The 144,179-nt window shown below is 44.4% G+C and overlaps 1 protein-coding gene and 1 non-coding gene across 3 annotated transcripts; one reads left to right on the top strand and one right to left on the bottom strand.

The window, feature by feature from the left end:
* Nucleotides 1–24,505: 24,505 nt before the first annotated feature.
* Nucleotides 24,506–121,070, top strand: pde3a (phosphodiesterase 3A, cGMP-inhibited). 2 transcript variants are annotated; one of them, XM_014153016.2, is made up of 16 exons: nt 24,506–26,078; nt 75,672–75,722; nt 91,834–92,091; nt 96,052–96,209; nt 97,843–97,970; nt 98,264–98,498; nt 105,731–105,804; nt 105,940–106,124; nt 106,324–106,464; nt 108,256–108,367; nt 108,672–108,779; nt 109,581–109,801; nt 110,051–110,254; nt 110,543–110,704; nt 117,018–117,285; nt 117,842–121,070. In XM_014153016.2, exons 1-16 carry the CDS (start codon nt 25,158–25,160, stop codon nt 118,159–118,161), a joined length of 3,546 nt encoding a protein of 1,181 aa, XP_014008491.1. In that variant the 5' UTR covers nt 24,506–25,157; the 3' UTR covers nt 118,162–121,070. The 2 variants fall into 2 exon arrangements, with proteins under 2 accessions (XP_014008491.1, XP_014008492.1); XM_014153017.2 differs by lacking the exon at nt 75,672–75,722 and having other exon boundaries at nt 24,507–26,078.
* Nucleotides 121,071–141,824: 20,754 nt separating this feature from the next.
* Nucleotides 141,825–141,897, bottom strand: trnaa-cgc (transfer RNA alanine (anticodon CGC)). The gene has a single exon. It is a non-coding gene; the product is annotated as a tRNA-Ala (tRNA).
* Between the last annotated feature and the right edge of the window lie 2,282 nt (nt 141,898–144,179).

Genomic DNA, 144,179 nt, shown 5'->3' with positions numbered 1-144,179 from the left:
CTCCCTCCACTGTCACTGTTTGGCCCAAAGCTTTCCGATTCTATTCTAGTGAAGCTGGGAGTACCGGTGCTGGATGCCTTTGTGTCGTTAGCAGCTTTGATTAGTGCCATGGTTCATTGGCCTGCAGTGTTTTATATGGTTCTCAGAGTGATCACTGTACACAGAGAGGTGATAGATGGCAGGTGCAGAGAGAGAGGTCCTCTGTGGGAACCAAATGAACACTGTTTTGAGAGCTTTATGACTGTGTTGCTGTATGACTGGCGGTGATGAGCTGGGTTTGAAGTTTATCAAGCCTGGCACAGTTCTATTGACTCGTTTGCTTTTTCTCACTCTCACTCTCTCACTCTCTCTCTTGCTCACTCTCTTCCTCACTCTCTCTTGTTGTCTCCCTCTTTCTCCCTCTCTCTCGCGCTCTCTTCCTCACGCTCGTGCTCGCTCTCGCGCATGCTCTCTCGCTTGCTCTCTCTCACTCTCTCTCTTGCTTTTTTTCTCTCTCTCTCACTTCCTCATTCTTTTGTTGTCTCCCTCTTTCTCTCCCTCTCTCTCTCTCCTTCTTGTCTCTCTCTCTCCTTCTCTTGTCTCTCTCTCTCTCTATAGTCTCTTATCTCTCTCCCTCTCTCTCTCTCACACTCTTCCTCACTCTTTCTTGTTGTCTCCCTCTTTCTTCCTCTCTCTACCTCTCTCTTTCTCCTTCTTTTGTCTCTATCTTTCTCTCTTTCTTGTCTCTCCCTCTCCCCCTCTCTCTCACTCTCTGCTCAGTAAAGGTGTTGTATAGGCCTCCAGGTACAGTCCCTTCCTGCAGGTAGAAACTCCTCTCTGAGCTGATTCATACAAGGACTCTGAGTTTTGCCAGTTCATTAACCTAATCAAACTCTTTGCCTCAGAGCCAATCCCAGCCCTGTAGAGTGTTGTGTATGTCTAGAGGTTAATGAGTACCCTGGGTGGACAGGCTGTCTGCTAGGTATGAAGTCTTTACGGCTTCATAAGAGCCTGTAAACGTCCTGGGGGCTGTTATAAACTTTATCAACTCATTACTACTGCTATCCAGGCCGTAGACTGGACTTTCTCACAGTGCTGGACTATACAGTGCATTACTTTTGGCCAGAGTAGGAGTATCAACCCTTACAAACTTGTACATTTAATTATAATTAATCATATCCAAATAATAATTCACATTTCCTGTTGCTGCAGGACTATTTTCCTGCTTTAGAAAAATATCTCAAATTAAGATCTTATAGGATGCCATTATAGGATGCCATTTCAAACACCCCATTTGAAGATTACTGAGGTAGTAAATGAGGCTATTGCTTTTGGGAAATGCAGGGAAAAAGGTGATTTAGAGTGTGTTGTATATGTGTCACCAAACAGCCTGGTTTCATATACTTGCCATAACATAGTAAACGTAAATCTGGGACACTAATGAATTTGATACATTATGTTTGGTAGGGTTGCATAAGGCAGATGGTTACTTAAAGCAAAAACAAAAGTGTGTAGTTGGTCAGGGTGGATGGGTGTGTGCATAATGTGAATGTCTAGCAACCCAAAGGTTGTGAGTTCTAATCTCATCATGGACAACTATAGCATTTTTGTTAATTAGCAACTTTTCAACTACTTACTACTTTTTATCTACTTTATAACTAGTTAGCATGTTAGCTAACCATTCCCATAACCCTAACATGAACCCTTTTAGTTAACCCTTCCCCGAATCTTAACCTTTTAACCTAACTACAAAATTTTACCTTAACCCCTAGCCTAGCTAACGTTAGCCAGTTAGCTAACGTTAGCCACCTAGCTAGAATTCTTAACATATCATACGTTTTGCAAATCGTGAAATAAACTACATTTAGCAAATTCGTAAAATATTGTCTGTTTTGCAAATTTGTAACATAATACGAATTGTAGTTCGTAACATATACGAAATGGGTCATGGACATCCACAAATTAATACATACCATAACATATCATACTAAGGGCATCTTGGATTTATGTACAGAATAATTTGAAATGCTGTGAGACCAGGTTGCACCAAAAAACAATTAGGTGCTAAGGGACACAATAGTTCAACAGTATTCAAAAAGCATCTCAAAGTAAGTTTGCTGATCTAGGATCAGATCACCCTGCTCAAAATCATCTTATTAATTACGATCTAAAATGAAAAAATGATCCTAGATCAGCACGCCCTGTTTCTGAGTAGTTTTCACTCTAGAGTCACATCGACATGAAATAGCTGTTTAAATTGGCCAGCTCTAGGGTCAACCAATCACAACTGTGATCACTTCTCATTAGCTCAAACATTGATTAATGAGGACATCACCTAATTAATCGGGGGTCTGCCAGCTCCATGGGAAACTGAATGTGCCTAAAATTGTGAAATATAGAATATGTCCACACCCCAGAAATGAAGCTGCCAATAAGTACTGCCAATTACAGTATGTGTGAGGTGTCCATTTTTGGTTATTGTCATGAGAAGCCATTGAGATGCTTGGTCAGAACATTGCATGACAAATGTCCCTCCAGACCCTTATGGCATGTGTCCACAAGTGGCACCTCAGCTGAGATGATATGGGATGTTTTTGACTTCATAGAATGTCTGTCTGTTTAGGCTCAGGGACATGTTGAAATTCCTATTCAATAAATGGAATTCAACACTAATTTCCTGAATTGACAATAGAACTCCACTTGAATGATTTTACATTTTAGTCATTTAGCAGACACTCTTATCCAGAGCAACTTACAGTAGTGAGTGCCTACATGTTCGTACTGATCCCCCATGGGAATCAAACCCACAATCCTGGCATTGCAAGCACCATACTCTACCAACTGAGCCATATTGTAAAGTGAGTATGTTTGTCTGATTGTGTCAGGCTCTTTAGCAGCCAGATCTGTGTCTGCAGCTGAAATCTCTGTCCCAGTCGTATTCCCAGATGTCTCCCTGTGGACTAGACCATTAACGTCCTGAGGGAATGTCTGTAGTGTTTCTATCTGTCCCAAACCGTCAATCTTCATGTCAACTGATAATGACATCACCAGAGCTAGACAACACTGACATTTCTGGACCTTCTCTTACTGATCCTGGCTGGGGCTGGGACTGACTGTGGAAAAAACACCCTGGTTGGCTGTTGATGGGAAAGGAAGGGAAACGTTGAACATGTCCTCTGTTCAGCAGAAATGGGACCAGATCAAAGCTTTTTTTCTTCCAAACTTTCTCAAGACACATTGAGACAATCGTGGACTGAAACGCCTTTATAACTACAATTTGCTACTTATTTTGACAACATACAGCACATCTATCTTGGCTGTTTGCTGGGATTCCCACACCAGGAAGTTATAATTGCTCAGGTACTCACTCTTATATTCACAAAGTAAAAAACAACACAAGTTTATACTTTCCAAATGGATGAAATTGTCACGCCAGCTCCCGCTCTTCCCCCCTGGCACTCGAGGGTGCCAGGCTCCCCAACATTACACACTCCTGCCATCATCATTACGCACACCTGCCTTCCCCCCGTCACATGCATCAGCGATTATTGGACTCACCTGGACTCGATCACCTCTGTCATTACCTCCCCTATATCTGTCTGTCCCCCGCTCTGTTCCCCGCATCAGCATTTATTGTTGTATGTCCTTGTATGCCCGTGTGCTGACGCTGTTCCTGTCCTATTTCATGTCTGTTCCTGATTAAATGTTTGACTCCCTGTACCTGCTTCTCTACTCCAGCGTCGGTCCTTACAGAAATGGCATACTGAGCATTGAAACGACAATCTCTTCTTCATTCAATCAAATATTGTTATTCCTTATCTTATTCTATTTGATATTGCATGGATGAAAGTCCCTGTCAATTGTCAGTGTGCCGCGGGTAGGACTGAGTCAGGCGCAGGACACAGAACTGAGTAAAAAAATGTACTTTACTCAAATAAACCACAAAATAATTCCACGCAGGGAAAATACTCCAACTCACAGAAATAGAGAACACTTAACAACGAACAAACACTCACAAACCATGTGGGAACCAGAGGGGTAAATAGGGAATAAATAATAATGTAATTGGAACTAGGTGTGTACAATCAAGACAAAACAAATGGACAATGAAACGTAGATCGGTGGCGACTAGAAAGCCGGTGACGTCGACCAACGAACGCCGCCCGAACAAAGAGAGAGGCACCAACTTTCCCATACATCTGATGTCGGGATATTTTGCTGTGTTGCCTTTTTGTCATGTGCTGTTTTGTTATGTAACTTGGACCTGAACTTGATGTAATCCCTCCACAGAAGTGCTAACTTTAAGAGTAATACAAATCTATCTAGTGCCCTCTGAACTCATGATGTTTATAGTCAACATGCAGTGGTTCCTAAACTGCCATTAGAGAGAGCGATAATCTTCATAAATCCTCTTAGCTAAAGATCAAGAACATAACAATAGATACATATCCTTACATGTCCTTTTGACCTCTGCTTTCTCTGTCCCAAAGTATTCTGGGATAAGTTTTTCAAATGCAACAAATCCAACAGCTGACATTCCATCTCATTCTGTGTCAGTAAGCTTAACATTTAGCCTTTTGGGCATAAAACAGATGTTTTATGGAACCCCTGACAAGAGTATGTTCCTGTGATTGCTACATCCTTTTCTATAATGTAAGTCTCTAGAATGCTTTTAGATAAGAACGTGGAAACAACGTTGATTAGATCAGTGCGTGCCCAGTGGGAAATGTCTAAGAAGAAGAAGAATATAGGTGAATACATTTAGTAAATCTATTGAATAAAAGTGCAGGCCACATCTTTTCTTTGTGGCAAGGTAAGAGGGTTAGCAAAACAATGGTTCTCCTGACTGTAGAGCATGTCATCTAGTCTTGCTGTTGTGAGATAAACAACAAATAATCCTGAATATCAATCAGGTATTTCAATTAGCATAATGTTCAAAGCAACCAGAGAGTTGAATGATGCTGCGGCTCAATGCCAGGATGACTATAAGGGCTCTTAGTCAAACACACAATGCTGATGAGTCTTGGTATCACCCTCCCCCTTCTCAAGTACAGTCTGGTTTAGTGTCTGTGTGCGCATAAGCATATACTGTATGTGTACATGCTGATCAGTCTTTAAACCGGGCTCTACCCTCATTTCCTACTACCTCCCCTATCTCCTAATCCAGAACACTAATGCTACCAGTTGGCCCCAATCTAACCATGTTCAAGGGTTTTTGTTTTGGCCAGTTATGCAAATGTGTTGATTTACATATTGACGAAAGGCATGGATGGATATTGAGGTTGTGTGTGTTTGTGCGTGTGCATGAGTGTGTTATGTATGTGCACGTATGTGTGTGTTTTATTCATCAGTCGGCATGCTTGCTGCATGGATGGCTACTGCCCTTATTAGGGACTTTATTTCATGGGTTGATGGGAAAACTGATTGGGTCGTCACTCCCTTGGCAATGGCCTCTGGCTGGAAACACAGAGTGATGAAAATCAGATCATTTGGGGTTATGAACACACACCGGCGATTTGAATAGACTGTTTTCTTGCTCAGGCTTCTCTAATGTTGAGCTTCAATAACAAGTTTGTTCTCTCCAGATCTGAAATGTTCCAGTTCATCATATGAAATAATTGAAAATATGCAGTTGACTCTCAGTTTCAGATTTACTCAGTGCAGACTCACTCACAGGTGTCCACCCTCCATCCCATGTGCAACTTCTGCCATTATTGTCCAATGTCCACCATAATAAAAATCAGACGTCTTGGCTTGTGCATAGTTATCTCTTCCACTGACAATATGTCTTGGGTCATGGCGCCGACAGAGATAGTCGCCTCGCTTCGCGTTCTTAGGAAACTATGCAGTATTTCGTTTTTTATGTATTATTTCTTACACTGTTACCCCAGGAAATGTTAAGTCTTATTACATACAGCCAGGAAGAACTATTGGATATAAGAGCAACGTCAACTTAACAACATTACGACCAGGAATATGACTTTCCCGAAGCGGATCCTCTGTTTGGACCACCACCCAGGACAATGGATCGGATCCCAGTAGGCGACCCAAAACAACGGCGCCGCAGAAGGGGCAGACAGAGCGGTCTTTTGGTCAGGCTCCGTAGACGGGCACATCGCTCACCGCTCCCGAGTATACTACTCGCCAATGTCCAGTCTGTTGACAACAAGGTAGACGAAATTCGAGCAAGGGTTGCCTTCCAGAGACATCAGAGATTGTAACATTCTCTGTTTCACGGAAACATGGCTACTTGGGATACGTTATCAGAGTCGGTATAGCCTACCGGTTTCTTCACGCATCGCGCCGACAGAAACAAACATCTCTCTGGAAAGAAGAAGGGCGGGGGTGTATGCCTTATGATTAACGAGTCGTGGTGTGATCATAACAACATACAGGAACTCAAGTCCTTTTGTTCACCTGACCTAGAATTCCTTACAATAAAATGCCGACCGCATTATCTACCAAGAGAATTCTCTTTGATTATAATCACAGCCGTGTATATCCCCCACATAGCAGACATCTCGACGGCCCTGAAAGAACTTCATTGGACTATATGTAAACTGGAAACCACACATCCTGAGGCTGAATTTATTGTAGCTGGGGATTTTAGTAAAGCTAATATGAAAACAAAGCTCCCTAAATTTTATCAGCATATAGAATGCGCGACCCGGGCTGGCAGCCTTCTGGATCATTGCTACTCTAACTTCCGTGACACATACAAAGCCCTCCCTCGCCCTCCTTTTGGGCAAATCTGACCACGACTCCATTTTGTTGCTCCCAGCCTATAGACAGAAACTTAAACAGGAAACGCCCGTGCTCAGGTCTGTTCAACGCTAGTCCGACCAATCTGATGACACGCTTCAAGATTGCTTTGATCACGTGGACTGGGATATGTTCCAAATAGCCTCAGACAACAACATTGATGTATATGCTGATTCGGTGAGTGAGTTTAATAGCAAGTGTATTGGTGATGTTGTACCCACGGTGACTATTAAAACCTTCCCCAACCAGAAACTATGGTTAATGGCAGCATTCGCACAAAACTGAAAGCGTAAACCACTGCTTTTAATTATGGCAAGGCGACCGGAAACATGACAGAATACAAACAGTGTAGCTATTCCCTCTGCAAGGCAATCAAACAAGCTTAGCATCAGTATAGAGACAAAGTAGAGTCGCAATTCAACGGCTCAGACACGAGAAGTATGTGGCAGGGTCTACAGTCAATCACGGATTACAAAAAGAAAACCAGCCCCGTCGTGGACACCGATATCTTGCTCCCAGACAAACTAAACAACTTCTTTGCTCGCATTGAGGACAATACAGTGCCACTGACACGGCCCGCTACCAAAACCTGCAGGCTCTCCTTCTCCGCAGCCAACGTGAGAAAAACATTTAAACGTGTTAACCCTCGCAAGGCTGCCGGCCCAGATGGCATCCCGAGCCGCGTCCTCAGAGCATGCGCAGACCAGCTGGCTGTTGTGCTTACGGACATATTCAATCAATCCTTATCCCAGTCTTCTGTTCCCACATGCTTCAAGAGGGCCACCATTGTTCCTGTTCCCAAGAAAGCTAAGGTAACTGAGCTAAATGACTATCACCCCGTAGAACTCACTTCCGTCATCATGAAGTGCTTTGAGAGACTAGTCAAAAATCATATCACCTCCACCCTACCTGACACCCTAGACCCACTCCAATTTGCTTACCGCCCCAATAGGTCCACAGATGACGCAATCGCAATCACACTGCACACTGCCCTAATCCATCTGGACAAGAGGAATACCTATGTAAGAATGCTGTTCATCGATTACAGCTCAGCATTTAACACCATAGTACCCTCCAAACTCGTCATTAAGCTCTCGACCCCACCCTGTGCAACTGGGTCCTGGACTGGACTGACGGGCCGCCCCCAAGTGGTGAGGGTAGGAATCAACATCAACAACAACAAGGGTGCGTTCTCAGCCCTCTCCTGTACTACCTGTTCACCCATGACTGCGTGGCCATGCACGCCTCCAACTCAATCATCAAGTTTGCAGACGACACTACAGGGGTAGGCTTGATAACCAACAATGACGAGATGGCCTACAAGGAGGAGGTGAGGGCCCTCAGAGTGTGGTGTCAGAAATATAACCTCACACTCAACATCAACAAAACAAAGGAGATGATCGTGGACTCAGGAAACAGCAGAGGGAGCACCCCCCTATCCACATCGACGGGACAGTAGTGGAGAAGGTGGAAAGTTTTAAATTCCTCAGCGTAGACATCACTGACAAACTGAAATGGTCCACCCTCACAGACAGCGTGGTGAAGAAGGCGCAACGGCGCCTCTTCAACCAGGAGGTTGAAGAAATTTGGCTTGTCACCGAAAACACTCACAAACTTTTACAGATGCACAATCGAGAGCATCCTGTCGGGCTGTATCACCGCCTGGTACGGCAACTGCTCCGCCCACAACCGTAAGCCTCTCCAGAGGGTAGTGAGGTCTGCACAACGCATCACTGGGGGCAAACTACCTGCCCTCCAGGACACCTACACCACCCGATGTCACAGGAAGGCCAAAAAGATCATCAAGGACAACAACCACCCGAGCCACTGCCTGTTCACCCCGCTATCATCCAGAAGGTGAGGTCAGTACAGGTGCATCAAAGCTGGGACCGAGAGACTGAAAAACAGCTTCTATCTCAAGGCCATCAGACTGTTAAACAGCCATCACAAACATTGAGTGGCTGCTGCCAACATACTGACTCAAATCTCTAGCCACTTTAATAATTAAAAATCGGATGTAATAAATGTATTACTAGTCACTTTATACAATGCCACTTTATATAATGTTTACATACCCTACATTACTCATGTCATATGTATATACTGTACTCTATACCATCTACTGCATCTTGCCTATGCCGCACAGCCATCACTCATCCATATTTTTATATGTACATATTCTTATTCATTCCTTTACACTTGTGTGTATAAGGTAGCGGTTGTGAAATTGTTAGATTACTTGTTAGATATTACTGCATGGTCAGATCTAGAAGCACAAGCATTTCACTACACTCGCATTAACATCTACTAACCATGTGTATGTGACCAATATAATTTGATTTGATTATGTCATATTAATTAATTGAGTCACAATTTCACTGGCATTTGGTAAAGGATACAAGAGCAGCTCAGGCCTGATTTTAAAATTCACAAAAATAAGAAACACAGCTATTCAATATTTATCCAGTTTAAATGGCAAACCTAAGTGACATATCAAATAAAAGTGTATTAATCACATGCTTCAAAAACAACAGGTGTGGACTAACAGTGAAAGGCTTACTTACAGACCCTTCCCAACAATGCAGAGCGAAAGAAAATAGAGAAATAATAGAAAAGTAAAACACGTAATAATAAATACACAATGAGTGACGATAACGTGGCTATATAATTACAAGGGGTACCAGTATCGAGTCAATGTGTAGGGGTACAAGGTAATTGAGGTAGATATGTACAGTACCAGTCAAAAGTTTGGACACACCTACTTATTCCAGAGTTTTCCTTTATTATCTACTATTTTCTACATTGTAGAATAATGGTGAAGACATCAAAACTATGAAATAACACATGGAATCACGTAGTAACTAAAAAAATGTTTTAATTAAAATGAACAGGTGTGCCTTGTTAAAAGTTCATTTGTGGAATTTCTTCATTCTTAATAAGTTTGAGCCAATCAGTTGTGTTGTGACAAGGTAGGGATGGTAAACAGAATATAGCCTTATTTGGTATAAGACCAAGTCCATATTATGGCAAGAACAGCTCAAATTAGCAAAGAGAAACGACAGTCCAGCATTACTTTAAGACATGCAGGTCAGTCAAGAACTTTGAAAGTTTCTTCAAGTGTAGTCGCAAAAACCATCAAGCGACATCATTAAACTGGATCTCATGAGGACAGGAATGGAAGACACAGAGTTACTTCTGCTGCAGAGGATAAGTTCATTAGACTTACAAGCCTCAGAAATTGCAGCCCAAATAAATGCTTCACAGAGTTCAAGTAGCAGACACATTTCAACATCAACTGTTCAGAGGAGGCTGCGTGAATCAGGCCTTCGTGGTCAAATTGCTGCAAAGAAACCACTACAAAAGGACACCAATAAGAAGAAGTGACTTGCTTGGGATAATAAACACGAGCAATGGACATTAGACCGGTGGAAATCTGTCTGTTGGTCTGATGAGTCCAAATTTTAGATTTTTGGTTCCAACCGCTGTGTCTTTGTGAGACATAGAGTAGGTGAACGGATGATATCCGTGTGTGTAGGTCCCACCGGGAAGCATGGAGGAGGAGGTGTGATGGTGTGGGGGTGTTTTGTTGGTGACACTGTCAGTGATTTATTGAAAAATCAAGGCACACTTAATCAGCATGACTACCACAGCATTCTTACATTACTCATCTCATATGTATATACTTTATTCTATACCATCTATTGCATCTTGCCTTTGCCTCTCGTTCATAGCTCATCCATATATTTATATGTACATATTCTTATTCCATCCCTTTACTTAGATCTGTGTGTATTAGGTAGTTGTTGTGGAATTGTTAGATTACTTGTTAGATGTTACTGCACTGTCGGAACTAGAAGCACAAGCATTTCACTACACTCGCATTAACATCCGCTAACCATGTGTATGTGACCCATAAAATTTGATTTGATTGTGCAGCGATACGCCATCCCATCTTGTTTGCGCTTAGTGGGACTATAATTTTGTTTTTCAACAGGGCAATGACCCAAAACACACCTCCAGGCTGTGTAAGGGCTATTTGACCAAGAAGGAGAGTGATGGAGTGCTGCATCAGATGACCTGGCCTCCACAATCACCCAACCTCAACCCAATTGAGATGGTTTGGGATGAGTTGGACCGCAGAGTAAAGGACAAGCAGCCAACAAGTGCTCAGCAGATGTGGTAACTCTTTCAAGACTGTTGGAAAAGCATTCCTCATGAAGCTGGTTGAGAGAATGCCAAGAGTGTGCAAAGCTGTCATCAAGGCAAAGGGTGGCTACTTTGAAGAATCTCAATTTAATTATATTTTGATTTGTTTAACACTTTTTTGGTTACTATGTGATTCCATGTGTTATTTCATAGTTTTGATATCTTCACTATTATTATACAATGAAGAAAATACTAAAAATAAAGAAAAACCCTGGAATGAGTAGGTGTGTTCAAACTTTTGACTGGTACTGTACATATAACTAGGAATAAAGTGACTGATAGTAAACAGTAGCAGCAGCGTATGTGTCAAAAAAGTTAGTGCAAAAAGGGTCAATGCAGGTAGTCCGGGTAGCCATTTGATTAGCTATTTAGCAGTCTTGTGGCTTGGGGTAGAAGCTGTTCCGGTTCCTGTTGGTTCCAGACTTGGTGCATTGGTACAGCTCGCTGTGCGGTAGCAGAGAGAACAGTCTATGACTTGGGTGGCTGGAGTCTTTGAACAATTTTAGGGTCTTATTCTGACACCGCCTGGTATAGAGATCCTGGATGACATTCTGCTTCTTTCCTCTGTGTGTTTGCAGGCGGTAGGAACCCCTCCCTGGCTATTTCAATGATCCCTATAGTCGTGATGAAGGTCAGGTGAAAATCTGCTCTGTAAAGAGAAAGAGTGACCAGCAGACTGATGTGGAGGAGATGGAAAATGAGTGATTGGATGGGGTCCACTAGGATCCAACTTGTTCTCACTCTCTCTCACCTCTCTGATGAGTTCATGTGTGTGTGTGTGTCACAAAGAAACATGGACAGGGACATTTGTATGTGTCTGCAAACATATAGACATACACACACACCGCCACGTTCCCAGACTCCAGACTCTCTCTCACCTGATCTGTACGTAGTGGTCTCTGAGCAGGGACACAGACAGGGAGGGAGGGTGGGGCGAGCAGCCCCAATCAGCTGCTGATAACCAGCCTTTTATCCCTGGATTCTTAAATGGTTAGCAGCCCTGGCTTATCTCCTGTTGACGCAAGAGAGGTCCGCACCGCAACGCTGCCTGGAGGAAAGGCTGTTTTTTCTATTTAGACCAGCTAGTGAGAATAATAGGTTTTCCTTGGATTCCCTGCAGCTGTGCAGATTAGATCACAGAGTGATTGAAACGTCTGGGCTGAGAGAGGAGATGGACGTCACTGACTGAGTGGGATGGAAGTCTCCTATCTCACTTTGGATAGTCGGGGTTGCTCATATATATACACAGATCTAGGATCAGATTGGCTTACCCAATAGGGGAGGGGCTACTAAACTGACCTAAGATCAGTGTCTAGGGACTAGGGAGTTTGGACAACTTAATCCATCTCACTAAGGAAAGGAGCAGAAGACTAGAATGCAACTAAGCCAGCACATAGAGGACGTGGGGCAGGAAATGACCTGTTACCAGCTGTAACACTTTAGAGGTCAGAGGTCAAAATCATTATGAGCGTGGGTAATGTCTCAATAATCTAAAGTAGTCTAAAATAACTCCATTCCCTTTCTAACAAGCCCCTAGTACGCACACAGAGATATACATCACGGATCAAGGGATACAGGTATTTCAGCAATCCGTGGAGGACAGTCTTGCACATTACAATGTTAACCATACTGTTGGTGTGAACAGGCCTGTCTGTGTAATTTACACTGCAGTACAGGAGAGAAAACAGGAAATGGAGAATTTTCTGCTCCACCAACGCATAAACAAGCCCTCTATCGTAAGGAAACAATTAGCAAAGGAGAAGAGCAGAGCAGAGCAGTAAGGAAGATAATAAAAGACAAATCCAGTTTGAATGTAAATCTCTACTCTCTCCTGGGGAAAAGAGCAGGATTTACTGGTGGTAATCTTTAGAGTGTATAGATTTAAAATCTATAGCAATGTTGAAACTGCTCTGTGCTAGGTTTACATCATTTTTAGTGACTACTTTGTCGTTCTTATTTTGGGGATTTGTTGGATTGAAGGACAAGACAAAGCTGTCCGGGGCATAACTATACTGAACAAAAAATAAAAACGCAACATGCAACAATTCCAATGATTTTACTGTGTTACAGTTCATAGAAGGAAATCAGTCAGTTGAAAACAATTAATTAGGCTCCAATCAATGGATTTCACATGACTGGTCAGGGGCGCAGCGATGGGTGAGCCTGGAGGGGCATAGGCCCACCCACTTGGGAGCCAGGCCCACCCACTGGGGAGCTGGCCCAGCCAATCAGAATTAACTTTCCCCGACAAAAGGGCTTTATTTATATATACTGCTCAAAAAAATTAAGGGAACACTGATCCAACTTTGATGTAATGTCCTTAAAACAAGTCAAAATGTGGCTCAGTAGTGTGTGTGGCCTCCATGTGCCTGTATGACCTCCCTACAGTGCCTGGGCATGCTCCTGAGGTGGCGGATGGTCTCCTGAGGGATCTCCTCCCAGACCTGGACTAAAGCATCCGCCAACTCCTGGACAGTCTGTGGTGCAACGTGGCGTTGGTGGATGGAGCGAGACATGATGTCCCAGATGTGCTCAATTGGATTCAGGTCTGGGGAACGGGCGGGCCAGTCCATAGCATCAATGCCTTCCTCTTGCAGGAACTGCTGACACACTCCAGCCACATGAGGTCTAGCATTGTCTTGCATTAGGAGGAACCCAGGGCCAACCGCACCAGCATATGGTCTCACAAGGGGTCTGAGGATCTCATCTCGGTACCTAATGGCAGTCAGGCTACCTCTGGCGAGCACATGGAGGGCTGTGCGGCCCCCCAAAGAAATGCCACCCCACACCATGACTGACCCACCGCCAAACCGGTCATGCTGGAGGATGTTGCAGGCAGCAGAACGTTCTCCACGGCATCTCCAGACTCTGTCACGTCTGTCACGTGCTCAGTGTGAACCTGCTTTCATCTGTGAAGAGCACAGGGCGCCAGTGGCGAATTTGCCAATCTTGGTGTTCTCTGGCAAATGCCAAACGTCCTGCACGTTGTTGGGCTGTAAGCACAACCCCCACCTGTGGACGTCGGGCCCTCATACCACCCTCATGGAGTCTGTTTCTGACCGTTTGAGCAGACACATGCACATTTGTGGCCTGCTGGAGGTCATTTTGCAGGGCTCTGGCAGTGCTTCTCCTGCTCCTCCTTGCACAAAGGCGGAGGTAGCGGTCCTGCTGCTGGGTTGTTGCCCTCCTATGGCCTCCTCCACGTCTCCTGATGTACTGGCCTGTCTCCTGGTAGCACCTCCATGCTCTGGACACTACGCTGACAGACACAGCAAACCTTCTTGCCACAGCTCGCATTGATGTGCCATCCTGGATGAGCTGCACTACCTGAGCCACTTGTGTGGGTTGTAGACTCCGTCTCATGCTACCACTAGAGTGAAAGCACCGCCAGCATTCAAAAGTGACCAAAACATCAGCCAGGAAGCATAGGAACTGAGAAGTGGTCTGTGGTCCCCACCTGCAGAACCACTCCTTTATTGGGGGTGTCTTGGTAATTGCCTATAATTTCCACCTGTTGTCTATTCCATTTGCACAACAGCATGTGAAATGTATTGTCAATCAGTGTTGCTTCCTAAGTGGACAGTTTGATTTCACAGAAGTGTGATTGACTTGGAGTTACATTGTGGTGTTTAAGTGTTCCCTTTATTTTTTTGAGTTGTGTATATACATACAGAAATACTCTTCAGTTTCATCAGCTGTCCGGGTGGCTGGTCTCAGACAATACCACAGGTGAAGCCAGATGTGGAGATCCTGGGCTGGCGTGCTTACACGTGGTCTGTGGTTGTGAGGCCAGTTGGACGCCCTGCCAATTTCTGCAAAACGATGTTGGATGCGGCTTATGGTAGAGAAATTAACATTCAATTATCTGGCAACAGCTCTGGTGGACAATCCTGCAGTCAGCATGCCAATCGCACGCTCCCTCAAGACTTGAGATATCTGTGGCATTGTGTTGTGTGACAAAACTGCACATTTTAAAGTGCCCTTTTATTGTCCCTGGCACAAGGTGCAGCTGTGTAATGATCATGCTGTTTAATCAGCTTCTTGATATGTCACACCTGTCAGGTGTATTGATTACCTTGGCAAAGGAAACATTTTCACTAACAGGGATGTAAACAAATACGTGCGCAACATTTGAGAGAAATACTCTTGTCGTGCGTGTGGAAGATGGGATCTTTTATTTCAGCTCATAAAACATGGGACCAAAACTTTACATGTTGTGTTTATATTTTTATTCGGTATAGATATGAGGACAATTTATTTGAATAAAACAAATACATTTAGAGAGAGATTTTTGGAACTCAGGGTCTCGACTTAATGTTGAGTTAGAATAGTAAAATACACAAGGTGCAGTTTCAAAACGTGGTTGTGCATCAGCAGTTTTTCTCTTGTTATACAGTGTGCCACTCATTGACAGTCACTAAATTAGCCCATGTCAGTTAAACATTTTTAGATTGGTAAATTAGTCTAGCTAGCTATCTAAACTTGTACTAATCACGGCCAAATTACCAACCGGGCACGCAGGGCATGTGCTGCCCTGACTTCCTGGGGGCCCTCATTGATTTTTGTCACTCTAACTCAGATATCATATTAACAAGGCATAAGACACAAGTCATTGTGAAATGTGTAGAAATACAGGAAATGAGCTGTAAAACTGCAACATCAAAAAAATTATGCAAAGCAAAGTTATTTGTTTAACTTTTGTTAACAAAATACTACTAACAGATCCCTTTGTACGTATTAAATTATTGTAACGTCTGTCTTTGGAAGAAGAGGACCAAGGCGCAGCGTGTTGAGTGCTCATCATTTAATATATATTCTGAGAACACAATATACAAAGAGAAAACGACAGCCAAACAGTTCTGTCATGTCTACAAAACACTAAACAGAAATTAACCACCCACAAAACCCAAAGGAAAACAGGCTACCTAAGTATGGCTCCCAATCAGCGACAACGATGTACAGCTGTCCCTAATTGAGAGCCATGCCAGGCCAAAACAAAGAAATACAAAAACATAGAAAAAAGGACATAGAATGCCCACCCTAGTCACACCCTGGCCTAACCAAAATAGAGAATAAAACCCTCTCTATGGCCATGGCGTGACAATTATAGTTTTTAATCCGGTTTTCCAGAAATCCTGGTTGGATTTAGGATTTTCTGCTTATTCCCTCCTGATTCTGTGAATCTTCAAGCAGAGTTTTCTTGAAAACCAGGGAATTCTGGGAAAGTTAACATATTTAGTAAACCCTAAACAGGAGTGTGAGAAGTTAATTGCAGAGGTTATTTTCTTGGAATGCAATTTCTAAACCGTTGTAAAAATATGCACCACAAATCATGTTACCAAAATTGTCTCTCTGAAAAAAAGTGAAAAAGCGTCTTAAACGCTTTGATATTAAAATCAGTACCCTCCATTCGTCTTCAGGCTAAGGAACCAAGGACTCTTAGTAGAGGTTTAATAATCTCTGCCTGTCAGCAAAGTCATGAAAAATACATAAGTATATAAAAAATACGAAATCATAATGTAGGGAAAGGCAGACATCCTAGATCTCTGGTAAGGAGCAACTTCCTCTAGCAGTAAAAACACTGAATTCTTAGCAACTCGAAAACAAACAGAGAGGGTCCACTTCCTCCAGAAGTTTGAGTGGCCTATATGCAAATGCACTGTCGTGTCATCTATCCACAGACCTCGGCTGGATAGACTGCCTTGTGACAGTTATAGTTTTCTAGGGATATGTTTGCATGTGTGATAAAACCACAAGCGGTCATGCGAAAGGTTGGTGGTATGTAAATGGTCAAGCGTTTGTTGAAGCCCTCTGTTACAGTATTGGTCAGCTAAAGATGTTGAGGCTATATACACACACACACACACACACACACACACACACACACACACACACACACACACACACACACACACACACACACACACACACACTTACCCTATGTTTGTGAATTAAAGCAGACGAGCCTCCAGCTGGTATGGCTGCCCTCTATAATTGCTGTGTCCATTAGTATGAGTCATTGATTACAGTAATATAATAACCATGCTGTAACCAAGCTGTTATTGAATCATGTTCTCCTCAACAGACTGCAGCATGTGAAACCCTCAGATGGAATCTGTTATCACCTGCTATAATCAGAGCACATTCACATTTATCTTCTCCATGTATAACAATACTTCAGGGATAATTGTAGGGATACTGTAGCATGAAGGTACAATTGAAGTCGGAAGTTTACATACACTTAGGTTGGAGTCATTAAAACTCGTTTTTCAACCACTCCACAAATTTCTTGTTAACAAACTATCGTTTTGGCAAGTCGTTTAGGACATTTACTTTGTGCATGACACAAGTAATTGTTCCAACAATTGTTTACAGACAGATTATTTCACTTATAATGGGGAAACAAATGGAAAAAAATATATACACACACATTTCCTAGACACGCAAAATGCTTATTTTTTAGTTGAGTCAGCGACATTTAAGATTTTACTGTGTAATTCACAACACATCGACTTAATTTTCTCCTCATATTGAAAAAAAATTGAGACTACCTTGTATCACAATTCCAGTGGGTCAGAAGTATACATATAGTAAGTTGACTGTGCCTTTAAACAGCTTGAAAAATTCCAGAAAATGATGTCATGGCTTTAGAAGCTTCTGATAGGCTAATTGACATCATTTGAGTCAATTAGAGGTGTACCTGTGAATGTATTTCAAGGCCTACCTTCAAACTCAGTGCCTCTTTGCTTGACATCATGGAAAAATCAAAAGAAATCAGCAAAGGCCTAAAAAAAACAATGGTAGACCACAAGTCTGGTTCATCCTTGGGAGCAATTTCCAAACGCCTGAAAGTACCACGTTCATCTGTACAAACAATAGTATGCAAGTATAAACACCATGGGACCATACAGCCGTCATACTGCTCAGGAAGGTTTCCTAGAGATGAACGTACTTTGGTGTGAAAAGTGCAAATCAATCCCAGAACAACAGCAAAGGACCTTGTGAAGATGCTGGAGGAAACAAAAGTATCTATATCCACAGTAAAACGAGTCCTATAGTCGACATAACCTGAAAGGCCGCTCAGCAAGGAAGAAGCCACTGCTCCAAAACTGACATAAAAAAGACAGACTACGGTTTGCAACTGCACATGGGGACAAAGATCGTACTTTTTGGAGAAATGTCCTCTAGTCTGATGAAACAAGAATAGAATTGTTTGGCCATAATGACCATCGTTATGTTTGGAGGAAAAAGGGGGAGGCTTGCAAGCCGAAGAACATCATCCCAACCATGAAGCACGGGGGTGGCAGCATCCTGTTGTGGGGGTGCTTTGCTGCAGGAGGGACTGGTGCACTTCACAAAATAGATGGCATCATGAGGATGGGAAATTATGTGGATATATTGAAGCAACAACTCAAGACATCAGTCAGGAAGTTAAAGCTTGGTCGCAAATGGGTCTTCCAAATGGACAATGGCCCCATGCATACTTCCAAAGTTGTGGCAAAATGGCTTCAGGACAACAAAGTCAAAGTACTGGAGTGGCCATCACAAAGCCCTGACCTCAATCCTATAGAATATTTGTGTGCAGAACTGAAAAAGTGTGTGCGAGCAAGGAGGCCTATAAACCTGACTCAGTTACTCCAGCTCTGTCAGGATGAATTGGCCAAAATTCACCCAACTTATTGTGGGAGGCTTGTGGAAGGCTACCCGAAACGTTTGACCCAAGTTAAACAATTTAAAGGCAATGCTACCAAATACTAATTAAGTGTATGTAAACTTCTGACCCACTGGGAATGTGATGAAAGACATAAAAGCAGAAATAAATCATTCTCTCTACTATTATTCTGACATTTCACATTCTTAAAATAAAGAGGTGATCCTAACTGACCTAAGACAGGGAATTTTTACTAGGATTAAATGTCAGGAATTGTGAAAAACTGAGTTTTGTATTTAGACAAATGTATTTGTCTAAAGTGTATGTAAACTTCCGACTTAAACTGTAGATCACGATAAAAGTACTCCATATATACTCATAATAATGAATGCTCAAGAACAATCTCCCTATCCACCTTAGTAATAGGAGTAACCCTACTGAAAATTTCACAAAATAAACATGTTCCATTTACCAGGCTAACGTTTAACACGACAAAATGCAGCAACATCGCTCAAAACTGCTGATTTGAGGAAATCAGTTTGGAACGTCTACATTACAGAACTGTACACAGAGGCTGTTTGTGGGTGACATGGCTCAGAGAGTAAAGCAGTGAAACAGGAGGTTTCCTAAAGGTGTTCTTGGAGGTTTCTTAAGCACCTTTAAGTGAGGCCCCCTGGACCACTGAGTGAGAGCATCAGAGCAGCACCTTCTAACGACATTCCTCAAGTTCAGGAAAACATCTAATCGCCCCGGCAGGAACAGAGCTGAGAGTGAAGTCATCTCTTTCTGGGCCACTGGAGGCCCCTCCTCACACAGAAACACACACACACACACACACACACACACACACACACACACACACACACACACACACACACACACACACACACACACACACAGAGACATGCAGACACACACAAACACACTAACCCAGTGTGGTGTGCCCTGTCTCCTACAGAGGAGGGGGATGCTGGCTGTTTTTCCTGGCAGCCATTGAACAAACACCCGTCCGATGACGTCGCACTGGCCAGAGAGTCAGAACATGACAAATAGGTTTATGTGGTATTATTATTCAAAACGTTATGGCAATAGCAGTGCATTCTGAATTGACCTGAGAAGCAGAAGTGTTCCATGTACATACAGTGAAAGTGTAAATCTTGTTATAGAATAAGTGACTTGTGACCGCTATGCAAACAGGCAGCACTCCACTACAGCTGCAGCAGGCTAGCTCCTCCCAGTCATTCTGGTGGGTTTAGCCTGAAACAAAAACAAATCTAAAAATGTATAGATCACTAGAAATATGTAACAGCATGTTAATACAATATTTTTGCTAGTGTAATTACAATGTTTCTACACAGGTATAAGTGGAATTCATTTTGAGTAAGTGTAACCAAAATATTATTGTTGATATTAAAAGCTTTTAATATTAATTACGACAGTTTCCTAGGAATTGTCACAGCTGTGTTGATTCATTGGGAGTATGGAGATTCAAAATGTCCTCTCCTTTCTTTGCGGTAGCAAGCTGAGGCACACAGGGGCTGCTGATGCTCATTCAGCAAGCTTACGACACAAGTAACTCTGGAGCAGGCTGTGTGTGTGTGTGTGTGTGTGTGTGTGTGTGTGTGTGTGTGTGTGTGTGTGTGTGTGTGTGTGTGTGTGTGTGTGTGTGTGTGTGTGTGTGTGTGTGTGTGTGTGTGTGTGTGTGTGTGAGAATGTGAGAATGTGTGAATGTGTATGTGTCAACTGTAATGAGGAGAGGAGGAGAGGAGACCCATGGACATCAAAGGGACCCTGGTCATGTATACCAGGGAATCATCCACCTGGATATCTTCCATCAACATAATGATCTGCCCATGGGGTTGATTGAGTGCTGAAGTCCATTGTGAAACATTAGTGCTTTCTAAAAGTGGATCTTTTGTCTGGTTGATGAGTCATCAGTCAGGCCTATTGATCGAGGGGAGCGTGCTCTGCCCTGTTATCCCGTTTAAAATGTTCACATTCATAGACTGTAGGCTACACAGAGCGAGGGTTAACTGGAGCCAGAGTAACCAGGCCTTCCTCGCCTCATAATGTGTTATATGACCCCGTGTGACCTTCAGTTCAACGAGCCAGTCTCTACACAACTAGCCTGGTTTCCTGAATGTTTCTGCTTAAACCAACAATGGCTAAAGCCAACGCATGGATAAAGAAGTGGCATCCAGGCTACTAACTACACAACATAGACCACACAGGAGATATAGGTACGTAGCCTCAGGTCTCTGCTCCCAGGGTCCAATTTGAATTTTTTATTTAACCTTTATTTAACTAAGCACGTCAGTTAAGAACAAATTCTTATTTACAAACACAGGTCAACCTCGTTATCAGGAACCATGGTTTAACTCAACCGTGATATGAACTCATTATTGACCCTTAGTTAAACCCTGTTATGGTTACAAATCGCTGTCGTTTGGGAAGGCTAAAAATTCACCAGCTATGTTTGGAAAAATATGGGATGTTTTTAGTAGCGTGGATGGAGGAATCTGTATCCCCTCCAAATGCTACATTGTTCCCAGAAATGGGATGTTTGATTTGTTGATCCAGTTGGGCTGGTCGGAGAGGAGTTTGAACTTTGAGCTCTGGCTGATTAGTAGGGGATAATTAGGTTCAAAAGTGGGCTACTATGTGCATCATAACACATGGCTCATACGGTTTATTAGTAGAGTTGTACAGTCCCTCCTCTCCTCTCTTGTCCTCTCCGCTCCTCTAATCTATCCTTCCCTGACTTTTCCTTTTCGTTGCTCTCCTCCACTCTCTTCTAATTTCTTCTTCTCTTCTCCTTTCTTTTCTCTTGTTCTCTCCCCCTCTGATCGTCTCATCTCTCCACTACCTTGTTTTCCTGACACAGCTCCATCAATGCCCCCTCCATCCTCCTCTCCTCTCCCAGTAGTCTTCAGGGTGAGCCAGCTCCTCAGATTCCTTGATTCCCATTTGACCACAGGAGTGTGTCTAGAGAGGACAACATGAAGGATCGGGACTAAAGGTTTAGGATTGTTATTATCCCAACCTGTCCCATGCCAAGACAGGATTCATGTCAGCACCACTGATGTACCAGCAGTCAGAATTTAACCCTGTACCAGGTTGGATTCTCCCTGTGCTCAGCCGCTGTATGTCCCACCTGTAATGGGTTTCAGAGTCACAGATTTGGCTCTGGGATATAGTCACAGAAAGGGCAGGATTATTTTTCAAAGCCCCGTGGATAGCAGGGCATTGGCGGGAGGATCTTGTCTGAATGTTAAACACTGTCGCTGTATCTAGGCTTCTTACAGAGCAGTAGCCACCCTTTGCCTTGATGACAGCTTTGCACACTCATGACAGTCTTGTCCCATCGCTGCAACTCCCGTACGGACTCGGGAGAGGCGAAGGTCGAGAGCCATGCGTCCTCCGAGACACGACCCCGCCAAGCCGCGATGCTTCTTGACACACTGCTCGCTTAACCCGTAAGCCAGCTGCAATAATGTGTTGGAGGAAACACCGTACAGCTGGCGACCAAGGTCAGCGTGCATGCTCTAGTGATTCCACAAGGAGTCACTAGAGTGCGATGGGACAAGGACATCCCAGCCGGCCAAACCTTCCCCTAACCCGGACGACACAGGACCAATTGTGTGCCGCCTCATGGGTCTTCCGGTTGCGGCTGGCTGCGATACAGCCCGGGATCGATCCCGGATCTGTAGTGGCGCCTCTAGCACTGTGATGCAGTTTCTTAGACTGCTGTGCCACTCGGGAGGTCCAGGAGAAAGGTTACATGGTCCAGCAGAGGCAGACAGGGCCGTCCTGCTAAGGTTACAGAGACTGGTCCTACTTTGCAATACATTGACCTTGTATAGTAATAACATTGTAATAATGTAACGCGGTGTTACCATCTAGGCAACTCTTTGGGTTGGTTTGAAATGGATTTGTCCTACTGTGAAATGGAATTGGTCCTAATTGTGTTGAATGCTAACTATTGTGTCTCATTAACAGGAATGCTGCACCCTTTAAAAAGGGCTCTGCCCTCAGCACCATTGAGCAAAGCATGGCTAGACAGAGAGGAGAGGTGCTGCACTCCAACCAGCCAGCTTTACAATAACATTGTAATACCTATGTACGGACAGTGTGTTTACAGTGTAGGTATGCATAACAAGACTGTCTATGAACCATAAACAGATGATTTCAGCCTTCGTGGTAGGGCTCCGGTGTAACACTCATAAAACTAGGCGACCAAAACACTCAGGGTAATCACAAAATGTACAGAGGTCTGTCTGTGTGTGCACACCTCCTTGTATGTTCTGATCTGGAGTCAGTCATGTGTTTATTTTAGCTTGGGTACATTAGCGGTGGTCTCTGTTTGACACATCACACTCTCTTCATCTTGGACTGCTCAGAGCTGTTTGCTTTGAGAAAGGGTCCTTGCCATGTGAGATCCATCAGCTTAGGCCTATTCCGTTCTTTTGTCCAATAAACATGTTAAGGTTAAGTTGGAGGGCAGGGCTTTGCCGTTAATTTTTAAACGGCTTTTAGTGTTTTTGTATAACACCTGAGTGCCAATGTACAATGTTGCCTTTAAAACTAAGCAGGTTTGGTCCTAGTCGGTCCCTGGATGAGAGACCAGATACTGCTGGAAGTGGTGTTGGAGGGCCAGTAGGAGGCACTCTTTCCTCTGGTCTAGAAAAATATCCCAATGCCCCAGGGCAGGGATTGGGGACATTGCCCTGTGTAGGGTGCCGTCTTTTGGATGGGACGTTAAACTGGTGACCTGACTCTCGGTGGTCACTAAAGATTCCATGGCACTTATGATTAGAGTAGGGGTGTTAACCCTGGTGCCCTGGTTAAATTCCCATTCTGGCCCTCATACTGTATCATCATAGCCACCTAATCATCCCCAGCTTCCAATTGGTTCATTCATCTCCCCTGTAACTATTCCCCAGGTTGTTGCTGTAAATGAGAATGTACTCTCAGTCAAATTACCTGTAAATAACAAGTGCATGTAAGGTCACGCATTAACAAGCTACAATGTGACATCACAGAGCTGGTAGGGAGGGAGGTCGGATGTGTGACCTCTACCTGTGGCATACTGCAAACACAATCTCAAACACCTTTCCTCTCTGAATAGACTGCTCCCAAAAGTTGTTCTATTCTACCAAAATATGTGATTAGTTTATATTCCAAATCTAACTTGGGTCCCAACTGGCACTCATTCCCTATATAAAGCACTCCTTTTTACTATATATGGAATAGGGTACCATTTATGCCACTTCACAAACCTCAGATCCAGTCTTACATCAAACACATTTATTTATATAGCCCTTTTTACATCAGCCGTTGTCACAAAGTGCTGTACAGAAACCCAGCCTAAAACCCCAAACAGCAAGCAATGCAGATGTAGAAGCATCACGTGAATTGCCCTTCAGTTGCACCTGCCTGGTCTCCTCTTTCATGGCAATCGATTTGGCTTACCGTAAAATAATTTGATAAGTTGATAAGAGTTGATAAGATCATAAAAAGTGAAAGATAGCCTAATGGTTACCCTTTGAAGTTCATTCCTTTCATGAAATACGCTATGAGAGAAGAGGTGTAAATTGAGCTCATCTTTTTAGGATATGGATTGGATGACGTAGCCCATGATGCAAGTGAGTTTAATATGCATTATTCAAGGTACACCTTCCATAGAAAAAACGTGGAATCTTCTGCCAGCGGTTTCCAACTGCACTGGGAATCTCACGAACCATTTTCTACTACCATGACATGGTATTTATTTTAAGCAGAGCCTACAGAAAATGTTATAATTGATGTTCGTGGAAATGGGCCTAATTATTGCAATCATTATCATAATTATAATCAATACCACCACGATCATTATTGCTTTGTTTTGTGACGCCTTTCGAGTCACCGGACCAAGCCGGGGCTCTATTTCATCTCCGTAAAAAAATAAAAATACGGCAGGAAATCTCTATGTAAACATGGTTTACGTCCGCGCAGCAGTATGCCGCGCTTCGGCAAACTCCGCTGCTGTTCCTTCAATAGGAGAATAGTAGCCTAACCTATGAAGAGCAGAAGAAACGTGAGGGAGAAATAACACCGAGAGAGAAACAGACGGAGCGGCACAAAGGAGAGAGGAGTGTTTGTGCGAGAGGGCGATATAGAGGGAGATGAGAGGAGATGCAGGCAGTGGCCTAGATGTGCGAATCGCCAAGAGTTGCTCTTTCTGGTTCACTGGATGGAGGCTGCTCCCGCGCAGGGAGGACTAGAGAAAATATGGGGATGTTTTACGCGGTTTGTTGAAGTCTTCACAGTGAACCGTTACTTTTTTCAGTACGTTTGTTCGTTCATTCGTGTTCTGTATTTTTATGTTGCCTACATTGTGTGTGTTTTGGGGAGAAATGGGTCAATAATTTGGAAGCGCCCATGCAGTAGCGCACAGTCCCACACACTGCCGCGCGTTATGGCTCTCTCTGTCAAACATGGTATGAAAATGCACTGAGCCTTTTACATTTACACACTGCAAATATATAGTTCACGCCGCTTTCTTCGCTCCTCCTATGTGATGGCGATGGAAGTGGAAGCTGACAGTGGCAGAGGTATATCAAGGAGCGCTCATGAGAAATGCCCGCGAGCGGTGGAGCGCAACGGCTATGTGAAAACATGTGTCACCCCTCTGTATCAGGACGCAGGCTGCCAGTCGTGGCTGAGACTCGCAGAAATATGGAGTTCCCGGAGATTGTCATCCGCAGTGTGTGTGGGCTCTGTATCGGTTATTCTCGCTTTGCTGGTCAGATTGGTTGACTGGGACGTGGAGCAGCAGAGTTGCGGCAGTAACGGCGAGAAGAACGGCGAGTCTGGATCTCTAATTCATTTCTTGGCGAGCTGTGTGGTGGAACTGTTGTTGAACGTATGGTACCTGGTGTCCCCTGTCTTCACTCTCGTATGTGCCTTCTTTTGGGTTGGCTTGTACCTGATCCGTTGCGGGGTGCTGATCCGGACCGCCGTGTTTCTGTTGGCAGTGTGTCACTTGGGCGAAGCCGCGGCGCAGTTTCTCTTGCACGGTGCGGAGGACCAGTTGCTGTCGTTTACCGCCACCTTGGTGGTTCTGTCCTGTCTAGCCGGCGGGGCGCTGATGGTGGTCAGGCTCGGACAGGGGGTTTCCGTCATCGTCTTCATCAGCATCATCAGGACTGTGTCTCTCATCTCCCTCAACAAGGTCCGGGCCAGCTGGAGACCCTACCTGGCGTACCTGGTAGGAGTGCTGGGGGTCCTGCTAGCGAGGTATGCTGACCGGCTCCTGACGGGCTCAGGGCCACTCGGGGCGGGTTGTAGCTACGTGACAGCGGGGAAGGAAGATAATATCATTCCCGTGTTTAAAAGGCGACGGCGGTCCAGTTCGGTGGTCTCCTCAGACATGGCGCACAGTCACAGCAACAGCAAGTCCCACCGAAGGACCTCGCTCCCATGCATTCCACGGGAACAGGTAAAAGCTTAGCTATAATTTGAATGATTGGCTTTTTTTTTAGGGCAAGGGAATGGCACAAAAATGTGCCCACAATTAACGCATTGTGCCCGAATGTATTATTATTATTATTATTATGATTGTGATTATTGTTATTATTATTATGCCTATTATTATTACATTAGACAGGTCCTTCGAATTACTTTGCTGGATGTCTCAAAGCTCAGCTTCTTCTCCAACGCATATCCCTATAGGCTACTATATAGAACACGTGTGTTAACTTGTGCTGATTCTATCATGAGCACTTTATCTACGCTATTAAAGGGAAATACTCTCTGCATGCACGTTCCAACCCCTTTTCCTTTTCCTTTTCCCGTTCTATTTTAAAGTAGGCCACTGTTCAAATGGCTAGTATGTGTTTGTGCTTTTGATAAACAACTGTATGCCACTGTCCAGTGGTCATTATGGTGTAGATACTGTGTGTCCAGTCCGTCCATCTAGCGAAGGATTGCTTTGCCCTTCGGGTAGTAAGTCATACCAGGGTGGGGCACCTGAGACAGAGTCAGGTCTGATAACCAGCCCTCAAACTCGGCCTTTTGTTTGATCTGGCTAGGTGGCTGTGGGTCGGAGGAAAGGCTTTCACGTCAGCTCACACCTATTTTAAAAGGTTATCAGTAGTTAGAGACTGATATCAAACACATTTCCGCATCGTTTACTGTAATTGATTTGTTTTTATACGGTAGTTACCGGGAATTGCGTTCTACAGACCGGCTTGAATGTGGCTTAAATGGATAAGAAATTAATCTTAAATGTGAAGGTACACATTCTAGAGTAGCTTTTTATTGTATTCAAGTGCATTTACTGACCTTGCCTATTATTTTATTCATCCTCTGCTTTGTTTATTTTATGTCTAAGGACACTGTGTATCCTGAGAAGGGTTTCCTGTCTTTAAGAACATATTTTATGCAATGTTGGACTTTTTTTTTTCTATCTCCTGATATGTTTTCTCATCTTTGAATTGCAATCCAAAGTTAGTACAGATGCTACATTTTAAATGCAGATGTACAGGTTTTGTGCATGGGGCTCCCCAAGTATACAGCCTTTATAAGCTTTACAACACAGAAGACAAGCTGTACTGCTGGCAAAGTTTTGTATCCTCCTCAGCATGTATGATGTGTATGAACACATCCATATGAAGCTGAGGTACTCTAGTATGTCAACCAGACCTGTGGGTAGTGTTCATAATGCATCATCTCAACCGTGATTTCTTCAACAAAGTGAACCAACAACGACTGATCTCTGTCATACGACACCCTTCACTCATAAATGTTAGATTTGTTGTCCCTGATCTTCAAGGGTGAACTTTCACAACAGCTCTACCTCCTCCATACCTTCTCAGCAGTTACTACTGTGTTGCCTCCCATGGAAGTTACGCCCTCTAGTGATAGATTAGAATAAAACAAAAATGAAAAGGTATCCAAGTTGAGATAATATCCAAGCAGATGTTTTTGTGTTGGCAGAAGGCATGTCACACTATTAAAGATGGGATACTGGACACTCCAAAAGGTTTCAACTTTATTTGTCCCTGAGGGCAATTGGTTTTGCAGCAAAGGAGCATAAAAAACAACATTGAACATATAAAATCCACATGGATAACCACAAGGATAGTGTACATTGTACTCTGGACTAGCACGCTGTCTAAAGTCTTAAATATAATGACTTATTTTTAAGTAAGAGGCCTAGCTGGCACATATCTTCTTACGGATGTTTATTGCAACGTGTTTAGGCCATGTGTTTTGGTGTTGACTGTTGAGTGACTTTGGGCACATCCCTTTTGAACTGTACATTGTGTTAGCGATGGGTCATCTGATCAAATCGTGTTCAATGATGCTGACCAACCTCACTAACAACACACAACGACACGAGGTCTGACAAATTGTCTCCCCTCTCTCAGAGTACTTGGTTACGGGAGCTTTGATACTCAAGAGGCCTTGCGATTGGTCAGGGTGAGTGCTGTGCGGAGCGGCAGGCCAGGCAGCATGTCCTGTCCTCCACAGGCGTTTCCTTGAAGTGAGTTGCGTAAGCCTCTTGAGAGAGAAGGCTAGTTACACCAGGAGAGGCTCGCTGGCTGGATCAAAACACGTCTGTCTGTAAAACAGGGCCTGATCGCCGGTCAGCAGAGTATGTCCTGTACAGTATGGGAAATTATCAAATGTCACCTATGATGGTAGGACATTATTCTGTATTCTCCATAGTGAATGGCTTTTTAGTGCAATACTAATGGAATAGGGTATAATTTTAGAAGCAGCCTTTTGTTTTTCCCAAGGATTTAAAAAAAACTCATCTCGTTTTGTGTGTGCGTGTGTGCTTGCGTGTATGTGTGTGCTTGCGTGTATGTGTGTGCTTGCGTGTATGTGTGTGTGTGTGTGTGTGTGTGTGTGTGTGTGTTTGTGTCTAGCTCTCCTCTGGGTGCAGTTCTCGCTCAACTCAGAGAAGCATAGATTTTCATAAACCTTCCCTCCTGCAGTATTTATGAGCCAGCCTCTGCTGACTGCCTGCCAGAATGTGCTCTTGCTTTACATTGCAGCATCCAACAGCCCCAAGAAGTCCTCCACTGCTACTTCGAACTTTCCTGTCGCCATTGTTTTGCTCTCTGTAGCCATAATTTCATGTTTACAATGTGTTTATAGATGTGTAAGGTAGGCTTTATGAACATTCAGTTCTTAGTAAATCATTACCATATGTATAATATAGCATGTATAGTTTGATGAAGACATTGTAATGTCAGATGAAACCGTTTCAGATAGATTACTGCTTCACAAATAGCTTTTTAATGAATTTCTGGGGGATTTCTCAGAACGTTAGAGCACTTCTAATGACATATCATGATATAAATCTCTTTTTAGACAGTGTGAGTAGCTCTGCGGTAGCGCTGCAGTGGACTAGCTAGCTGCAAAAATGGTTTGTATTTCAGCAGAGGCTTCTAGAGGGATATGATTCGAGGAAATAGCCTTTTGTAGTGAGTTTGGGGCTGATTCAATCCAAACTTTGGCTCAGTAATAGAGAAGTTGTAAATTGGACATTTAAAAAAGCCATTTTATATGAGATTAGTTTATGCCTTGGTTCTCCTTCTCATTTTCCCTATCCACACACACACACACACAGAAGAGGACTGTATATTCTACAATGCCATACATTATAACAATGCTTCTGCTAAAATAGTTGAATGCTTGAAAAAGAGTTGGGGAATGGGGCTCCAATAGTCCAAACAGTTCAGAATTTTGTTCAATTTTCAAACTGTATATTATCTAATTATCAAACGTCTTAATATTCTATGCCACAGCGAGAGAGAGAGTGAGAGAGGGAATGACAGAGAGAGAGAGAGAGAGAAAGAAAGAGAAGGAGGGTGTGATTCAGTTAAATTTGAAGGAGAAAAGGGTGCAGCAAGAATCTATTTGAGGGAAACCCTATTCTCTCAATGACGCACATTCATTCCCACAGAGACCCGCCACATTACGCTCTGTGCCATAGATTCCTGAATTTCTGTGCCACTGATACAAGGTTAGTAGGCTGGACTATTCTATCTGCCCTCATAGGTTTAGACTATAGTCCCCAAAAGGGCCTGGATCATGTACAGATGTAGGATCTTAATTTGATCTCCCTGTTGCAGGAGAACTGCAATGTAAAGCTTGTAGTGTGTTTGAGGTTTAAAAAGGCTTCTGAAGTTTGTAATTCCCACTTTGAAATTTCAGACTTGATTTTCCCTTAAGAAAAATGTATCAACCCCTACAAAAATGTAGATTAATTATAATCCACATAATAATTCACATTTCCTGTTGCTGCAGGATTGTTTTCATGCTGTAGCAAGCTGGCTCAAATTAAGATCCTACATCTGTACAAAAACAGATTAACTTGGAACCGGTTTGTACTTAACATAGTGGCTTGTTGTGTGTGTGTCGCAGCTAGGCCCCTCACTCACAAACAAAATGAGGTTGGCCGTGCCGAGCTTGTGTGTGTGCTTGTGTGTGTTTTGAGAATATTCCTCTACATGTGGTACATTCACCTGTTTTCATCTTGTCGGAAGCAGAGAGGGTGTCATTTCCACCTGACGACGAGACATGCTGAATGTTGACTTTATTAGTCTGCCTAGCCCTCTCTGTTTAATTGAGCTTGTCTGTGTGTGAATGGATAGAGGGATCTTTTACGCACACTCACTCACTCACCCACTCACACACACACGCACACACAAGTTCAGCACGGCCAACCTTATTTTGGTTGTGAGTAAGAGGGGCCTAGCTGAGACTGTGAGAGGGTGTCCGAGGAATGTGTAGCTTCAGCTGGATGATGGGGCCGCTGGCTGCCAAACCTCATTCATTTAAAAAACCCAGTGTTGCACAGCGACCCGAGTCTCAGAGAACAGTACCACCAGTACATGGTCCAGAAGAGGAAGAGAGACGGAGAGGCTGAGCTAGGGAGGTATAGAGAGATGCAGGGGAAGAAGGGAGTGGGAGGGAGAAGCAGAGAGAGAGAGAGAGAGGGGGAGATGCAGAGAGGGCGAAAAGAGAGGCAGGGGTAAAGGGTAGGAGAGGTAGAGAAAGAAAGACGGAGAGAAAGCGAAGAGAGCCGTGCCCTTATGTCACCAGGTGTGCAGCTGTAGCTGTTATGAAGAAGAAAAAAAATGAATGGACTGCCTCATTCAGGCCAGAGGTAGGTGGAGAAGGAGGGAGGGAGGAATGGAGGGCAGAGAGCAAGTGGGGAAGAGAAGGATGGGGATGGAGAGTGGTGAAAGACGTAAGAGAGATGGAGAGAAATGAAGGAGGGAGAACAGTTTCCTGCCAAGTCTACCAAATATGTCAGTCGTAACAGGACAACAGCCTAGCTGGCCTGTGAAACCTCACCACTGTTATTATAAACACACCACAGCACCGCTCTGCTCACTAAAACACTAACAGACACCACACTCAAATACTAACACACACTCACTCCAAACACTAAAACATTTCTACAGTTTCTGCCGTGCCTGCCAAGACAGTGTCTCCTATATAGACAATGGTTCTTTTCCATGTACTTGTTTTTTTCTATCCAGTACCTGAAGGTACATTAGGATTTGAGTTGTTTTCTCTTTCCATTCACTAGTGAAACATAGCAGATGCCTGTATAGTCTCACAGTAGCCTATGAAAAGCCAGTATTGTGTCGGGAGTTAGAGACCAGAGTAATCCCAAAGAGAAATTCTGCCTCCGGTTGTCACAGTCTGACTTATCCTCCTCATTAGGAGTTCATTATCAGACTCACGTCAACATCACTCACATGTGAAACAGGAGAGATGGGATGTGTCTGTATGCTTGCCTGGGCAGCCAAGCATATGCTCCATGTATGTATTCATGCATGATTGTGAAGGCATGAATACATAAGACTACATATGTGTGCGTCAGTACCATACTGGTTTGTCCACATACCGGTATGTGTGTGCCTATGCAAGGTGTGTGCACAGTGTGTACCCGCATGTGGATGTGTTTGTGTGTGTGTTTGTGCATCTGTGTGCGTTTCTGAGAATTTGTGTGTCAGTGTGTACCAGCGAGAGAGAGAGAAAGTTTGAGCCCCAACTCTAGCTGACTAGCTGTAGGGCTGCTAAGCCCACTGCTGAGAGGCAGCTTGTTATTTTAACCTGGACTGGCCGCTGCCCAGCTCCCTTCTCCCCCGCTCCCTGCTCCCTGCCCTCCTCCTCTCTCCCCTGCAACTCACTCCCTGCTCCCAACTTCCTACTCCCCTCACCCTGCTCCCGGCTAGCCTCTCCTCTCTCCTCTCTCCCCTCAACGCGCTCTCCTCTCTCCTCTCCCCATATACAGAGTGGCTACCCTGCTGGCCAGCCATATGAGCCCCTGGTCCCAGACAAGGAGCGTACTGTTACCCACTCAATGGTGTGTTTTAGTTTGAAAATATGCCCAGGCAGATGGGGAGGGGGGGAAGAAAGCCAGCCTTTAACAGAACCCAGGTCTGTACATCTGTCTGTTTGTCTGTCTGAAAACGAGTGAGAGCCAGGGAGAGCCAGGGAGAGGCTAGAGAAAAAAAGGCTGAAGGATTTTGGTGCAGGGTTTGTTTTCTCTGAGTCTATTTTAATTAGAGAGAGAAGTGGGCTAAATGCTGCCGTGCAACACAGCACAGTACAATGCCATGTTCAGGAGGAGAGACGTGGAGGAGTCTCATTCAGCATACGAGGAGGTGTACTGCTGCATGGTCAGATATTTTGTTGTTGAAAGAAGAGAAGTTTATTAAAATAATTATGTAAATTGGAGAGCCAATGTGATCAATTGTGTGAATTCGATTAATCATAAGTGTAATGAGAAAATATGCTCCATTTCTCGAAATGTCTACAATAGCGTCCTGTTATAAGAAATGGATGGCTCAAGCCCCTGTAGCAGCAGCATCGGAGAACTGTCCTTGAGGAGCCTTCCAGATGACCACAGTCATCATAAACCATGTATGAGTCCTCATAAACCATAGCTCCTGTCCACAGGTCACGTCACTGTGGTTGATTACCATGGCCTAGTTGAGCGTGCAGCCTTACTGGGTTCGGTGTGTGTGTGGGTGTGTTTGAGAGATGAGTGTTTATAAATGTTCATACTGTTTAACCAGGTCCTTGTTGTAAAATGGAATTATTTCTCAATGGCTTACCTGTCCAAGTAAAGGTTTGAAAAATGAACATTACAGATTGTTGTGGCTTCGGAATAAAATCTCATACATTTGAGCTTTCTGTGGACCAAGAGTGTTCCAGGCTAGCCCTCTGAGTCGCCCAATGCTTCTGCGCTGTCATCAGTCTGCTGGGCTGCAGTGTTTGCCCTCCCTGCCCCCTGCCTCCCTCCCAGCCTCCTCCAAGGCTCCACAATGCCTGGTGCTGTGGTTGTCTATCAGATAATTGCCAGCGTAATTGCATCACATGCAGCTGGTAGTGTTTTTCACTTCTATTACTCTCCTTGCTTGTGTAATGCTGCTTTTACGCACAACACAATGGAGACGTGCGCAATGCAGTGAATTGCGCGATGCCGTCTGTTCCTAGAGCCAAAGAGAGCCTGCTGCTGGGTTACACTAGGTCGGATCAGATCTTTATCCTGAGAAATGGGTCTGGGATTGGATAGGGACAGTAGGCTACTTGCCTGTTTCTGCTTAAGCCAAGAAGTTGTTGTCTTGTTTTGGCAAGGCAACAATGTACTAGTGTTGGATGCAGATGTCTTGGAACTGTTAATGAGTCATCAGTTAGGTCAGCTTAGTATATAGACAAAGGGATATTGCGCAGATGCATCATGTTAAAAACATTGAATAGTATATAGGTCAACTTTTTGATGTATTCTTAACGGAAGCTGTTTTGGACCTGGATATCTTGGGTTCTAACTATTTATGTAGAAGCAAAAGGATGTACAGTGCATTTGAAAAATATTCAGACCCCTTGACTTTTTCCACATTTTGCTACATTACAGCCTTATTCTAAAACTGATTAAATAGTTATTTTCCCTCATCAATCTATACACAATACCCCATAATGACAAAGCAAAAACATGTTTGAAGACATTTTTGCTAATTTATAAAAAAAAAACAAGAAGCTGAAATATCACATTTACATAAGTATTCAGACCCTTTACTCAGTACTTTGTTGAAGTACCTTTGGCAGCGATTACAGCCTTGAGTCTTCTTGGGTATGACGCCACAAGCTTGATACACCTTTTTTGGGGGAGTTTGTCCCATTCTTCTCTGCAGATCCTCTCAAGCTTTGAAAGGTTGGATGGGGAGAGTCGCTGCACAAGCTGTAATGTCTCGGCTGTGTGCTTAGTGTCGTTGTCCTGTTGGAAGGTGAATCGTCGTCTCAATCTGAGGTCCTGAGCGCTCTGCAGCAGTCTTTCATCAAGGATCTCTCTGTACTTTACTCCGTTCATCTTTCCCTCACCCTGACTAGTCTCCCAGTTGCTGGCACTGAAAAACATCCCCACAGCATGATGCGGCCACCACCATGCTTCACTGTAGGGATGGTGCCAGATTTCTTCCAGATGTGACGCTTGGCATTCAGGCCAAAGAGTTCAATCTTGGTTTCATCAGACCAGAGAATCTTGTTTCTCATGTCTGAGAGTCTTTAGGTACCTTTTAGAAAACTCCAAGCGGGCTGTCATGTGCCTTTTATTGAGGAGTGGCTTCTGTCTGGCCACTCTACCATAAAGGCCTGATTGGTTGAGCGCTACAGAGATGGTTGTCCTTCTGGAAGGTTATCTTATCTCCACAGAGGAACTCTGGAGCTCTGTCAGAGTGACCATCGGGTTCTTGGTCACCTCCCTGACCAAGGCCCTTCTCCCCTGATTGCTTAGTTTGGCCGGGCGGCCAGTTCTAGGAAGAGTCTTGGTGGTTCCAAACTTCTTCCATTTAAGAATGATGTAGGCCACTGTGTTCTTGGGGAGCTTCAATGCTGCAGAACGTTTTTGGTACCCTTCTCCAGATCTGTGCCTAGACACAATCCTGTCTCTGAGCTAAATGGACTTTTCCTTCGACCTCATGGCTTGGTTTTTGCTCTGACCTCCTCTGTCAACTGTGGGACCTTATATTGACAGGTGTGTTCCTTTCCAAATCATGTCCAATCAATAGAATTTTCCACAGGTGGACTCCAATGAAGATGTAGAAATATCTCAAGGATGATCATTAAATATTTATTTTTTAATCCATTTTAAAATAAAGCTGTAATGTAATAAAATGTGGAAAAGGGGAAGGAGTCTGAATACTTTCCGAATGCCTTCAGAATAGAGGTCGACAGATTAATCAGCATGGCCGATTATTTAGGACCGATTTCAAGTTTTCATAACAGTCGGTAATCGGCATTTTTAGATGCCGATTATGGCCGATTACATTGCAATCCACAAGGAGACTGCGTGGCAGGCTGAACACGTGTTACGCGAGTGCAGCAAGGAGCCACGGTAAGTTGCTAGCTGGCATTAAACTTATCTTATAAAAAACTATCAATCTTCACATAATCACTAGTTAACTACACATGGTTGATGATATTACTAGTTTAACTAGCTTGTCCTACGTTGCATATAATCAGTGCGGTGCCTGTTAATTTATCATCGAATCACAGCCTACTTTGCCAAACGGGTGATGATTTTATAAAAGCGCATTCGTGAAAAAAGTACTATTGTTGCACCAATGTACCTAACCATAAACATCAATGCCTTTCTTAAAATTAATACACAACTATATTTTTTTAAACCTGCATTTTTAGTTAAATGAAATTCATGTTAGCAGGCAATATTAAGTAGGGAAATTGTGTCACTTCTCTTGCGTTCACTGCAAGCAGAATCAGGGTATATGCAGCAGTTTGGGCTGCCTGGCTCGTTGCGAACTGTGTGAAGACCATTTCTTCCTATCGAAGACCGTAATTAATTTGCCAGAATTTTACATAATTATGACATAACATTGAAGGTTGTGCAATGTAACAGCAATATTTAGACTTCGGTTCCATATTTCACTGAAAGAATAAACATTTTGTTTTCGAAATGATAGTTTCCGGATTTGACCATATTAATGACCTAAGGCTCGTATTTCTGTGTGTTTATTATATTATAATTAAGTCTATGATTTGATAGAGCAGTCTGAGTGAGCGGTGGTAGGCAGCAGCAGGCTTGTAAGCATTCATTCAAACAGCACTTTCCTGCGTTTGCCAGCAGCTCTTCGCAATGCTTGAAGCACAGCGCTGTTTATGACTTCAAGCCTATCAACTCCCGAGATTAGGCTGGCAATACTATAGTGCCTATAAGAACATCCTATAGTCAAAGGTATATGAAATACAAATAGTAAAGAGAGAACTAGTCTTATAATTCCTATAATAACTACAACCTAAAACTTCTTAACTGGGAATATTGAAGACTCATGTTAAAAGGAACCACCAGCTTTCATATGTTCTCATGTTCTGAGCAAGAAACTTAAATGTTAGCTTTTTTACATGTCCCATATTGCACTTTTACTTTCTTCTCCAACACTGTGTTTTTGCATTATTTAAACAAAATTGAACATGTTTCATTATTTATTTGAGACTAAATTGATTTTATTTATGTATTATATTAAGTTAAAAGAAAAGTGTTCATTCAGTATTGTTGTAATTGTCATTATTACAAATATATAAATAAAAATCGGACGATTAATTGGTATCGGCTTTTTTTGGTCCTCCAATAATCAGTATCGGTATCGGCATTGAAACATCACAACCAGTCGACCTCTACTTTAGAAAGTATTCATACCCCTTGACTTATTCTTGTATTGAAAATTAAATACCAAAATATTTCATTAGATCACTTTTGGCAGTGATTACAGTTGTGAGTCTTTCTGGGTAAGACTAAGAGCTTTGCACACCTGGATTGCACAATATTTGCACATTATTCTATTAAAAGCTCTGTCAAGTTGGTTGTGGATCATTGCTAGACAGCCATTTTCAAGTCTTGCCATAGATTTTCAGGCCAATTTAAGTCAAAACTATAACTAGGCCACTCAGGAACATTCAATGTCGTCTTGGTAAGCGACTCCAGTGTATATTTAGCCTTGTGTTTTAGGTTATTGTCCTGCTGAAGGGGAATTCATCTCCCAGTGTCTGGTGGAAAGCAGACTGAACCAGGTTTTCCTCTAGGATTTTGCTTCTGCTTAGCTCTGTTCCGTTTCTTTTTATCCTACAAAACTCCCTAGTCTTTTCCAATGACAAATATACCCATAACATGATGCAGCCACCACCATGCTTGAAAATATGAAGAGTGGTACTCAGTGATGTGTTGTGTTGGATTTGCCCCAAACATAGCGCTTTGTATTCAGGACATAAAGTTAATTTCTTTGCCACATTCTTTGCAGTTTTACTTTAGTGCCTTATTGCAAACAAGATGCATGTTTTGGAATATTTTAAATCTATACAGGCTTCTTTCTTTTCACTCTGTCATTTAGGTTAGTATTGTAGAGTAACTACAATGTTTTTGACCCATTCTCCTATCACAGCCATTCAATTCTGTAACTGTTTTAAAGTCACCATTGGCCTCATGGTGAAATCCATGAGTGGTTTCCTTCCTCTCCGGCAAGTGAGTTAGGAAGGACGCCTGTATTCATGTAGTGACTGGGTGTATTGATACACCATCCAAAGTGTAATTAATAACTTCACCATGCTCAAAGGGATATTCAATGTCTGCTTTTATTATTTTAACCTATCTACTAATAGTTGCCCTTCTTTGTGATGCATTGGAAAACCTCCCTGGTCTTTGCGGTTGAATCTGTGTTTTAAATTCACTGCTCGACTGAGGGAACTTACAGATAATTGTATGTGTTGGGTACAGAGATCAGGTAGTCAGAGTCATATTATTGCACACAGAGTGAGTCCATGCGTCTTATTATGTGACTTATTAAGCACATGTTTACTCCTGAACTTATTTAGGCTTGCCATAACAAATGGGTTGAATACTTATTGACTCAAGACATTTCAGCGTTACATTTTTTATTAATTTATGAAAATGTCTAAAAGCATACTGTAATTCCATTTTGACATTTTGGGGTATGCCAGTGACACAAAATCTCAATTTAATCAATTTTAAATGCAGGCTTTTCCACAACAAAATGTGGAAAAAGTTAAGTGTGTGAACACTTTCTGAAGGCACTATATGTTTTGTATGCAAGGCCTGAAATGCACAGAGTGAAGTAGAGAAAGCACTAAGACAGTGGGTGTTCTCTCTGCCCTATCCATTTACATTTACATTTACATTTAAGTCATTTAGCAGACGCTCTTATCCAGAGCGACTTACAAAATGGTGCATTCACCTTATGATATCCAGTGGAACAACCACTTTACAATAGTGCATCTAAATATTTTAAGGGGGGGGGGTTAGAAGGATTACTTTATCCTATCCTAGGTATTCCTTAAAGAGGTGGGGTTTCAGGTGTCTCCGGAAGGTGGTGATTGACTCTGGCGTCGTGAGGGAGCTTGTTCCACCATTGGGGCGCCAGAGCAGCGAACAGTTTTGACTGGGCTGAGCGGGAACTGTGATTCCTCAGAGGTAGGGGGGCCAGCAGGCCAGTGGTGGATGAACGCAGTGCCCTTGTTTGGGTGTAGGGCCTGATCAGAGCCTGAAGGTATGGAGGTGCCGTTCCCTTCACAGCTCCGTAGGCAATCACCATGGTCTTGTAGCGGATGCGAGCTTCAACTGGAAGCCAGTGGAGAGAGCGGAGGAGCGGGGTAACGTGAGAGAACTTGGGAAGGTTGAACACCAGACGGGCTGCGGCGTTCTGGATGAGTTGTAGGGGTTTAATGGCACAGGCAGGGAGCCCAGCCAACAGCGAGTTGCAGTAATCCAGACGGGAGATGACAAGTGCCTGGATTAGGACCTGCGCCGCTTCCTGTGTGAGGCAGGGTCGTACTCTGCGAATGTTGTAGAGCATGAACCTACATGATCGGGTCACCGCCTTGATGTTAGTGGAGAACGACAGGGTGTTGTCCAGGATCACGCCAAGGTTCTTAGCACTCTGGGAGGAGGACACAAGGGAGTTGTCAACCGTGATGGCGAGATCATGGAACGGGCAGTCCTTCCCCGGGAGGAAGAGCAGCTCCGTCTTGCCAAGGTTCAGCTTGAGCTGGTGATCCGTCATCCACACTGATATGTCTGACAGACATGCAGAGATGCGATTCGCCGCCTGGTTATCAGAAGGGGGAAAGGAGAAGATTAATTGTGTGTCGTCTGCATAGCAATGATAGGAGAGACCATGTGAGGATATGACAGAGCCAAGTGACTTGGTGTATGGCGAGAATAGGAGAGGGCCTAGAACAGAGCCCTGGGGGACACCAGTGGTGAGAGCGTATGGTGCGGAGACAGATTCTCGCCACGCCACCTGGTAGGAGCGACCTGTCAGGTAGGACGCAATCCAAGCGTGGGCCGCGCCGGAGATGCCCAACTCGGAGAGGGTGGAGAGGAGGATCTGATGGTTCACAGTATCAAAGGCAGCAGATAGGTCTAGAAGTATGAGAGCAGAGGAGAGAGAGTTAGCTTTAGCAGTGCGGAGAGCCTCCGTGACACAGAGAAGAGCAGTCTCAGTTGAATGCCCAGTCTTGAAACCTGACTGATTAGGATCAAGAAGGTCATTCTGAGAGAGATAGCAGGAGAGCTGGCCAAGGACGGCACGTTCAAGAGTTTTGGAGAGAAAAGAAAGAAGGGATACTGGTCTGTAGTTGTTGACATCGGAGGGATCGAGTGTAGGTTTTTTCAGAAGGGGTGCAACTCTCGCTCTCTTGAAGACGGAAGGGACCTCAGCCTCTATCCCTCAGCCAGCCTGCCAGACTTGCTCTGTTCTATGTGTTATGGGAGAAGTAGTTATTCCCTGGTATTTGAGTGGTAATTTTGTGTACACAAGGCAAGGTATTCTGAGCACAGACGTATGCAGGGACTGAGTATAGGGACCGAAGGCGCTTGAAGATGACATCATCATGCTGGTGAACATTAGGCCTTTTTTATTTGTTTGTTTTTCTTTGCCGACACACTGCATTTTCTCAGATTTTTCATGTGCTGGATGCGTTTTATGAGGCCATAGGGATAAACAGGATTTTTTTTGAAAATATTTTTTTGTCCGGTTCACAACCAGGTTGTTTTGTGGTAGAGGACGGAGGGTGCGTTGTATCCTCAGGTGTGTCCCAGCTGCCACACACACACACCTCCACCCCCCCTTGAATAACTTCCAGAAGGCCTAATGGGGTCCAGAGCAGGGAGAGTCGCCTTAAAACCCAGGCCAGATGAATGCTCTGTAATAACAATTGTGTGTGTGTGTGTGTGTGTGTGTGTGTGTGTGTGTGTGTGTGTGTGTGTGTGTGTGTGTGTGTGTGTGTGTGTGTGTGTGTGTGTGTGTGTGTGAGTGAGAGAGAGAGATGGTTGACTGGTGGCTCGTTACCTCACAGCTGCTTGGCTGATGACGCTGTGCAGAATTTGCTTATAAATGCAAAATAACACAAACTTGGGACAACACAGCATGTGTATTTGTGTGTATCACAGAGAGTGTGTGTGTGTGTGTGTGTGTAGTGTACTGTATGAACAGTAAACACTTTACAAGTGTGTTACATGTGACAGAGGGAGCTTGCGAGTGCGGCTAGGGGTGTGAAAAGGGAAGTGGGAATGTGACATTTTGTGAAGGGAGGTGTTGCTGTTCCAAGTCCCTGAGCTGGAGAGATCCACAGAACCCCATCCTACTCCTCTTTCTCCTCCTCTTTTCTCTAAGGTGCCGATGACACTTCCATGACACTAAGGTACAGTACCTGTTATGTGAGCAGCAAGAGGTCTCTGGCAGTGACACATTATGATATAGGGTAACGTGTTAACTGTAGTGGCACAGGGAGATGGGGACTGATATGAAGCTCCACACATCTGTCCCCCATGCCTTCAACCAGCGTAGGAAAGGTCCTGTACAAACCCATACAAACTGCACTGGTCATTACATAAGACCCAATGTCCACTGTCCTGTCCCTCTACATCTCACTTTGCATGCTTAGATGAAGATGTGTGTGTCTCTCTCTCTATCTCTCTCAATTTAAAGTGTTGTTGGGGAAGTAGTTATTCCCTGGTATTTGGGTGGTAATCTCTCTCTCTCTAACTCATTCCATCTTAGTCTCCCTTGCCCCCCAGTCTCTTTCCTCTTTTCCCTCTTTCTCTGTCCTTTATCTCTCTCTCAGTCCATCTTTCAGAGGACAGATGCCGGCGGCGGCATGGCGTCCTCAGCTGCCATCACACACTGTTATGTAAGGCAGATCTCTGTGTGTGTGTGTGTGTGTGTGTGTGTGTGTGTGTGTGTGTGTGTGTGTGTGTGTGTGTGTGTGTGTGTGTGTGTGTGTGTGTGTGTGTGTGTGTGTGTGTGTGTGTGCGTGCGTGCGTGCGTGCGTGCGTGCGTGCGTGCGTGCGTGCGTGCGTGCGTGCGTGCGTGCGTGCGTGCGCGAGCGAGCGCCTGATTTGCCCAATGAGTCTGTGATGGAACGGGCCATCATGTGGGGCTGGGGTGGAGGATGGTAACTGAAAGATGGTTGGTTGTGTTTACATATACACTATTTATACTCATGTTTCTTAAAGTACTGAAAGCCCATGTCCTAGGCCCGTAACTTTGTTCACGGTCCCTCCCTGCCACCCCCACAGGAGACCCACATAGTCGGCAGATCCATCCGCCTGACATGTGCTACGTACTTTAGCTACCTTCTTCATCTGTGCTTTAGCTATGTGCAAAAGCATTTATCCACGCTTTATCCATAAATCCTATCTACAAGGTTTATCCTGTAGTCTATTTTATTACCACTTCTGATCTTATCAGAAAGGGTGATCTGATGATGCAAATATATGCTGTCAATAAACCTAGTTAGTCAGAACATTGGGCTAATCCAATCAGTCAGTAGGTCCCCGGGCCTGGGAGGGCTCATCGTAGGGCATGTACTGGAGAGTTGGCTTTGATCCCATCGTCCCATCTGCAGGGAGGATGTTCAGCCACAACATTCAATGCCTCTCAAATTGGTTTGGATGAAATCGTTTTCTAAAACTTATTGTGTCTGTCTGATGTAAGCTTTGTCCGTTAGATGAGGAAGTTCACTGGTCTGGTCTGCTGTTAGACTCAATTGCTCAGTAAAAGCTGTGTTACCATACTCTCTAAATAATGAAGGGGCCATAAAGAGCATCGTTCTCTCAAAAACAAAGAGAAAGCTCTTTTCATCCTTTGAACATTGTGACAAGTAAAAGGGGGACATTTGCTCTTTGCAGCTGTTGGTTTATGTTTCATGTCCAGCTCCAAGGCAGAACACACACACACACACACACACACACACACACACACACACACACACACACACACACACACACACACACACACACACACACACACACACACACACACACACACACACACACACACACACACACACACACACACACACACCCCTCTCGTCCTTCCCTCGTTTTCTGCCCATCTGACATTTCAAACAGACGTGCAGAAGAGCGTACAAGGCAGGCGGGGGGGGGCCAACGGGAGGGCTGGCCTGGTCAAATAAACACAGGAGTAGTGACGCTAGTAATCCATACCAGACCTGCAAAACACACCCTGTGTGTGTGTGTGTGTGTGTGTGTGTGTGTGTGTGTGTGTGTGTGTGTGTTCATGGCTTAAGTCATGATCGACATATGCACCCAGGAGCTGTGTCCTGCCTCCATGGGTGAACAGTGGTCACAGAGGTTGTGTCAGGTTGGATAACCAGCTGTAGTTAACCACTGCCTTTAACCCTGTATGTCAAGCATAGCGTGTGCATCACTAAGGGAAGCAAAACAAGGTGGTTCAAAACGCACCTCTCTGTGGTGGGCTATCATACTGGAGCAAATCCTAGCTTGACGTGTGCACAGATGTTTGAGGATATTTAGGTGATCACTTGGGCCCACAGGGCTGGTGTTCCACTGGGGTTGACTCGTGGTTGTTATGGTTGTCTGTGTGGTTGGAGTTTACGTTCTGCTAATGTTGAACACTGAACACTGACAAGCGTCAAACCCTCACCCAATCCAACAAGCAACACACGTCCCACTTTCATACCCTTAAAAGGAGACACCTCTTACACGTTCTTTATCCTTAGTTACCTCTCTCTGAACTCCTCTCTCTTCTCTCCATCTCGCCATCTCTCCGTCTCTCTCTCCGTCTTTGTCATCTCGTTTGTCTCTCCATCTCCTCTTCTCTTTTTTTACGCTGCTGTTTTTGTGGCTGTGGGAAGACATTGTGAGAGGCAAGGAGCGTCATCGTTAGTGCTCATCTGTGGAACAGACCAGGGGACAGACTATGGCTCTGACGTCTGTACGGGCCATTAGGAGGGGAACACACACAGAACACACACACCATGCGCTTCCTCTCTCACACACACAGAACACACAAACACACACACACATAATCACACACACACACACACTCGTCAGGATCATGTGGTTAGCAGTGCTGTTTGGCACCGTGGGGCCTGTTACTGTCTGTGTTTATGTCAGTGTGGTCCTGCAGGCATGATGTCTCTTCCGTCCATTCACCGTCCATTCACTCGTCCCTGCAGCCATCCATTCCTTTCCCAATTCCTCTCTTTCTCTCCCCTTTTCTCTCCTTCTCTCTTTCTCCCATCTCTCTTCCTCTCTATTTCTCCCTTCTCTCTCATTCTCTCTCTCCCTCGATCCCCCTCTCTTTGTCTATCCACCCCTCTCTCTGTCTCTCTCCCCCCTCCCCCTCTCCCCTCTCCCTCTCTCCAGTCTCAGTCAGGGCAGAAGCCCTTCTTATATTGGATTATGTTGTTGTGATGGGCGTTGGGGCGTCTGGTGGTGGTATTACTCGGAAGCAAAGGATTAGGAGAGTTCAGTTTTCTTAGAAAAGCTGTTTTTATCAGAGGGTTGGAACCGGTTCAGGGAACAGAACTTAAAAACCTGAAAAGAAGGTTGTTTTTCAAGGAACAGAATCAGAACCGGAAAAGTGATCTACAGTGCATTCGGAAAGTATTCAGACCACTTGACTTTTGCACATTTTGTTGCGTTACAGCCTTATTCTAAAATGTATGAAATAGTTTTTTCCCCCTCATCAATTGACACACAATACCCCATAATGACAAAGCGAAAACAGGTTTTTAGAATTTTTTGCTAATTTATTAAACAGAAAGAACTTATTTACATAGGTATTCAGACCCTTTACTATGAGACTCGAAATTGAGCTCAGGTGCATCCTGTTTCCATTGATCATCATTGAAATGTTTCTAAAACTTGATTGGAGTCCACCTGTGGTAAATTCAATTGATTGGACATGATTTGGAAAGGTACACACCTGTCTATATGAGGTCCCACAGTTGACAGTGCATGTCAGAGCAAAAACCAAGCCATGAGGTCGAAGGAAAAGGCACATGACAGACCGCTTGGAGTTTGCCAAAAGGCACCTAAAGACTCTCAGATCATGAGAAACAAGATACTCTGGTCTGATGAAACCAAGATTAAACTCTTTGGTCTGAATGCCAAGCGTCACATCTGGAGGAAACCTGGCACCATCCCTACGGTGAAGCATGGTGGTGGCAGCATCATGCATTGGGGATGTTTTTGAGCTGCAGGGACTTGGAGACTACTCAAATCAAATCCAATTGTATTTGTCACATGCGCCGAATACAACAGGTGTAAACCTTACAGTGAAATGCTTACTTACAAGCCCTTAACCAATAATGCAGTTTTAAGAAAAAATAAGTGTTAAATAAAAAATAAATGAAAAATTATAATAATTAAAGAGCAGCATTAAAGTAACAGTAGCGAGGCTATATTCAGGGGGTACCGGTACAGAGTCAATGTGTGGGGGCATAGGTTAGTCGAGGTAATTGAGGTAATATGTATATGTAGGTAGAGTTAAAGTGACTATGCATAGATAATAAACAGAAAGTAGCAGTGTAAAAGAGGGGGGGACAATGCAAATAGTCTGGGTAGCCATTTGATTAGCTGTTCACGAGTCTTGTGGCTTGGGGTTAGAAGCTGTTAAGAAGCCTTTTGGACCAAGACTTGGCACTCCGGTACCGCTTGCTGTGTGGTAGTAGAGAGAACAGTTTATGACTAGGGTGGCTGGAGTCTTAGACAATTTCTAGGGCCTTCCTCTGACAACTCCTGGGATAGAGGTCCTGGATGGCAGGAAGCTTGGCCCCAGTGATGTACTGGGCTGTACGCACTACCCTCTGTAGTGCCTTGCGGTCAGAGGCTGAGCAGTTGCCATACCATGCAGTGATGCAACCGGTCAGGATGCTCTCGGTGGTGCAGCTGTATAACATTTTGAGGATCTGAGAACCCATGCCAAATCTTTTCAGTCTCCTGAGGGGGAATAGGCTTTGTCGTGCCCTCTTCACGACTTTCTTGGTGTGTTTGGACCATGTTAGATTATTGGTGATGTGGACACCAAGGAACTTGAAACTCTCAACCTGCTCCACTACAGCCCTGTCGATGAGAATGGGGGCGTGCTCGGTTCTCCTTTTCTTGTGGTCCATAATCATCTCCTTTGCCTTGATCACTTTGAGGGAGAGGTTGTTATCCTGGCACCACACGGTCAGGTCTCTGGCCTCCTCCCTACAGGCTGTCTCATCGTTGTCGGTGATCAGGCCTACCACTGTTGTGTCATCAGCAAACTTAATGATGGTGTTGGAGTCGTGCCTGGCCATGCAGTCATGAGTAAACAGGGAGTACAGGAGGGGACGGAGCACGTACCCCAAACGGCCCCAGTGTTGAGAATCAGCGTGGCAGATGGGTTGGTACCTACCCTTATCACCTGGGGGCAGCCCGTCAGGAAGTCCGGGATCCAGTTGCAGGGATGTGTTCAGTTCCAGGGTCCTTAGCTTAGTGATGAGTTTTGAGGGCACTTTGGTGTTGAACGCTGAGCTGTAGTCAAAGAATAGCATTCTCACATAGGTGTTCCTTTTGTCCAGGTGGGAAAGGGCAGTGTGGAGTGCAATAGAGATTGCATCATCTGTGGATCTGTAGGGGCAGTATGCGAATTGGAGTGGGTCTATGGTTAATGTGAGCCATGACCAACCTTTCAAAGCACTTCATGGCTACAGACAAGAGTGATACGGGTCGGTAGTCATTTAGGAAGGATACCTTAGTGTACTTGGGAATAGGGACTATGGTGGTCTACTTGAAACATGTTGGTATTACAGACTCAGACAGGGAGAGGTTGAAAATGTCAGTGAAGACACTTGCCAGTTGGTCAGCGCATGCTCGGAGTGCACGTCCTGGTAATCCGTCTGGCCCTGCGGCCTTGTGAATATTGACCTGTTTAAAGGTGTTATTCACATCGGCTACAGAGAGCATGATCACACAGTCGTCCTGAACAGGTAATACTCTAATGCATGCTTCAGTTGCTTACCTCAAAAAAGAGCGTGGAAGTAATTTAGCTCGTCTGGTAGGCTTGTGTCACTGGGTAATTTGCGGCTGTGCTTCCCTTTGTAGTCTGTAATAGTTTGCAAGCCCTGCCACATCCGACGAGCGTCGGAGCCAGTGTAGTATGATTCTACCTTAGTCCTGTAATGACGCTTTGCCTGTTTGATAGTTAATCAGAGGGCATAGTGGGATTTCTTATAATCTTTTGGGTTAGAGTCCCGCTCCTTCAAAGCGGCAGCTCTACCCTTTAGCTCAGTGCAGATGTTGCCTGTAATCCATGGCTTCTGTTTGGGACATGTACGTACCGTCACTGTGGGGACGACATCATCGATGCACTTATTGATGAAGCCAGTGACTGATGTGGTGTACTCCTCAATGCCATCGGAAGAATCCCAGAACATTTTCCAGTCTGTGCTAGCAAAAGAGTCACTGGTGCTTCCTGCTTTAGTTTTTGCTTGTAAGCAGGAATCAGGAGGATAGAATTATGGCCAGATTTGCCAAATGGAGTGTGAGGGAGAGCTTTGTATGCGTCTCTGTGTGTGGAGTAAAGGTGGTCGAGAGTTTTTTGTCTCTGGTTACATATTTAACATGCTGGCAGAAATGAGGTAAAACGGATTTAAGTTTCCCTGCATTAAAGTCCCCGGCCACTAGGAGCGCCGCCTCTGGATGACCGGTTTCCTGTTTTCTTGTGGCCGTATTCAGCTCACTGAGTACGGTCTTAGTGCCAATATTTGTTTGTGGTGGTAAAAACACAGCTACGAAGAATATAAATGAAAACTCTCTTGGTAAATAGTGTGGTCTACAGCTTATCATGAGATACTTCAGGTGAGACTTACTATTAGATTTTGTGCACCCGCTGTTGTTTGCAAATATACACAGACCGCCACCCCTTGTTTTACCTGAGGTGGCTGTACTATCTTGTCGATGCAGCGTAAACCCCGCCAGCTGTATGTTATTCATGTCGTTGTTCAGCCACGACTCGGTGAAACATAAGATATAACTGTTTTTAATGACCCGTTGATAGGATATCTGTGATCGTAGTTCGTCTATTTTGTTATCCAATGATTGTACGTTGGCTAGTAGGACTGACGGTAGAGGCAGATTACCCACTCGCCGTTGGATCCTTACAAGGCACTCGAACCTACATCCCCGATATCGCCATCTCTTTCTCACGCGAATCACGAGGATTTGAGCCTTGTCGGGTGTCTGAAGTAAATCCTTTGCGCCCGAATCATTATTAAAGGAAAGATCTTCGTCCAGCACGAGGTGAGTAATTGCTGTCCTGATATCTAGAAACATTATGTACAAAATATGTTACAAATAACTCGAAAAAAACACACACAATAGCACAATTGGTTAGGAGTCCTTAGAATGGCAGCCATCTCCTCCGGTGCCATGGTCAGGGTTGAGGGAAAGATGAATGGAGAAAAGTACAGAAAGATCCTTGATGAATATCTGCTCCAGAGCTCTCAGTACCTCAGACTGGGGGAGAAGGTTCACCCTCCCAACAGGACAACAACCCTAAACACACAGCCAAGACAACGCAGGAGTGGCTTCGGGACAAGTCTCAAAATGTCCTTGAGTGGCCCAGCCAGAGCCCGGACTTGAACCCGATTGAACATCTCTGTGCAGCGACGCTCCCCATCCAACCTGACAGAGCTTAACCTCTATGGGCTAGGTGGGACGCTAGCGTGCCACCCGTGGTGCACTCCATCAACAGCAGGTGCATTTCAAGAGCGGCAAATTTGAATCCAAATAAATGTCAAAATTCAAATTTTTCAAAAATACAACTATTTTACACCATTTGAAAGATAAACATCTCCTTAATCTAACCACGTTTTACGATTTCAAAAAGGTTTTACGGCGAAAGCATAAATTTAGAGTATGTTAGGACAGTACATTTACAAGAGTTGTGTGTAATGTTTTGTCAAGTCAAAGACAGGGTCACCAAAACCATAAAACCAGCTAAAATGATGCACTAACCTTTTACAATCTCCATCAGATGACACTCCTAGGACATTATGTTAGACAATGCATGCATTTTTAGTTCTATCAAGTTCATATTTATATCCAAAAACAGCGTTTTACTATGGCATTGATGTTGAGGAAATCGTTTCCCTCCAATAACCGGCAGTCAAGTCAGCGTCACAAATTAAATAATTAAAATTAGAAAACATTGGTAAAATATTATATTGTCATTTAAAGAATTATAGATTTACATCTCTTGAACGCAATCAACTTGCCAGATTTAAAAATAACCTTACTGGGAAATCACACTTTGCAATAATCTGAGCACTGCGCCCAGAAAAATACGCGTTGCGATACAGACTAGACGTCATGTTGGGGAGATCTAAAATCGAAAATACTATGTAAATAATCCATTACCTTTGATTCTCTTCATCAGATGTCACTTCCAGGTATCACAGGTCCATAACGAATGTAGTTTTGTTCAAAAAAGCTCATCATTTATGTCCAAAAATCTCCGTCTTGTTAGCACATGATGTAAGCCAGCCGGACTTCTCGTCATGAACGAGGGGAAAAAATATATTTCCGTTCGTTCAAACATGTCAAACGTTGTATAGCATAAATCATTAGGGCCTTTTTTAACCAGAACATGAATAATATTCAAGGTGGACGAATGCATACTCTTTTATAACGTATTGGAACGAGGGTACCCAACATGAACTCGCGCGCCAGGTGTCTAATGGGACATCATCGTTCCATGGCTCTTGTTCGGTCAGATCTCCCTCCAGAAGACTCAAAACACTTTGTAAAGGCTGGTGACATCTAGTGGAAGCAATAGGAAGTGCCAAAATATTCCTCAGCCCCTGTGTTTTTCAATGGGATAGGTTTAAAGTCAATACAACACATCAGGTATCCACTTCCTGTCAGAAAATGTCTCAGGGTTTTGCCTGCCAAATGAGTTCTGTTATACTCACAGACACCATTCAAACAGTTTTAGAAACTTTAGAGTGTTTTCTATCCATATATAATAAGTATATGCATATTCTAGTTACTGGGTAGGATTAGTAACCAGATTAAATCGGGTACATTTTTTTTATCCAGACGTGCAAATGCTGCCCCCTAGCCCTAACAGGTTAAGAGGATCTGCAGAGAAGAATAGGATAAGCTCCGCAAATACAGGTGTGCCATGCTTGTAGCATCATACCCAAAAAGACTTGAGGCTGTATTCACTGCCGAAGGTGCTTCAACAAAGTACTGAATAAAGGGTCTGAATACTTTTTATTTGTAATACATTTGCTACATTTTTTAAAAACCTTATTTTTAGTATGGTTCAGTTTAGATTCTCAGAATAATCCTATTTCAGCTATTCTCAATAAGTTTCAGATTGTCATGTAATATTTTTGTTGAATTGACTAGATATTACTTGTCTTTTTGTGAGCCATCATTTGAATGAAAACAGTAGACAACTGGATGTTCATTCATTAATGTACAGTTGAAGTCAGAAGTTTAAATACACCTTAGCCAAATACATTTAAACTCAGTTTTTCACAGTTCCGAACATTTAATACTAGTACAAATTCCCTGTCTTAGGTCAGTTAGGATCATCACTTTATTTTAAAAATGTGAAATGTCAGAATAATAGTAGAGAGAATGATTTATTTCAGCTTTTATTTCTTTCATCACATTCCCAGTGGGTCAGAAGTTTACATACACTCAATTAGTATTTGGTAGCATTGCCTTTAAATTGTTTAACTTAGGGTCAAATGTTTCGGGTAGCATTCCACAAGCTTCCCACAATAAGTTGGGTGAATTTTGGCCCATTCCTCCTGACAGAGCTGGTGTACCTGAGTCAGGTTTGTAGGCCTCCTTGCTCGTACATGCTTTTTCAGTTAGGCCCATAGATTTTCTATGGGATTGAGGTCAGGGCATTGTGATGGCCACTCCAATACCTTGACTTTGTTGTCCTTAATCCATTTTGCCACAACTTTGGAAGTATGCTTGTGGTCATTGTCCATTTGAAAACCCATTTGCGACCAAGCTTTAAATTCCTGACTGATGTCTTGAGATGTTGCTTCAATATATCCACATAATTTCCCATCCTCATGATGCCATCTATTTTGTGAAGTGCGCCTGTCCCTCCTGCAGCAAAGCACCCCCACAACATGATGCTGCCACCCCCGTGCTTCATGGTTGGGATGGTGTCCTTCGGCTTGCAAGCCTCCCCCTTTTTTCTCCAAACATAACGATGGTCATTATGGGCAAACAGTTATATTTTTGTATCATCAGACCAGAGGACATTTCTCCAAAAAGTATGATCTTTGTCCTCATGTGCAGTTGCAAACCGTAGTCTGGCTTTTTTTATGGCGGTTTTGGAGCAGTGGCTTCTTCCTTGCTGAGCGGCCTTTAAGGTTATGTCGATATAGGACTCGTTTTACTGTGGATATAGATACTTTTGTACCTGTTTCCTCCAGCATCTTCACAAGGTTCTTTGCTGTTGTTCTGGGATTGATTTGCACTTTTATCACCAAAGTACGTTTATCTGACGGCTGCGTGGTCCCATGGTGTTTATACTTGCGTACCATTGTTTGTACAGATGAACGTGGTAGCTTCGGGTGTTTGGAAATTGCTCCCAAGGATGAACCAGACTTGTGGAGGTCTACCATTTTTTTCTGAGGTCTTGGCTGATTTCTTTTGATTTTCCCATGATGTCAAGCAGTTTCAAGGTAGGCCTTGAAATACATCCACAGGCACATCTCCAATTGACTCAAATTATGTCAATTAGCCTATCAGAAGCTTCTAAAGCCATGACATCATTTTCTGGAATTTTCCAAGCTGTTTAAAGGCACAGTCAAGTTATTGTATGTAAACTTCTGACCCACTGGAATTATGATACAGTGAATTATAAGTGAAATAATCTGTCTGTAAACAATTGTTGTAAAAATTACTTGTGTCATGAACAAAGTAGATGTCCTAACTGACTTGCCAAAACTATAGAAATTTGTGAAGTGGTTGAAAAACAAGTTTTAATGACTCCAACTTAAGTGTATGTAAACTTCCGACTTCAACTGTATGTAAAATATATAAGAAAAGGATTCCTCTTCCCCACTTGAGCTCATGATGTGTTTACACTTTTACCCAGTTTTTTATGTACTCTGTACACAGGTCTCCTCAAATCTTTTCACCAACATGTCTCTTGTGGTTGTGCTGTTCTTGTGCCCCCTGAGGACAACTCTCTGACTCTGAAGTCGAAGCGCTGAGTTGTAACACTCAACAAACAGGTCCCTGGGGGACAAATACAGGCAGCGTCTATGGTCTCAGCACCACAACACAGAACCTCCATTAGTGCCATTAGAGCCAACTCAGCAGGGGTCACACAGACACACACGCACACCACATCACACCACACCACACACACACACACACACACACACACACACACACACACACACACACACACACACACACACACACACACACACACACACACACACACACACACGGAGTCACAGTCTAGACTCTAGAGGCAGAGAGATAAGTATAGTGTGTTTTGTCCAGTAGGGTGATGGTGATGATGGAGTTTCCTGCTGTGTTGACATGTGGAGAAAGCCTCCTTGGGTTGGCTGAGCACTGGTTGATCCATGGTCACAGCAGGGAGCGAGAGCAGGGGTAGACCCGTAATGGCATCTAGAGAGAGAAAGTACTAGTACATGGAGAGGTCCAGGAGAGCCGTAATGGTGGTCAGGGAAATCAGTGTACACCTGAACCAGATTACCCGGGTCCCGACCGGGATATGTTCCGAAATTCTGTTGTTGACCCTCGGTGCCGGGTCAGATCTGATTTGTTTGTCTTGGGTCTGATTTGCCGGTAAGGACCCATACACACCCGAACGCGACTCATGCTGCTGCTCAGGACTTTCACGAGAGTACTGCGTGTAGCTTGTTGTTGTCAGCCAATCACGAGTCATCAAAGCGCCACTATCCTCTGGCTCTGTGTGTGTCATGGCAAGCAAGTTAGATCAATTGAAGATGGAATTAAAATGAGGGAATTAAAAGTTAAATGATAAGTATGTTTCAACCACAAAGAGCCAACAAGTAGGCTGATAATACTCTATGGAGTTGTTGTAATTGTGTAGGACGGGGGAAAGTGCAGCATATGTAGCCTCAATTAGCCAATCCAGCTACAGTAACTTAACTAGCTTATCTTTTCAGTTTGTTACAGTCAATATTTAACCGTTATTTATCCAGCCAAGTCAGTTAAGAAAAAAAATCTTATTTACAATGACAGCCTACCAGGAAACAGTGGGTTAACTGCCTTGTTCAGGGGCAAAACGACAGATTTTTACCTTGTCAGTTCGGGGATTCAATCCAGCAACCTTTCAGTTACTTTCCGAACGCTCTAACCACTAGGCTACCTGACACCTCTATTGGTACTATGTTATCAGATTGGATGATAAATAGCCTAGCAGGAGGTCAGGAGATGTCATCAAAACCAGCCACTAGGGGCAACAAGGAGCACTATTACCATCAAGCAGGCTTGAGCTTTGCTAAGGTGTCGTGGACGGGAATGGTGGATGGGCGTAAGCTGCAAGCTCCGATGGTTGCATGTTCAATTCCAGTGCTAGGCACTCATTTTATATATGTTTTTTTAACCCTATCTCTAACTTTAACCCTTAACTTGACCATTCAGAATTAGTGCCTAAATTTAACCTTGGAAATGTGACTTTTATGCAGAATGGTTTGGACGTCTGATTCTGCGGTAAGACTGTGAAAGCTTGTTGCTCTCCCTCCTCCCCGATGCCTGCATCTTGCGCCACTCACACACACCACACATCCCCTCCCCTGCATTCTGCTAGAGCTCCTGTGTTTCCCTCTCCCTCTGCTTTTGCATTAACAGCTTCAGTTAATAAGGTAGCTAAAAAAAAAAACTTTTCTGCTGCTTCCCTCACTCGGATAGGACCCGACCCGGTCTTTACAGGGCCGGGTCTGGTTGTCCTCTGGTCCGTTCGGATCGGGTTTCCATATTTTTTTGAAAGTATTTATTCAGGTAGGGCCCGGAGAAGAAAGTGCTGGGTCCATTTCGTAATGGGTCCAACTTTTTGGATCCGAGAAGACCTCTAATTACACACAGTTTCTAGGAAGCCTGAACACTTTCCATGAATGGCTTGGGCTGCTTGACCTTCTGGATGCTCACCCACTGTCTGAGTGAAAGCATATTAGCAGAGATGATTATATGCCTGTTGTTTAATCCATGTAACAATGATCTAATCGTTTAATCTAGTGTATCATTCTATTCTCCATCTCTCAGACCAGTATGCTGCTATAATAATAATAATTTGGTGGGTGCTTATATTTGTCCTATTTCACGTGGGAATTGGAAATGTGTTGTTTTCATATCCCAACTCTCCCTGAGACACCCTTGGAGAGTGGGGTCATGGCCGGGGTCAACCATTATTAATGGCGACCCTGGAGCAATTAAGTGCCTTGCTCAAGGGCACATAGACAGATTTTCCACCTTGTCAGCTCGGGGATTCAAACTAGTGACCTTTCGGTTATTGGCCCAACACTCTAACCACTAGGTTATAAACACTGTCATCTGTCATATGAAACATGGATTGGTCATTGTCTTATGAATACAGTTTTCCAATGCAGCCACAGCATGAGATGTGTGTACAGTACGATTTGGATACGACCATGAACACTGCACAGTGATTGTACAGAAATTCTGTTTAGATTAGTTGTGTGTGTGTGTCTGTGTAGCTTCCAGCTGTGTCTTATTAAGCTTCTCTCAGTACTGTTAGAAAGCTGAATGAGTTCACTCAGGGTTGGGTGAATTATCTCTCTCTCTTTCTCTCCATCTCCCTACTCCTCTCTCTCCCTCTCTCTCTACCTCTTGCACTCTCTCCCCCAGCTCTCTCCCTCTCTCTCTCTCTCTCTCTCTCTCTCTCTCTCTCTCTCTCTCTCTCTCTCTCTCTCTCAATCCCCCTTCTGTTTCTCCCTCCCTCCATCCCTCTCTCCCTCTCCTCCAGCGATCTAAGAAAACAGAGGCAGAGTGTTTGTATAATGCCTGGCTAAACTCTGGCTGTTCCACCGAGACCCACACGCCCCCCAGTTAAAATGTTGACACTTCCAATCCTGCACAAATTGTCCAAGAGCTATTCTTCCTCTGAACACAGGGTGTTCTGTGTTTATTTAGATAATCAAGAATATTTCCTCCCCTCCACGTCGGCAAAAACAGATGTCAGACTTTCCTGGTGCTGTGTTCTTTATAAAACACGAGCACACAGCGAAAAGTACAGTCAGAATCACCCATACAACCCTTATGGGTGCTTCTACTGTTATAATTCCAATAGTAAGTATACTGGATGATATTGGACTATGGAGTTTGGAGATATTTTATTCATCTACTGATGAATATTATGACTTTGATAATTCATAGTTTTATATGATTCGATAATATTTTGCAGCAAAAGGAAATAGGGCCTACATTATGGAATAGATTTTCATCCATTCTTCTCAGAGATGGGAGCATGCAACACATAGGCCAACAGTAGGGATATTAAAGTAAATGGAGTTCCTGTGTCTCAATCTTCACCTCACATGAGAAGTCAATGACTCAACTAACGTTCACGCCACACACCACATCAATCAGTGGGTGGTGAAAGGGGATCGAACGTCACGGAGGATGCCGCTTTCGCCAGCCGTGACGCACGTGATGTGATGCTCTCTGACAGTAATGGCAGTAAAGAGCTACATGACGCCAGTCACCTAAGACTGGCTTGCCATTAGCACGGGAAACACTCCACTTAGAGGGAACCAGTGGAAGGAAGGGCGTGTGTGTGTGTGCATAAAGCCATTGGATGCATGAAGCCATTGGATTGCCTCTTAATGCGGCTTGGCAAATGAAGTGAAGGGGTGCACGTTGCGGAAACCACGCATCATGATTCTATCATCTCCAGTCTGGCGTTTTCTATGAAAATAACCCTGATTCAGGGCCAATGTATATCAGACCTTGAATTTCTCTTAGATGGAAGAACAGGGCCTTTTCCAAATGGCAAAACTCTAACACATACATACATATTACACGCTAGATACAAATTGAATGCATGCAGTGAGACACGCAATGTAAGAAATATAGACAGTTTCCCCCAGGCATCCAGCTGTGATGCATTATGTACATATATCTATACACGCACACGCCAACGCATGCACAAAGACACGCAACGCTCACTTAGAACGCATAGGTCCTACTCACCCTTGGGCGACCACCACAGCACAGTGATGACTTGTATGTAATTGTGCACAAAATCAAATCAAAGTTTATTGGTCGCGCACACAGTTCTGTAGATGTTATTGCAGGTGCAGTGAAATTCTTATGTTTTCAGCGCCAACAGTGCAGCAATGTCTGGCGATACAATAACAATATTCACTTAATCCAAAAGTAAAACAAATAAAATAAAGACTTATCAGAACGAGCAATGTCAGAGTCCGGAATATAAATAAATACAGTACCAGTCAAAAGTTTGAACACAGCTACTCATTCAAAGGTTTTTCTTTATTTGTACTATTTTCTACATTGTAGAATAATAGTGAAGACATCAAAACTATGAAATAACACATATGGAATCATGTAGTAACCAAAAAAGTGTTAAACAAATCAAAATATATTTTATATCTGAGATTTTTCAAGTAGCCACCCTTTGCCTTGATGACCAGTAGTTATTGTGGAGGCCATTGCTCCCCCTTCCTCTCCCCTTAGAATAAGTTTAGACTGATATATCTGTGTTTTTCACTTGGTCTGTGTAAAGATGTTTTAACAGTGATTTAGACTTTTCTGTGACAAGTGAGAAATTATCCATTGACGTTTTTATGTGGTGCACCGCAGCAGATTGGGCCGACTATGCAGTCCAACCTCATTCTTTGCGTTTCTGAGGTCAGGAGGGTAATTATTTGCATCTGATGCACAGTGGGACTGGTGTTGATGACGCAGGCAGCCAGGAAGAGTGTGGAACCATGGGATATGTAGTTGATTTATATAGGACCAGAGTGAGTATAGACCAGAGTGGTGTTTTTCAGCATTGTCATGGAAATGAATCCAAATCAAATCTGATGAAAACAGAAACCACTTTTTGAACCAGAGGGCAGAAAGTCTATCTTAGGACTAAGTTTAGACTGATGTATCCGTATCTGGAGCTCAGATAATGATTGTTTGTCAGTGTGTTCGTCCCTGTAGACCACTGATTCCTGCTGCTTGGGTGTCTGCTCATCCTGATGGAAGTGATTTAGGACACCAGACACGTCCCTATTACCGCTCCCAATGTAATCAGTGGTGTGTCCAGGCAAGGGGTGAGATGGTTAATGTAGCTCCTCAATAGCCGGACCATTAGACCTGCTCAAACGCAATCACAGTCATCCAGAGCCCCTCTCTGCCCCTCTCAGGAGCCCTGCCACAGGGACTGTACCTGCCCGAGGGGACTGGACAGGGACAGAGGGCTTCCACACACACACACACACACACACACACACACACACACACACACACACACACACACACACACACACACACACACACACACACACACACACACACACACACACACACACACACACACACACACACACACACACACACACACACACACACACACGACTGATGTCACTATCACACTCACTCACAGGAAGCAACAACATGAGTCATGGTCTAGAGGGGGGTAGGGAGGCAGGTCAGTGTCAGAGAGTGATACACCTGCAGTGTATTTCCATCAACATTTGTAATACTAGCTCATCTTCTGTTGGCTCACCCAGCTTTCATACTGTAACATGTCTGTTTTAGTGTACACTACACTTCAAATGTTCCTGTGTCTAGATGAGTGTTCCTTGCTTAAAAGGGGTTTGTCCTATTCTCTGTGTATCACTTTGTTTTCTGTCTGTAGTGTCAATCCAGGGTCATTACTAACACGGTAACTCCAATTCAGACATCCATGGAAGTAGTGCCAAATAGCAGACTTTTAACCTGTCTGTCTCTGTCTGTCTGTCTGTCTGTCTGTCTGTCTGTCTGTCTGTCTGTCTGTCTGTCTGTCTGTCTGTCTGTCTGTCTGTCTGTCTGTCTGTCTGTCTGTCTGTCTGTCTGTCTGTCTGTCTGTCTGTCTGTCTGTCTGTCTGTCTGTCTGTCTGTCTGTCTGTCTGTCTGTCCGTCCGTCCGTCCGTCCGTCCGTCCGTCCGTCCGTCCGTCCGTCCGTCCGTCCGTGTGTATTGATCTGACCTCTGTCTCTGGTTCATCGCGGTTCTCACAGAGCACTAAGGGCCAATGATTTGTCTGGTTCTGTTAAATTAATCTATGGAGTAATAACCTCTGTCATAAAAACATTCCCAGATGGAAAAAGGTGCCCGCTTGCCCAAATATGCCTGGTTCAGGGTGGCCTCCGACTTTACAACTTTAATGTGGGCACGAGCCCATATTTCACAATATGAAGGTATTATAATGGTTTATTTTATTTTATGGTGCGTTTTTCCTGGATATGTTTTGAAATTATTTTAGATTTTTTTTCGTTTATTTTAGCAGGTAAGTTGACTGAGAACACATTCACATTTACAGCAACGACCTGGGGAGAGGAGAGGAGGGGGGATGAATGAGCCAATTGGAAGCTGCCCTCTAATTTCTGCCTACTACGTACTTTGCAGTTCACTACCTCAGAGAAAATGTAACAAAGAAATTAAATACACTCGTACGGGTAATTTTAACTGGCGGGCAAGGTCAGGAAAATCACACCAGATGTACTTTGCACGCAAACGTCTCGTTTAATTCTGTAGTGTAAATTAGATTGATACTGTAGTAAAATAGCCTGTCAATGTTCCACCTCTAGCAGCCTGTTGTACGGTATTGACTCGATACTAATTCAGAGCATTGATTGAGAATCATTCAAGTTTAATGGGCCTGTAGGTTGGTAAGTTTTCAAACTGTAAATACCCCAGACAGATGATTACGATCTGATGTTCAGGCTCTGAGTTTAATGTCTCTTCTGACCCCACAGACGCTTTACCTAGATCCACATGCTCCCAACGTGTGGTCTACCCACTCCTCCCTCCCACAGCCTCTCCTCCTCCTTCTCCCTCCGTCATACCAACCTCTCCCCTATACCTCACCCTTCACATCCCCTTTCCCTCTCCCTGACCTCACCCCTTCTTCCTCTCACACCTTTTCCCACTCTCCTCTCCGCCTTCCTTAGTCACCGTCACACTCGCCTCTCCCCTCCTTCCCCCAGTACACAGCAGGTCTGCGAGGTACTGAGTGACGCAGGAAGATAATGTGATCAATAAGCAATCCCAGAACAGGCTCCGTACTGATCGACAGGACCGACAGACAGAGGGACAGACGGCCAGACACAATTAGCATCAGTAAGCACAGCTGATGGCCTGTGGTGACGTAGGTGAGTGGTCTCTCTCCGTGAGTCATCGGCCCGTCCCAAGGGTCCTTTCAACAAAACCCACCAGCATGACTGCCACTGTGAGTGAGAGAGTGATGGTGAGAAGGAGTAGACGCAGAGTGAGGGAGGAGGAGAGAGCGAGAGAGGGACATAAATGATGTGAGATTGAGGTAGGGGAGTACAGATGGAGTGAGAGTGTGAGGGACAGGGGAAGTACGAGAGGGAGCGAAGATGAGAGGAGGAATATAGATGAGAGAGTGAGGGAGGAGAGGAGTTGTGATGTAGTGAGCATGTGTTCCAGCATGACTGAACCAGATGCGCAGAATCAGGTATTTCCTCCAGGGAGAAGAATGCTGTATAATCCCACTGGGGACACCGAGTGCTGTCTCTCTGCAGACTCTCTCTCTCCCTTCTTCTCTCTCCCCCCTCTCCCTATTTTCCCCTGTGGACTCTCACCCTCTCTGCTGGCTGAGATATAAGCTGTAATCGTCAGATGAAGAGGTCAATGGCGATGCCAGCTTCTAGGAAGGAAGCTCCCAGTGGCACATGTTTTCTTGGGACCCCTCCGTCTCTGTCAAGCAAAATCTTGGCCCTGAAACTAAACCAACGGGGACACACACATGATTAGATAAGAACGCACTGCACTGAAGAATGGAGCAGGGAGACAGAGGAGGATGGAGGAGCCCTAGACAGTATATAAAGGAGGAGGCCTGTGGCGAATGATGTTCTTAAGATGCAGAGTCAATGTTGTGGTGAATCAAAGTTTTAGATTTATTCGGTTTTAGATTTATTAGGATCCCCGTTAGCCTACGCCAATGGCGAAAGCTAGTCTTACTGGGTGCCGACACGACGAAAAAGACATTACAGACAAAAGTTAATTTGAAGTTGAGACAAATAGTTTGAGACCTTAACTGGTTAATAACTGCACTCGTGAGATGTAGCTAGCTGTCTGATGTACATGATGATGTAAATGTTCCCTGGCCCTGTGTCTGTTGTTTACAGCTGAGGCCACTCGTAGCAGCTGCTGGCCAGCCGGCTTTGTCTCACCTCGTTATGCAGATGAGCCCTGGGCCCTCTTCAGGCCCAGAGTGGTCCAGTCGTGACGCGCAGGGAGGGCAGAGGGGAGGGAGGGAGGGCTATCTGTCTGTCACTCAGCCAAGGGCTCTGTCTGTCTATGTCTCTCTCTCTCGCTCTCCACCGCTTTCTCTGTCTCTCGCTCGCTCACTCCCTCTCTCACAAACACACTCTCTCTCTCTCTCTCTCTCCCTCTCTCTCTCTCTCTCTCTCTCTCGTTTGTCCATAGTGTAGTGGTGTAGTCGTGACGTGCGGGTGCGTTGTGACGCAGGCCTCTCCGTCTTGTTATTCAGCCAGGGGTCCTTTCAGAACGGTCTGAAGACACTCATACAGGGGATGGCCATTCACAACATATACCCTTTATTCCTTACAAGGACTTGTTTATTTGGGTTACTCACACACCTGTTCCCTTGTTTAGTCCCATCTCCTATACACCAGCCCTATCTTCAGTCACATATACCCCAGTTTATTTCTCCAGCTTCAGCCCCAGTCCCAACTCTGGGATTCTAGCGACCAGGTTTTTATAGATGTGTCCACGGTCCGAGTACTGTAGTTCATCCATTCTCTATAGTCGTCTATGGGTTTTCCTGTCCAGTGGCTGGTGGCTGGGGTGGCAGGTAGCCTAGTGGTTAGAGGTTTGGGCCAGCAATCAAAAGGTAGAAATCTGTCATTCTGCACCTGAACAAGGCAGTTAACCCAGTGTTCCCCGGTAGGCCGTCATTGTAAATAAGAATTTGTTCTTAGCTGACTTGCCTTGTTAAATAAACAATAATACAATAACAGAGGCAGGGTTGTGCTGTTGCAGCATGTATGTTACCTAGTGTTTTACAGCTCTGCCAGTGTATGTGGTTCCTCTTCCCTCAGGATTTCCATTACTCACCCATCGCTCCAACATGTAATCATATGGTGTGTGAATGCTGCTGTGGTGCCACTGATTTTGTTGAATGGTAAAATTGAGAAAAACACATGGAGTCCTTTTCAGAGTTGTGTTTCATTGAGTGTTTTTGCATGGACATTTACTGTACGGAACCACTGGTTGGTTTTAAAGGTCTTGGTCGATACAGGATATACTAGCAGTCAGTCAGACCTGCTGGCGCTGTAAAAGATTTACACTGGGAATGTAACACACAGGTCTGGTGTGTGTGTGTGTGTGTGTGTGTGTGTGTGTGTGTGTGTGTGTGTGTGTGTGTGTGTGTGTGTGTGTGTGTGTGTGTGTGTGTGTGTGTGTGTGTGTGTGTGTGTGTGTGTGTGTGTGTGTGTGTGTGTGCATGGAAGCAGACCATAGTAAACACAGTGGAATGTGTCAATATTCATAACGTGTATGAGAGCTGCTAAAAAAATCCAAGGCAGACATATTGGGATCAACTTCACCTGTCATTTATGAGACATTTACCAGACTGTTTTATTCAAAGGGACTCGTAGTAACATTACATATTCAGCACATGTGACCCCTGCATGGATTGAACCCACAACTTTGTCATCTTCACCAGTTGAACGTGTTGTGTTTTCACACAGGGTGTTGGACTAGGCAGATGTGTGTGAACCACAGAAACACATAGCTGAAATGAGCCACAGGCTAAGTCGTTTCTGTGGGCTTGGAAGGCCTTGAAACCCTCAGGGGGGTAACTAGCAAGGCATCTAGATCCTGTTTAGTAGCCAACACTGTTAAAACCAGCTCACAGATGTGTGTGTGTTTCTGTGTGTTTCTGTGTGTGCCCATGCAAATGCAGGTGCACCTGTGTGTGTGTGTGTGTGTGTGTGTGTGTGTGTGTCTGTCTGCATGTGAGTCAGATCATATAGCATCCAAAAGTGTTAAAAGCAAACCTCCAGCAGCCCTGACTTTCCTCTCCTGGCTGTCTGATCACCCCGCCCCCACCTGACCAGAGTTAATGAATCTATGCCAGGAGTCTAGCAGCAGCAGCCCCCTCTCTCTTCCTCCCTCCTATAAAGTGTCTGGGATTCAGGCTTCAGGCCAAATTCTCACTGGAGCAAGGAGGCCTGATGAGGGTCCAGGGGATTGGCTGGCAGGGTCTGTCATCCAATTCCATGTCCAGTTGGAAGGCGTCTGTGAGCTCTGGGCTGCATTTCATTCCAAAATGTTTTGTTAGCTTTTGCCTTCGTTCAATTCCCTTTGTAGATCTGAGATGACTGGATGGGTGAAAGGAGAGGGAGTAACTATCTGGAATGAAATGTAGCCCAAGACTCAGGTACATGACTGGTCTTTTCCAGAGTCCAGAGAGAGAGAGGAGAGGAGTGATGGACTATCTGGGGTAGAGTTTAGCTGAAATACAGGTGTAGTTTACAGTGTCCAATGCCCAGAGAAAGAGTCCGGAAAGAGGCTCCATCTGCAGGTGTAAAGCAGCAACCCACATTGTCAGCAATCTCCCCTAACGAGGAGAAACGAATCAAGTAGATATAGAGAGAAAGTCATCCCAAGTCCTGGAATGTAACTGATTGAAAACCAGAGCTTAAATTACCAGAGAGGAGAGAGACAACATAGAGGGAGAGAGAAGGGGAAGTTATCCCTGCTGGCACTAGGTTGGAAGTGAACATTTTATGCGCCATGCGTTTGGACAGCCAAGGAGGGTAAATTGATAGGAAGCTATCGTTAGAGCATGATATTACCGTGGCCCCGGGCATCATAAAACAAGTATTATGCTGGTTATGAATGAATCATAGAGCTGTGAATGGTAATCTGGCACAACACTGCATTAGGCCCCAGTGGTTTCCTAGCCTCCCATAGTCTTTACATTATTACAAGTACATTAGAGCTGTAATGAAGGCCATCTGTGAGAGCAGTGGGGCTGAGTGGAGGTGTGTGTGTTAGTGATGTGTGGGTCAGCTGTTTGTTCATCCATCCGCAAACGGCCAACTATATGTGATCAAGTGAAAATCTGAGGCCCCGACCCTAACCCGCTAATATAGAAAATGTGCTGTACAGTCAGAGATGACGAAGCAATGTTTTGACGTACCTTTTCAGATAGGCCTATGTTTGTACTTGTAATTTCGGACATTTTGGTAGGCTATTTGTTAGTCAACTATACTTAGATACATGCAGCTTCTCTTCTGTCATCGCTTGTTGCCCTAGAATACTAAATAAGTCATGGCTCACCAGAATAATGTCATAAATCGATAGAATGAATGATTCAATCTAGTTGACATTGTTAAAGTTTTCCCTTTCTTCTCAGCTTCTCTTGAGCTTCAAAGACGTTTAGGGACCGGGGATAACATGCAATAACCCCCCAAAAAACAAAATAATTTTGGTGCAAAATTTCAGTTTGACCGTTTTAGAGAAATTAAAAGCTGTGACACAACATGTTTCTGATATGATTTCGACTTGGATGCATATTTTATATTGTTGAAATACTATCAGCTTTTATGATGCTGATAAAGAGCACCTTCATAGACCTTTCTTTATTCACTCAAGATGCTGAAAAAGTCATAAATCATATTTCTCCACTCCTGTTCCCGAGTCAAAATGTACATTTTGTGCATAATTTTACTGCAAGAAATGCTTAATTCTGCAGGAGTTAATATTATATTAGGTTGTGTGAGAGGTTATAGACCTACAGTCAGTGTCCTGATGCCAGGCTACTATTCCATTTAACACATCTGAACAGTAGCCTACAGTTCCCTTGACATGACATTGTGAAGTCCCCGTCTTGTGACTGCTGAGTTTGTATAGCACCTCATAATCATCAAACATAACATACTGCTACAATCCTCTTTTACCACTTCATTAAATCTTTCCCAAACATTATGCTACTGTTTTGGCCTTCCATCTATTTATTTTTAACTCTCCATTTTGCAGCTTTTCGAATATTGAATTAAACTCCAACATTTGTCCTTTTTGTCTCAGTGGATCAACGTACATTTCTTCTGCCCAAGTTTCCAAAAGCATTTGGCAATTAGCGTGTATTTGTTAAGCGCACAGTTAGGCCCTACAATGTAGGCTTAGGCTACACATTAACACCAGATAAAAATAATGAACGAAAAACCTAAATGCCTGTAGATATGAATTGCTCAATAATTATACATTTATGGATTTTTTATGATTTATTTTCTCTTTATTCAACCCACCCACCACCCACCCTTCATCCACACAATATTTCATGACATTAACCCGCCCGCCCCGCTGCGGATATAACCACGGGAATTGCGGGTTCTGAGTCTAACCGCGCATCATTATTGTATGTGACTCCAATGAGCAGGGCAAAGAGACAGAGGGAGAGATAAGGAAGACACACAGAGAAGAGGGAAAGATGAGAGATAGAGAGAAAGACGCTGAAGAGAGAGATGGAGATAGAGGCTGAAGAGAGAGCGAGCGAGATACTGAATTGAGAGAGAGAGAGAGCGATACGAGAGAGAGAGATACGAGAGAGAGATACGAGAGAGAGAGATATGAGAGAGCGATACGAGAGAGAGAGCGAGAGAGCGATACGAAAGAGAGAGAGAGATTGATACGAGAGAGAGAGAGCAATACGAGAGAGAGAGAGAGCGATACGAGAGAGAGAGAGAGAGAGAGTGATACGAGAGAGAGACTGACTGACTGACAGACAAGAGAGAAGTACAGGACAAAATATACTGATACTGAAGAGAGAGAGAGTGAGATACTGAAGAGAGAGAGTGAGATACTGAAGAGAGAGAGAGACTGACTGACTGACTGACTGACTGACGAGAGAGATGACTACAGGACAAAATATACTGATACTGAAGAGAGTGAGATACTGAAGAGAGAGAGAGTGAGATCCTGAAGAGAAAGAGGGTGATATACTGAAGAGAGAGAGAGTGATACGAGAGAGAGAGTAATACAAGAGAGACGAGAGAGACAGAGAGAGAAATACGAGAGAGAGATACGAGAGAGAGAGCGATACGAGAGAGAGACAGAGAGAGAAATACGAGAGAGAGAGAGCGATACGAGAGAGAGACAGAGAGAGAGCGATACGAGAGAGAGATATGAGAGAGAGAGCGATACGAGAGAGAGACAGAGTGAGAAATACGAGAGAGAGATATGAGAGAGAGAGCGATACGAGAGAGAGACAGAGAGAGAGCGATACGAGAGAGAGAGAGCGATACGAGAGAGAGACAGAGAGAGAAATACGAGAGAGAGAGCGATACGAGAGAGAGACAGAGAGAGAGCGATACAAGAGAGAGAGAGCGATACGAGAGAGAGACAGAAAGAGAAATACGAGAGAGAGATACGAGAGAGCGATACGAGAGAGAGATAGAGAGAGAAATACGAGAGAGAGATAGTGATACGAGAGAGCGATACCTAAGAGCGATACGAGAGAGAGATAGAGATAGAGAGAGAAATATGAGAGAGAGATACGAGAGAGCGATACGAAAGAGCGATACGAGAGAGAGAGAGATAGAGAGAGAAATACAAGAGAGAGATAGAGAGAGAAATACGAGAGAGAGATAGAGAGAGCGATACGAGAGAGAGATAGAGAGCGAGAGAGAGCGATACGAGAGAGAGACCGAGAGAGAGATATGAGAGAGCGATACGAGAGAGAGATAGAGAGAGAAATACGAGAGAGAGATACGAGACAGAGAGATACGAGACAGAGAGATACGAGAGAGAGAGGGCGATACGAGAGAGAGCGATACGAGAGAGCGATACGAGAGATAGAGAGAGAGATAGAGAGAGAGATACGAGAGAGAGATACGAGACAGAGAGAGTGATACGAGAGAGATACGAGAGAGAGATACGAGAGAGAGAGAGCGATACGAGAGAGCGATACGAGAGAGCGATACGAGAGAGAGATACGAGAGAGAGAGAGCGATACGAGAGAGCGATACGAGAGAGAGATAGAGAGAGAGATACGAGAGAGAGATACGAGAGAGAGATACGAGACAGAGAGAGTGATACGAGAGAGAGATACGAGAGAGAGAGAGAGCGATACGAGAGAGCGATACGAGAGAGAGATACGAGAGAGAGAGAGCGATACGAGACAGAGCGATAAGAGAGAGAGATACGAGAGAGAGATACGAGAGAGAGATACGAGACAGAGAGAGATACGAGACAGAGAGCGATACGAGAGAGCGATACGAGAGAGCGATACGAGAGAGCGATACGAGAGAGAGAGAGCGATACGAGAGAGCGATACGAGAGAGAGATAGAGAGAGAGATACGAGACAGAGAGAGAGATACGAGAGAGCGATACGAGAGAAGCGTCCGAGAGAAGCGTCTGAGAGAGAGATACGAGAGAGAGAAGCGATACGAGAGAGAGCGATACGAGAGAGAGCGATACGAGAGAGAGATACGAGAGAGCGATACGAGAGAGCGATACGAGAGAGAGATAGAGAGAGAAATACGAGAGAGAGATACGAGAGAGCGATCTGAAGAGCGATACGAGAGAGAGAGAGATAGAGAGAGAAATACAAGAGAGAGATAGAGAGAGAAATACGAGAGAGAGATAGAGAGAGCGATACGAGAGAGAGATAGAGAGCGAGAGAGAGCGATACGAGAGAGAGACCGAGAGAGAGATGTGAGAGAGCGATACGAGCGAGAGATAGAGAGAGAAATACGAGAGAGAGATACGAGACAGAGAGATACGAGACAGAGAGATACGAGAGAGAGAGGGCGATACGAGAGAGAGCGATACGAGAGAGCGATACGAGAGATAGAGAGAGAGATACGAGAGAGAGATACGAGAGAGAGATACGAGAGAGAGATACGAGACAGAGAGAGTGATACGAGAGAGATACGAGAGAGAGATACGAGAGAGAGAGAGCGATACGAGAGAGCGATACGAGAGAGCGATACGAGAGAGAGATACGAGAGAGAGAGAGCGATACGAGAGAGCGATACGAGAGAGAGATAGAGAGAGAGATACGAGAGAGAGATACGAGAGAGAGATACGAGACAGAGAGAGTGATACGAGAGAGAGATACGAGAGAGATACGAGAGAGAGATACGAGAGAGAGAGAGAGCGATACGAGAGAGCGATACGAGAGAGAGATACGAGAGAGAGAGAGCGATACGAGAGAGAGCGATACGAGAGAGAGATACGAGAGAGAGATACGAGAGAGAGATACGAGAGAGAGATGAGAGAGCGATACGAGAGAGAGAGCGATACGAGAGAGCGATACGAGAGAGCGATACGAGAGAGCGATACGAGAGAGCGATACGAGAGAGAGAGCGATCCGAGAGAGAGCGATACGAGAGAGCGATAGAGAGAGAGATAGAGAGAGAGATACGAGACAGAGAGATACGAGAGAGCGTTACGAGAGAGCGATACGAGAGAGCGATACGAGAGAGCGATACGAGAGAGAGATACGAGAGAGAGCGATACGAGAGAGAGCGATACGAGAGAGAGATACGAGAGAGCGATCGAGAGAGAGATAGAGAGAGAGATACGAGACAGAGAGATACGAGACAGAGAGATACGAGAGAGAGAGGGCGATACGAGAGAGAGCGATACGAGAGAGCGATACGAGAGAGAGATAGAGAGAGAGATACGAGAGAGAGATGCGAGAGAGAGATACGAGACAGAAAGAGTGATACGAGAGAGATACGAGAGAGAGATACGAGAGAGAGAGAGCGATACGAGAGAGAGATACGAGAGAGAGAGAGCGATACGAGAGAGCGATACGAGAGAGCGATACGAGAGAGAGATCCGAGAGAGAGAGATACGAGAGAGAGAGAGCGATACGAGAGAGAGAGAGCGATACGAGAGAGAGAGAGCGATACGAGAGAGAGCGATACGAGAGAGTGATACGAGAGAGAGATAGAGAGAGAGATACGAGACAGAGAGAGCGATACGAGAGAGAGATACGAGAGAGCGATACGAGAGAGCGATACGAGAGAGTGATACGAGAGAGAGATACGAGAGAGAGAGAGCGATACGAGAGAGAGCGATACGAGAGAGAGCGATACGAGAGAGAGATACGAGAGAGCGATACGAGAGAGCGATACGAGAGAGCGATACGAGAGAGAGAGATACGAGACAGAGAGAGCGATACGAGAGAGCGATACGAGAGAGCGATACGAGAGAGAGATACGAGACAGAGAGAGCGATACGAGAGAGCGATCTAGAGAGAGATCTGAGAGAGAGATACGAGAGAGCGATACGAGAGAGCGATACGAGAGAGAGATCACGAGAGAGAGAGAGCGATCTGAGAGAAGCGATCTGAGAGAAGCGATACGAGAGAGAGAGCGATACGAGAGAGAGACAGAGAGAGAGCGATACGAGAGAGAAGCGTTACGAGAGAGAAGCGATACGAGAGAGAGCGATACCAGAGAGAGCGACACGAGAGAGAGAGCGATACGAGAGAGAGAGCGATACGAGAGAGAGAGAGCGATACGAGAGAGAGAGAGAGCGAGATAGAGAGAGAGCGATACGAGAGAGCGATACGAGAGAGAGAGCGATACGAGAGAGAGAGCGATACGAGAGAGGGACAGAGAGAGCGATACGAGAGAGAGACAGAGAGAGAAATACGAGAGAGAGAGAGCGATACGAGAGAGAGACAGAGAGAGAGCGATACGAGAGAGAGATACGAGAGAGAGCGATACTAGAGAGAGACAGAGTGAGAAATACGAGAGAGAGAGAGCGATACGAGAGAGAGACAGAGAGAGAAATACGAGAGAGAGCGATACGAGAGAGAGACAGAAAGAGAGCGATACAAGAGAGAGAGAGCGATACGAGAGAGACAGAGAGAGAAATACGAGAGAGAGATACAAGCGAGCGATATGAGAGAGAGATAGAGAGAGAAATACGAGAGAGAGATAGTGATACGAGAGAGAGATACAAGAGAGCGATACGAAAGAGCGATACGAGAGAGAGAGATAGAGATAGAGAGAGAAATACGAGAGAGAGATACGAGAGAGCGATACGAAAGAGCGATACGAGAGAGAGATAGAGAGAGAGATACGAGAGAGAGAGAGATACGAGAGAGAGAGATAGAGAGAGAGATAGAGAAATATGAGAGAGAGATAGAGAGAGCGATACGAGAGAGAGAGAGCGATACGAGAGAGAGACCGAGAGAGAAATATGAGAGAGAGATAGAGAGAGCGATACGAGAGAGAGAGAGCGATACGAGAGAGAGACCGAGAGAGAGATACGAGAGAGCGATACGAGAGAGCGATACGAGAGAGCGATACGAGAGAGAGATACGAGAGAGAGATACGAGAGAGAGATACGAGAGAGAGATACGAGAGAGAGAGAGAGAAATACAAGAGAGAGATAGAGAGAGAAATACGAGAGAGAGATAGAGAGAGCGATACGAGAGAGAGATAGAGAGAGAGAGAGCGATACGAGAGAGAGACTGAGAGAGATATGAGAGAGCGATACGAGAGAGCGATACGAGAGAGAGAGAGAGAAGCGAGAGAAGAGACAGAGAGAGCGATACGAGAGAGAGCGATACGAGAGAGTGATATGAGAGAGAGATAGAGAGAGAGATACGAGAGAGAGATACGAGACAGAGAGAGCGATACGAGAGAGTGATACGAGAGAGAGATAGAGAGAGAGATGCGAGAGAGAGATACGAGAGAGAGATACGAGACAGAGAGAGCGATACGAGAGAGAGACAGAGAGAGAGCGATACGAGAGAGAGAGAGAGATACGAGAGAGCGATACGAGAGAGCGATACGAGAGAGAGATAGAGAGAGAAATACGAGAGAGATACGAGAGAGAGAGAGCGATACGAGAGAGAGCGATACGAGAGAGTGATACGAGAGAGAGATAGAGAGAGAGATACGAGAGAGAGATACGAGACAGAGAGAGCGATACGAGAGAGCGATACGAGAGAGATAGGATACGAGAGAGAGATACGAGAGAGAGATACGAGACAGAGAGAGAGATACGAGAGAGAGATACGAGAGAGCGATACGAGAGAGAGAGAGCGGTACGAGAGAGAGCGATACGAGAGAGAGATACGAGAGAGCGATACGAGAGAGCGATACGAGAGAGCGATACGAGAGAGAGATACGAGACAGAGAGCGATACGAGAGAGCGATACGAGAGAGATACGAGAGAGAGAGAGCGATACGAGAGAGCGATACGAGAGAGCGATACGAGAGAGAGAGCGATACGAGAGAGAGATAGAGAGAGCGATACGAGAGAGAGAGAGCGATACGAGAGAGAGCGAGATAGAGAGAGAGCGAGAGAGAGAGCGATACGAGAGAGAGAGCGATACGAGAGAGAGAGAGCGATACGAGAGAGAGCGAGATAGAGAGAGAGCGATACGAGAGAGAAGCGTCTGAGAGAGAGAGCGATACGAGAGAGCGATACGAGAGAGAGCGATCTGAGAGAGCGTCTGAGAGAGAGAGAGAGCGATACTGAGAGAGAAGCGATACGAGAGAGAGCGATCGAGAGAGAGCGCGATACGAGAGAGAGAAGCGTCTGAGAGAAGCGATCTGAGAGAGCGATATGAGAGAGAGCGTCACGAGAGAGAGAGCGTCTACGAGAGAGAGATACGAGAGAGAGAGAGCGATACGAGAGAGCGATACGAGAGAGAGAGAGCGATGAGAGAGAGCGATACGAGAGAGAGAGCGATACGAGAGAGAGCGATACAAGAGAGCGATACGAGAGAGAGAGCGATAAGAGAGAGAGATAGAGAGAGAGCGATACGAGAGAGAGCGATACGAGAGAGAGAGCGATACGAGAGAGAGCGATACGAGACAGAGAGCGATACGAGAGAGAGAGAGTTAGCGATATGAGAGAGACAGCGATATGAGAGAGACAGCGATATGAGAGACAGAGAGAGATACGAGAGAGAGAGTGATACGAGAGAGAGAGTGAAATGTGAGAGAGAGAGTGATATGTGTGAGAGAGAGATACGAGAGACAGAGAGAGATACGAGAGAGAGAGTGATGTGAGAGAGAGAGAGAGTGATATGTGAGAGAGAGAGTGATATGTGAGAGAGAGAGAGCGATACGAGAGAGAGAGAGTGATATGTGTGAGAGAGAGAGCGATACGAGAGCAAGAGAGCGATACCAGAGAGAGAGTGATACGAGAGAGAGACTGAGAGAGAGAGAGCGAGAGAGAGAGAGAGAGAGCGATACGAGAGAGAGCGATACGAGAGAGAGATACGAGAGAGAGATACGAGAGAGAAACGAGAGAGCGAAACGAGAGAGAGAGCGATACGAGAGAGAGCGATACGAGAGAGTGCGATACGAGAGAGAGAGAGCGATACGAGAGAGAGAGAGCGATACGAGACAGAGAGCGATACGAGAGAGAGAGAGTTAGCGATATGAGAGAGACAGCGATATGAGAGAGACAGCGATATGAGAGACAGAGAGAGATACGAGAGAGAGAGTGATACGAGAGAGAGAGTGAAATGTGAGAGAGAGAGTGATATGTGTGAGAGAGAGATACGAGAGACAGAGAGAGATACGAGAGAGAGAGTGATGTGAGAGAGAGAGAGAGTGATATGTGAGAGAGAGAGTGATATGTGAGAGAGAGAGAGCGATACGAGAGAGAGAGAGTGATATGTGTGAGAGAGAGAGCGATACGAGAGCAAGAGAGCGATACCAGAGAGAGAGTGATACGAGAGAGAGACTGAGAGAGAGAGAGCGAGAGAGAGAGAGAGAGAGCGATACGAGAGAGAGCGATCAGAGAGAGATACGAGAGAGAGATACGAGAGAGAAAGCGAGAGCGAAACGAGAGAGAAGCGATACGAGAGAGAGCGATACGAGAGAGAGCGATACGAGAGAGAGAGAGCGATACGAGAGAGAGAGCGATACGAGAGAGAGAGCGATACGAGAGAGAGAGCGTCCGAGAGAAGCGATCTGAGAGAAGCGTCGAGAGAGCGATACGAGAGAGAGCGTCGAGAGAGAGCGATACGAGAGAGAGAGCGATACGAGAGAGAGAGCGATACGAGAGAGAGAGCGATACGAGAGAGAGAGCGATACGAGAGAGAGCGATACGAGAGAGAGAGCGATACGAGAGAGAGATAGAGAGAGAGCGATACGAGAGAGAGCGATACGAGAGAGAGCAATACGAGAGAGAGAGAGCGATACGAGAGAGAGCGATACGAGAGAGAGCGATACGAGAGAGAGATACGAGAGAGCGATACCGAGAGAGAGAGAGAGTTAGCGATATGAGAGAGACAGCGATATGAGAGAGAGAGCGATACGAGAGACAGAGAGAGATACGAGAGAGAGAGAGATACGAGAGAGAGAGTGATACGAGAGAGAGAGTGATATGTGAGAGAGAGAGAGTGATACGTGAGAGAGAGAGTGATATGTGAGAGAGAGAGAGAGCGATACGAGAGAGAGAGAGCGATATGTGTGAGAGAGAGAGCGACACGAGAGCAAGAGAGCGATACCAGAGAGAGAGTGATTCGAGAGAGAGACTGACTGACTGACAGACAAGAGAGAAGTCCAGGACAAAATATACTGATACTGAAGAGAGAGAGTGAGATACTGAAGAGAGAGAGTGAGATACTGAAGAGAGAGAGTGAGATACTGAAGAGAGAGAGAGACTGACTGACTGACTGAGGAAAGAGATGACTACAGGACAAAATATACTGATACTGAAGAGAGAGAGATACTGAAGAGAGAGAAAGAGACTGAAGAGAGTGAGATACTGAAGAGAGAGAGAGTGAGATACTGAAGAGAGAGAGAGTGATACAAGAGAGAGAGACAGAGAGAGAGAGAGAGAGAGAGAGAGAGAGAGAGTGATACGAGAGAGAGACTGACTGACGAGAGAGAACTACAGGACAAAATAAAAACCCTCCAACCCAAAAAGGCCTGTGGTGTTGATGGTATCCTCAATGAAATTATAAAATATACAGACAACAAATTCCAATTGACTATACTAAAACACTTTAACATCATCCTTAGCTCTGGCATCTTCCCCAATATTTGAAACCAAGGACTGATCAACCCAATCCACAAAAGTGGATACAAATTTGACCCCAATAACTACCGTGGGATATGCGTCAACAGCAACCTTGGGAAAATCCTCTGCATTATCATTAACAGCAGACTGTTAATGAGTGTTATGTTTACTGTTCATTTCACTTTTGTATATTATCTACTTCACTTGTTTTGGCAATGTAAACATATGTTTCCCATGCCAATAAAGCCCATGGAATTGAACTGAATTGAGAGAGAGATATACTGAAGAGAGAGAGAGATACTGAAGAGAGAGAGAGAGAGATACTGAAGAGAGTTAGAGAGAGAGAGATACTGAAGAGACTGAAGAGAGAGAGAGAAACTGAAGAGAGAGAGAAACTGAAGAGAGAGAGATACTGAAGAAAGAGAGAGATACTGAAGAGAGGGAGAGAGATACTGAAGAGAGAGAGAGAACCGGAGAGATAGTGAAGAGAGAGAGCGAGATAGTGAACAGAGAGAGATACTGAAGAGAGAGAGAGATACTGAAGAAAGAAAGATACTGAAGCGAGAGAGTTGGAGATCGAGGCTGTAGAGAGAGAAAAAGAGACTGGAGAGAGAGACTGGAGAGAAGAGAGAGTCATTACCAGTGGTGGTGTTTCGTTCATGGTCAATTTAACACACTGCATCATTATCATCTTATTAGGTAGATTGCTTCATCTGTCATTTAACAACACACAGACAAACAGAGTTCTGGTTTGCACCTCTGCCTCCCCATCCTCTGGCATCCTCCCTCATGCTCCCTTCATCCTTTGTCATCCTCCCTGAGAGTTCTTTAATGTTCTATTTTTCTCTTTCTGTCTAAATGAACAAACCACTTAGAGAGTTAGTAGGAGGACATATCAGGCTCTCTGTTTGCTCATTAGATTTTCATCAGCTGTACGCTCACCGCTTACTCACTCCCCTCTGGTTCAGTGGTAGTCCAATGTCTCCTGTTCTTCTGCCCAGGGACTTATTTTTTACATTTGAGTCATTTAGCAGACACTCTTATCCAGAGTGACTTTCGGTAGTCAATGCATGCATTTTCATACTGGTCCGCAGTGGGAATTGAACCCACAACCCCGGCTTTGCAAGCGCCCGTGCTCTACCGTTGCGGGACTCAGCCTGAGCCACACAGGACCCAGTTACTCTGTTACTGGTAACTTGTTTAGAACTGGATGGTTCTGATGGCTCAGTTGATTAGAGTGTTGTGACTATTACACAGTCTCTATCACTGGAGTAGAGTGGGCTTGATTCCTTAGTGGGCTACTGTATCGTGTGTCAACTGTAAGTCACTTTGGATAAAAGTGTCTCCTAAATGACTCTATTATTTATATGATACATTAAAGCTGTCCCTGGATAAAACTGGAAACAGTTTCAAATCCTAAACCATGGAAAGGAACACTGCTCCATTTCAAACGCTACTTCTCTAATGATTTTACCAGAGAACTCAATAAAATGAAAGGTACAGCCCCGGGCCTCTATTTTTACTTAAAGTTGCTCTGCTGCACTTCTAGGAAAACAGCCCAGCCAGACCATAATATAACATATAGACCTGCAGGTTTTTATTGGAAGTCTAGGAAAACAGTCATAAACAATGTTGACATTTGAGAGAAGTCTTTGACAGATGAGAGAAGCTCAAAGCTGTCGGACATAGCCTACATTGTAGACTTGGTTAACTTAATGGGTACATGGCTGAGACTCACCGTCCAACCATGGAGAAGATCAGGTGGGTCTCTCTCTGATCATTATAGCCTCTCTGTATGTTTCCTGGTATTAAAACCTATGTATATATATATTGTAACGACATACACAGCTAACTATGGTGTGGTCAGCGGGAGAAAACACAGTGCCCCTGTGACAACAATTTTGGACCTCCTTGTGGCCCCCTAAATGTGGAGTATGAAATAATTTTTACATAACAAATTTTTGCTATCGTTCTTTTTTTACATCCGTTATTAGACAGTGGCAACGATGATGATTATGAACATGGTCTTTTGCCTGCTAATGCCTGCAATGCAGTGAAGAAAACGATATGACAACAATAACTCTAATGTAACTGGCCCCTCTAACAGTACAACTGGCCCCAGTTGGGAGACGACTACAGTACCATCCTCTCCTCTACGCTGAAGGACGAGAGAGTGGAAGAGGCAAAAAAAACACCCAGAGAAAAAGTATCGGAATTATCCTTTTATAGATAAATGTTGTTTCCCCTGACTCTCTCTCTCTCTCTTTTTTGAAAAGGTTGTAAAATAATCATGGTTACGTTTGTGGCTCAATGGGAATCTGGGTGAGGACCCCACCAATAAGAAGTGTTACGTAATGTTACTGTATGTAACGTACAGCCAGCCGTCCACAGACACAGTCAGCTAGTCAATGCAGGACTCATTCTCAACAGCTGAGTTAAGACGCCCCATCAGACTGCAAAAGACTGGACACTTCTAATACGAGGACACCTCTTTTTTTGCTCCCTGCGAGCAGATACTCAAATCAGAGACAATGTAACTGAATTTAGAGAGACTCGTTCACCTTGTTGTACATCGGTTCAAACAGTGAGAATATTCAAGCTACTGTATATTTCAGTCAGTTTATGGATTCCCTCTTCGCGGCAGGTAGCCTAGTGGTTAGAGCATTGGGCCAATAACCGTAAAGGTTGCTGGATCGAATCTCTGAGCTGACAAGGTAAAAATCTGTCATTCTGCCCCTGAACAAGGCAGTTAACCCACTGTTCCTAGGCCATCGTTGTAAATAATAATTTGTTCTTAATTGACTTGCCTAGATAAATAAAGGTTAAAGAAAAAATACATATCTAATAATTCTCCTGGCCCTGCCTTACCATGAAGATTATGCCAGGGTAAACTAGTCTCTGTATGTGTCTCCAAAATGTCAATGATGCTGTAATGCTGTGATGTTGATCCTGCGATGCTTCCTGTCTGGCGATGCGAGTGTAAACGAGCCTGCACTTAGCATGGCGTGCCTTCAGGAGGGAGGTTAGTGTGTGTGTGTGTATGTTAGTACTGTGTGTTGTCTATTTGCTAATTAGAGTGATTAAAGTTTTAGCCTGGCAGAGGCCATTATGCTGTGCTGAAAGGCTCGGTACGCCCCAGCCTCACTGTGAAATGACATTAAAGCCTTGTTGAACAAAATAGAAAGTGTTGAATAGCGGAATAGAAGGGAGGAATGAGAGGGGGACGGAGGGATGTGTAGAGGAAGCCCGCAAGCGTAGGTAATGCGCTTTTCTTTTCTTCATCAGCACCGCCTCGCATTTATTTTTAGCCCTCAGCGGAGAAGGGGAGGAGGAGAGATAGTGGAGGGTGATAGAGAAGAAAGCTCAAAGATACTGTAATACAGTAGTAGACTGTAGTAGACTGGAGGTGAATGGTGAATGTCGTCTAAACTGGTGTCTCCCTCTCGTCTCCAGATGATCTCACAGACTGAATGGGACCACAAGAGGGGTGCCCGGGGATCCCAGGTAGGACAGAGAAGGGGAGAAAGGGGGAACATGCTTCTTTTTCTAACCCTTCATTGAATGAACACTTCAGGTTAGTACAGTGAGGGGGAGGGAGGAGAGGGGGAGGCGGTGGGGAGGAGGGGGAGAAAGGATGGGGAATGCTTCTTTCTCTAACCGTACTGGATGAACACTGACAGAGCGAGAAATCGATAACACTACTTCTCACTTCTCCACCTGACTGACCAGTGCTTGCGTGCATATCCCCTCCTCTCCTCCTTTCCCCCTCTTCCCCTCTCTCTCTCCCTCCCCCGCACGCACGGACGGACGGACGCACGGACGGACGGACACGCACACACTGATCGACCAGTCAATCACAACCTTCCACATTGTATCGTGTCTGTGAGAGATTGGGTTGGCAGGAGGAGAATGTATTGAGCCCTTGTAGAATCTGGAGGCTTGGTACTGATAGCAGGAACAATGACACTAGCACGGGCTGAACAATGTGTCTGAGTGTGCATAAACATGTGGGTGAAACATCTTGGTTCTGCAACTCTCATTGATTTTATAGGGATGCATTCCCAAAAAAATTATATCAATGGAACCATGTGTAGAGAAATAAATATTGGGATATTGACATTATTCCAGTCTTGTTATTGACATTATTTCATTCTTGTCCCATCTGGGAATGGGAGTGTCTGTGTGTGTGTATTTTAGTTCAGAAAGAGCAGGTCTCAGGGGAAGAAGAGAATGTATCGCTCATCCCACAGTGTCTCTTCAGTCCCTGATATGAAAGCTCGGCTATGAAAAGCCAACTGACATTTACTCCTGAGGTGTTGAACTGTTGACCCTTCTGGTCATCTATGAACATTTGAACGTCTTAAACAAAGATCTTGCCTAAATGACCATGTACTCTTATAATCACCACCCGGCACAGCCAGAAGAGGACTGGCCACCCCTCAGAACCCGGTTCCTCGTAGGTTCCTGCCTCTCCAGGGATTTTCTTAGCCTCTGTGCTTCTCCATCTGCATTGCTTGTTCTTTGGTGTTTTAGGTTGGGTGTCCAGCCAGGTCACTCGAGATCCAAGGCAATATTTGACATTCGTCCAGGTACCCAGGGAGATGCCTATAAAACTGGCCACTAGGGGCAACAGTAAGGACTATTACCATTAAGTATGCTTGCGGCTTGCTAGGGCATTGCGGATGGGGATAGTGGATAGGCGTAACCAGCGAGCTCTGGCTCTGAGGGTCGCGGGCTCAGTCCCAGCACTAGGCACTCTTTTTATAAACCCTATCCCAAACCTTAACCCTTACCGTACCCGTTCGGAATGAATTCCTAAACCTGGAAAACACTTGAATACCTGTCACGTTTACTCCCACTCCCCCTCTCCGGCGATTCGTTGCCGCCAGTGTGGTGATTAATGCACACACCTGTCACCATCGTTACGCGCACCTGCCCCTCATGAGACTCACCTGGACTGCATCAGCTCTATGAGTTCTACCTGTCACTCCCTCAGGTTCATTCCCCAGTCAGCCTTGTTGTTATTTTCCTGTCCTTATGTCCAGATGCTGTTCGTGTTTAGTTTTCATGTTTATTTATTATTAAATCCCCACCCGTACTTGCTTCTCGTCTCCCAGCGTCTGTGTTACAACACTGAAGTCAAACCGTGTCAAACTGTGAGATCTTGTTATCTGTGACAGCTGCTGCTCTAAAAAGGGCTTTATAAAATACATTTGATTGATGAATGCACTGCCATGCTCTCAATAGTCTAACGTGGCTTCCTCTTCTTATCTCTTTTGCTCATATCCTCTCCTTCATCTCTCCTTATTCATTGTTTACTCATGAGGAAGCGTTGTACTAGTGAAAGCAAATACCTGGTAAAAGCCTCATCCTATTGCTCTCGGCTGTGTCTTCAGTGCCACAGAAGATGAAAGCGAGAGGACACGAGGAGAGGATGAAGCCACTTTAGACTACTGAGACATGTCTGTGATGTGTGGGTAGCACTTTACTAATGCAAATAACCCACTTGTATTCTTTCCCGTCTTTTCACACTATTAATAATAAAAGGGAAACGCGTAGGACGGGATGACGCGTTGTTGCGTCCAATTTAACCCAAAAAACTATTTTTATTGTGTAGGACTCACTTTGCTCTTTGCCCCAGCGTCTCCTAGCAACAGGCTATTTTCTATATAAATGCTTCCTGTCTGTCTGCCCACCTCGGCGGAGCGACGAGTGGAGGAGCACCTAGGAGCATTCTCTCACAGGATTGGCTGAGGCAGGAGCAGGCGAGGGCCAGAGGGTTGTTGGGACTGACTGCATAAGTGGTACAGTGGGGCAGAGGAGAGAAGGGTGTGAGAGAGGAAGGAAAAGAGAGAGGGAGAGAAGAGGAGAGGAGTGACAGCTTACTTTCTGAGGAGGACAGACGCCACAGGAAGACAGCTACTGCGGCTGAGAGGAAGAGATAGGAGTCGGGCATCGGGTGTTTAGTGTTTGGCATTGGTTGCTGGTTGCGTGCATTGTGGTTATGATGAACAAGGCGTACACATCGGGTACCATGAGACGCTATCGGGAGACCACCCATCCTTCCAAACAGGTGGGCTCTTTTTATTTAGTGACTGGTTCCACAGACTTTTATAGTTTACTAAACTTTTCGGTCAAAGTGTTACCTGAACATAACATTTTTGGTTAGCCCTAACATAGCTTTAACGTGAGAGAACTTAGGGACGCCCACGCATTAAAATTGTGCTTTTAACACAGAATGTTTTCAACATACTTGATTACATTGTGCATTTATATGGAAATTATTATTCAACATGTCCTCACCTGGGATTGGAACTCACAACCTATTGGTTCATAGAATTCCAAGCTTCCAGCTACGCCATGTCTGTGTCAATGACTGGTTTCACCTGTATTCCTATACTTTACACTTCAAAGTGAATATCAGCTCTGTTAAAAGTCAACTCAAGAAAAACTATTTGATTTATCATAGTGATTAAGGATTAACATTAAAACAGAAAACCCTAAAATAAATAAATCAAATCAATGATGAGAGAATAATCAGATAGCTGACACAGATGTGGTGGTGTGTCAGGAAGTTAAGAATGCTGTGAACCAGGAGGTTGTGAGTTCAAATCCCAGGTAAAGAAACATAGAATAATAATTACTGTGTAATTGAACATATCAATGTGTGTCAGATATGTAAGTTGAACACAATGTATGTGAAAAGAATTGTGGGTGTCCCAAATATTTGCCTATGTTGGAACTAAGTTTGGGCCAGCTAGATAATTCTATACAGTGTATACAGTACTCATAAAGTGTGTGTGTGTGTGTGTGTGTGTGTGTGTGTGTGTGTGTGTCTTATCTGTACCTGCTTCAAAGATAGTGTGTCTGGCAGGTCAGTTTGGGCTTCCACCCCTTGTGGGTTTGAAGAGATCTGTGCCTGCCTAATGGCAAACTATACATTGAAATGTAAATGATTTCACACTACCTGTTGAAGTCAGTAGAACACAGGTAGCCTGACACTAACCTTTCCTAACTGTGGGGAAGCTACTCCAAAGTTCACAACAGGTCAGAGCGGCAGGAATATTGTGCAGTTTTAAGAAAATATTTACAAAATAAAGTAAAAAAAAAAAAAGTTTTATTTGTACATGTAGGTAATTTCTACATGTAGGTAGGGGTAAAGTGACTATGCATAGATAATAAGCAGTGAGTAGCAGCAGTGTAAAAGCAAAGGGGGGTGGGTTTCAATGCAAATAGTCTGGGTGACCATTTGATTAATTGTTCAGCAGTCTTATGGCTTGGGGGTAGAAGCTGTTAAGGAGCCTTTTGGACCTAGACTTTGCGCTCCAGTAGCGCTTGCCATGCGGAAGCAGAGAGAACAGTCTATGACTTGGGTGACTGGAGTCTTTGACAATTTTTTGGGCCTTCCTCTGACACACTACCCTCTGAAACGCGTTATGGTCGGATGCCAAGCAGTTGCCATACCAGGTGGGAATGCATCCGCTCAGGATGCTCTCGATGGTGCAGCTGTAGAGGATCTGGGGACCCATGCCAAATCTTTTTCTTCACAACATTCTTGGTGTGTTTGGACCATGATAGTTTGTTGGTGATGTGGACGCCAAGGAACTTGAAACTCTCAACCCGCTCCACTACAGCCCTGTCGATTTGAACGGGGCATGTTCGGCCCTCCTCTTCCTGTAGTCCACAATCATCTCCTTTGTCTTTCTCACGTTGAGGGAGAGGTTGTTGTCCTGGCACCACATGGCCAGGTCTCTAACCTCCTCCCTATAGGCTGTCTCATCGCTGTCGGTGAGCAGACCTTTGACCGTTGTGTCGTCAGCAAACTTAATGATCATGTCGTGTTTGGCCAAGCAGTCTTGGCAACTCACCCCTGAGGGGCCCCCGTGTTGAGGATCAACATGGCAGATGTGTTGTTGCCTACACTTACCACCTGGGGGCGGCCCGTCGGGAAGTCCAGGATCCAGTTGCAAAGGGAGGTGTTTAGTCCCAGGGTCCTTAGCTTAGTGATGAGCTTTGTGGGCACTATGGTGTTGAATGCTGAGCAGTAGTCAATGAACAGCATTCTCACATACAGTTGAATTCGGAAGTTGACATACACTTAGGTTGGAGTCATTAAAACTTGTTTTTCAACCACTCCACAAATGTCTTGTTAACAAACTATAGTTTTGGCAAGTCGGTTAGGACATCTACTTTGTTCATGACACAAGTAATTTTTCCAACAATTGTTTACAGACAGATTATTTCACTTATAATTCACTGTATCACAATTTCAGTGGGTCAGAAGTTTACATATACTAAGTTGACTGTGATTTTAAACAGCTTGGAAATTCCAGAAAATGATGTAATGGCTTTAGAAGCTTCTGATAGGCTAATTGACATCATTTGAGTCAATTGGAGGTGTACCTGTGGATGTATTTCAAGGTCTACCTTCAAACTCAGTGCCTCTTTGCTTAACATCATGGGAAAATCAAAAGAAATCAGCCAAGACCTCAGAAGAAAATGGTAGACCTCCACAAGTCTGGTTCATCCTTGGGAGCAATTTCCAAAACCTGGAGGTACCATGTTCATCTGTACAAACAATAGTACGCAAGTATAAACACCATGGGACCACGCAGCTGTCATACCGCTCAGGAAGGAGACGCATTCTGTCTCCTAGAGATGAACGTACTTTGGTGCGAAAACTGCAAATCAATCCCAGAACAACAGCAAAGGACCTTGTGAAAATGCTGGAGGAAACAGGTACAAAAGTATCCACAGTAAAATGAGTCCTATATCGACATAACCTGAAAGGCCGCTCAGCAAGGAAGAAGCCACTGCTCCAAAACCGCCATAAAAAGCCAGACTACGGTTTGCAATTGCACATTGGGACAAAGATCGTACTTCTTGGAGAAATGTCCTCTGGTCTGATGAATCAAAAATAGAACTGTTTGGCCATAGTGACCATCGTTATCTTTGGGGGAAAAATGGGTAAGCTTGCAAGCCGAAGAACACCATCCCAACCGTGAAGCATGGGGGTGGCAGCATCATGTTGTGGGGGTGCTTTGCTGCACTTCACAAAATAGATGGCATCATGAGCTAGGGAAATTGTGTGGATATATTGAAGCAACATCTCAAGACATCAGTCAGGAAGTTAAAGCTTGGTCGCAAATGGGTCTTCCAAATGAACAATGACCCCATGCATACTTCCAAAGTTGTGCAAAATTGGCTAAGGACAACAAAGTCAAGGTATTGGAGTGGCCATCACAAAGCCCTGACCTCAACCCTATAGAAAATGTGTGGGCAGAACTGAAAAAGCGTATGCAAGCAAGGACGCCTACAAACCTGACTCAGTTATACCAGCTCTGTCAGGAGCAATGGGCCAATGGGCCAAACTTCACCCAATTTATTGTGGGAAGCTTGTGGAAGGCTACCCGAAGCATTTGACCCAAGTTAAACAATTTGAAGGCAATGCTACCAAATACAAATTGAGTGTATGAAACATCTGACCCACTGGGAATGTGATGAAAGAAATAAAAGCTGAAATAAATCATTCTCTCTACTATTATTCTGACATTTCACATTCTTAAAATAAAGTGGTGATCCTAACTGACCTAAGAAAGGGAATTTTTACTAGGATTAGATGTCTGGAATTGTGAGTTTAAACGTATTTGGCTAAGGTGTATGTAAACTTCCGACTTCAACTGTGTGTGTTCCTTTTGTCCAGATTGGAAAGGGCAGTGTTGGATGTGATTGAGATTGTGTCATCTGTGGATCTGTTGGGGCGGTATATGAATTGGAGTGGGTCTAGAGGTTCCGGGGTGATGTTGTTGATGTGAGCCATGACCAGCCTTTCAAAGCACTTCATGGCTACCGACGTAAGTGCTACAGGGCGGTAGTCATTTAGCCAGGTTACCTTTGCTTTCTTAGGTACAGGGACTATGGTGGTCTGCTTGAAACATGTATGTATTACAGACTCGGTCAGGGAGAGGTTGAAAATGTCAATGAAGACACTTGCCAGTTGGTCCGCGCATGCTCTGAGTACATGTCCTGGTAATCCATCTGACTCTGCGGCCTTGTGAATGTTGACCTGAGTGAGCGTGATCACACAGTCGTCCGGAACAGCTGGTGCTCTCATGCATGCTTCAGTATTGCTTGCCTCGAAGAGAACATAAAAGGCATTTAGCTGGTAGGCTCACGTCATTGGGCAGTTTGTGGCTGGGTATCCCTTTGTAGTCCGTAATAGTTTGCAAGCCCTGTCACATCCGACGAGCGTCAGAGCCAGTGTAGCAGGTTTCAATCTTAGTCCTGTTTTGAAGTTTTGTCTGTTGGATGGTTCGTCAGAGGGCATAGCGGGATTTCTTCTAAGCGTCGAGATTAGTGAATGCAGCAGCTCTAGCCTTTAGCTCGGTGCGGATGTTGCCTGTAATCCATGGCTTCTGTTTGGAATATGTACGTACGTTTCTGTGGGGACAACGTCGCCGATGCACTTATTGATGATGCCGGTGACGGAGGTTGTATGCTCCTCAATGCCATTGGATGAATCCCGGAACATATGCCATTCTGTGCTAGCAAAACAGTCCTGTAGCGTAGCATATTACAGTTTTTAATATCCGGTTGGTAGGATAGTCTCGAACGGAGCTCATTCAGTTTATTCTCCAGTGATTGCACATTGGCCAATAGAACGGATGGTCGAGGCGGGTTACCCACTCGCCGACAAATTCTCACAATGCCTCTTGATTTCCTCCCCCTGTATTTCCTTATTTTCTTCATGTGAATGACAGGGATTTGGGCCTTGTCTGGGAGCAGCATTATGTCCTTCTCGTCAGACTCATTAAAGAGGTGAGTAATTGCTGTTCTGATTTCCAGAAGCTCTTTTCAGTAGCATCAACATTATGTACAAAGTAAGTTACAAACAATGCGAAAATACACATAAAATAGCGCAATTGGTTGGGAGCCCAAAAAACAGTAGCCATCCTTTTTTTTAACTAGGCAAGTCAGTTAAGAACAAATTCTTATTTTCAATGACAGCCTAGCAACAGTGGGTTAACTGCCTTGTTCAGGGGCAGAATGACAGATTTTACCTTGTCAGCTCAGGAATTCAATCTTGCAACCTTTCGGTTACTAGTCCAACGCTCTAACCGCTAGGCTACCTGCCGCCCCATTCTGGTTCATCCTTCTGAAAGTAGGATAAACCACCCTTCGTTGGAGGATAACTTTACTACAAAGCTTTATTATTGCACTTTTATTTGACTAATTTCTTCTGATTGTTCTGTAGCTATCGGCATGTGTGAGTGTTGTACTGTATCAGTGAGTGTTATTGACTTTAGTAATAGTGTAGAGTAGAGCTTTCCAACCCTGTTCCTGGAGAGCTACCATCCTGTAGGTTTTCACTCCAACCCTAATCTAGTACAGCTGATTCTAATAATTAGCTGAATCAGGATAATTACAACTGGGGTCGGATTGAAAACCTACAGGAGGGTAGCTCTACAGGAACAGGGTTGGAGAACCCTGGTGTAGAGTACTGTGATAATACTGTATTAGAGTATTGTTGACTGTAGTAAGTGTAGAATTCTGTAGTAGTACTGTATTAGAGTCATATTTACTGTAGTTATAGTGTAGACTAGAGTACTGTCGTAATACTGTATTAGAGTATTGTTGACTGTAGTAATAGTGTAGACTAGAGTACTGTAGTAATACTGTATTAGAGTATTGTTGCTTGTAGTAATACTATAGAGTACTGTAGTAATACCGCATTAGAGTATTGTTGACTGTAGTAATAGTGTAGACTAGAGTACTGTAGTAATACTGTATTAGAGTATTGTTGACTGTAGTAATAGTGTCGAGTACTGCAGTAATACCATATTAGAGTATTGTTGACTGTAGTAATAGTGTAGAATACTGTAGTAATACCGTATTAGAGTATTGTTGATTGTAGTAATAGTGTCGAGTACTGTAGTAATACCGTATCAGAGTATTGTTGATTGTAGTAATAGTGTCGAGTACTGTAATAATACTGTATTAGAGTATTGTTCATTGTAGTAATAGTGTAGAGCACTGTAGTAATACCGTATTAGGGTATTGTTGACTGTAGTAATAGTGGAGTGCTGCAGTGAGGATGTCAGCCAGTCTGTAACTGTCGGGCTGTTCATTTTCCACCTGGCTAACTCAGTTCTGCCGGTGGACCCAGCTCACCATCTGTACACACACATATACAGGCACGCACACGTGCACATAGACACATACATGTACACACACACACACAACCACACACACTCACACATTACACACAGCCGTGCTTACGCCTGAACTGGTCTCATGTGCCTTTCAGTGTCTCTGAGGAGGGGAAAGGATGGGAAAAAAAGAAAGAGAGGAAGAGAACACGTCCCATTCCGATGGAAAGAACAAACGCTGCTCTCTAGTGTACTGGAAAATGGATTCCTCTAGTTTGCATAGCTTTCTTCCTCTATATGCAGTTTTAAGCCTGTATGCAGAATCACATAGGTAATGTAGTTACTGTGAAATAAAGGTCTGGGTTTACAGTACATGCTTCTTGTACAATCCTACAGCTGTTCAATCAATGACAGATATTGACAAGCTGTTTCCCTTGGCTCTCTCCTGTGTGTGTGTGTGTGTGTGTGTGTGTGTGTGTGTGTGTGTGTGTGTGTGTGTGTGTGTGTGTGTGTGTGTGTGTGTGTGTGTGTGTGTGTGTGTGTGTGTGTGTGTGTGTGTGTGTGTGTGTGTGTGTGTACACTCAGTGACTCCTCTCTGTGTTCTTGGTCTGTATGCGACCTGTATTTAAACCCATAAAGATCAATACCGCTCTGCTCCCTGACCTCTGTCTCCGCTACAACTGCTCCCACTATCACTTGATTGGCCTAAATACACACATACTCACGTAAAGGCGATACACACAGGCACACACTCTCTATCTTGTTATCAACAGTGTCGTTCTCTCTCTCTCCCTCGCACACGCCCTCCCTCCCTCCGTCCCTCCCTTTCTCTCTCCCAGGGACATGAGCCAGCCACACGGAGTCCATTACTGCCAGGTAATGGTTGAATGTCACAACCACAGGATGTCGTTAAAGACCTGAGTGAAGAGAACTCTAATGGGTTTTGTTCAGGTTGAGCTGATTTCACACAGCAATAGAGAGAGGCCACGTCTCAAATGGTACCCTATTCCCTATGTAGTGCACAACTTTTGACCAGGGCCCATAGCTAGGTTATCAGAGCATCAGGCCACTTTGAGGAATCTATTAGCTCTCTCTTTCCGCATTGCTGTTCGATCTGTTTGGTGAGTCAGTCATCAGGGTTATGGTGTTTGAGGAGTTAATACGAGGTGTTTAAGTAAGCAAGATGATCAGGATGAATCATTTGTTCTGCTTACATAAGAGTTTCTGTACAGCAGTGGGACACTGGTGTCTATCCCTGTTTCAACTTTCTGTAACTGCTATAAAACATCTCCGAAGTGCTGTTTTTGAATCTGTGTTTGTGTGTGAGAGAGAGAGAGAGATTTATTTATCTGGTATCTCATCTGATCACACAGCCGTTTGACCTGAGAATGTGGGAAATGTCCGTCCTGTGCTCTGCTGTGGTCGGTTGTTTATGATGCTGCTCTGTTTACCGAACACTGAGAGGGAGTATTATTGGAGGCCGACAGAGACATGAGAGATAGAGAGAGGGGAGAGAGATGGAGTATGCGGAAGCCTCCCACACAAAGGAGTTGCAAGGTCTCCCGTCCACTTACCCTCTCTCCTCTCGCTCATGCTCAAAATAAATCACTCAATATAGAGTTACTGTGCGCTCTCTTCCTTTTTGTCACATCTAACCCTGAAACTTGTGATGAAACACACAGACACACATCGACAAAGTCATACAACTAACTAGTTCAGTGTCTCAATAGTATATAGTGGCTTCCTCTCCTTGTCTCCTCTCCTTCATTTGCTCTGACCTAAATGCACAGAATGGGTTAGAGTGATGCAGGTTGACGTTTATTGTCAGGAGTCTTGTCCTGGAGGCAGAACTGTTTAGATAGGCCAGCTGCAAAGTCAAAATTGGCTATATTGTAAAAATGTATGAAAACTAAAATGTGCTCTTTGGTCTTAATTTCGAAAATCTGATTTTATGACTTTGTGGCTATGCCAGCTAGTGACCACTCTGCAGAGCTGCCTCCAGAGCAAGATTAATGACGGAAAAAAACGAACCTGCAGAGGGATATGGTGGATGTCTACTAGGTTCACAAATCCAGTACTTTCACATCAGTGCATATAGATGCAGGATCTTAATTTGATCACTCTTTCGTTGCTCAGAATGTTCCTGCCCCGCAGGAAATGTATACACACTTTGTGATTTACGTAAATTCTATGAAAACCCACACTAAGACACGGTTATATTAACAGTATTGCACTTTTCATGTAGCATACTTTTGACATAGCCTATCCACCAATCAAGCAACATTATGGACTACACTGTTGCTGCAGGATTTATTTTGCTGTGACAATATAGGTCAAATTAAAATCCAACATCTGTAGGAAGGAAAGTAGATATGGGAAGGATACCACTTTAGACAATTGAGATTCACCCTATGAAGCACAGTTTATAGTGGCTATTTACTTTCACAGATTCCCTGGTTGAAATGGCTTCACTATGAAATATGAATGGTAAAAAACCTCTCCTCTCAGTTGCGAAGGTGTGAAAAATGTTCCAGAGGAAAGAATGGTCAGAAAGAAACTCTACAGTTTATGTTTTTGCAGTAATTCAGGACAGGAAATACCAGATTGAATGTTGTGACGCTTTCCCTGAGCACTGTGTAATTGGCCATGGCTGTTAGGGGAGTGTGTTAGGGGAGTGTGTTAGGGGAGTGTGTTAGGGGAGTGTGTTAGGGGAGTGTGTGTGTGTGTGTGTGTGTGTGTGTGTGTGTGTGTGTGTGTGTGTGTGTGTGTGTGTGTGTGTGTGTGTGTGTGTGTGTGTGTGTGTGTGTGTGTGTGTGTGTGTGTGTGTGTGTGTGTGTGTGTGTCTGTTATTTCCCAGGGCTGTGGAGAGTGATTCTTGGCTCTTGGATCTGATTCTAATGATGTTGCTTACAGTAAATCCAGCTATGCTCTGTACCGTAAAGAAAAGGGTAATGGGGATACCTAGTCAGTTGTACAACTGAATGCATTCAACTGAAATGTGTCTTCCACATTTAACCCAACCCCTCTGAATCAGAGAGTTGTGGGGGGGTTTAATCGACATCCAAGAGCTCAGCCTACTGCTGTGGACGTGCCTTTTACTAAACTAAACCTTTTTTGTCTGCTGAACTGGTACAGACCGGAAACAGAGAGTAGAGAGGAGAGGAACAGAACTGAAAGGAAAGAGAAGTAAAAGGAAAGGAGCTGTAGGGGGCCAGGAAGATTGGAGAGCAGCCTGATCACTAGGAATAAACTTCAATTTCGGACGTTTGAAAAGGTCCTGAGAACGTCGATATATGCCTTCCTCCACACACACAATTGATTGCAATTGATTATCAGGTAGAACAGAAAACCAGCAGGTTCTGAACTTCGTAGGCTAAGAGTTGAATACCCCCGGCCTAAACTGTTACCATTTGAGTTCTTTCTGTTTTAACCCTATAATCATGCGGAATTAATGCTTCAAAAATAGACGTTCATCCATAATACGTTGAATTTCGAAGGGAAACTATGAGATCAAAGTTGCGGCGAGAGCGGCATGTTGACATTGACAGGCAACTGGCGTCCAGGTGTCCATTATGGCTCAACTCTGCTATGACAGGAGGTGCCCATTATGGGTCTACTCGGACACGACATGGATGACCTTTTGACATGAAGCATGTGCTGTATTGGTTAACAGGTCAATACACTGATCCGCCCTGGCGACTGCTGTTGGGTGGGCTCAGGAAACTCAACATGGATTTATTGTAAAGTTTTGTCTAACGTCTGGACTTCCAGGAATAAGGTCCATCTCCATCTCCGAAAACAAGATAAAACACCATCTGTCCCTCTTGTCTTAATTGTGGTAAATAGAACAGGGTTTCACAACACTCGGTCCTAGCAGGGGATGTTGCTGCCTGGTGCCTCAGATTTCACAAGTGACAAATACAGGGGGTTTCGACATAAGACACCAGCGCTTCCACTCTTCCACTGAATGCGTCACCAACACTCACCAGACATAGCCAGGTAGCTGTGGAGTTGTCATGTTGTGTTATTGTTATGGTGACTCCCTCTACTGTCCCTGTGTGATTGAGTTAGTCACTGCTATCCAGGCTGCTCTCATCGTCTCCCATCACTCCCTAGGTTATTTATACAATTATCACCTCTGTAGGAGTAGAGCAGTCACACGCACGTAAATGGACACACACACGCACGCACACACACACACACAAACCAGCCAGCAATGATCACTACTCTAACAGTGTACTATTATGATGCGTTAGATTAGTTTAGTCTAGTCTCCAGTGACTCCTGGGGATGGCAGTTAGGGGTCCTGTACGTGGCTCAGTTCATAAGAGCATGGCACTAGCAACACCAGAGTTGTTGGTTCAATTCCCACTGGGGTCACATAGCAAAATGTGTGGACTCTTGTCACTTTGGGTCAAACTGTCAGCTATGTAAATTGCATATATTACAGTACTGTATTGGCCAATGTATAGGCGAAGGATTTTTTTTCTTGTGTTGCACTTTCTGGATTATTTGCATATTGGTATTGTGTTGATATTGTATTACTGCACTGTAGGTGTTAGAAACACAAGCATTTCGCTGCACCTACTGTAATCTGCTAATCTGTGTATGTGACCAATAAACTGTGATTTGATATATACAGCACATTTCTGATCTTGTCTCTCAGATTTAAAAAAAAACTTGCTGTGAAGTAAAATCATACCAGTCATCATCATAGTAGTACATTCGAGTATATATCATACTTGTTTCTACTTTACATACTGATAGGTTTGGATTGATGAACTTTAAATCCTTATTAATCATTAGTTGTAATAGAGAAATGCTCTGGCTACACCAGAGGTTAATGGTTATCTGTAGGAGGAAGGTATATGGTGCGGGCAATTAAGCTTGGAATGTACTGAGTGTAGGGAAAGCGATCACATGTGGCAGGCATTGATAAGGAGAGAGCCATGGATTAGTGATGAAGGGGGGTCGAGATCAGGTCAGGTCACGTTAAGGGAGAAATAAAAGTTTATGGCCCGTATTACTTAGTTTCCTGCTTAAGCAATAAAGATACAATGTTTGTTCAGATGTGTCGGAGGAGACTCAACATAGAGAAAGGGTTAAATGTCAGTGCTTATGTGAACAATGTTTTTGTCTAATGCAGCTGTATTGATCCTCTGGGAAGAATAAACTTGGTTAAGCTTTCATAGTGTCCATGAAGTTTTTACTCTGAAAATTTGAACCTAACACTACATTTTCATTATGTAGGTCTCAAATTATGTAGTGAACAAACCAGTTTACATGTAAAATTCTATACATTGACCAAACGTTGAAGTGATCATCAATTAAGAGCAGTCGGATTAAGGGCGTTTCACACATCGTTTTGAGCTATAGTTCGAATCAGAGTTTGACTATTTATTACATTGTATTTTTGTCTTTGGTCCAGTTGTTTTCACATTGCCAAAATTGTCAATTGAACAGAAATTCCTAAACAACCACTTGTCTATGCAAGTCATTTGTTTATTGGACAAAAATGCTCGAGCTAAATCCATTTAGGATTATCATAAAGCATCACTTGTGTGTCCCAATCTTCATATTACTTTCGCTTTGGTCTTCCAACAACATGCCTTAGAGGAAACAGCGCAAACCACTCTAACTGCAACATGAATAGTCTATATTCAGTAGCCTATTTCCCCGGTATAGACCCGGTCTCCCCTAATTTGCATCGGATGCGCTCATAAATGCCCTGATATTAGCAGAATATTTCAGAGATCTCAAGTTATGATCATGTGTGTGTTTCATCAAATGCTCGCAGTCAAACAACCGATGATAATGCGCAACTTGGGTTATTTTCCTGTCTTTGGTCCAGACTGCGTTCTCACCTGCGGTGAACCGCACCACCTTAGGAATTGAATTGGACCGAGACCACCCTTTTGGATCGAACCACGGAGCGTATAGTGCGCTCCCGAGTGTGGATAGTGTTCACACCAGTCCAAACAAACCACACTAAGAGGTGTAAAAAAAAGTTAGTTAGTTAGGAAAAAACAATTTGGTCTGAAAGCCCCTGATAGTAAAATATATTTTAACATAAGAGAATAGAATCATAGAAGAAAGGTGAGCATTGTATGAACATGTATTGCAATGTGAAACATGTATTTCTAGATGAAACACTTACGTTTTGTGAAAAGTTGACTGTATGATTTGTTGTGTTGTACTTTTAGAAAAAAATGCCTTTTTGATGATCTGTTTTGAGTTTGGTACGAAGAGTTGTACAAATGTACCACAGACTTGCACCAAAGCAATTTAAAAAACAATGTGTGTATGCGTGTGTGTGCGCGCGTGCCCGTGTGTATGTGACCATCGAGCGGAAGCTTAACCTTTATTGCCTCAGTACACACAGCTGTGTGGATTCGTATGGAGTTAGGAGTTGGATAAGATTAGTTGCTTCCATGCTTAGAGAGTAAACAAAGTCAGCCGCTCTTCCATCATCTTAATAAGAGATCTATCATATCTAAATATTATCTTCACTAGTGCTAGCAGTAGTGTGGTAGCCTGGCGTTTGGTCTGAACATTTTATGCATTTTATTTCTATGTGTCTCTGTGTGTTGAGCAAGTTTTGTCTTGAGCCATAGTTCCAGCTTTACACTGGCAGGAGCCCACCTCAATGGGCTCCAAAATGGATAACATGTGTTGCAGATGCAAAGACATCCCATTGAAGAGCAGTGTCCTGCTGTGAAACTGTCTCCCCGACATGGCTTCCTGTCTGCTTTAATGTCAGATTTCAGAGTGCATGCATCTGGCTGCCAAAACATAGAGGCCCCTGTCACAAACAGCGTGTTTAGTATGTGTGTGTGACCCACAGAAGCTAGCCTGTTGCCACAGCAACCACTGGTCTGTCTATTCTATCACGGCCTTGCCAATACACAGTTGTTAATGGGTGTTCGGAGTGACACAGAAGCACGCACACACACACTGTCCTGGGATATGTATGGGATGAATGTAGATTCCAAGGAATGGCAGGATGAAATGCTAAGATTCAGACTCATCCTTCCTCCTTACTCTCTGGTTGTGTTTTCTCTGACACTCTTACAGATATGAAATGAGTTAAAGGAGGATATAATGTCCCCTCCTTCCCCCATTACTACCTTTAATATCTCTCCCCCCTCTCTCTTAACCTCATTGTTGGCGCTCTTTGTCTCTCCTCCTCTCCAATCCCCCCCTACACACAGGTACGTATCAGGGCAGAGGCAGAAACGTTGTGCGTCAGCATGACGTGACGTCTGCCTAGCAAAGTAATAGCGTCACGTTTGCACCGCGTCAGCTTTCCTGAACAGGAGATGCACTAACTGACCATCTTTCTCTCCCCTACACTCCCTCGCTTCTTGTCCCTTCTACTTCCCTCTCTCTCTCTCTCTCTCTCTCTCTCTCTCACTCCCTCTTTCTCTCTCTCCACCCCCTCTCTCCCTCCTTCTCCTTTCCTTAAGTCGTCGGGCACCAGTGTGTTGGTGGACATAGCGGTGATGGGGGAAGCCCATGGATTGATCTCAGACCTGCTGGCGGACCCCTCTCTGCTCCCCAACACCTGCAGTTCCCTGCGGGCTGTCAGTAACCTGCTCAGTACCCAGATCAGTTTGCAGCCGCTGCATCGGCCTCGAATCAGCCCTCTGCAGGCACTCAGCGACACACACACCTGCTCTGACTCCGAGGACTGGCCAGAGAGAGAGAAACTGGCCATCCCAAAGGTAAACGCTACTGTACTTTTATAGACACATGTAAGTATGTATAGTATGTACGCATAAACACATACATACACCCACACGGGTTTTGTGCACGCATGAAAACTCTGAAAATGTTTATTCTGCTGATTTAATGAACTAACTTTTCAATGAGAACGCTTTGAGCTTTGAATGTTAATATTTTCTGTTAGTTAGCACTTCTCTCTCTCTCTCTCTCACACACACACACACACACACACACACACACACACACACACACACACACACACACACACACACACACCATGCCTCCTCTCAACCTCGTCCACACACACACATCCCCATTTCACCTCCCCATGCTGGAAAGACCCTATAATGTAGTGAGCAGTGACGCACATTCCCACAGAAGGGTTTTAATGTTTTACAAGGCCAGCACTTCAAAATGCATGCAAGCACTTAGTGCGGAGGTGAGACTAAATAAAGCGTGTGTGATGCTATGCAGGATACCCAGACAAGCTTAAACAGCCTCATTGAAATCTTTATTGATTCTGCTGATGTAGTTACTGTAGGGTTATGTAGGCTGTAACTAGGGCCCAGTTTTTCCTTGTCAGGTGATGGTTCGTGGTATGGCTCATAGACACCAAAGCATTGCACTAGTCATTGTGGCTAGTCAACTATGAACATAGCCATAATGCCGAGTGTATGCTGTGTATTCGGTCAAATGCGATACATTTTTTTACTTGATTTGAATTACATCTCTGGGGTCATTATATCATCACAGCCAGTTTTTTACAGACATATAGCTCCTGTATCGGTCCCCAAACCCTTACCCTACTCCTTATAACTACTACACACACGTGGGTTTAGCTTTACATCAGCAGTCTAGACTCCACTACCAATCTGTCTCCTCCTCTGTGCTATCTCACCATCTACTGTATCTGATACTGTAGCGCTCTACTCTTCTAGCTAGACTGTTGACCACATTTCTGGTCTCCACTCACTCCAGACTCTCGGCCTGTGAATTAAAGGTGATATTCTGGCATTTCTGAGTGCAGACAAACACCACTGAGAGCCTCTGGTTCCTGAGCTGCTGCTGTTTTATCTGGGGTTCTCCACACCTGTGTCAACACAGAGTCTATCTGAATAAAACAGTGTCCGTCCAACATAAGGAACGAGAGTTCACACCCCCCCCCCCCCCTTACTCTCTCTGATGGTTAAAAGTAATCAAAACACAATTTAGAGAAGGTCGTAGTTAGGAGGTGAGGCCCTTACATCTGCTACCCAGTCCTCACTGCTCCTTTACTTCCTTCCTCCTTCCCTCGGATCAGAATCCTGGTTTGTTTAAGGGGATGTCTGGTTGTGCAGTTCCGTCTCTGTTTCTTGTATAAGAGCCGTTTCAACGTCGTGAAGCTCGGTCTGCTAGACAAAACACTTTCTGAAATTCCAGAGAAGAGATGTGCTACTCCGGAATATTGGAGTTTTCTTTTTTTGGGATTTCCCTCCTGAAGGGGACTGTGTGTGTGTGTGTGTGTGTGTGTGTGTGTGTGTGTGTGTGTGTGTGTGTGTGTCAACATCCATGTGTGTGACGGTGGTAACTCGGTCTGAAGGCCTAAGGGCCTAGGACAGAGAGAGACTAGCTAAATGCAGTCCAGAGGAAAAGCTGTTTTGCTTGCACTGTGTACCTCTGACGATAATGGGTTTAGATTAGAGAAGTTATTTATGCTTGAATGCTCCCCAAAACCCTTTTCCTTGGACAAATGCAGCCAAACCAATGTTTTGTATTAGACTGTGGTGAAAAACAAACAAATAGCTTCAAGTTCAGCATCCCAGGCGTATTCTTAAACCAAGGCACTCTCACCAGAAAGTATATTAATTTGATTAAATATACTGAACAAAAATATAAACTCAACATGTAAAGTGTTGGTCCCATGTTTCATGAGTTAAAATAAAACCTAACCCTAACCCAAAATTTGCCATACGCACAAAAAGCTTATTTCTCTCAAATTTAGTGCACAAATTTGTTTACATCCATGTTAGTGAGCATTTCTCCTTTGCCAAGATAATCCATCCACCTGACAGGTGTGGCATATCAAGAAGCTGATTAAACAGCATGATCATTACACAGGTGCACCTTGTGCTGGGGACAATAAAAGGTGCAGTTTTGTCACACCACACAACGTGTGCAGTTTTGTCACACCACACAACGCCACAGATGTCTCAAATTTTGAGGAAGCGTGCAATTGGCATGCTGACTGCAGGAATGTCCACCAGAGCTGCTGCCAGAGAATGTAATGTTAATTTCTCTACCATAAGCCACCTCCAACGTAATTTTAGAGAACTTGGCAGTACATTGAACCGGCCTCACAACCGCAGACCACGTGTAACCATGCCAGCCCAGGGCCTCCACATCTGGATTCACCTGCTGGATCATCTGAGACCAGCCACCCAAACAGCTGATGAAACTCAGGAGGAGTTCTGTCTGTAATAATGCCCTTTTTTGTGGGGAAAAAGTTATTCTGATTGGCTGGGCCTGGCTCCCTAGTGGGTGGGCCTGGCTCCCAAGTGGGTGGGCCTATGCTCTCCAAGGCCCAGCCATGGCCCCTGCTCAGTCATGTGACATCCATAGATTATGGCCTAATGAATTGATTTCATTTGACTGATTTCCTTCTATGAACTGTAACTCAGTAAAATCTTTAACTGTTGCATTTCGCTTATATAATTTTGTTCAATATACTTTTATTCACTAGTACTTTAGGCATCGCAAAGTAGTATTGACATGCTATTAGACCCAGATAGATTTCAGAATAGATTCAATGAGGTGAGCCCATTAGACACAAACCAGGGGTGATATGAGGAAGTGGGCCAGACTTTGATAGGATGAGACTTGACCCCTCCCCCTTGGCTGTGACACAGACTGTCTTTGTGAGTAACTGAACGAGACATGGTTCACCTCGATAGCATCAGACATCTGGACCTCCGTAACCCTTTAAATCCTGCACCGAGCCTCTGAGTCTGTGAGCCAATGACACTGTGTCTATCTCACCATCAGGTCATATGAATGTCATAAGGATGACAATGACTGTACTCATATTATAACCAATGGAAATACTAATCCATGGTCCTGAGAGAGAGGCTTTAGAAAGAGTAGGGTGACAAGACTGTCCCGGTATCCACAGGGAGTGTGTGTTTCAGATGGATTAATATGCCGGGAGGCACACACACACACACACACACACATATATGCGCGCACACACACACACACACACACACACACACACACACACACACACACACACACACACACACACACACACACACACACACGTACATATGCATACACACATACAAGCCCAGGAAAGAGTGAAATATTAATGTTCCTGTCAGAAAGGCTTTTCTCTGGTTCTGTTCCCTCTCTCTTTAGTCAATGAACAATGGTGCTTTTATCCTCTACTTTAAAACATATCTATCCAAATCATAGATAAAATGAGTTTCATTAAGATTAAGTTAGCACTAGACTTTGCAGTGTGCTTTGTATCATCACAACCCTTTTTTCATCCAAACTAATCTCTCAAGCATGTGCTATGTTATTTGAACTGATAATAATGAATCATGTAGTCATTGGAAGATTTGACCTGGCACAGATTTTTTTGGACACATTTTTTTTTTGTCACATGATTCTGGGGACATTCCTCCAGGTCTGCCATCTGTCACGTTTCCTTATCAACCGGAAAACCATCATCTGCCCACCTCAAATGTTCTTCTCCTTTCATAATGTTTGTCTGTAGAGGTGGACCTCTGGTCTTCCGTCCAGGTTGCTGTTGGTGCACAGTAGAGAATCAAATGTTTACAAGTCGATGCATTTTACTACACCCACAATAACATCTGCTAAATATGTGTATGTGACAAATAACATTTGATTTGAATTGATTGGCTGTCCAGAGAACTGGACCTGACCCACAACTTGATGTGTGTCTGTGTGTGTTGTAGCGTCTGAGACGGAGCCTGCCTCCAGGCCTGCTGAGAAGGATCTCCTCTACATGGACCACCACCACCTCAGCTACAGGTCTTCCCACCATAGAACCAGGACCTGTACACAGAGACCGCTCTGCCAGCATCAAACCCCTCCACGACAGTCCACCATGCAGGTAGCCTACACTATCCCTACTATCCCCACTATCCACTACCCTTTTCTTTCTCTCTCTCTCTCTCTCTCTCTCTCTCTCTCTCTCTCTCTCTCTCTCTCTCTCTCTCTCTCTCTCTCTCTCTCTCACACACATTCCCCTCTTCTTTCCCTCTCTCCTCTTTCTCCTACTACCCTTTTCTCTCTCTCTCTCTCTCTCTCTCTCTCTCTCTCTCTCTCTCTCTCTCTCTTTCTCTCTCTCTCACACACATTCCCCTCTTCTTTCCCTCTCTCCTCTTTCTCTCTCGCCCCTCTCTCTCTCCCTCTTTTTCTCTTTCTCACTCTCTCACTCCTTTCCCTCTCTCTCTTTACATCCAGACCTCAGACTTGCTTCCTGCTGGTTGAGTAGCTTCTCGTTAGGGGTCATCCTGAGGCCAGCGGTCCTCATAAGGTCCTCCCCAACTGCAAAACCTCCTCCTTTATGGCCCGTCACAATAGTGAAATATTAGACCTATAATGCACGTGCAACACTGATATATTTTCTTAGTGGTGAATGATGGATGGGTCATGTGGGAGTTTGAACTGGAGAATGTAGGATGTTATATGTGTATGTCTATCTTTGAAGGAGACTGGTCTGTTTGTGGCTTCAGTCCTGTGGAGTGCTCCTCCAAGGCAGCTGGCCTACATCTGTACAGAGACTGAGTTTTAGCGTCCAGCAGTCTTGCCCAATCCTAAACTGACCCTAGTCCTCTACTTCCTAACCTATACTCTCTAACCCCTACCTTCTAGCACTTTGTAGATCCTAAAGATGTGGTGTATGTGTAAGAATATGTGTAAGAAATATGCAGAATAAACCACCTAACCTGACATGATAACATTGTTTGAGACATACAGATGAGAATGCACACCACTTTTGGGATTCATTCCATTTCCACTTTGTGTCAGGCTCAGAACTGGCTGTTCTCCGCGGGGACCAATCTGTGTTGTTCTGGCCAAAACAACATGCCTTTTGGTGCAATTATTTATCATCTAAATTGTTCCTCTGTTTGAGATATTGGTTGAAGGTCAGAGTTGAACAATTAATGCTGAAGTCAGATCGGTATCTGCAGACTTCAGTCTGGCTCTTTGGCGGCTTCCTGGAGACTAAACGTTTGAGAATAAATGTCCCAGGGAGATTTTTATCCTGTATGTCAGAGCAGGCTTAAAATACTGCTGGGGTCACCACCCAGTACACTCATAGAAAAAAGAGTTATTCGGCTGACCACATAGGAGAACCCATTTTGGTTCCAGATAGAACCCTTTTGGGTTCAATGTAGAACCCTCTGTGGAAATGGTTCTACATGGAACCCAAAAGGGTTATTCAAAGGGTTCTCCTATGGAGACAGTGGAAGAACCCTTTTAGGTTCTAGATAGGGTTCATGTTGGGGGGGGTTCATGTTGTAGAGCTGATGGTATTATGGTGGTGTCTGATCTGCCACTCTTCAGGGACAATGGAAGTTGAATAGATGCTCTGTTTAATTGTGAAAAGCAACACAGTTCACCATAACAGTGTTCAACAGACTGCTTCCTTTTACAGTGCAGACAGTCTGTGGTTGTGATATCCTGTGTGTTAGTGAATTGTGACTTACTGAGGTTTTGATATCCTGTGTGTTTTCCAGCATGGTGAACAGTGAGTCGTGGAACAGCTCTGTAATGCTCACCATCTCGAAGAGTCGCTCCATGTCTGCCTCCTACGCTGCTTCAGCCACCTCCAACCACCTCTACAACAGACGAATGACCAGACCAGGTGTGTGTGTGCGTGTTTGTGTGTGTAGACACTTTGAGTGACAAACAGAGAGTGACATTTGTGTCCCATCAGAACAGAACAGGTCATTTAGAATGATTCAAATGTTACGGGGCCATGTAGGAGATGCAAGAGACGGGTTAACCCATTCTCTGTCCATTCAGTGTGTGTGTGTGCCTGTGTGCCTGTGTGGGCAGGATGTGCAATTTCTATTTTGTCTTTGTTTAAATCGTGATTTGATTTGTTACATTTCATTCAACCACTCTTCCCTCCTAATAACCCTGTTTTCTCTTCAGGTTACCCCTCTTCTCACATATCACCTCTGGCCTCTCCCTGCCACTCCCCTCCAGTCCAGGGGACCCCTGTCTCCAGCCCCACCACCAAGTCCTGCTCTGTGGACCTACCGGACCCTGTGGACAGCCAGGGAGAGAGGCCTGTGGGCCCCCAGACCCCACACAGAGCCTTAACACACAGCATCAGTGCACCTAGCTCCACCACACCTCACTGGGGCCCACCATCTCTCTGCAGCAGGTAACAAACACAGACTTACAGATATACACAAAACAGATACTGTCCTTGTTGCTGTCACAAAGAGGTACCACATACAGAACATACACACAGAGAAAAGCTTGATCGTCGCATTCTTGCCCGTTACTTCACTGATAATTGTCAGCGTTGTCTAGAAGACACTGAAGCAGAGACTGAGGAAGTCGTGCATGTAGCTATAAGCTCTGCCTCGCTGAATCGGAGACGTTGTTTAACGGCATCATGCTGGTTCACTGTCCTGTGTGTGTTTCTGTTCTGTGTGCATGTGTCTTACAATGGGGGATAGATGAGTAACCAGTCACGTCATGAGTCTGTACAAGAGAGAGAGAGAGAGAGAGAGAGAGAGAGAGAGACAGAGAGAAAGACAAAGAGAAAGCGAGAGAGACAAAGAGAGAGAGAGAGACAAAGAGACTTCCTCTGAGGCACATGGACTCACGCCAGAGAGAGAGAGAGAGAGAGAGAGAGCAGTGAGATAGTCAAAGAGAGAGAGAGAAATAGATAGAGCCTTCCTCTGAGGCATATGGACTCACGCCAGAGAGTCACAGAGAAGGTCCCGCTGCAATGTTCTAAGACAAGAGGACATGGATAAGGAGTACAGGTTGTCTTTATAGCAGCGACAAGATGTTCAGTTATTAAGATGAGTGATCTAAGGAAGAAAAGTCCACCACAGAAGAAATACATAAAGACAATAATGAAGGGCTGGATGTGGGAGGGTTATAAGTGTTGAGATGGTGGACATAAAGGAAACTATAAAGTAAGTGATGGAGGCCAGGGCTGTGTTGTTGACATGGGAAGGGAGTACTGGGGTGTATTCACCAGGAACCAAATGGAAACAAACGGGAAGGGACATACTGTACCTGAACTTGTCCAATAGAAACTCTCGTTTCCATTGTGAAACGTTTTGTTACGGTTTGCACTAGTGGATATGATGGTCTGAGAGAACTTGATGACCTCAGTGCGGCTTTTGACGTTATCGATGTCTAACAGAAGACAGAGGGTGTTCTTTAATGAAAGCCTCTCCAACATAATCCAGGTAGAATCAGGAATTCCCCAGGGCAGCTGTCTAGGCCCCTTACTTTTTCAATCTTTACTAATGTCATGCCACTGGCTTTGAGTAAAATCTATATATGCAGATGACTTAACACTATACACGTCAGCTACTACAAGGCGTGATATACTGCAACACTTAACAAAGAGCTGCAGTCAGTTTCAGAATGGGTGGCAAGAAATACATTTGTCTTAAATATTTCAAAAACTAAAAGCCTTGTGTTTGGGTTAAATCATTCACTAAACCATAAACTTCAACAAAATCTTGTAATGAAGAATTTGAAAATTGAGCATATTGAGGTGACTTAACTGCTTGGAATAACCCTGGATTGTAAACTGTAATGGTCAAAACATGTTGATGTAACAGTAGCTAAGATGGGGAGAAGTCTGTCCATAATGAAGCGCTGCTCTGCCTTCTTAACACACTATCAACAAGGCAGGTCCTACAGGCCCTAGTTTTGTCACACCTGGACTACTGTCCAGTCGTGTGGTCAGGTGCCACAAAGAAGGACTTAGGAAAATTGCAATTGGCTCAGAACAGGGCAGCACGGCTGTCCCTTCAATGTACACAGAGTGCCTAGATTAAAAAGCAAGACAGTGCCGATAGAGATGGCAGCTTCGCTTCTAGTCCTGTGCAGTATTTTGTTTTTTTAATATATTATTTCTTACATTATTATCCCAGAAAACCTTAAGTGTTATTACATACAGCTGGGAAGAACTATTGGATATCAGAAACATCAACTTAACATCACAACCAGCACTACGATCAGAAATACGACTTTCCCAAAGCGGATCCTTTGTCTGCACCTCCCAGGGCATTTTAACTGATTCCAGAGGCCGACCCATAACAACTCCGTCGGAGGAGAGAGTGCCGGAGCGGTCTTCTAGTGAGGCTTCGGATGCGCGCACACCACCCACCGCTTCCAAGTATATTACTCGCTAATGTCCAGTCCCTAGTTAACAAAGCAGTCGAAATCAGGGCAAGAGTTGCTTTCCATAGAGATATCCGGGATTGTAACATACTCTGTTTCATGGAATCATGGCTAGCTGGGGACATGCTGTCGGAGTCCGTACAGCCAACAGGATTTTCAGTGCATCATGCCGACAGGAATAAATATCTCTCCGGTAAGGTAGGGTGGGGGTGTGTGTTTCATGATTAACGACGCATGGTGTAATTGTAACAACAGACAAGAACTCAAGTCCTTTTGTTCACCTGACCTAGAATTCCTCACAATCAAATGCCAACCTTATTATCTCCCAAGACAACTCTCCTCGGTTATCGTCACAGCTGTGTATATCTGCCCGTAAGCGAATACCAAGACGGCCATCAAGCAACTTCACTCGACTTTATGCAAACTGGAAACCATATATCCTGAGGCTGCATTTATTGTAGCAGAGGATTTTAACAAAGATCATTTGAGAACAAGGCTACCTAAATTCTATCAGGATATCGATTGCAGTCCATGAGCTAGTAACACGTTCGACCATTGCTACTCTAACTTCCGCGATGCATACAAGGCCCTCCCCCTCCCTTCTTTTAGCAAATCCGACCATGACTACATCTTGTTGCTCCCCTCCTATAGGCAGACACTAAAACAGGAAGCGCCCATGCTTAGGTCTATCCAACGCTGGTCTGACCAATCGGATTCCACGCTTCAAGATTGCTTCTATCACGTGGACTGGAATATGTTACGGGTAGCCTCAGGCAATAACATTGATGTATACGCTGACTCGGTGAGCGAGTTTATAAGGAAGTGTATAGGAGATGTTGTACCCACTGTGACTATTAAAACCTTAACCACTGTGCGGCCTACATCCTGCGAAAACTCATATCGCCATTAGCATTTCAATTTTTTTTACAAATTATATCGTTTTATAGATACACCTCTCCTAAATCGAACCACGTTGTCAGATTTCAAAAAGTCTTTACAGCAAAAGCAAAGCATTAGATTATGTTAGAGGAGTATATCGTAAAAGTAGCCACATTGCCATTTTCCGACCAACCACATGCATCACAAATAACCAAAAAACAGCTAAATGCAGCACTAACCTTTGACAATCTTCATCAGATGACACACCTAGGACATCATGTTACACAATACATGCATTCTTTTGTTCGATAAAGTTCATATTTATATATAAAAACAGCATTTTACATCGGTGCGTAACGTTGACTAACTATTTTCCCTCAAATGCATCCGATGAAACAGGGCTACAATTTACTAAATTACTATTCGAAAACATTTTTAAAATGTAATATTGTCATTCTAAGATTTATAGATGAATATCTCTTGAAAGCACCTGTAATGCCAGATTTAAAAATAACTTTACTGGGTAATCACACTTTGCGATAAAAGGGGATGCGATACTCAGAACAATAGGCTAGCAATAGCAATAGGCTAGCCATCTTGGAACAATCGCATATCACATCTAGTCTTGTATACTATTGTCAATAATCCCTTACCTTTGGTTGTCTTCATCAGAAAGCACTTCCAGGAATCCCAGGTCCACAACAAATGTATTTTCGTTCGAAAAAATGACTCCTTTATGTTCCAAGAGCTTGTTCTTGTTAGCGCGTCTGAAGGCTGCTCCAAAACTTCCGTCGGCCACGGGAGAGCCATTTCGAGAAAATGCATTTTTTTCCCATTTAGGTTCGTTCAAACGTCAAACGTTGTATAACATAAATCTTCAGGGCGTTTTTCAACAAGAGAGCCAATAAGATTCGAGGGGGACAATTGCATTGTGTGTCAAAACGTTTCGAAAGGGGAGGGTAACCAGGGGCGCCGGTGTCATAATGGTGATGGCCCTCTCCGTGTGACTACGTTCCACAGCGTCTCATTCATTCAGTTTTAACAGTAGAAGGCTCAAACCAATTTGTGAAGACTGGGGACATCTAGTGGAAGCAATAGGAAGTGCTCAATGAACCATAGCTCACGGTGTGATTAATGGGCAACGTGATGAAGTTGAGTTCGCAATTCAGAATTCCACTTACTGTTTCCATCTGTCTCGGGGTTTTGACTGCCATATGAGTTCTGTTATACTCACAGACACCATTCAAACAGTTTTAGAAACTTTAGGGTGTTTTCTATCCACAGGTATTAATTATATGCATATCCTAGCTTCTGAGTTTGAGTAGGAGGCCGTTTAAAATGGGCACAATTTTTTTTTCAAAAATCGCTTTAGCGCCCCCTATCCTAGGGGAACGGCAAGAGGTTAACTAACCAGAAACCGTGGATTGATGGCAGCATTTGCGCAAAACTGAAAGCATGTACCAACGCATTTAATCACGGCAAGGCGACTGGAAACATGGCCGAATACAAACAGTGTAGTTATTCCCTCCATAATACAATCAAACAAGCAAAGCATCAGTATAGAGACAAATTGGAGTCGCAATTCAACGGCTCAAATATGAGACGTATGTGGCAGCGTCTACAGACAATCACGGATTACAAAATGAAAACCAGCCCCGTTGCGGACATCGACGTCTTGCTTCCAGACAAATTGAACAACTTCTTTGCGCGCTTTGAGGACAATACAGTGCCACCGACACGGCCTGTAAACAAAGACTGTGGGCTCTCCTTCTCCGTGGCCGACGTGAGTAAAACATTTAAACGTGTTAACCCCCGCAAAGCTGCCGTACCAGACGGCATCCCTTACCGCGTCCTCAGAGCATGCGCAGACCAGCTGGCTGGTGTGTTTACGGACATATTCAATCAATCCCTATCCCAGTCTGCTGACTCCACATGCTTCAAGATGGCCACCATTGTTTCTGTTCCCAAGAAAGCTAAGGTAACTGACCTAAATGACTATCGCTCCGTTGCACTCACTTCTGTCACCATAAAGTGTTTTGAGAGACTAGTAAATGAGCATATCACCTCCACCCTACCTGTCACACTAGACCCACTCCAATTTGTTTACCGCCCCAATAGGTCCACAGACGACACAATCGCCATCACACTGCACACTTTCCTATCCCATCTGGACAAGAGGAATACCTATGTAAGAATGCTGTTCATTGACTACAACTCAGCATTCAACACCATAATACCCTCCAAACTCTTCATTAAGCTTGAGACCCTGGGTCTTGACCCCGCCCTGTGCAACTGGGTCCTGGACTTCCTGACGGGCCGCCCACAGGTGGTGAAGGTCGGAAACGACATCTCCACTCCACTGACCCTCAACACTGGGGCCCCACAAGGCTGCATTCTCAGCCCCCTCCTGTACTCCCTATTCACCCACGACTGCGTGGCCATGCACGCCTCCAACTCAATCATCAAGTTTGCAGACGACGCTACAGTGGTTGGCTTGATTACCAACAACAACGAGGCAGCCTACAGGGAGGAGGTGAGGGCCCTCGAAGTGTGGTGTCAGGAAAATAACCTCTCACTCAATGTCAGCAAAACAAAGGAGATGATCGTGGACTTCAGGAAACAGCAGAGGGAGCCCCCCCCCCCCAATCCACATCAACGGGACAGCAGTGGAGAATGTGAAATGTTTTAAGTTCCTCGGTGCACGTGGACCATCCACACAGACAGTGTGGTGAAAAAGGTGCCTCAGGAGGCAGAAAAAATGTGGCTTGTCACCGAAAACCCTCACTGACTTTAACAGGTGCACAATTGAGAGGATCCTGTCAGGCTGTATCACTGCCTGGTACGGCAACTGCACCGCCCAGAACTGCAGGCCTCTCCAGAGGCTGGTGCCGTCTGCACAACGCATCACTGGGGGCAAACTACCTGCCCTCCAGGACACCTACAGCACCCGTTGTCACTGGAAGGCAAAAAAGATCATCAAGGACAATAACCACCCGAGCCACTACCTGTTCCCCCCTTTTCCATCCAGAAGGTGAGATCAGTACAGGTGCATCAAAGCTGGGACAGAGAGATTGAAAAACAGTTTCTATCTCAAGGCCATCAGATTGTTAAAGAGCCATCACTAGCACAGAGAGGCGGCTGCCTACCTATAGACTGGAATTTGTTAGATGTTAGGTTTTGTTGTGGAACTGTTAAATATTATCTGTTAGATACTGCTGCACTGTCGGATCTAGAAGCATAAGCACGTCGCCACACTTGCATTAACATCTGCTAACCATGTGTATGTGACCAATAACATCTGCTAACCATGTGTATGTGACCAATAACATCTGCTAAACATGTGTATGTGACCAGTAACATCTGCTAACCATGTGTATGTGACCAATAACATCTGCGAACCATGTGTATGTGACCAATAACATCTGTTAAACATGTGTATGTGACCAGTAACATCTGCTAACCATGTGTATGTGACCAATAACATCTGCTAACCATGTGTATGTGACCAATAAAATGTGATTTGATTTGAATAATATTCATGTCAATCTCTCATGGCTCCAAGTAGAGGAGATGTTGACTTCATCACTACTTGTTTTTGTAAGAAGTATTGACATGTTGAATGTACCGAGCTGCCTGTTTAAACTACTAGCACACAGCTCAGACACCCATACATACCCCACAAGACATGCCACCAGAGGTCTCTTCACAATCCCCAAGTCCTGAACAGACTATGGGAGGCTCACAGTACTACATAGAGCCATGGCTACATGGAACTCTTTTCCACATCAGGTAACTGATGCAAGCAGTAGAATCAGATTTTAAAAAAAAACATAAAAATACACCTTATGGAACAGTGGGGACTGTGGAGAGACACAAACACAGGCACAAACACAAACACACGCATACAGATACACACGATAACAAACGCACTCTACACACACATAAACATGGATTTTGTATTGTAGATATGTGGTTGTAGAGTAGTGGCCTGAGGGCACACACTTAATATGTTGTGAAAAGTGTTATGAAATGTAATGTCATGTAACATTTGTTTTGGTATATAACTGCCTTTATGTTGCTGGATCCAGGAAGTAATGGGGATCTTTAATAAATACAAATACAAAATATATCCACCCCTGGATCTGGCTGTGATGAGAGGAATAATGTCGTTGATCCTGGGTCAGCTAGAACAACTGACCTTGGTTTCTCTCATGCTACTGATGCGGTTAACTCTTCACTTATCCTCTTCTTCACTTTTCTCCTCTTCCATGAGATATAAATGTCGAGCCTTTTGTCATATTGTAATTATTTACATGTTTTGAATATCCTTTGTTTATCTGTCCTCTGTCCCTCTCTCAGCTGTGGTAGACCGTACAGCAGGCTGAGCCATGGGGAGGGGTCTATGGACAAAGGGGACATAATACCCCACCCTGGTAAGCAGTAAAAGGACACTTATCTACTTCTCCAAATATGTCTTCTTTCTTAGTGTTACATTTATATCTGCCACGTTGTGAGCGTGTCAACCACCTGACTTAACCCCTGAACCCTGATCTGTCCTGTCCTATAAGATGACCCGGCAGTGGCATCGTCAGACTATGAGAGCACCTACGAGACCAACCACAGTGACAGCAGTGACTTTGCACAGAATGAGGACGACGGGGAGGGGGCCAAGAAGCCCTCAGACACCCAGGACGGGTGTAGGTCGTACCAGCCTGAGGGCATCGTCCTGCACCCCCTACTGCCACCTCCAGAGGTATGTTCCACTATAGAAATGCATTGAGTGGAATGAAAATGGGTCTACAAATATGCTAAACATTTCATGGCTGCAATATCAATCTATCAACACATTATAAAATGATGCATTTGATTCGAAGAGCAAATACCAAATAACATGCTATACTATTACCCATAGCCACTTGAAATTACCCTTGATCCTGACCCCTGACCTCTAGGACACACAGCCCATCCTGGCCCCAGAGCCTCTGGTGATGTCAGAGCTGGATCCTCTGATGACTCAACTCAACAACTGGAACTTCCCCATCTTCAACCTGGTGGAGAAAACACACGGCCGCTCAGGATGCATCCTCAGTCAGGTGAGAACAGGCCTCAGCCAGGTGAGAACAGGCCTCAGCCAGGTGAGAACAGGCCTCAGCCACGTGAGACTTAGCTAGGGAAGAACCAGTGAGTACAGGTGAAAACAGCACATCTTCAACCTGGCAGAGAAGACACACTGACAGTCTGGTTGCATCCTCAGTCAGGTAAGGATAGATACAGCCTTAGTCAGGTGAGAACAGGTGAGACTTAGCTAGGTGAGGATAGTCTTCAACCGGAGAAGACCCACGGCCAATTAGGTTGCATCCTCAGCCAGGTAAGGTTAGCTACTGTAGAGCCAAGTGAGAAAATTCCAGACCTATTCAGGGAAGGATAGGTATACAAGTAAGAATACTGCTGTGAAAACAGTCCATTGTGAACCAAGTGAGAATGGCTCAGACTTCAAATCAAACTTTATTTAAAATGCATTTTAAATCGCAACACAATTAAGAAAATACATTACGACAATGCAATGAAAAATAGTTAAAGCAAACATGAAGCAGTAAAAAGTATGAATAAAAAGAATATAAAACACAGATGATGTTAAAACAGTTACTGATTAAAGGCCAAGCTAGAAAGGTGGGGTTTTTAACGTGATGTAAAAGCCTCAATGGTGTCTGTCCCTCTTACCTGACAGGAACAGCTATTCCATAACTGAGGGGCTTTGATAGATGGACAAATCTGCTCCCCCGATGTGTCGAGTGATGCCTGTGAATAAAGCACTGTGAGATATGGGTGGGATTACACTGCTATCTACTGGTTGAAACGGGAGTTACAAGTTATTGGAATTGCGGAGTACTGTAAACCAAGACAGCAGTAGGGTCTTGGATTACACTCAGTTTTCTACCACAAAACACCAGAAAATGACCAGAAAGAGTAGAACCAGCTCACCTGTTTTTACACTATTATTTGATTATTAGATGTTACATTTGTCTTTTGAAACAAATATTTAAAAGGAATAGTTTCACCATATTAAAACGAGAGGTCAGTTCACATAACAGGGCTGACCTTAAAATGAGGGACAGGTTTTTTTTCTTCTTAAAATGAATCACTAATCACATGAAATAAATAATAAGCTTTAGAAATGACTTTATCGAAGCAACAAAATAATTACGGCTTTACGATGTTACTGAACATTTTGGGATTAAGTGAATTAAAATCTTGCTAGAAGTCATATATGGTGCACAGAGGCATAGCCGCATGAATTAGGGGTGCTGGGGGTGTGCACTGGGCCTTTACTAGTCCTGTATTAGTGGACCTATATAGCTGTCTGTAGCGTGGGAAAAATAACTTTCTCCACTCACACCTTCCTTGTCGATCCAAAATTATCACGCGGCTATACACAGAGGGACATATCAAAGTGCTGAATTTTGCAGAAAATCTTTAATCATATGAAACAATCAGATTTATTGAATTTCCCATTTGGTCTATATTAAAGTGCACTTGATTTAATATAACAGGCATTTAATTCAATATTGGTGCCCGATTTCTACTTAAAATGGCTCCCGAGTGGCGCAGCGGTCTAAGGCACTGCATCTCAGTGCAAGAGGCATCACTGCAGTCCCTGTTTCGAATCCAGGCTGCATCACATCTGGCCGTGATTGGGCCAGCGTATCCCGGGTAGGCCGTCGTTGTAAATAAGAAGTTGTTCTTAACTGACTTCCGTAGTTAAATAAAGGTAAAATATCAAAGGGACTCATTTTGTGGAAAGACCCAAGTAGCAGCATCACAGCTTTAGGTGTGAAGAGAATAACTTGGTGGATGGGATAACAGTTGTTCTATGTGTGTTCCAGGTTTCCTACCGCCTGTTTGAGGACACAGGACTGTTTGAGACGTTCAAGATTCCTGTCAGGGAGTTCATGAACTATTTCCATGCTCTGGAGAACGGATACCGGGACATCCCATGTGAGCAAACATTACAATCAATCCTCTTTGTGAATATGCTTTGTAATACACACAGTTCCATCAAGTACTCGAAAATATCAAAAACGTTTGAATGAAACTATCGTAATCCAAACTCTGTGCAGCGGTGGTGCTAGCACTGCCTATTCTATCCACAAGAGGGATGTATTGGCTTTCTCAATGCAATCACAGCACTATTTCTGTTCCCTCTATCTCCACCTGTCTCTGTATGGTTTGTGAGGTCTCATTATCATCCAGTGAACTAAGTTAGTATTACAGTTAGCATCTCCTCTCCCTCCCCATGCAGACCACAACAGGATCCATGCCACTGACGTGCTCCATGCCGTATGGTACCTCACCACCCAGGCCGTGCCAGGCCTGCCCAACCTCCTCACAGACCACAGCTCAGATTCTGGTGAGGACACACACACACATACACATTCAAATACAAGCATACACACATGCACTGACACACACAAATGTGTGCACGCACACTCCTTTCCTCTGCTCTCCATTCCTTTGTGTTCTAACTGAGGCTAATATCCTATGTCTATAAGCCTACTGTTGTATGCCTGTTGCTGATGGCAGCCAGGCAAACCCAGTCCTTCTGAGGCTCATTTAGCTACTGTATATTCATTCATACACACCAACCACATCAGTAGCTTATGTGAAATGGCATAATATTGTATAACATCAGCGTTACAGTTTGCAGACCGGAGGCTGTGGAAGTTCCCAGAACAGTGTTTCCAGTGAGATCGGATGACCATTAGTTCATAGTCATCGACAGTTCTTTTACCTCTCGTTCTCTATGTGGAGCTGTTCCATAGAAGCCTATCTCCTCCAGTCAGAGGAACACAACAGACACCAATGTCAACACGCTGATCGTGACCTGTTTGTTCTTTACTCAACCTGTCTGACTGGGCTGGCAGATGGCCTACTCTGATGGCTGGGGTCTGATGTTTGTCTAGGGCAGGGTGGCTGTGGCTGTCTGTCAGTCATGTTGTTTTCTGATGCTCATGTCATCCCATACACAGATTTGCCCACACATTAGCACACAGACACACACGCACACTTGCACGCACATAGACTACACCCGTTGACCCAAATGTTTTGTGCTAAAGTTTCCGATTTGTTACGACAATTCCCATCACCCCTCACCTCATTTACCTGTGTATCTATCGCTCTGACCCTTCTATCCCTGTGTGTGTGTCCCCAGACTCTGACAGTGGGCTCCTCACCCCCAGCCATCCCAGCCATATAGGCCATACAGGGTTCCTGCTTTCTAAGATGTCTGCGGTGATGGAGGAGGGTTATGGATGTCTGTCTGGCCTCATCCCATCCCTGGAGCTCATGGCTCTGTATGTGGCTGCAGCCATGCACGACTACGACCACCCTGGACGGACCAACGCCTTCCTCGTGGCGACTAGCGCTCCTCAGGTATGAAGGGATAGAGGGAAGGAGGGAGGAAGGAAGAAGAGGGAGAGGATGGATGGATTGATGGATGGTTGGATGGATGAATCTAACGAAAGGAACTGGAAAGGTGAAAGCAAAGTCCACCAATAATACTTTCATATCTTGTGTTCTTCTCAGATCACTGAAGAGATAAATGGAGGAAGACAAAAGGACCACTGATATGCACCAATGATAACTAATGAGTGACACGTTGCTCTCTGTCTCCCCCTGTAGGCCGTGCTATATAACGACCGCTCGGTGTTAGAGAACCACCACGCTGCGTCAGCCTGGAACCTGTTCATGTCCCGGCCAGAGTACAACTTCCTGGGCAACCTGGAGCATGTGGAGTTCAAACGCTTCCGCTTCCTGGTCATCGAGGCCATCCTCGCCACCGACCTCAAGAAACACTTTGACTTCCTGGCAGAGTTCAACGCCAAGGTAAACGGAACCGATGGTCACGAGCTTCTAATCTATACATTTCTCTTTGATGTACTGCGTATCTACAGCTGAATGGACTGAAGCGCTATGTCATTTTCTCTGATGGTTGACAACTTACAGTATGTCAGGAACAAGCCTGTAGGGGAAGATCTGAGGTTCTTTTACTCAGAGCTTTTCCTCTTATGCTCTCCTCGCTTCTCTCTGATAGGTTGAAAGGAGGTGGGGATAGAGGATGTGAGGACGCGAGGAAAGACATTTGAGATTCATTTAACCCTTGCTTCTCTCCAGGTGGGTGATGATGGCTGCTCGGGCATCGACTGGTCCAATGAGAACGACCGGTTGCTGGTGTGTCAGATGTGCATCAAGCTGGCGGACATCAACGGCCCACTGAAACACAAGGACCTGCATCTACAGTGGACCGAGGGCATCGTCAATGAGTTCTATGAACAGGTACGTGTATTAGGTCTAGGTTTGCCAGAAGATACTGACCCTACCATTACGCTTGTTTACACTGAGCTGAACTGGGGTCAGAATGCAATCGTTACATTAAGATACGAGATATCCGTCAGAAAACATACCTCAATGCAGGAATAGAATATGCCACTGTTCTCCAAATTTTACCTTTATCCACACTGCTCCATCAAGAAGACTGAAATACTGCTAGTTTTCCCAGAAAACTGCCCTTTTCGTCCTCATGCTAGCTAGCAGTAGCCACCGCTAGGGTGACCTGAATTGAATTAAATAAACGTCATTGATCCCCAGTGAGGAAATTAGGTGAATGATGCATCTTGCCATGGAGAGCCGACGTTTACAAAATTACAATGATTGGTCCAAGGGGGGCGCTGCATCATTTGTGGGGGACGACATGTATGCAGTCGCCTTGCTGTTGTTGTCTTTCTTATGCACCCTTGCCCCCACCCCCATAAAACTGACTGATCATGAAATGGTCATTACACTACCTTCTGCATAAATAGCTATGATAGACTTGAGAGGGCATAGAGGTGCAATGATATTTCTCCATCAAATGACATTGACATGTGTTCCACTTGGTACTAAAATAGAAAGCAGGCCACTTCATGAGTCCATCACGGTACTGCTCAGTGTGAAGTGGTACAGGTGCCTGGAAACAGCCCACTCTCTAGTAGCAATGCTGCTCATTAGTCAGAGACGGACGGGTGCCTAGCAATCACACCACTGATCAGGAAGAGAGACTCTAAGTGGTCAGAGAATGATCAGCGTGTAGGCAGATATATTACAGAAAGGAGGAGATAGGAATCCCGTTGGGCAATGAATGGAGGAACGTATAATGCCCCACCCAGCAGACGGTCGACCTATCTCGTTCATGTTGTCATGCTGTGTTACATGGTTGCTAAGCTAATCGTAATGCAATCCCTTCTAAATGTCAGGGTATGAGTCGAGAAACCTGCCTATTTTTCTCAAAAGTACGTAATGTCACGATTCCAAAGCTATATGATATTGCAGAGACAAAGTTAATTATCTCACATCTCGGAAAGATTTGTAATGTTGTACTTATTGTTCACATAATTCATGCTGATGTTGGGCTTTTGAACTAGCGCCCAATTGACTCCCATTCACTCCTTGAAGGAGTGCTTTTCTTGTCCCAGAATCGACCAGAATGAACCATGTGACCCATTGACGACGCATGGGCAACGTAGACAATGGCCGTTAATACGATTCCCATCATCAGAATAGGTAGAACCAATGGATACTCCCATTCAAATCAAAGTTCTCTGATGTGAAGTGTGGAATCGTGGCCATACTGGGTCTACCACTTCTAGAATATTCTATGCCAGTGTTTCCCAAACCTATCCTCAGGTACCCCAAGTCAGTCCATTTATTTGATGTATTTCAGATCTGACACTTTAAACTAATGAGGGGCTTGATGATTTGTTGACCATATAGTATGTGGATTGGTTGGGGGTACTCAATGAGAGGTTTGAGAAACACCCTTCTATTCATTGACCATTAATAGACTGTGAGGAATAATGTGAAATGTAGAACTACATTTGTTCTTCTGTTTCTTTATCAGTAATGTTGATGTGACACCCATCAACACACATTCATTGAAGAAGCCATCCTGGTATGTTGGCAATGTACTGCATAATGAACCATCTATTCAAAATGGGACCCTGGCATTGATGGAGAGACGGTTAGATTGTCACTTGGAATGGAGAATGTTGATGTATTGACACAATGTGTCACTCTACAGTGACAGGAGCACCAAGTGTGTAGGTTATAATCGGTGCTACTGTGATTGACAGCGCAGTCATCTTGTTTTTGTCTGTCTGCCTCTTCAAAGCCTGATCTCACTCAATGATGAAACCCAGACCGTCGTTCAAATGTCAAATCTGCTTGCGTCCTTGGAGGGAGAGGGAGGAAGAGAGAGAGAGAGAGATAAAGGGGAGGGAGGGAGAGAGAAAGACAGGGAAGTAAAAGAGGGAGTGGGAAAGACGGAGGAGAGAGAGGGAAATAGAGGGAGGAGAGAGAGAGAGAGGGAGGTGAGAGAGACAACGTGTTGTTGTACTGCAGTTTAGCTGACCTACTTGTGTCATCAGTGACAGTCCTCATTCACACAGACAGAGATGCAGCAGCAACACGTCAGATCACAGAGTGAACTGTGCTATGCCTCAAGACATGCACACGAAGAACAAACACACCAGGGTCAGTAGTAGTATACCCACAATCCTAACGCTGACCATTAACGCAGTAAAAACGTCTTAAAGATCTGACCCTGTATCAGTGGTTAAGTTGTAACTTTACCTGCTCCTTGACACCTGTCTTTAGAATACATTTTAATGGTTCAATACGCCCCTCTACTCTAGAGTAGCACCTCTCTCTCTCCCTCTTCACTTCAGACACTCATTTCAGTCCACTGCACTGACTGGCAAAAGCTCCGCTGGTTACTATGGCAACAGGAGACCTTGCCTGCTGCTGTCCACCTCGAGTGTATAAGCCCCTGACGTCAACAGGCACATGTATATGTATCCTGCTATAAATCACTTTACTATACATGCATATACATGATCTTGTCAGTCAGCCAATACTGGACCTATAGATGAACTCGTAGGCTTCCCCTAGCTTGATAGACGTGTGCCTTTTGCTGTTTATGTTCTTGACCCAGTTTGAAGCTTTGATTATTCAGTAGCTAATCAGTAGCTGGTGGTTGCTGTTGGTTTACCACTTAGAGACTGAGACTGGCTGGTGAACAAAATGAGAGATATACAAATGTTGATATGTTTTCTACCATCAGTTGGAATGCAGTTGAATGTAGTTTTACATCATTTCTGATGGTCATTTTTCTCTCTCTGTGTATTAGTACCTCAGCTGTGACTCCCTCAGTGCATTTGATTCCAATTTCCCTCATATCATTGGCTGGTTGACTGATTGATTGACTTTCCTCAGATAGTGTTAAATGGTAATTCATATTATATTTGCATTAGACATTCAGCAGAAGTGCTTACCCAAAGCGATTTAGTTAAGTGCACTGCATTTATTTTAAGATAGCTAGGTGAGACAACCATACAGTTGAAGTCGGAAATGTACATACACCTTAGCCAAATACATTTAAACTCAGTTTTTCACAATTCCTGACATTTCATCCTTGTAAAAATCCCCTGTCTTAGGTCAGTTAGGATCACCACTTTCATTTGGTAGCATTGTCTTTAAATTGTATAACTTGGGTCAAACGTTTCGGGTAGCATTCCACAACCTTCCCTCAATAAGTTAAGTGAATTTTGGCCCATTCCCCCTGACAGAGCTGGTGTAACTGAGTCAGGTTTGTAGGCCTCCTAGCTCGCAAACACTTTTTCAGTTCGGCCCAGAAATGTTTTACAGGATTGAAGTCAGGGCTTTGTGATGGCCACTCCAATACCTTGACATTGTTGTCCTTAAGCCATTTTGCCACAACTTTGGAAGTACGCTTGGGTTCATCGTCCATTTGGAAGACCCATTTGCGACCAAGCTTTAACTTCCTGATTGATGTCTTGAGATGTTGCTTCAATATATCCACATAATTTTCCATCCTCATGATGCCGTCTATTCTGTGAAGTGCACCAGTCCCTCCTGCAGAAAAGCACCCCCACAACATGATGCTGCCACCCCCGTGCTTCACGGTTGGGATGGTATTCTTTGGCTTACAAGCCCTTTTTCCTCCAAACATAACGATGGTTATTATTGTCAAACAGTTCTATTTTTGTTTCATCAGATCAGAGGACATTTCTCCAAAAAGTACGATCTTTGTCCCCATGTGCAGTTGCAAACCGTAGTCTGTCTTTTTTATGGCGGTTATGGCGGTTTTGGAGCAGTGGCTTCTTCCTTGCTGAGCGACCTTTCAGGTTATGTTGATATGACTCGTTTTACTGTGGCTATAGATACTTTTGTACCCGTTTCCTCCAGTATCTTCACAAGGTCCTTTGCTGTTGTTCTGGGATTGATTTGCACTTTTCGCACCAAAGTACGTTAATCTCTAGGAGACAGAACGTGTCTCCGTCCTGAGCAGTATGATGGCTGCGTGGTCCCATGGTGTTTATACTTGCATACTATTGTTTGTACAGATGAATGTGGTAACTTCAGGCGTTTGGAAATTGCTCCCAAGGATGAACCAGACTTCTGGAGGTCTTCAATTTTTTTCCTGAGGTCTTGGCTGATTTCTTTTGATTTTCCCATGATGTCAAGCAAAGAGGCACTGAGTTTGAAGGCAGGCCTTGAAATACCTCCACAGGTACACCTCCAATTGACTCAAATGATGTCAATTACCCTATCAGAGGCTTCTAAAGCCATGACATCATTTTCTGGAATTTTCCAAGCTGTTTAAAGTCACAGTCAACTTAGTGTATGTAAACTTCTGACCCACTGGAATTGTGATAAAGTGAGTTATAAGTGAAATAATCTGTCTGTAAACAATTGTTGTAAAAATTACTTGTCATGCACAAAGTAGATGTCCTAACCGACTTGCCAAAACTATAGTTTGTTAACTTACATCTAGACGTTCCGCTAGCGGAACACCTGCTCCAATATCCAATGATAGGCGTGGCGTGAATTACAAATTCCTCAAAAATACAAAAACTTCAATTTTTCAAACATATGACTATTTTACACCATTTTAAAGACAAGACTCTCGTTAATCTAACCACACTGTCCGATTTCAAAAAGGCTTTACAACGAAAGCAAAACATTAGATTATGTCAGCAGAGTACCCAGCCAGTAATAATCAGACACCCATTTTTCAAGCTAGCATATAATGTCACATAAACCCAAACCACAGCTAAATGCAGCACTAACCTTTGATGATCTTCATCAGATGACAACCCTAGGACATTATGTTATACAATACATGCATGTTTTGTTCAATCAAGTTCATATTTATATCAAAAAACAGCTTTTTACATTAGCATGTGACGTTCAGAACTAGCATACCCCCCGCAAACTTCCGGAGGAATTTGCTAATAATTTACTAAATTACTCACGATAAACGTTCACAAAAAGCATAACAATTATTTTAAGAATTATAGATACAGAACTCCTCTATGCACTCGATATGTCCGATTTTAAAATAGCTTTTTGGTGAAAGCACATTTTGCAATATTCTAAGTACATAGCCCAGCCATCACAGGCTAGCTATTTAGACACCCGGCAAGTTTAGCACTCACCAATATCAGATTTACTATTATAAAAGTTTGATTACCTTTTGTTGTCTTCGTCAGAATGCACTCCCAGGACTGCTACTTCAATAACAAATGTTGGTTTGGTCCAAAATAATCCATCGTTATATCCGAATAGCGGCGTTTTGTTCGTGCGTCCCAGACACTATCCGAAATGGTAAATCAGGGTCGTGCGCATGGCGCAATTCGTGACAAAAAAATTCTAAATATTCCATTACCGTACTTCGAAGCATGTCAACCGCTGTTTAAAATCAATTTTTATGCCATTTTTCTCGTAGAAAAGCGATAATATTCCGACCGGGAATCTCCTTTTCGGCAAACAGAGGAAAAAAATCACAAAGACGGGGGCGGCCAGGTCACGCGCCTAAGCCCACAGTCCCTTGATCGGCCACTTGAGAAAGGCGATAATGTGTTTCAGCCTGGGGCTGGGATGACGACGTTCTGTTTTTTCCCGGGCTCTGAGCGCCCACGGACGACGTAGGAAGTGTCACGTTAGAGCAGAGATCCTTTGTAAAAGATAGAGATGGCAAAGAAGTTCAAGAAATGGTCAGACAGGCCACTTCCTGTAAAGGAATCTCTCAGGTTTTGACCTGCCATTTGAGTTCTGTTATACTCACAGACACCATTCAAAAAGTTTTAGAAACTTTAGGGTGTTTTCTATCCATATATAATAAGTATATGCATATTCTAGTTACTGGGCAGGAGTAGTAACCAGATTAAATCGGGTACGTTTTTTATCCAGCCGTGAAAATACTGCCCCCTAGCCATAAGAGGTTAACAAGAAATTTGTGGAGTGGTTGAAAAACAAGTTTTAATGACTCCAACCTAAGTGTATGTAAACTTCCGACTCAACTGTATATCACAGTCATTGTAAGTACATTTCTTCTCAGTAAAGTAGCTATCAGCAAAGTCAGTACTATTATGAAAAGACAAGCACATGTGTTTAATAAAGGCAAGTTTTTTGGGGGGGTGGTGAGAGGGGGGTGCTGTGGGATTACTCAAATTACTTTTTGAAGAGGTGGGTTTTCAGACGCTTATATCTAACATTCTGCCATGTTTACCCATACTGCACCACTCCTCAGGGCGATGAGGAGTCGAGTCTGGGCCTTCCCATCAGCCCCTTCATGGACCGCTCTGCGCCACAGCTCGCCAAGCTCCAGGAGTCCTTCATCACGCACATTGTGGGTCCGCTCTGTTCCTCCTACGACTCCGCCGCCCTCATGCCGGGGAACTGGGTCGACCCCGCCGATGCACGGAGGAAGGAGGAAGAGGAGGTGGGGGAACTAGAGACAGAGGAGGAAGAGGAGGATACAGCAGAGGAGGATGTGTCGACTAGCTCTGAGAGTTCCCGTAAGAGCATGTTGACATTCATGTTGAACTTCTTTGAGTTGAAAGAAGTCAGTTAACAGAAACCTATTGAAATCAAAGCTCAGCTTGAAATGGCCCAGGTATTGAGTTGTTGACATAGGGCCGATTGATAATACATGTAGTGGATTTAAGCAATAGGGCCCAAGGTGGTGTGGTATATTGGCATGACGCAAAGCGGATTGCCTGGATACAGCCCTTAGCCATGGTATATTGGCCATATACCACAAACCCCTGTGGTGCCTTAATGCTATTATACACTGGTCACCAACATTAATAGAACAGTTAACAAGTAAACCAAGTCAGCCAATAAGCATCCAGGACCCAAACTACCCGGTTTATAATTAGTAGTAGATACAGAAGCCTCATATACACGAGGCTACCTGGTCTGCCTTAAGGGTATTTGGTCTACCCAGGTTATCAGACCCTGCTTTGTAACCCCTGTCCAGAGCTTGTATGATAAGGGTTTGCATGTTACAGTATAAGGGGATAGAGATGTAGTAGGTTTTGTTCTGAGGAATTGTTTTCTTCTTCCCTACAGAGAAGCACGTGGTGAAGCTTAAGGAGAGCAGGAGGAGAGTGTTCTGTCCCATCACTCAGCACCTTCTGGACAACCACGAAATGTGGAAGAGAGTCATTGCCTCGGAAACCCAGGACACGCCGGACAGAGAGGCGCCTAACTGCCTCAGCAACCCCGCAGAGCCAATCACAGCCATCCACGAGGAGGAGGAGGAGCCAGCCAGCAAGGAGGAGCCAATAGATGGCCAGGGAGAGGAGACGGAAGGGGAAGAGACGGGGCTTGCAGAGGAAGTGGCTGAGCAATCAGAGACTGCGGAGAAAAGGGAGGAGGAGCTGGAGTGAGAGGATTATCTTTGACCCTTGAAGATCAGGAAACGGAACATTTATCCAAACTCATACCCTCTCCCAACTAGACTTTCTGACTCATGTCAGAAATTATACCCTATTCCCCATGTAGTGCACTAGCTGGCCAAAAATAGTGCACTATACAGGTATTGGGGTGTTGTTTGAGACGCAGCCCCTGATATTTGGTTGCCAGCAAATCACTTAGACACAACACTGTAGAAGTTTGGAGTAACATGTGCCTAAAGAAAACAGGGTGGAGGGAGGGAGGGAGGGAGGGCAAGCTGAGGATGAGGATGAGGGAGGGGTGGGATTTGTTTTACACACGTATTATATTGGATCAGGTTTCCACACCGCAATACGGACCCACAGAACACTGACCCCACTGCTAGTCTCAAGACACAGCCGGCCATACTAGTGGTCTGCATCCACCTGTCCGCCCCCACAGAACCAAGGTGTACAAAGTGGACTGTACTGAATAAACAATACAAACACTAGCTCCTGAGGACAATGAGATGAAAGTGCGGGAAAAAAGCTGTGTCCGCTCTGTGTTGGTTCTCAGGGAGCGAGGAGAGGACTGAGGACTGGGGAGAGGAGGGTCAGTGTTGATACAGAGTGTGCTCACACACACGCATGGAGGCAAACACACACTCACACACACAAACCTATCAGATGATTTGCTAGCTACCCCAGGAAGAGGGAATGGGAAGTCTAACATAGAACCCTGTAGCTCTGAAAAAGCTTTATATTCACTCAAGGAAAAAATCCACAGCACAGTGTTTCTTCACATTCTTCATCTCTCTAATTGTTCCAAATATACCATGTTTTCTCTCTCTCTCTTCTTTCTTTCTTTCTTTCTTTCTTTCTTTCTTTCTTTCTTTCTTTCTTTCTTTCTTTCTGTCTTTCACTCACTCCACTTTTGTGTCGGTCATTCAGACTCTTTTTTCCTCTCACTCCTACGCAGTTCCACAGGACTCAGGAACACAGACACACCTCACTGGGCACACACTGGTTGAATCAATGTTGTTTCCACTTCATTTCAACGAAATTACGTTGAGCCACAGTGAAATTGGCATTGCATTGACATCTGCCCAATGGGACACAACACAGAGCCCTCATCCTTGTACTCTTTGTCATTGTTACTTCAACCAACACAAGTTATTGTTCTTTCCTTTGTGTTATTGGTTTGTGGTTATACTTTCTTATTTTTTTCAGCTGTAAGATTTTCTCTCTCAGTGACGTTTGTGTTTGGTAACTATGGTGTGAGCCTTTCTTATTTTTCGTACCATGTATCTTGATTATCTGCACACTACAAAAGGAATCACTTTGAAGAATCACACGGTTTCTTATAGAGTTAGACCTTTCTTTTATTCAGAAGCCTAGTTAACTATTCCAATGTAAGATGCAGGATTTCTCTCTTCATAGCCTTTTGACCCAGTAGATAAATACATGTACCACCTCGCTAGAGAAGAAGCATTCATATTAGGATTCATCTGTGGATGTCAATCTGACCATGACACTGAAAAAGAGATTCACCTTTTTGAAAATTTCTCTACAGCCATCTTCATTGATAAACTCTTTCATAGAACTCTCTCGTAGAACTATTTTGACGGTACACTGACCTCTAGCCTGTATTTCAGTCCTCTCTCACAATGGGATCTACCACCCAATACCCTGACAGGAAGTTCAGCCAAGAGAGCCATTGTCGAAAGTACACAGATTCTCTTTCAGTCTCTTGAGCGAGCATCATTCCCCATAGAGTGAGCTGCCTCACTCAGTTCCTTCAGAGAACCAAGGTTACAGTTGTAACCAGGCATTTTCCATTTAACGCTGGGAAATCATCTATTTCTCCAACAGGCTGAAATGATAACAGATAACAGACCTTGGGCTCCAATAGCTTTCAGCAAGTCAAGTGATCAAATTAAGTTGCTGAGTGAGCCTTGGAAAGCCTTGAAGGAGATATGGAGGAGCCCAGAGGTTCAACCAAGAGAACAAGGTTACAGTTATACTCCACATACCCTCAGAGAGACTGTGCTGCTCTATAGAACATGGTGAATCACGCATGGGGCTGAATGCAAACAAAAGTATGAAGAAAGATAATGCAGTAAAAATATCCATGCCAAGAAAGACATGTTTTCTTAGTGTGTGTTTGCTGACTCCCTCAAAGAAGTTATGTATTTATTAACTTTCTGATAGTTTCAACATTTCAGCCATAGGTCTAACTGGTTCAACCAGGAACCTGTCGAAGAAGGACAATATGGTTGAACTGTAGCTACCCCATTGTAGCTATAACATGATACATCTACAGTACCTGCAGCTATCCCATCTCTCCCTATCCATCCAGCTCCTAGCCCAGGGCAGCTCCCATGACATGACCAGGCAGATCAGGCCTAAGCATGTGTACGTCCCAAATGGCACCCTATTCCCTACATAGTGCACTACAGTTGACCATAGCCCTATGGACCCTGGTCAAAAGTAGTGCAGTAAATAGGGGAAAAGGGTGCTATTTGGGACACAGCCCAGGTGGACTAGCCAGCCAGCCTGAGCCAGGCAGCATGCTGCAGTCAACACATGGACCAGTGCTGGGCTCCTCGTGGCTGTCCATAGCTCCACAGCTCCATTTGATGTCCAGAGAGAGAGACGAATTGGTGGTTACAGAAGGATGAGAGGGAAGGGAGAGGAGAGAGGGAAGAGGATATGAGAGAGAAGCGGATAAGAGAGAATGGTATAGGAGAAGGAAGGGAATGAGAGAGGAAGGGAGATGAAGACGGGAGGAAGAGAAGAAGACGGGAGGAAGAGAAGCGTTTGGAGGTTTTCTGAGGTTGGTCAGTCTCTTTTTTGTTCACTGATGGTCTCTGTGGAAACGTCACTTTGATTGAGGAGCCAATTAAAATGTCTGTCTGTCCGTCCATCTGCCTGTCTGGTTCTCCTTGAAGATTTTACCCTTGACAGCTTGTTGTGAAACGTTAACATTATCAGGAAAAAGTATTTGTAGGATGACAATGTTTAAAGCAATACTGACACTTATTCTGTATCTGGAGCGTTTGAGTTGCACTTTGTGACCTGCAAAGTCAAGGGAAACCTTGTCTTATGTAACATTGCAACTCGAGTTTATGTACCGAATTCTTTAATTTTATCCAAATCATGTGCCTCTCTCTCTCTGCACTAACTGACCCTCCTCTCTCTCTCTCTCTCTCTCTCTCTCTCTCTCATATATTATGTGATCTGTTATGGGTGATTATCTAACAGTGGCATTTAGTGTTGTAGCTGACATAACATCTTGTGATGGGCTAGGGGCCAGGTGGTTGCGTGAATCGTTATAATAGTTATTGGCCCATATTAAACGATACAGAGAAGAGGAATCAGACATTGCTAGTCAACCCCTGACCCATACATCTGCTGAGTCACTGCCTCATCTGAATAAGGCCTTTCACAATTTCAGTGTGTGGCCTAGGGGGAACTGAACAGTAACAGACCCAATGGAGTGAATGCAAAAGCAATATTCGCAGCCTATGATGACCTGTGTGCATGAGTGGTTGCGTACGTGTTCTACGGTAGCATTTGTTCAAGGGGTATTGTGAATGTGATTTGGTGGTCAACATTAATAAGCTACTATGGTAGGACAGCACTATATTGCTCTTCCTAATATGTATGAGTAGTCCATCTCTAATTCCTCGACGTGACCACACTTCCCACTGTATCTGTTCAAGTCTGACAACACCTAAACCAATGAGTTCTGTCACCTACAGGGATTTCAGATAGCTTTTGGAGTGGTAAATTTCAATGTGGATTTCTAGAAAAATTTGTTTATCCACTACTTGGTTTCCATGCAGACTACCACAGGTGGAGGTGGATGGGAGATGGAGAGAGACAAGAGTCCGGAATTGTACGCTATTCCTTAATTGAGCTGTGGACAAAAGGAGTGCACATGGTGGGAAATAGGGTGAGAGCCTTTCAGATGCTGGGTCTTGGAACAATGATTAATTCTTTACACTTTGTCCTCTACCTCCCTCCTTCTCGTCTACTGTTGCAAATCAAATCAAATTGTATTTGTCACATGCGCCGAATACCACAGGTGTGACCTTACAGAGAAATTCTTACTTACAAGCCCTTCACCAACAATGCAGTTTTAAGTAAATACCCCCAAAAAAGTAAGAGATAACAAAAACAAATAATTAAAGAGCAGCAGTAAATAACAATAGCGGGGCTATATACAAGGGGGTACCGGTACAGAGTCAATGTGCGCGGGCACCGGTGTCGAGGTAATTGAGGTAATATGTACATGTAGGTATGCATAGATAATAACAGAGAGTAGCAGCAGCGTAGAATGGGGGGGCAATGCAAATAGTCTGGGTAGCCATTTGATTAGTTGTTCAGGAGTCTTATGGCTTGGGGGTAGAAGCTGTTTAGAAGCCTCTTGAACCTAGACATGGCGCTCCGGTACCGCTTGCCGTGTGGTAGCAGAGAGAACAGTCTATGACTAGGGTGGCTGGAGTCTTTGACGATTTTTAGGGCCTTTCTCTGACACATCCTGGTATAGAGGTCCTGGATGGCAGGAAGCTTGGCCCTGGTGATGTACTGGGCCGTACGCACTACCCTCTGTAGTGCATTGCGGTTGGAGGCCGAGCAGTTGCCATACCAGGCAGTGATTCAACCCGTCTGGATGCTCTAGATGGTGCAGCTGTAAAACCAATGGGGGCGTGCTCGATCCTCCTTTTCCACAATCATCTCCTTTGTCTTGATCAGGTTCAGGGAGAGGTTGTTATCCTTGCACCACACGGTCAGGTCTCTGACCTCCTCCTCCCTATAGGCTGTCTCATCGTTGTCGGTGATCAGGCCTACCACTGTTGTGTCGTCAGCAAACTTATTGATGGTGTTGGAGTCGTGCCTGGCCGTGCAGTCATGAGTGAACAGGGAGTACAGGAGGGGACTGAGCACACACCCCTGAGGGGCCCCTGTGTTGAGGATCAGCGTGGCGGATGTGTTGTTACCTACCCTTACCACCTGGGAGCGGCCCGTCAGGAAGTCCAGGATCCAGTTGCAGAGGGACGTGTTTAGTCCCAGGGTCCTTAGCTTAGTGATGAGCTTTGAGGGCACTATGGTGTTGAACGCTGAGCTGTAGTCAATGAATAGCATTCTCACATAGGTGTTCCAATGCTAGATTCTCTCTTCCAATGCTAGATTCTCTCTGCATCTCTCTGTATCGGTAAACACAGGATTGATATGACCCTTGGCAACAGCACTGTGCATCCCTGACACATGGATACAGTGCAGGGAGGCAGCGGGAGAGGGGAGGGAGGGAGGGACAGCAGCAGAAGAAAGACGGATGAGAGAGGGATGTTGTGTGTCATACCGGATAATTGGTTTGTCTTTAAGTGACACTCGCTGTGTCTCAAATGGCACCCTGTGTGTGTGTGTGTGTGTGTGTGTGTGTGTGTGTGTGTGTGTGTGTGTGTGTGTGTGTGTGTGTGTGTGTGTGTGTGTGTGTGTGTGTGTGTGTGTGTTGTGGTGTCAGCATGGTCTGACAGTCCTCTGAGCGCCTAAAGAGAAAAACCCTCCAAATGTTTGTCCTCCAGAACATTTCTTCCTTCTTCATCTCTCTTTTTTCATCCCTCTATTTCTACATGCATCTTGTTCAAAACACACCCAGGATCACATTTCACATTTCCATAAAGGTTAGTTATGTGGGGATTTTTGTTTTGTGGTATAATCGAAAGGCTGTGTTTATTCATAACATGCAAAGGTCAGCTATGTAACTGGTATGTGAGGGAGATTATACAGTATGTGTCGCGGTTATATGCATGTGAGAACACAGTTATTCATGTGACTACCAATCAGATGAGAGTTTAGCTCTGTTTGCTCCTATTACATCTGTCTGTGCTGGGGGAAGCTCACACGCGCATACACACATACACACACATCAACTGTAGACTGCCTCGTGCAATTACAAAGTCATGTGCAATTGTCTAGGGGAGCTCACTTGCACGCAATTCCAAAGTGTGTCATAATACATCCTATTCAGAACAGAACCTTAGATTAGGAATAACATCTTGGCATTTAGTATTTGACAAGGATGTGGTCACATGCTCTTGTTGACACATTTCTTTCAGAGTACTACTATTGCCATAATTCCACCCAATCAGTGGGCAGCAGCAACTCTACAATAGGAACCAAACATGGACAATAGGGCATTGAAAGCATTGCGCCCCCGTGGTTTAAACAAAACAGGCACAGTTTGAAGCCCAACATCCTTCCTCAGACTTTGCTTCATGTTTTAACTCTGTCCTGTGGGATGTATTTTAAAGGCTATTGCCAGGTTAATGTAGTCCTGTCTGTGCCATTCATTCTGTCTGCATCCTAAATTACTCCCTATTGATCAGGTCCCATATGGCTCTGGTCAAAAGTAGTGCACTATACGGTATAGCGAATTGGGTGCCATTGGGAACGAACAATATGTCTCTCTCTTTGTGGGCATATGTTTGATCACATGTTAGCCACAACGAGAACCAAACAAGCTTTACACCTTCTTAAACGAGACATATGAGACTTGTTTTATATATTTATCTATAGCCGGTACTTCACAAACTGAATAATTATTACTGTTTCTTCTCTCTTGTATCTTGCACTTAACACATGTAGCAATACCTATAGGATGGGGGAAAACAGACGTGTGATTCACCAGTATTTGTGAAGTATTTCATTTTATTACTGGTTTATTGTTCCATTTTGTACAAAATATATGCTGTACAGATATAACAAATTAAAACGACAACAAAAGTCTTTTAGATAAACTTTATTTATTTTTACTGTTTTTGTAATTTAGACACTATACTGTAGCTCCTTTTTGGCCAGAATTACTGAAAGTGCCTCTTGGTATAATGTATTACAAAGTAAATATACAGTATATTGAGATTATTAGAAATTGTCACTAGCTGAACAATGTGGATGTTGTAATGTGAATACTGAATAACATGAGTTAAATGCTGTGGTAATCGTATGTTTGTTCTCTTTGCCTCGACTTGCATTTCTTTTTTTCATCCTCATTATCTATTTCATATAACTATGTCAACATGAAGTATGTAAATGCATTTCAACTTCTCAGGTACGTCGTCAAGGTTACTGATACATTCAGTATTTTATTTGATTTATGCCTAACCGATAAGCCAACAGTCATAGTTGACTAGGTAACATCATAGCATACTAGAAAGATCCCACTCTTTTCCCACCCTGTTATAAGATGTTACTGAGATGTTAACAGTAGTGACGTGTCAGTATGGAGGGATTAAAAGAGAGAAAAAATATGGCTATGTTACGAGATTATAACTCATTAGTTGAGGATTTGTCTTAAAGCGTAGCTTTATACTCCTGACAGCCGGGGTTTAACACTGTTTCTATAGCAGATTAGCCACCATCCACCAGACCTACCTGGGTTCCAACAGTATTGGTTTTCTGTCAAGTACTTTTTTGAGCGTTAGATTGAGTATGCCTGGAGTGTGAGATGCCACATGGGTGGGTTTGCACTTTTGAGACTATTTCATTGGCTCCATTGTGTCACGCCAGCTCAATCAAACTCAGCTAATGTATTTGAAAGAGAACAGACATAATTTGAACCCAGGTCTACAGAACACACTGGTCTCTGTCTTTTGGTCCTGAGACTTGAGCTATGTGGAGGTGGAGGTAATTAACATCAACAAGTCTCACTTCCACCATAGAGATCAGCCAGCCATGGGTTGAACCCTGACCTGTAACCCCTTCACTTCCTCATTCACTAATCTAAAATAATGGTGATCTGGCAATTCTTAAGGCTGTTGTATTGTTTTGATTCAAAGACAAAGGGATTGAGGCAGCACTTAACACCAAGTTACCCTCATATGTACAGTACCAGTCAAAAGTTTGGACACACCTACTCATTCCAGGGTTTTTCTTTATTTTTATATTTTCTACATTGTAGAATAATAGTGAAGACATAAAAACTATGAAATAACACATATGGAATCATGTAGTAACCAAAAAAAGTGTTAACCTCTATGGGCTAGGTGGGACGCTTGCAGCCTGTGGCGCGATTTTCAAAACCTTAAAAATCCTATTACTTCAATTTCTCAAACATATGACTATTTTACAGCTATTTAAAGACAAGACTCTCGTTAATCTAACCACACTGTCCGATTTCAAAAAGGCTTTACAACGAAAGCAAAACATTAGATTATGTCAGCAGAGTACCAAGCCAGAAATAATCAGACACCCATTTTTCAAGCCAGCATATAATGTCACCAAAACCCAGAAGACAGCTAAATGCAGCACTCACCTTTGATGATCTTCATCAGATGACAACCCTAGGACATTATGTTATACAATACATGCATGTTTTGTTCAATCAAGTTCATATTTATATCAAAAACCAGCTTTTTACATTAGCATGTGACGTTCAGAACTAGCATACCCCCCGCAAACTTCCGGGGAATTCGCTAACATTTTACTAAATTACTCACGATAAACGTTCACAAAAAGCATAACAATTATTTTAAGAATTATAGATACAGACCTCCTCTATGCACTCGATATGTCCGATTTTAAAATAGCTTTTTGGTGAAAGCACATTTTGCAATATTCTAAGTACATAGCCCAGGCATCACGGGCTCGCTATTTAGACACCCGGCAAGTTTAGCACTCACCATAATCATATTTACTATTATAGAAGTTTGATTACCTTTTGTTGTCTTCGTCAGAATGCACTCACAGGACGTCTACTTCAATAACAAATGTTGGTTTGGTCCAAAATAATCCATCGTTATATCCGAATAGCGGCGTTTTGTTCGTGCGTTCCAGACACTATCCGAAATGGTAAAGAAGTGTCGTGCGCATGGCGCAATTCGTGACAATAAAATTCTAAATATTCCATTACCGTACTTCGAAGCATGTCAACCGCTGTTTAAAATCAATTTTTACGCCATTTTTCTCGTAGAAAAGCGATAATATTCCGACAGGGAATCTCCTTTTCTGCAAACAGAGGAAAAAATCACAAAGGCGGGGGCGGTCGGGTCACGCGCATAAGCCCAGAGTCCCTTGATCGGCCACTTGAGAAAGGCGATAATGTGTTTCAGCCTGGGGCTGGAATGACGACATTCTGTTTTTTCCCGGGCTCTGAGCGCCTATGGACGACGTGGGAAGTGTCACGTTAGAGCAGAGATCCTTAGTAAAAGATAGAGATGGAAAAGAAGTTCAAGAAATGGTCACACAGGCCACTTCCTGTAAAGGAATCTCTCAGGTTTTGACCTGCCATTTGAGTTCTGTTATACTCACAGACACCATTCAAACAGTTTTAGAAACTTTAGGGTGTTTTCTATCCATATGTAATAAGTATATGCATATTCTAGTTACTGGGTAGGAGTGGTAACCAGATTAAATCGGGTATGTTTTTTATCCAGCCGTGTCAATACTGCCCCCTAGCCCTAACAGGTTAACCTCTATGGGACCGGCGGGACGAATTCGTCCCACCTACGTAACAGCCAGTTGAATCCTGTGGCGCGATTTTCAAAACCTTTGAAATGCTATTACTTCAATTTCTCAAACATATGACTATTTTACAGCTATTTAAAGACAAGACTCTCGTTAATCTAACCACACTGTCCGATTTCAAAAAGGCTTTACAACGAAAGCAAAACATTAGATTATGTCAGCAGAGTACCAAGCCAGAAATAATCAGACACCCATTTTTCAAGCTAGCATATAATGTCACAAAAACCCAGAAGACAGCTAAATGCAGCACTAACCTTTGATGATCTTCATCAGATGACAACCCTAGGACATTATGTTATACAATACATGCATGTTTTGTTCAATCAAGTTCATATTTATATCAAAAACCAGCTTTTTACATTAGCATGTGACGTTCAGAACTAGCGGCGTTTTTGTTACGGTGCGTCCCAGACACTATCTGAAATGGTAAATCAGGGTCGTGCGCATGGCGCAATTCGTGACAAAAAAAATCTAAATATTCCATTACCGTACTTCGAAGCATGTCAACCGCTGTTTAAAATCAATTTTTATGCCATTTTTCTCGTAAAAAGCGATAATATTCCGACCGGGAATGTCCATTTAGCTAAACAGAGGAAAGTAAACAAAGCTTTCGGTCGACGCGGGCACGAGCCTGAGTCTCACAGTACTGTAACCAGCCACTACCCAAACGCGCTACTTTTTTTCAGCCAGAGCCTGCAAAGCCACGATTCAGCTTTTTACCGCCTTCTGAGACCCTATGGCAGCCGTAGGAAGTGTCACGGGACAGCTAAGATCCTCACTCTTCAATAAACAGAGACAAGAAGAACGACACCTTGTCAGACAGGCCACTTCCTGCATGAAACCTTCTCAGTTTTTTGCCTGCCAAATGAGTTCTGTTATACTCACAGACACCATTCAAACAGTTTTAGAAACTTTAGGGTGTTTTCTATCCATATGTAATAAGTATATGCATATTCTAGTTACTGGGTAGGAGTGGTAACCAGATTAAATCGGGTACGTTTTTTATCCGGCGGTGTAAATACTGCCCACTAGCCCTAACAGGTTAAACAAATCAAAATATATTTGAGATGTTTCAAAGTAGGCACCCTTTGCCTTGATGACAGCTTTGCACACTCTTGGCATTCTCTCAACCAGCTTCACCTGGAATGCTTTTCCAACAGTCTTGAAGGAGTTCCCACATATGTTGAGCACTTGTTGACTGCTTTTACTTCACTCTGCAGTCAAACTCATCCCAAACCATCTCAATTGGGTTGAGGTCAGGGGATTGTGGAGGCCAGATCATCTGATGCAGCACTCCATCACTCTCCTGCTTAGTCAAATATCCCTTACACAGCCTGGAGATGTGTTGGGTCATTGTCCTGTTGAAAAACGAATGATAGTCCCACTAAGCGCAAACCAAATGGGATGGTGTATTGCTGCAGAATGCTGTGGTAGCCATGCTGGTTAGGTGTGCCTTGAATTCTAAATAAATCACTGACAGTGTCACCAGAAAGCACCCCCATCCCACCTCCTCTTCCATGCTTCACGGTGGGAACCACACATGCGGAGATCATCCGCTCACCTACTCTGCGTCTCACAAAGACACGATTGTTGGAACCAAAAATCTAAAATTTGGACTCATCAGACCAAAGGACAGATTTCCACCAGTCTAATGTCCATTGCTCGTGTTTCTTGGCCCAAACAAGTCTTCTTCATTTATTTGTCCTTTAGTAGTGGTTTCTTTGCAGAAATTCGACCATGAAGGCCTGATTCACGCAGTCTCCACTAAACAGCTGATGTTGAGATGCGTCTGTTACTTGAACTCTGTAAAGCATTTATTTGGGCTGCAATTTCTGAGGCTGGTAACTCTAATAAACTTATCCTCTGCAGCAGAGGTAACTCTGGGTCTTCCTTTTCTGTTGCTGTCCTCAGGAGAGCCAGTTTCATCATAGCGCTTGATGATTTTTATGACAGCACTTGAAGAAACTTTTAAAGTTCTTGAAATTTTCCGGATTGACTGACCTTCATGTCTTAAAGTAATGATGGACTGTCGTTTCTCTTTGCTTATTTGAGCTATCCTTGCCATAATATGGACTTGGTCTTTTACCAAACTGTCATGTTCATCGTAAGGAGTGGACCAAAATGCAGCGGGTATATTGATCATCTTCTTATTTATTGAAGGAACAAACACTTAAACAAAACAAATGATGAAAACAGTCCCGTAAGGTGCACAGACTATACAGGAAACAACCACCCACAAAACACATGTGAAACAAACCCCAACTAAATATGGCCTCCAATTAGAGGCAATGACAACCAGCTGCCTCTAATTGGAGGTCCTACCAAAACCCCAACATAGAAATAGAAAAACTAGATAAACACATATAAATAGAAAATGTAGAACATAAACCAAAAACCCGAACCACCGTCAACGACGGCTCCCGTGCTACACCCCCCCCCAATCCTCCAACTACGGAGGTGGCTCTGGCCTTTGTCCCCAATCTAACCTGCCCACCCCTGCTGAAGGCTCAGGGCTGTAGACCACTGCTGAAGGCTCTGGGCTGAGGTGCGTCGCTGGAGACTCAGGGCTGAGGAGCGTCTCTGCAGGCTCCAGGCTGAGGAGCGTCTCTGCAGGCTCCGGACTGTGGGCCGTCTCTGCAGGCTCCGGACTGTGGGCCGTCTCTGCAGGCTCCGGACTGTGGGCCGTCTCTGCAGGCTCCGGACTGTGGGCCGTCTCTGCCGGTTCCGGACTGTAGGACGTCGCCGGAAGCACTGGACGGGGAACTGTCGACGGAAGCTCTGGACGGGGAACTGTCGCCGGAAGCTCTGGACGGGGACTGTGCACCGAAGGCCTGATGCGTGGGGCTGGCTTTGGAGGCACCAGACTATTGACACGCACCTCAGGGCTAGTGCGAGGAGCAGGAACAGGATGTACTGGACTGGGCAGGCGCACTAGAGGCCCGATGCGTGGGGCTGGCTTTGGAGGCGCCAGACTATTGACACGCACCTCAGGGCTAGTGCGAGGAGCAGGAACAGGATACACTGGGTCTTGAAGACGCACTGGAGGTCTGGAGTGCACGGCCTGCACAACCCGTCCTGGCTGAGTTGTTACTGTAGCCCGGCACGGGCGGAGTGCTGGCACAGGGCGAACTGGGCTGTGCTGAGGAATGATGGCTGCCGTGCGTAGAGCAGGTGCAGGGTAGCCTGGGCCTAGGAGACGCACTGGTGGCCAGATGTGCTGAGCAGGCATACTCCTTCCTGGCTGGATGCCTACTCTAGCATGGCACTTGCGGGGGGGCTGGTATCGACTGCACCGGACTGTGCTTGCGGATGGGCGAGACCGTGCGCACTTCCGCATAGTACGGTGCTCTCCACGCCAACCGCTCCCCATAATAAGCACAGGGAGTTGGCTTAGGGCTCACCCCTGGCCCAGCCAAACTACCCGTGTGCCCCCCCCAAAAAAAATTGGGGGGCTGCCTCCTCTCCTCCTGAAATGGAGGATAATAATGCCTCATACCTCCGTCGTTCTGCCTTTGCTGCCTCCAATTCTTCCTTCGGTCGCTGGTACTCCCCAGCCTGCCTCCAAGGTCCCTTTCCATCTAGGATCTCCTCCCATGTCCATGACTCCATGTAGCTCTCCTTCTGCTCCTTCCTCCGCTGCTTGGTCCTTCTTTGGTGGGTGGTTCTGTCACGGTCGTCGTAAGGAGTGGACCAAAATGCAGCGGGTATAGTGCTCATCTTCTTATTTTTTATTAAAGAAAAAACACTTAAACAAAATAAACGACAGAGTCCAATAAGGTGCACAGACTATACTGGAAACAACCACCCACAACCACAAGTGAAAAACGAACACACTTATATATGGCCTCCAATTAGAGACAACGACAACCAGCTGCCTCTAATTGGAGGTCATTGAAAAACACAACATAGAAATAGAAAACTAGAATAAACATAGAAATAGAAAATATAGAACATAAATCAAAAACCCAGAAACACACAAAACAAACACCCCCTGCCACGCCCTGACCAAACTACAATAACAAATAACCCCTTTTACTGGTCAGGACGTGACACAAACAGGGCTATCTTTTGTATACCAACCCTACCTTGTCACAACACAACTGATTGGCTCAAACGCATTAAGGAAAGAAATTCCACAAATTAACTTTTAACAAGGCACACCTGTTAATTGGAATGCAATCCAGTTGACTACCTCATGAAGCTGGTTTAGAGAATGCCAAGAGTGTGCAAAGCTCTCATCAAGACAAAGGGTGACTACTTATATATTTTTGATTGATTTAACACTTTTTTTGTTACTACATGATTCCATATGTGTTATTTCATAGTTTGATGTCTTCACTATTATTTGACAATGTAGAAAATAGTAAAAATAAAGAAAAACCCTGGAATGAGTAGGTGTGTCCAAACTTATGACTTGTACTGTAATTGCTCTGTAATGACTTTGGTAACTAAAAGGTAATTACCTAGACATGTTACTGGCTGTGCTGCTCTTCCTGACACTCACTGGAGGACTTCCCTGAGGATAGATAGTTAAAACCCTTTGGCACCTGACACAGATCTAGGATCTGTTTACAATCCCCAAATCCTAACCCTAACCATTAGGATGGGGGGTGAGGAAAACTGACCTAAGATTAGCTTCTAGGGTTCATTTAATTATTCTTGAAGAACGAGGAATAATGAAAGCTGTGTCTGGCAATCAAATTTAGTCTGCAGTGAGACATCATATGACTCTCTGTCTACCACTCTCGCTCTACCCCTCTCTCTTCTCTCTCTCTCTCTGGTCTACTCTCCCTGCCCTCTCATATTCTCTCTTCTCTCTCTGTCTTTCTCACCCTCCCTCCCCCCTTTCCCTCTCACTCTCAAGCCCTCTGCTCTCTTTCCCTTTATCTTTCCCCCACTCTCTCTAGCTCTCAGATAACTTGTGCTCCTCCCTTCATCCTCTGCTCCAATCTGTTCCCCTCTTGAGATCTAACAGAAATACTGTTAATGACCATGGGAATGGGCCTGGAGACGGCGAGAGATGTAGAGAGGGGAGCATCAGTCACAAGATCACATACAGTGGGCTCCAAAATTACTGCCACCCATAACTGGCAATGCACAAACAATACTTTAAAAAAATATTAACAATATAATTATAGAGAAACTCAAAATACCAACATGTGAGAAATACTGTACTTTATTAACCTCTATGGGCTAGCGTCCCACCTACGTAACAGCCAGTGTAATCCCGTGTTGCGTTATTCAAAAACCTCAAAAATGCAAAAACTTCAATTTTTCAAACATATGACTATTTTACACCATTTTAAAGACAAGACTCTCGTTAATCTAACCACACTGTCCGATTTCAAAAAGGCTTTACAACGAAAGCAAAACATTAGATTATGTCAGCAGAGTACCCAGCCAGTAATAATCAGACACCCATTTTTCAAGCTAGCATATAATGTCACATAAACCCAAACCACAGCTAAATGCAGCACTAACCTTTGATGATCTTCATCAGATGACAACCCTAGGACATTATGTTATACAATACATGCATGTTTTGTTCAATCAAGTTCATATTTATATCAAAAACCAGCTTTTTACATGAACATGTAGTTATATCCAAACAGCGGCGTTTTGTTCGTGCGTTCAAGACACTATCCGAAAGGGTAAATAAGGGTGACGAGCATGGCGCAATTCGTGACACAAAATTTCGAAATATTCCATTACCGTACTTCGAAGCATGTCAACCGCTGTTTAAAATACATTTTTATGCCATTTTTCTCATAAAAAAGCGATAATATTCCGACTGGGAATCTGCGTTTAGGTAAACAGACGAAAGAAAATAAAGCACAGGGTTGACTCGGGCACGCGCCTAAGCCCATAGTACTCTGATCGGCCAAAAGCGATAATGTGTTTCAGCCAGAGGCTGCCTCGTTATCGTTCAGCTTTTTCCCGGGCTCTGAGAGCCTATGGAAGCCGTAGGAAGTGTCACGTTAGAGCAAAGATCCTCAGTCTTCAATAAAAAGAGCCAAGATGAAACACAACTTGTCAGACAGGCCACTTCCTGCATGGAATCTTCTCAGGTTTTGGCCTGCCATTTGAGTTCTGTTATACTCACAGACACCATTCAAACAGTTTTAGAAACTTTAGGGTGTTTTCTATCCAAAGCCAATAATTATATGCATATTCTAGTTACTGGGCAGGAGTAGTAACCAGATTAAATCGGGTACGTTTTTTATCCGGCCGTGTCAATACTGCCCCCTAGCCCTAACAGGTTAATGTTTCAATGGAACCCACCAAAATAATTTATTGATTTAATTAAAAATCAATGGCCTCCAAATCAAGGTTTCACAATTAATGGCACCCTTAAAGATTATTGTAAATAACATCTACCAACATTAAACCAGGAATTAAATTCTACTTATTTAAGTTTATCTAAAGAACTATATTGAGCCATTACATTACTTCCTGTTTCACTAGGGTATAAAAATGAGGTAACATACATGCAATATCCCTTTGTCATCCAACACCATGAAGAAAACAAAAGAACTGGCAGTTCAAAAGAGACAGATGATCGTAGACTTTCATAAATCTGGTAATGGCTTCAAGAAGATCCACAAACGATTGAACGACAGCACTGTCAGGGAAATTATTTAAAAAACCAAATGATATGGAACTGTCACGCCCTGACCTGAGAGAGACGGTTTATTTCTCTATTTTGTTAGGTCAGGGTGTGGGGTGGGCATTCTATGTCATTATATTTCTATGTTTTGGCAAGGTATGGTTTCCAATCAGAGGCAGCTGTCTATCGTTGTCTCTGATTGAGAACCATACTTAGGCAGCCTTTTCCCACCTGTGTTTGTGGGTAGTTGTTTTCTGTTTTGTGTTTTCTGTGCCTGACAGAACTGTGCGCTTTCGTTTCCCTTTGTTATTTTTGTTCGAGTGTTTGTTTGATTTAAATAAATAATCATGAACACGTGCCACGCTGCATCTTGGTCACCTCTCTACGACGATCGCTACAGAACTACCCACCACAACTGGATCAAGCAGCGTGCCCGGGAGGAGATGGATTCCTGGTCTCTGGAGGAGTTGGAGGAGAGGATAGACTGGACTTGGGGGCAAGTATTGGAGAGATACAGAAGCCTGCCGGGGAAGCAGGTGAAGGCAGCGAGAGAGGAACTAGCACGGCAAGGACGGAAGCACGAGAGGCAGCCCCAAAAATGTTTTTTTGGGGGGGCACACGGGTAGATTGGCGGAGTCAGGGTTGAGACCTGAGCCAACTCCCCGTGCTTATCATGATGAGCATGTGCCTGCTCCTCGCACTCTCCCGCAAGTGCACCTCCACAGCCCAGTACGTCCTGTGCCTGCTCCTCGCACTCTCCCTCCAATGAGTCTATTCAACCTGGTACGCCCTGTGCCTGCTCCACGTACCAGGCTGTCAGTACGTCTCCTCAGTCCAGACCCGTTCCGGCGCCACGTAAGAAGCCTCCAGTGATGATCCATGGTCCGAAGCCTCCAGTGATGATCCATAGCACGAAGTCTCCAGTGATGATCCATGGCCCGGAGCCTGTAGGGATGATCCATGGCACGAAGCCTCCAGTGATAATCCATGGCCTGGAGCCTGTAGGGATAATCCATGGCAAGAAGCCTCCAGTGGTGATCCATGGCGCGGAGCCTCCAGTGGTGATCCATGGCATGGAGCCTGTAGCGACGGTCCCCAGTACAGAACCTCCTGAGATGGCCTGCAGCCCAGAACCTCCTACAGTACGGAACCTCCTGAGACGGTCTACAGTATGGAACCTCCTGAGACGGCCTACAGTCCGGAACCTCCTGAGACGGTCTGCAGCCCAGAGTCTTCAGCGGCGGTCTGCAGCCCAGAGTCTTCAGCGGCGGTCTGCAGCCCAGAGTCTTCAGCGGCGGTCTGCAGCCCAGAGTCTTCAGCGGCGGTCTGCAGCCCAGAGTCTTCAGCGGCGGTCTGCAGCCCAGAGTCTTCAGCGACGGTCTGCAGCCCAGAGTCTTCAGCGACGGTCTGCAGCCCAGAGTCTTCAGCGACGGTCTGCAGCCCAGAGTCTTCAGCAGCGGCCTGCAGTCCAGAGTCTTCAGCCACGGTCGGCAGTTCAGAGCCTCCGGCGATGATCCACGGTCTGGTTCTTCCGGCGACACAGAAGCGGGGGGATCAGTGGACGGAGTGGGGGCTACGCCCCGAACTAGAGCCGCCGCCAAGAATAGATGCCCACCCGGACCCTCCCCTATAGGTTCAGGTTTGCGGCCGGGATTCCGCACCTTTGGGGGGGTACTGTCACGCCCTGTCCTGAGAGAGACGGTTTATTTCTCTATTTTGTTAGGTCAGGGTGTGGGGTGGGCATTCTATGTCATTATCTTTCTATGTTTTGGACAGGTATGGTTTCCAATCAGAGGCAGCTGTCTATCGTTGTCTCTGATTGCGAACCATACTTAGGCAGCCTTTTCCCACCTGTGTTTGTGGGTAGTTGTTTTCTGTTTTCTGTACCTGACAGAACTGTGCGCTTTCGTTTCCCTTTGTTATTTTTGTTCGAGTGTTTGTTTGATTTAAATAAATAATCATGAACATGTACCACGCTGCATCTTGGTCACCTCTCTACGACGATCGCTACAGGAACACAAATGCATTTTGCCCCAAGGATAGGGAGGAGGATGGTGAAAGAAGCAACAAAATCCCCAAGAATCGATGTGAAAGAATTGCAGGCCTTGGTGGCGTCTTGGGGTCACCAGGTTTCAAAAAGCTCCATCAGATGCCACTTCCACAACCACAGGCTCTTTGGAAGGGTTGCCAGAAGAAAGCCATTTCTGACCCCAAGACACAGACGCAAGTGCTTAGAGTTTGCCAAACATCATTTAAATTATGACTGGAAGAAAGTGCTCTGGTCAGCAGAGACCAAAATTGAACGTTTTGGTAAGGTACAACATCGACATGTTTGGCGTCGAAACAGCGATTCATACAAGGAGAGGCACCTCATACCCACTGTGAAATATGGTGGTGGGTCAGTGATGTTTTGGGTCTATTTTAATTCCAGAGGTCCAGGGGCACTGGTTAAGATTGATGGCATAATGAATTCCACCAACTATCAGGCAATATTGGCTGACAATCTGGTTGCCTCTGCCAGAAGGCTGGGACTGGGCTGTAGGTGGACTTTCCAACAAGACAATGACCCAAGACAATGACCCAAAACATACCTCAAGATCCACACAGAAATGGTTCTGTGACAACAAAAGCAGTGTTCTGCTATGGCCATCTTAGTCACCGGACCTCAATCCAGTCAAAAACGTGTGGGCTGAGTTGAAGAGGCCAGTTGATAAGCGCAAACCCAAGAATGTGAAGGATCTTGAAAGGATCTGCATAGAGGAATGGTCCAAAATCCCTCCAAATGTGTTCTTTAACCTTGTCAAACATTACATGATGAAACACTCCATGCTGTTATTCTTGCCAGAGGTGGTTGCACTAAGTACTAAATGAGGAGTGCTAATAATTATGAATCCTTGATTTTTGTGAAATTTATTTTGTATTAAATATTTGGATGATAAAGTACAGTATTTCTCACATGTTGGTATTTTGAGTTTCTCTCTATAATTACATTGTTTATATTTTTTAAGTATTGTTTGTGCATTGCCAGTCAGGGGTGCCAGTAATTTTGGAGCCCACTGTATGCCTGGTATTAACAAGGCCTTTGCAATGAGACTCGAAATTGAGCTCAGGTGCGTCCTGCTTCCATTGATCATCCCTGAAATGTTTCCACAACTTGATTGGACTCCTCCTGTGGTAAATTCAATTGATTGGACATGATTTGGAAAGGCACACAACTGTCAATATAAGGTCCCACAGTTGACAGTGCATGTCAGAACAAAAACCAAGCTATGAAGTCAAAGGAATTGTCCGTAGAGCTCCGAGACAGGATTGTGTCGATGCACAGAAATGTATACCAAATACCAAAAATACCAAAAATGTCTGCAGCATTGAAGGTCCCCACAACACAGTGGCCTCCATCATTCTTAAATGGAAGAAGTTTGGAACCAGCAAGACTCTTCCTAGAGCTGCCCGCCCAGCCAAACTGAGCAATCAGGGGAGAAGGGCCTTGGTCAGGGCGGTGACCAAGAACCCGATGATCACTCTGACAGAGCTCCAGAGATCCTCTGTGGAGATGGGAGAAACTTCCAGAAGGACAACCATCTATGCAGCACTCCACCCATCAGGCCTTTATGGTAGAGTGGCCAGAAAGAATCCACTCCTCAGTAAAAGGCACATGACAGCCCATTTGGAGTTTTCCAAAAGGCACCATAAGACTCTCAGACCATGAGAAACATGATTCTCTGGTTTGATGAAACCATGATTGAACTCTTTGGCCTGAATACCAAGCATCACATCTGGAGGAAACCAGGCACCATCCCTACGGTGAAACATGGTGGTTGCAGCATCATATTGTGGGGATGTTTTTCAGCGGCAGGGACTGGGAGACTAGTCAGGATTGAGACAACGATAAACGGAGCAAAGTAAAGAGATATACTTGATGAAAACCTGCTCCAGAGCACTCATGACCTTGGACTGGGGCGAAGGTTCACCTTCCAACAGGACAACAACCTTAAGCACACAGCCCAGACAATGCAGGAGTGGCTTCGGGACAAGTCTCTGAATGTCCTTGAGTGGCACAGCCAGAGCCCGGAATTGAACCCGATCGAACATCTCTGGAGAGATCTGAAAATAGCTTGCAGCAACGTTCCCCACCCAACTGGACAGACCTTGAGAGGATCTGCAGAGAAGAATAGGAGAAACTCCCCAAATACAGGTGTGCCAAGCTTGTAGCGTCATACCCAAGAAGACTCGGTGCTGTAATCACTGCCAAAGGAGCTTCAACAAAGTACTGATTAAAGGGTCTGAATAGTTATGTAAATGTGATATTTCAGTTTTTATTTGTAAAAAATTTGCAACAATGTACAAACCCCTGTTTTGATTTGTCATTATGGAGTATTGTGTGTAGATTGAGGACATTTTTTTTGTTAATCAATTTTAGAATGAGGCTGTAACTTAACAAAATTTGGAAAAAGTCAAGTTGTCTGAATACTTTCTGAACGCACTGTACACACACACTCATGTACAGAGGAAAGCACATAATGCACACCCACAGATGTACATGTATGACCGCACACACACTTGCAAACAAAATTCTGTTTTGCTGCAGAATTAGACATTCATCCAGGTTCTCCAACTGTTACATTTCTAAGTTGCGCCTAACATCACATTTCTACGTGTTTTGTTCCTCCTGCTTCTCTGTATTGTTCCATTTCTCCAAACATCGCATTTTTAGGCACTCATTCCAAATGGTTAAGGTAAGGGTTAAGATTCAAATAAAAATTCTGTGTCCTCAACTGGGATCGAACACACAATCTTCTGATCAAGATTTATGAGATTATGCCCATCAACCATGCCTGTCCACAATGCCCAAGCAAAACCCAAGCCTACTTGATGGTAATAGCACTGTTGCGCCTAGTGGGTGGTTTTGAAGGCATTTCCCGACGTCCTCAGGACATGGATAGCCATCCAATTTCGACGTCAATCTTGAATGATCTCTCTGAGCACGCAAGCACAGGCACGCACACACACACATACACACCCACACCCACACCGACCTAAAACCATTTAACCAATTACTCCACTCCTGTAATCCATACAACTCACTGCTCCTGCTCATCGTTCACATAATTTGGGCTCCTGAGTGGTGCAATGGTCTAAGACACTGCAACTCAGTGCAAGAAGTGTCACTGCAGTACCTGGTTCAAATCCAGGCTGCATCACATTCGGCTGGGATTGGGAGTCCCATAGGGTGGCACACAATCGCCCCAGCGTTGGCCGGGGTAGGCCGTCATTGTAAATAAGAATGTGTTCTTAACTGACTTGCCTAGTTAAATAATAAATAAATAAATAAATGTTCAACTTGATTTCCCATATAAACTCAGCAAAAAAATAAATGTTCTGTCAACTGCGTTCATTGTCAGCAAACTTAACATGTGTAAATATTTGTATGAACATAACAAGATTCAACAACTGAGACATAAACTGAACAAGTTAAACAGACATGTGACTAACAGAAATGGAATAATGTGTCCCTGAACAAAAGGGGGGGGTACAAAAGTAACAGTCAGCTGCATTAGCCAGCTGCATTAAGTACTGCAGTGCATCTCCTCCTCATGGACTGCACCAGATTTGCCAGTTCTTGCTCTGAGATGTTACCCCACTCTTCCACCAAGGCACCTGCAAGTTCCCAGACATTTCTGGGGGGAATGGCCCTAGCCCTCACCATCCGATCCAACAGGTACCAGACGTGCTCAATGGGATTGAGATCCAGGCTCTCGCTGGCCATGGTAGAACACTGACATTCCTGTCTTGCAGGAGATCAAGCACAGAACGAGCAGTATGGCTGGTGGCAGGAAGGGTACCACATGAGGGAGGAGGTGTAACGCTCATTCCTTTGACGATAAGCGCGAATTCCGACCATCATCCCTGGTGAGACAAAACCGCGACTCGTCAGTGAAGACCACTTTTTCCCGTCCTGTCTGGTCCAGCGACGGTGGGTTTGTGCCCATAGGCGACGTTGTTGCCAGTGATGTCTGGTGAGGACCTTCCTTACAACAGGCCTACAAGCCCTCAGTCCAGATTCTCTAAGCCTATTGCAGACAGTCTGAACACTGATGGAGGAATTGTGCGTTTCTGGTGTAACTTGGGCCGTTGTTGTTGTTGCCATCCTGTACCTGTCCCGCAGGTGTCATGTTCGAATGTACCGATCCTGTGCAGGTGTTGTTACACGTGGTCTGCCACTGCGAGGACGATCAGCTGTCCGTCCTGTCTCCCTGTAGCGCTGTCTTAGGCGTCTCACAGTACAGACATTGCAAGTTATTGTACTGGCCACATCTGCAGTCCTCATGCCTCCTTGCAGTATGCCTAAGGCACATTCACGCAGATGAGCAGGGACCGTGGGCATCTTTCTTTTGGTGTTTTTCAGAGTCAGTAGAAAGGCCTCTTTAGTGTCCTAAGTATTTATAACTGTGACCTTAATTGCCTACCGTCTGTAAGCTTTTAGGGTCTTAACGACCGTTCCACAGGTGCATGTTCATTAATTGTTTATGGTTCATTGAACAAGAATGGGAAACAGTGTTTAAACACTTTACAATGAAGATCTGTGAAGTTATTTGGATTTTTATGAATTATCTATGAAAGACAGGGTTCTGAAAAAGGGACGTTTCTTTTTTTTGCTGAGTTTATGTCGTAGATACATTGGACATGTAAAAATGACTCACCAGAGCTCTCACATAAAAACATAATTAAGCATATAAATAGACTCCCCTCTTTCCCACTCCTCCCCTTCACCCCCAACAAACCTCCAACTATAAGAGGAGGATAAAAATATGAATGTTTGAAGACAGGGGTAAGAGGGTGCACTGTATTCTAACCATGAACAGTATGTTTATGTCAATATTAGTGTCATCCTTTCAAACATACAGAACATACAGAGCCAGTGGTCATGGTGACACACTACATGTGATAGGACGGGCATCACTGATCTGTTATTTGGTCTATCTGTTATCTAGTCAGGCTGGGCACGTACATGCTTTTCAGATTGTACTGCCTCTGTCTGTCAGGGATAAAATGATGTGCAGTGGACTTGTGTGGTCATGCAGGACTGTCTGGAAGGCACCTCAAGTATTTGATACATGTTTGACCCAGGTCTGTTTCGCAACCGCAAACCACCCAAAGCTTTACACCATGAAAAGGTCAGACTGAAATTAGCCAATTAGGCCCAATTGTTCTCACTGATCTACTGTAAATCACCATTCTGACAGTGACAATGACATCACTCAGAAGCTGTAATCCTAATTTGACTGACTACTGTACTGTAAGTGTTGGCTAACCCAGATACAGAGCAGACCTGGGTCAAATAGGTATTCGGTTAAAATCAAAAAGATAATATAGGACAAAACACGCCTCACGACAAGAGAGACAACACAACACTACATAAAGAGAGACCTAAGACAACAACATAGCAAGGCAGCAACACATTACATTTACATTTTAGTCATTTAGCAGACACTCTTATCCAGAGTGACTGCATACATTTCATTTTAAAAAAATCCATAGTAGTCCCCCGTGGGAATCGAACCCACAACCCTGGCGTTGCGAACACCATGCTCTACCAACTGAGCCACACGGGCTACCATTACAACACAGCATGGTAGCAACACAACATGATAACAACATGGTAGCAACACAAAATGGCAGCAGCACAACATGGTAGCAGCACAAAACATGGCACAAACATTATTGGGCACAGTCAACAGAACAAAAGGCAAGAAGGTAGAGACAACAATACAACTAACGTTCAATCACTGGAAAATAAATGGGACGAACTGAAAGCAAGTATATCCTACCAACGGGACATTAAAAACTGTAATATCTTTTGTTTCACCGAGTCGTGGTTGAACGACGACATTAAGAACATACAGCGGGTTATACACTCTATCGGCAAAACAGAACAGCAGCCTCTGGTAAGACACGGGGCGGGGGCCTATGCATTTATGTAAACAACAGCTGGTGCACGAAATCCAAGGAAGTCTCAAAGTTTTGCTCGCCTGAGGTAGAGTATCTCATGATAAGCTGTAGACCACACTATCTACAGTACCTAGAGAGTTTTTATCTGTATTTTTCGTAGCTGTCTACATATCCCTGCAGTGAGGTTGGCACTAAAACCGCACTCAAGGAGCTGTATTCCGCCATAAGCAAACAGAAAAACGCTCATCCAGAGGCGGCACTCCTAGTGGCCGGTGACATTAATGCAAGGAAACTTAAATCAGTTTTACCGAATTTCTATCAGCATGTTAAATGTGCAACCAGAGGGAAAAAAATTCTAGACCACCTTTACTCCACACACAGAGACAAATACAAAGCTCTCCCTCGCCCTCCAATTGGCAAATCTGACCATAACTATATCCTCCTGATACAAGCAAACATTAAAGCAGGAAGAACCAGTGACTCGGTCTATAAAAAAAGTGGTCAGATGAAGCAGATGCTAAACTACAGGACTGTTTTGCTAGCACAGACTGGAATATGTTCCAGGATTCTTCCGATGGCATTGAGGAGTACACCACATCAGTCACTGGGTTTATCAATAAGAGCATCAAGGACATCGTCCTCACAGTGACTGTACGTACATAAAAAACACAAGCTTCCTGCTATCCAGGACCTCTATACCAGGGGGTGTCAGAGGAAAGCCCTAAAAATTGTCAAAGACTCCAGCCACCCTAATCATAGACTGTTCTCTCTGCTACCGCACGGCAAGCGGTACCGGAGCGCCAAGTCTAGGTTCAAGAGGCTTCTAAACAGCTTCTACCCCCAAGCCATAAGACTCCTGAACAGCTAATCAAATGGCTACCCAGACTATTTGCACCACCCTACGCTGCTGCTACTCCCTGTTATCATCTATGTATAGCCACTTTAATAACCCTACCTGCATGTACATAATTACCTCAACTACCTCGACACAGGTGCCCCCGCACATTGACTCTGTACCGGTATCCCCTGTATATAGCCCCGCTATTGTTATTTACTGCTGCTCTTGAATTATTTGTTTTTGTGTACATCTGAAAGTAGAGCATTGCAGTAGTCCAACCTAGAAGTAACAAAGGCATGGATTAATTTTTTCTGCGTCATTTTTGGACAGAAAGTTTCTGATTTTTGCAATGTTATGTAGATGGAAAAAAGCTGTCCTTGAAACAGTCTTGATATGTTCTTCAAAAGAGAGATCAGGGTCCAGAGTAACGCCGAGGTGATTCCATATGTGTTATTTCATAGTTTTGATGTCTTCACTATTATTCTACAATGTTGAAAATAGTAAAAATAAAGAAAAACCTTTGAATAAGTAGGTGTCCAAACTTTTGACTGGTACTGTATGTGGAACGAAATTTCAACATTCACCTGCTACCATTTCTGTCAAACCATCTAAGCATACAGTTTGATGCATACATTCGATAAATCCAACATATGCACCACACAGAACGCACTGCAACTGCCTATGCAAAGCAATGATGCAAGATAAACGCAGCATTCCTTTGGAAATGAATGTACTTCTGTAGTACCAAAATACAATGACGCTGTAGGTGTGATTGAGGTGTAAATACTAGCCTGTATAGCACCCTTAAGCGCAATTCTGAGTCCTTTGGTCTACAGTGTTGATAGAAATAGAACCATGTAGGGAATACATTCAAGAGATGGCTTGATCAGATGCAGATGACTGCAGATTGAAGACCAAGAGACGAATACTGCTTCTGTTTCCTAGGGAAAAATATCTAGGCCTATCTAGGACCTCTATCTACTTCACTTTTTTTTCAGCTTGTTGCCATTGACATCAGAGTTGCTTTGTAGACACATTTTCCAGACTAGTCTCATTGAGTCAAAGTTTAGGCATGTCATTTATCTCCAGCATGAGTAAGCCATACAT

This window comes from Salmo salar, chromosome ssa17 (genome assembly GCF_905237065.1).
Source record: "Salmo salar chromosome ssa17, Ssal_v3.1, whole genome shotgun sequence".
Lineage (NCBI taxonomy): Eukaryota > Metazoa > Chordata > Actinopteri > Salmoniformes > Salmonidae > Salmo > Salmo salar.
The sequence above is the reverse complement of the archived record's forward strand: the minus strand, read 5'-3'. Positions and strand labels throughout refer to the sequence as shown.

What these genes read in the sequence shown, in the direction of transcription:
- pde3a (XM_014153016.2), top strand. Translation starts at nt 25,158, where the DNA reads ATGGCGATGGAAGTGGAAGCTGACAGTGGCAGAGGTATATCAAGGAGC. An exon ending in GGGGTGCCCGGGGATCCCAG is followed by an intron (nt 75,723 to 91,833) that starts GTAGGACAGAGA and finishes CCTTTCCTTAAG; the next exon opens with TCGTCGGGCACCAGTGTGTT. An exon ending in CGGATACCGGGACATCCCAT is followed by an intron (nt 108,368 to 108,671) that starts GTGAGCAAACAT and finishes CTCCCCATGCAG; the next exon opens with ACCACAACAGGATCCATGCC.